General features: G+C 46.5%; 2 protein-coding genes, 2 non-coding genes and 1 pseudogene across 13 annotated transcripts; 2 read left to right on the top strand and 3 right to left on the bottom strand.

Moving 5' to 3' along the window:
• The first annotated feature begins 13,071 nt into the window (after positions 1 to 13,071).
• Positions 13,072 to 25,359, top strand: SPATA2 (spermatogenesis associated 2). Of its 3 annotated transcripts, none has more exons than XM_003904626.5 (3): positions 13,072 to 13,445; positions 20,233 to 20,670; positions 21,938 to 25,359. In XM_003904626.5, exons 2-3 carry the CDS (start codon positions 20,335 to 20,337, stop codon positions 23,162 to 23,164), a joined length of 1,563 nt encoding a protein of 520 aa, XP_003904675.1. In that variant the 5' UTR covers positions 13,072 to 13,445; positions 20,233 to 20,334; the 3' UTR covers positions 23,165 to 25,359. The 3 variants fall into 3 exon arrangements, with proteins under 3 accessions (XP_003904675.1, XP_009214199.1, XP_021776637.1); XM_009215935.3 differs by lacking the exon at positions 13,072 to 13,445 and adding an exon at positions 13,472 to 13,796; XM_021920945.2 differs by lacking the exon at positions 13,072 to 13,445 and adding an exon at positions 17,352 to 18,618.
• A 10,139-nt stretch (positions 25,360 to 35,498) lies between these two features.
• On the bottom strand, positions 35,499 to 116,280 carry SLC9A8 (solute carrier family 9 member A8). Of its 8 annotated transcripts, XR_004179110.1 has the most exons (17): positions 115,982 to 116,268; positions 113,735 to 113,916; positions 104,724 to 104,804; positions 89,208 to 89,266; positions 83,103 to 83,186; positions 78,605 to 78,706; positions 77,429 to 77,463; positions 72,585 to 72,728; positions 64,740 to 64,878; positions 62,971 to 63,076; positions 53,039 to 53,155; positions 49,735 to 49,817; positions 46,421 to 46,532; positions 43,419 to 43,639; positions 40,756 to 40,902; positions 39,646 to 39,834; positions 35,499 to 38,270 (listed from the first exon to the last, which is right to left on the bottom strand). XR_004179110.1 is itself a non-coding variant. In XM_031656841.1 (16 exons), exons 1-16 carry the CDS (start codon positions 116,005 to 116,007, stop codon positions 39,727 to 39,729), a joined length of 1,746 nt encoding a protein of 581 aa, XP_031512701.1. In that variant the 5' UTR covers positions 116,008 to 116,268; the 3' UTR covers positions 35,499 to 39,726. The 8 variants fall into 8 exon arrangements, 7 of the variants coding, with proteins under 7 accessions (XP_031512701.1, XP_031512706.1, XP_031512703.1 ...); XM_031656841.1 differs by having other exon boundaries at positions 35,499 to 39,834; XM_031656844.1 differs by lacking the exons at positions 35,499 to 38,270; positions 39,646 to 39,834 and adding an exon at positions 41,661 to 41,859 and having other exon boundaries at positions 40,797 to 40,902; positions 115,982 to 116,277.
• Positions 96,827 to 98,534, bottom strand: LOC103887960 (annotated as a pseudogene).
• LOC116270873 lies at positions 99,871 to 99,932 on the top strand. Its single transcript, XR_004179178.1, has one exon. It is a non-coding gene; the product is annotated as a U7 small nuclear RNA (small nuclear RNA).
• A 16,959-nt stretch (positions 116,281 to 133,239) lies between the features above and the next one.
• LOC116270855 lies at positions 133,240 to 133,343 on the bottom strand. The gene has a single exon (XR_004179161.1). It is a non-coding gene; the product is annotated as a U6 spliceosomal RNA (small nuclear RNA).
• Positions 133,344 to 138,391: the final 5,048 nt, after the last annotated feature.

Genomic DNA, 138,391 nt, shown 5'->3' with positions numbered 1-138,391 from the left:
CAAGAGCTGCAACCAAATAATGAATACTAACAAGAAGACATTGAAATGGGGGATTTGAATCCACCTTCATCTACAATAAACTGCACCTCATGTGTACATTGTGACTTGAGACATTGGCTGAGGATAGAACAAAGTCATCACAATTAACAAGACATTTCAAAACTAAGCATTCACATAGAAGTAGAATTTCCAGGTCATTTGGTAAATGTGTGTTTAATTTTTGTTTTGTTTTTGAGATGGAGTCTTGCGCTGTTGCCCAGGCTGGAGTGCAAAGGCACGATCTCGGCTCACTGCAACCTCTGCCTCCTGCGTTCAAGTGATTCTTCCGCGCCAGCCACCTAAGTAGCTGGGATTACAAGCACCTGCCATCATGCCTGGCTAATGTTTGTATTTTTGTAGAGATGGGGTTTCACTATGTTGTCCAGGCTGGTCTTGAACTCCTGATCTCAGGTGATCTGCCCACCTCGGCCTTCCAAAGTGCTGGGATTACAGGCGTGAGCCACTGTGCCTGGCCAATGTGCGTTTAATTTTATTAGAAACTGCCAAACCGAGCCATTTTCCAACTATTTCCCATGACCACTAACAAGGTATGAGTTGCTTCACATTCTCACCAACATTTGGTTGTGAGACACTTTTATTTTAGCCATTCTAGTGAGTGTGTAGTGGTATCGTGCAGTTTTAGATTTCATAACGATTAATGCCATTGAGTACCTTTTCATTTGCTTATTGGCCATTTGTATGTTTTACCTCTGTGAAGTGTCTGTCCAGATCTTTTGTTATTTATTTATTTATTTATTTATTTATTTATTTATTTATTTTTCGAGATGGAGTCTCGCTTTGTCACCCAGGCCGGAGTGCAGTGGTGCCATCTCGGCTCACTGCAACCTTTGCCTCTGGGGTTCAAGTAATTCTTCTCCCTTAGCCTCCCTAGTAGCTGGGATTTTGGGTGTGTGCCACCACGTCCAGCTAATTTTTTTGTATTTTTAGTAGAGACAGGGTTTCACCATGTTGGCCAGGCTGGTCTCAAACTCCTTACATCAAATGATCCACCCAGAATGGCTTCCCAAAGTGCTGGGATTACAGGCATGAGCCACTGTGCCTGGCCACACCATTCTTTTTTTTTTTTTTTTTTGAGACAGAGTCTTGCTCTGTTGCCCAGGCTGGAGTGCACGTAGTCCGGTGGTGTGATCATGGCTCACTGCAACCTCCGCCTCCTGGATTCAAGCAATTCTCTTGCCTCAGCCTCCTGAGTAGCTGAGATTTCAGGTGTGTGCCATCAGATCCAGCTATTTATTTTTTTTTTTCCGCATTTTTAGTAGAGACAGGGTTTCACCATGTTGACCAGGCTGGTCTCGAACTCCTGACCTCAAGTGATCCACCCGCCTCAGCCTCCCAAAGTGCTGGGATTACAGGCGTGAGCCACTGGCCTGGTCCCCCCAAAAAGTTTTTTATTGTGATAACATACATAACATAAAAATTGCCATGGTAACCACAATAAAGCATATACTTCAGTGGCATTAATTACATTCACAATGTTGTGCAAATATCACCTCTGCTTCCAAAATTTTTTCAGCAACCTAAACAGAAACTCCATATATTAAGAAATAGCTCTCCATTCCTCCCTCTCCAGTCACTGGTAACTTCTAATCCTTTTTCTGCCTCTATGAATTTGCCTATTACAGACATCTGATATAAATGGAATCACAACAATGTTTGTCCTTTTGTGACTGGCTTCTTTCACTTAACATAACATTTTTAAGGTTTATTTATGATGTAGCATTGGAATTTCCTCTTTTTTTTTTCTGAGATGGAGTCTTGCTCTTTTGCCCAGGCTGGACTGCAGTGGGTCTATCTCGGCTCATTGCAAGCTCCACCTCCTGGGTTCATGCCATTCTCCTGCCTCAGCCTCCCGAGTAGCTGGCACTACAGGCGCCCACCACCATGCTTGGCTAATTTTTTGTATTTTTAGTAGAAACGGGGTTTCACCGTGTTAGCCAGGATGGTCTTGATCTCCTGACCTTGTGATCCGCCCACGTTGGCCTCCCAAAGAATTTCCTCCCTTTTTAAGTCTGAATAATATTCCATTGTATGGATGTACCACATTTTGTTTATCCATTCATCTGTCAGCAAACACTTGGGTTGTTTCTACCTTTTGGCTAATGTGAATAATACTGCAATGAACATTAATGTACAAGTGTCTGTTTTGAGTCCTTATTTTCAATTCTTTTGGGCATATGCCTAGGAGTAGAATTTCTGAGTCATATGGTCATTTAACTTTTTGAGGAATTGCCAGACTGTTCTTTACAGCAGCTGTACCATTTTACATTCCCACCAGCAAGTACAAGTATTCCATTCTTTTTTTTTTTTTTTTTTTTTTTTTTTTTGAGACGGAGTCTCGCTCTGTCGCCCAGGCTGGAGTGCAGTGGCGCGATCTCGGCTCACTGCAAGCTCCGCCTCCCGGGTTCACGCCATTCTCCTGCCTCAGCCTCCCGAGTAGCTGGGACTACAGGCGCCCACAACCGCGCCCGGCTAATTTTTTGTATTTTTTTTTAGTAGAGACGGGGTTTCACCGTGGTCTCGATCTCCTGACCTTGTGATCCGCCCGCTTCGGCCTCCCAAAGTGCTGGGATTACAGGCGTGAGCCACCGCGCCCGGCCTAGTATTCCATTCTTTACATCATTGCCAGCATTTGTTATTTTTCTTTTCAAAACATTTTATTATAGCCACCCTAGAGGGTTTGAAGTAGAATCTCACTGTGGTTTTCACTTACATTTCCCTAATGATTAGTGATGACACACATCTTTTCACATGCTTATTGGCCATCTGTGTATCTTCTTTGGAGAAATGTCTATTCAAGTCCTTTGCCCATTTTTTATTTTGTTTATTTATTTATTTTGAGACAGAATCTCACTCTTTTTTTTTTTTTTTTTGTTGAGACGGAGTCTTGCTCTGTCGCCCAGGCTGTTTTTCTGTGTTTGTTTTTTGTCTGTTTGCTCTGTCTCCCGGGTTTACGCCATTCTCCTGCCTCAGCCTCCCAAGTAGCTGGGACTACAGGCGCCCGCCACCTCGCCCGGCTAGTTTTTTGTATTTTTTTAGTAGAGACAGGGTTTCACTGTGTTCGCCAGGATGGTCTCGATCTCCTGACCTTGTGATCCGCCCGTCTCGGCCTCCCAAAGTGCTGGGATTACAGGCTTGAGCCACCGCGCCCGGCCTCTCAGAATCTCACTCTTTTGCCCAGGCTGGAGTGCAGTGGTGAGATTTTGGCTCACTACAACCTCCACCTCCTAGGTTCAAGTGATTCTCCCACCTCAGCCTCCCTAGTTGCTGGGATTACAGGGGCCTGCCACCACACCCAGCTAATTTTTGTATTTTAATTTTTTTAAATTTTATTTTATTTTTTATATATATATATATATTTATTTATTTTTTGAGATGGAGTCTTGCTCTGTCGCCCAGGCTGGAGTGCTGTGGTGCAATCTTGGCTCACTGCAAGCTCTGGTTCCCAGGTTCACACCATTCTCCTGCCTCAGCCTCCCAAGAAGCTGGGACTACAGGCACTCACCACCATGCCAGGCTAAGTTTTTGTATTTTTTAGTAGAGACGGGGTTTCACTGTGTTAGCCAGGATGGTCTCGATCTCCTGACCTCGTGATCCACCCGCCTTGGCCTCCCAAAGTGCTGGGATTACAGGCGTGAGCCATCGTGCCCGGCCTTATATATGTTTTTTTGAGACGGAGTTTCGCTCTTGTCACCCAGGCTAGAATGCAATGGCGTGATCTTGGCTCACTGCAACCTCTGCCTCCTGGGTTCAAGCGATTCTCCTGCCTCAGATTCCTGAGTAGCTGGGATTACAGGTGCCTGCCACCATGCCCGGCTAATTTTTCTTTTCTTTTCTTTTCTTTTTTTTTTTTAAAGACAGAGTCTCCCAGGCTGGAGTACAATGGCGCTATCTCGGCTCACTGCAACCTCCACCTCCTGGGTTCAAGCAATTCTGCCTCAGCCTCCTGTGTAGCTGGGATTACAGGCACATGCCACCATGCCTGGCTAATTTTTGTATTTTTAGTAGAGACGGGCTTTCACTATGTTGGCCAGACTGGTCTCAAACTCCCAACCTCAGGTGATCCACGCACCTTGGCTTCCCAAAGTGCTGGGATTACAGGCGTGAGCCACCACACCCGGCCAATTTTTGCATTTTTAGTAGAGATGGGATTTTGCCATGTTGACCAGGCTGATCTTGAACTCTTGAGCTCAAATGATCCGCCCCCCTTGGCCTCTGAAAGCGCTGGGATTATAGGTGTGAGCTACCATGCCCAACCACCTTTGCCCATTTTTAAATTGGATTGTCTATTTGTTGTTGAGTTACAGAAATTCTTCATATATTCTTGATGTTATACAATTCTACTCTTTTTTTAACTTACTTTTTTTAGAGACAGGGTCTCACCCTGTTGTTACTGAGGCTGGAGTGCAGTGGTGCCATCAGAGTTTGCTGTAACCTCAAATTCTTGGGCTCAAGAGATTGTCCCACCTCAGACTCCCCAGTAGCTAGGACTATGGGCTCATGCCACGTGTCTACCTAATTTTAAAAATTTTTTGGAGAGATGGGGCTTTACTATGTAGCCTAGACTGGTCTCCAACTCCTGGCCTCAAGCAATCTCCAGCCTTGCCCTCTCAAAGCATTGGGATTACATGGTGAGCCATGGCCCCTGGCCAAAATCCTACTCTTTTGAGCAGCATAAATGCAAGGTGTCAAGGCCTGACCATAACGGCATAAGTCCCATTATGTTCCCCATTGGTCTGAGGCTGACTCTACACCCCAGCCTGGCAAGCTCTGTGACTGAGTCAGTCATACCTGGCTTGCGTTGAATGCTCACTCTGCAGTTGGCATCGTATGTTACTAGCTCATTTAATCTCTCAGTAATCCTCAGGGTTACTATTAATCCCATTTTACTGATAAGAAATAGAGGCAGTCCCAGAAAGGTTAGATAGCTTGTCCAAGGTCACACAGATGGAAAGCGGCAGGGCTGGGATCTGAACTCAAGCCTTTCAGCTCCAGAGCCTACTTTGACTTCTAGCCTAGGGATAATGTTGCTATGTAGTAAGGACAACCTGTGTGTGGCTTTTCTTTGCTTGCTTCAAGGGAGAGGCAAGGACAAAGATGTTTGCTTCCAGCAAGCAGTCTTCTAAAACCCAATACCTTTTTTTTTTTTGCAACGGAGTCTTGCTCTGTTGCCCAGGCTGGAGTGCAGTGGTGTAATCTCGGCTCACTGCAACCTCTGCCTCCCGGTTCAAGCAATTCTCCTGCCTCAGCCTCCCAAGTAGCTGGGATTACAGGCATGCGCCACCATGCCTGGCTAATTTTAGTATTTTTACTAGAGATGGTGTTTCACTACATTGGCCAGGCTGGTCTTGAACTCCTGTCCTCAAGTGATCCGCCCACCTTGGCCTCCCAAAGTGCTGGGATTACACGAGTGAGCCACTGTGCCTGGCCCTGAAACCCAGTACTTTAAGAGACTGTTGTAGTACACACCCGGGGCTCGTAACCTCGGGGTTACTGTTTTCAGGTGCAATTAAGAATCATAAGGAAGAGGCCGGGCGCGGTGGCTCACGCCTGTAATCCCAGCACTTTGGGAGGCCGGGACGGGCGGATCACGAGGTCAGGAGATCGAGACCATCCTGGCTAACACAGTGAAACCCCGTCTCTAGTAAAAAAATACAAAAAACTAGCCGGGCGAGGTGGCGGGCGCCTGTAGTCCCAGCTACTCGGGAGGCTGAGGCAGGAGAATGGCGTAAACCCGGGAGGCGGAGCTTGCAGTGAGCTGAGATCCGGCCACTGCACTCCAGCCTGGGCGACAGAGCGAGACTCCGTCTCAAAAAAAAAAAAAAAGAATCATAAGGAAGAAATGCTGAGTTGCCCACATCCAATCCCGTGAAGTGTGTCTCCCTGGAGCTGGGCCGGGCTGGGTGGATCCCACTAACAACAGCCCTCTGCCAGCTGCCTCACTTTTGGACTCATGGATTGCTTCTGCTGCAGACATGAAGACTTTAAAGCGATTGGCAGTTGGGGTTTATATTTAGGGAAAAGGGGGAAGAAAGCCGTTCTTACTGATTGTGAAGAAGCTTGACAGCGCCAGCTTTCAGTTCAAGACGTGCCATCTTTAGAATTACAAACCTCCCCCAAACCCTGCCTCCACCCGTGGGAGGCCAGAATGAATTCTGAGCTTTGGGAGCCAGACGGAATCTGTAGCACCCAGCAAATTCATGTGGGACAACAAGAATCCTAATCGTGGATAACATTTGATGCAGGATCACTCCCTTCCAGGCACCGGTGGAACTTCTTTGCACATGTTATCCCATTCAAAATGCAAATAACCTTATGAAGAAGATACTATGATCAGCTCCATTTTACAGGTGGGGAAACTGAGGCTTAGAAAGATGGTGAGGCTGGGCGCAGTGGCTTATGCCTGTAATCCCAGCACTTTGGGAAGCCAAGGCGGGTGGATTGCTTGAACTCAGGAGTTTGAGACCAGCCTGGGCAACATGACCAAAGCCTGTCTCTACAAAAAATACAAGGGCATGGTGGTGCACGCCTGTAGTCTCAGCTACTTGGGAGGCTGAGGTAGGAGGATCGCTTGAGCCTGGGAGGTGGAGGTTGCAGTGAGCCGAGATGGCACCACTGCACTCTAGCCTGGGCGACAGAGAGAGACCCTGTCTCAAAATACTAAATAAATAAAGATGATGTCCCAGGCAGTATGACTCCATGTCATAACCCTGAAGATAAGCTGTCTGACAACACAATTAAATCATGCTCTTAGACTAGAGTGAGGATCCTGAAAAGAAAACAATATGGGAAATAAGAGCTAGTAGTTAGCAAAACCGTATCATTTCATTCAATCAAGAGAAATGTAATAAATGTAATAAGCAGCCACTATGGATAAAGTGCTTCTCTAATCTTTAAAACATATAAAAGGGTTGATTCATGATAGCTAATGCTAATTGAGTAATTAACATGTTATCGTATCACAAGGACTATCTCATTTAACTTGTATTTTGGTAGGTACTATTGTTACTTGTAGCACCAACCAGCTCGACTGCCTGTTGTTCCTCACTCATCCTTAGTGCAGGGTGCAGACCTGGCACTCAGGGCCAAACACAGCCTCAGACACGCTCCTGTGATAACCATGGTATTAGCTGGTCCAATGGCAGTGGTGCTTACAACTAATTCATCCAAACCAGTTATAGATTTGTTTCTTCTCCATTCCCATTGCTTCACTTGACTAGCTTAAAAAAATAAATAAATAAAACATGGTTGTGGTGGTTGTTGTTGTTTTGAGACAGAGTCTCGCTCTGTCACCCAGGCTGGAGTGCGGTGGTGTGATCTCAGCTCCCTGCAACCTCCACCTTCTGGTTTCAAGTAATTCTCCCTCCTCAGCCTCCAAAGTAACTGGGATTACAGGCACCCGCCATCATTACTGGCTAATTTTGTTTTGTATTTTTGTAGAGATGGGGTTTCACCATGTTGGCCAGGCTCCTGACCTCAGGTGATCCACCTGCCTTGGCCTCCCAAAGTGCTGAGATTACTGGCTGAATCATGATATTTTATGTTTAGCATTAGTATGGGCTCATAACTTCTCTCCCCACAATTAAGTTATTATAATCTGCTATTATTATTTATTTTGATACTCACATTGCCCCAGATCTGGCCAATAGGGACTCTCCATCCTGGCTTTTGTGTGCTTTTAACACGTCCCATCATTCTTTGGGCACTTCCTACTTTCTGGCTGAATAATATGTTCCAACCTTATGTTGTAGTTTCCCTGACCCATCCCTGGGAATCAGCCATTTCTCCAGGAAGCCCTGGTTCCACGGACTAAGCTCTGGCTAGTCTTAGTCTAGGCGCTTGTTGCTACAGGGGTGCCATTTCTTCTAGGCCCTGTCAACAGATAGAAACAGGAGGTATACTTACAAATGGTGTTTACAATTAAGAAATTTTATTTAAAAATCTGGATTCCAGGCTGGACGCAGTGGCTGGTGCCTGTAATCCCAGCACTTTGGTGGCTGAAGTGGGAGGATCACGTGAGGCTAGGAGTTTGAGACCACCCTGGGCAACATAGCGAGATCCCATGTCTTCACAAAATAATTACCTGGGCATGATGGCATGAGCCTGTAGTCCCAGCTATGTGGGAGGCTGGGGTGGGAGTATCCCTTGAGCCCAGGAGTTTGAGGATGCAGTGAGCCATGATCGTGCCACTGTACTCCAGTCTGGATGACAGATCAAGACCTTATCTCTAAATAAGTAAGTAAATAAATAAATAAACAATCTGGATCTCTAACTTGTCTCCAAAAATCAGAGTATCTGGTCACGCCTGGTGAGCGGGAAGCTTGGCCACAAGTCAGCTGAAGATGGAAGGGATTCAACAATATTTGTTTTCTCACGGAAGTACTTATTGGATGCCTGCTGTGAGCCAGGTACTATGTTAGATTACATTACTAATTTCCAGTCCTACGCAGTGCGAGGCTATAGTACTCTAGTACCTCGTATTTGTCCACATTATGTGCTTGCAGGTGCTGAATTTGTGTTTTTGTTTTTGTTTTTTTGAGACAGGGTCTCCCTCTGTGTCCCAGGCTACCATGTAGTAGCGTGATCTTGGCTCACTGCCACCTCCGCCTCCCAGATTGAAGCAATTCTCTAGCCTCAGCCTCCTGAGTAGCTGGGACCACAGGCACATGCTACTACAGGCCGACTAATTTTTGTGATTTTAGTAGAGATGGGGTTTCACCATATTGGTCAGGCTGGTCTTGAACTCTGGACCTCAAGAGATCTGCCTGACTCAGCCTTCCGAAGTGCTGGGATTACAGGCGTGTGCCACTGAGCCCAGTCACAGGTAGCTGAGTTTTTGACCTCAGGTCCTTGCCTTTGATTGCTCCCTTTACTCCAGCTAGAAGGAAAGCTGGACATCCTCTCATGTCCAAGTCACTCAAAGCCCAGCTCAAATTCTACCTCCTACTGGAGGCTATCCTTAATTTACCCTTTCAGAGGTCACTTCTCCATGCTCTAAGCTCTATACCCCTCTCATATCATTCACCATCTTCTATCCTGAATTCTAGGGTTTTATTCATCCTACTCCTATGTTATGAATATTCTCTTTCTGATAAGGAGACTCGATGCTCTGTGAGGGCAGGAACTGTGTCTGTCTCACTCAACAGTTATGCCCTTTAAACCTAACATCAGGCCGGGCGTGGTGACTCATGCCTGTAATTCCAGCACCTTGGGAAGCCAAGGTGGGAGGATCACTTGAGCCCAGGAGTTCGAGAGCAGCCTTGGCAAAATTGCGAGATCCTCTCTTTACAAAATAGTTAACAAAATTAGCCAGATGTGGTGATGTGCAACTGTGGTCCCCACCACTCAGGAGGCTAAGGTGGGAGGATCGCTTGAGCCTAGAAGGTTGAGGCTGCAGTCAGCTATGATCATGCCACTACACTCCAGACAGGGTGACAGAGTGAGATCCTGTCTCAATTTAAAAAAAAAAAATCTGACATCAAACCTGGCACATGGTAGGTATTCAGTGAAAATTCTGGTTAGAAACGAATTATGTTGAACACCCTATTGTGTGCTAGGTAGTGCATATATGCCAGGTAGTAGCGATATAATTATGAACAAAATAGACATAGTTTTGTCCTCGTGGAGTTCACTGACTTCTGGGGGAGAAAGATGTTAATACAGATCACATAAATGTGTGTTTGTGGAATGAAAGACAGATATCTGTATCTGTGTTCCTGTCCCTACTTGACTTTTTTTGTTTTGTGTTTTTGAGACGGAGTCTCACCCTGTAGCCCAGGGTGGAGTGCAGTGGCGCCATCTCGGCTCACTGCAACCTCCGCCTTCCAGGAAGCTGGGACTTCCTGGGACTACAGGCGCCTGCCACCAGACCCAGCTAATTTTTTTTTTTTTTTTTTTTTTAGTAGAGACAGGATTTCATCATGTTGGCCAGGCTGGTCTCAAACTCCTGACCTCAGGTGATTCGCCCGCCACAACCTCCCAAAGTGCTGGGATTAAAGGGGTGAGTCATCGCCCTGGCCCCTAGTTGACTATATATATACCCTTAGAAAATATAAAGTATTGGCTGGGTGTGGTGGCTCACGCCTGTAATCCCAGCACTTTGGGAGGCCGAGGCAGGCGGTTCACGAGGTCAGGAGATCAAGACCATCCCGGCTAACACAGTGAACCCCATCTCTACTAAAAATACAAAAAATTAGCTGGGCGTGGTGGCGGGCACCTGTAGTACCAGTTACTTGGGAGGCTGAGGCAGGAGAATGGCATGAACCCGGGAGGCGGAGCTTACAGTCAACAGAGATCGCGCTACTGCACTCCAGCCTGGGCGACAGAGCGAGACTCCGTCTCAAAAAAAAAAAAAAAAGAAAATATAAAGTATTGGGTGATGTTTTGTTTTCCATTTCACAATATGTCTCTCTGTTTTTATTCCACGGTGTGTCCTGCAGAGTTATGTAGGTTTGCATCACCCTTTTTTTATTATTTATTTTATTTTATTATTATTATTATTTTTGAGACGGAGTCTCGCTTTTTCGCCCAGGCTGGAGTACAGTGGCACAATCTCGGCTCACTGCAAACTCCGCCTCCCGGAGTCATTCTCCTGCCTCAGTCTCCCAAGTAGCTGGGACTACAGGCGCCACAACACCTGGCTAATTTTTTGCATTTTTAGTAGAGACGGGAGTTTCACCATGTTAGCCAGGATCGTTTCAATCTCCTGACCTCGTGATCCGCCCACCTCGGCCTCCCAAAGTGCTGGGATTACAGGCATGAGCCACTGCCCAGCCATGCATCACCCTTTTTAAGCGATCCACAGTATTTGTTAGTATGGATATACCATTACCTCAGTGATGGAGATTTAAGTATTTCCCATTATTGCTTTTGCATTAGAAACAATGATGCAAAAGGTCTCTTTGTGCACATGTGTATGTTTCTCTAGTAGATTTTGAGAAATCCAATTGCTGGGTCATGGGGTAGCTTTTCTCTTTCGCTTTTTGTTCTATACTCCTCTGTATTGTTGGAATCATGTATTACTTTGGTGATGGGAAAAAAAAACCTAAAAAATAGAAAGAGGTAGGTAGATTGTTCGTGTTGTTGGCTCTTCGGAAGTAGAAGTGCCTAATCACTGTCATGTGACCCTTATATAATCTGCTAATCATTATATAATAAAGTCGGGAAAGGATGCTCCTGTCATTTCTACATCACCACGTAGAGAAGTCACAAGCCTTCAACTGTGTTTAAAAGATGAGAAGCATGGCCGAGCACAGTGGCTCACGCCTGTAATCCTAGCACTTTGGGAGGCCAAGGTGGGCGGATAACGAGGTCAAGAGATCGAGACCATCCTGGTCACCATGGTGAAACCCCGTCTCTACTGAAAATACAAAAATTAGCTGGGCGTGGTGGCGCTTGCCAGTAATCCCAGCTACTTGGGAGGCTGAGGCAGAAGAATCACTTGAACCCAGGAGGTAGAGGTTGCAGTGAGCCGAGATTGCACCACTGCACTCCAGCGTGGCTACAGAGCAAGATTCTGTCTCAAAAAAAAAAAGAAAAAAAAAAAAAAAGGCTGGGCGCGATGGCTCACAACTGTAATCGCAGCACTTTGGGAGGCCAAGGCGGGTGCATCACGAGTTCAGGAGATCCAGACAATCCTGGCTAACATGGTGAAACCCCGTCTCTACTGAAAATACAAAAAATCAGCCAGGCGTTGTGGCGGGCCCTTGTAGTCCCAGCTACTCGGGAGGCTGAGGCAGGAGAATGGTGTGAACCCGAGAGGCGGAGCTTGGAGCTTGCAGTGAGCTGAGATCGTGCCATTGCACTCCAGCCTGGGTGACAGAACGAGACTCCGTCTTTAAAAAAAAAAAAAAAAAAGATGAGAAATGTGACTTTCTTTGGAGACTTTGGGTCTTTTCTGATAGTAGATGTCACCAAGTTTCGATGACCAGGGTTTCCTACTGGTAAAGCCCATCTTCAAAATCTTTGTTTCTCTTTTGGCTGTCACAGACCCACAGAGCTGGAGGGGACTTTTTTTTTTAGCAGTCCCACGTGAAAATGCAATATTGTAAGAGCTACCAAACCAGAGTGTTGAGTTGTTGTAAAGGCAGACTTAAGGTGGGACAGTTTGTCTCAGATGAAATTCCTGTGAACATTATCACGTTGCAGATAATGAAGAGAGGAGCTTAAACATGAGCTGATAAAGAACACAGGGACCTTGAGCGGTGCTCAGGCAATGACAGGTAAACACAGTAATGCTACTGTTTGGACAGCAGATTGCTGGTTCTCCAAACGTTTCCCAGTATTAAGTCACTGATTCATCACACAAGGCCCACCAGTTTTAGCTGGGGTCACCGAGACTCAGAGTGAGAATCCTACAATGAACATCTATTGTGTGCCTCCTCATCAGACATGTGCGGAGCTTGGGGGGAAATAGATGAATAAGAAGCTCAGGGTCTGGTGGGGATGTCAGATTTTATATATATATATAATTTATCTGAAAGTGTTGGGATTACAGGCGTGAGCCGCCATGCCTGGCTTTTTTTTTTTTTTTTTTTTTAAGAGACATGGCCTTGCTATGTTGCCCAGGTTGGTCTCGAACACCTTGGATCAAGCGATCCTCCCGCCTCAGCCTCACGAGTAGCTGGGACTACAGTCGCGTGCCACCACGCCTGGCTTTATTAATTTTACAGGTTATAAAGCTGAGACTCAGAGAGGTTAGGTAACTTGTCCAAGGTCACACAGCTAGTAAGTGGCAAAGCTAAAAATGGGACCCACGCTCTTAACCGTCGCCCACAGCCCGTAACACCGACAGCCCTAGCAAGGCTGGATTCCAATCACGCGTGATTTCAGCGTCTCACTGGCTCTCTTTGAGCCTCAGTATTTCTGTTCGTACAATGGGGGCGAGGGATCCGACCGTTAGCCCCTGCTTGCTTGTGCGGAGTCATGAATGCAGCTCCAGGCTCCGGAGCGGTTTCCATGACAACCCGGCCAGCCACCATCCCTAAACCGAGTGGCTTCCGTCACGTCCGGCCTGTTTACTTCCGGGTCCCAGCCCCAGACGCGACGATGGCTCGTTAGGCTCCAAACTGCCGTTCCGCCGCTTTCGTCCTTGTTCTTCGGCCTTCCGCTTTGTTCTCGGCCTCTGGCTTGTAGTCTCCGTCGGCCGCGGGCATCGACCGCTTCCCGGAGCCAGCGCGCAGCCGTGGTCCACCCTCTCTTCGGACCCGCCTCCTGGCGACTTCACTTCCGGGCCGAGTGTTTCCGGGTCGCTGCTGGCCCGCGGGTACTGGTCTCAGTACCCCTGCAGCCGGCCGGAGCGGCTAGAGCCCAGTGGGCCCCGGCTCCGGCGGCAGCCGCGCCTCCCGCTTGCTTCCCTCGGCCGGGCAGCCCTCGGCGGCAGTGTCAGGGTGAGTGACGGGCGGCCGCGAGCGGAAAATGTCTCCGGGGCTTCCCCAGGTGGAGGGGGCGCCAGACAGCGGCAGGGCTCGGCTGGCCCGTTAGCGGGGTCCCCTCACGGCAGGCAGGACTACAGGTGGGCCCGTTGTTTCGGCGCTCCCGGGACCCCCAGCCTATCCTCAGGATCCCCATTCTCCTGGGAGCTGCCTTGTAAGCTCCTGGAACCCACCGATGGTGGCTCAGGGCCGCTCAAGAGGAGCACCCTCTCTTCGGCGACTGGCCAAACAGAAGGACACCCCGATTTCGCCACGAGGCGGTTACTGCGCAGGGGTTCCCAGTTCAGACTCTGGCGGCACACCTGGGTTTGTACTCACTGTGTGACCTTGGATAAGTCACTTCATCTTAAGAGCTTCAGTTGCCTGTTTAAGTGTGATTGAACCTGGTTACTAGGGCTGGAGTAGAGATGGAATGAGATCATGCAGGGCCCCTGGCATACAGCAGGCGTCCAGTAACTGATAGTTCCTGTTACTTCATTCAATTCACGAACCCGTGGGGAGGGCCAGAATTTGAGACTGGGCTGTTTTTCACAACTGACGTGGCCCCCCGAGGCTGTAGGAATGACCGAGCTGGGACTTAGCAGCCGCCAGCTTCTGTCCCTTGCAGGGAGGGAAACAGCTTCCTTCAGAGGCAGCTGCCACTAGGGAAGCTTCTTTCAGCACCGCTGAGGTTATTTTCAGAGGTTTGGAAGGACTCTGTGTGAATTTCTTTGGAATCTAGTAGGAGTGTGGGGACCTTCTGGTGTTTCACAGCCCGTGGAAGGTGCCTTGGATGTGTCTCGGAGCCTCTTGCTTGGAACGAGTGCATTGGTGTGGGTGGGGAGGTGGAGGGGGTTGAACTGACTTCCTCGTCTGCTGTTTGGAGGCTGATGGAGCTAGACCAGAGATGTGTAAACCTGTGGACAGGGGCAGTGCACAGACCAAAATAGCTCTGCCTGTGCAGAGAGGGGGCGCCTTCAAATACTGCTTGGGGAACATTTCTGCTTGAATGGGCCAGCTGAGGTAAAGCCAAGCGAATGCTTTGCTACTCGGAATCACTTCACTTCCATGCAGTGGGAGTCTAAACAGATACAGCTTTCCTCTTAGATGTTTAGAAAATAACTAAAGAAGCCACTGCCTCCCTGACTGCAGTATCTCTCTTTCCATTGACTTGCTTTTCAAGAGGGTGCCTAGATTGTGGGTTCAGGAGGTGCTGACTGGAGCTGTTGACTCTGGGCACCTGCCTGCCTCTATGTTCAGGATATTCACAGTGCTGTTTTTTTGTCTTTTGGGTTTTTTTTTTTTTTTTTCTCCCACCAGACTGGCGCGGCTTGGCGTTCCAATCCTTGGGTTGCTTGGAGAAATTAACAGCTTCTGTCGTTGGGCTGTCTCGGTCTCCTGTAACCACGATGTTTTTGCAGAGAGCGTATTTTGTTGTTCTTGCAGAGTGCTGGGAATGAATTGCTGGCTCTGTGCTCAGAAAAAACACCAGCTCTGACCAGCTACAAGGCATCTTGTATTCTCAGAAAATGTTTTCAGCAGGGATGATGTCAGCTGCTTCATCACTGGCCGATGTCTCTGGCCAGCCTCTTTCCTCGGCCCTTGAGCTTACATCATATAGAGATTAGCTCTCCTAGCCCCATTCGGTGTGGGAAGATGGGAATTTTGCTACTACAGGAATTTTTGTAACTCAACTCTGCTTGCGCCGCCATAAGGCATTCTAACTTAGCCAAACACTTTAGAGTAGAGCTGTCCAGCAGATGCAGCAGGATGGCTTTGCAAGAGTTGGAGTTTTGGCGTTAGACCTAGGTTCAGAGCTCAGAGCCACTTCTTCCTAGCCTTATGACTTAGGGTAAGTGAGTTGGCCTCTCCGAGCCTCAGTTTCCTCTTTAACCTTGGATCTATCCTATGGATTTCATTGTTTTTCATAGAGCAGTTAGCAGAGAGCTGCCACACAGTAATCCCTTGGTAAATGGTACTGATGTAACAATAAATGAGTGAGATAAATTGGAGAAAGCCCAGGCATCAGGGCCTGCCAACAAGAGTTCAGATTCCAGCTCTGATCCTTTCAAACTCTGTTGGACAGGTTGTTTTAATGGGAGAGCCTGTTTTCCTTATAGAGTTGTGAGGATTAAATGGGATGATGTAGGTAAAGTGGGAAGCCCAATACTTAGCACATAGTAGGACCTCAGTCATTGTTAGTCTCTTTCTTTCCTTTCCTTACTGACTGATTGAGACAGAATCTTGCTCTGTCACCCAGGCTGGAGTTCAGTGGTGCCATCATAGCTCACTGCAGCCTCAAACTCCTGGGCTCAGTGGATCCCCCCACCTCAGACTCCCAAGTAGCTAAGACTATAGGTGCATGTCACCACACCCACCTAATAATAATAATAATAATTATTATTATTTTTGTAGAGATGGAGTCTGTGTTGTCCAGGCATGTCTTGCCCTTAATTATCTTTTAGCTTTTACTTTCTTCCGCCTTTTCCCTCACCTACCCAGGTTGTTTTGAGATTTGTTTTAGATATTTTGGACTTCCTGCCCTTGTTGTTCAGATTTTGAACATCAGCTGGGCTGTTTGGATCCCTTTGCTTTATTTATTGTTTTTCAGCAACAAACAAGGGTGTGGACTGTGGTGCGATTATAGAACAGCATACGCTGAGCCGAGCTTGAGACTGGCTGACTTTGTAAAAAATCAGTCTCTTTGAGTTCAAGGCTGACTTCCTTGGAAAAAAATTACAGCAGTATTCAGAAACTTAATGTCTCTGTGTTTGAATGGTTCTCAGGCTACCAGAAAACAAGCCCTGGGGCCAGAGGCGTGATTGCAGCTTCTCTAAGTCAAGAATGGTAAATGCATGTGTGACTATCCTCTCCAGTGTTGCAAAATACATTTCTTTATGTAGAGATGGAGTTTTTGCTCTGTTGTCCAGGCTGGAGTGCAATGGCACAATCTCAGGTCACTGCAGCCTCTCCTCCCGGGTTCATGCCATTCTCCTGCCTCAGCTTCCTCAGTAGCTGGGATTACAGGCGTTCGCCACCACGCCCAGCTAATTTTTGTATTTTTAGTAGAGATGGGGTTTTGCTATGTTGCCTAGGCTGGTCTCAAAATCCCGACTTCAGGCAATCCACCCATCTTGGCCTCCCAGAGTGCTAGGATTACAGGCATGAGCCACTGCACCTGGCCTACATTTTTATTTTTTAAGAGAATATACATTTTAAATTGTTTATTTTTTTATGGACAGAACAGTATGAACATAGAGCACATACATACTTTGATACTAGGTGGTATGCTCTTCCAGCTAGATTTGCAGGCAGGATGTGTCTCCTTCATTGCTGTCCTCTACCTTCCTCACCCATCCCCATTCCCCCACTGGGTCCAGCTCAGGCAGAAGGTGGGGGCTGCAGAAATGCTTGTTGGACATGGGAATCGTGGGGTGGTGAGAGGAATACAGGTTCCAAGTCAGAATGCCAGGCTTGGATTATTGGGTCCATCTGCTGCTAACCTTGAGCTACTTGTTGTACCTCATGCCGTCTTTCTGAGCCTGTTTCTTTGCTCTCCAGCTGATCTCCCAGGATTCTTGGGAGGTACCAATGAGAAACTAAAGTGGTGGCATCATGAATGCTGACATCCTTTACAGCATCCATGCATCTATTTCTCTTTTTTTCTTTCTCTCTCTCTTTTTTTTTTTTTTTTTTTAGAGATGGAGTCTCGCTCTGTTACCCAGGCTGGCTGGAGTGCAGTGGGGCAATCTCGGCTCACTGCAACCTCTGCCTCCTGGGTTCTAGCAATTCTCCTGCTTCAGCCTCCTGAGTAGCTGTGATTACAGGTGCATGCTGCCATGCCCGGCTAATTTTTTAAAAAAATTTTAGTAGAGACGGAGTTTCACCATGTTGCCCAGGCTGGTCTCGCAATCCACCTGCCTCGGCCTCCCAAAGTGCTGAGATTACAGGCATGAGCCACCATGCCCGGCTGCAGCATCCATTTCACCTACTTTATCAGGCACAGGCAGGCTCTGTGTTAGGCATCGTGGTGAACAACACAGACATGGTCCTTGCCTTTATGGAGCTTACCAGGAGCTTACCAGCTTGCCAGCTTACCAGGGAGGGTGGGGGGTGGACAAAGAGAGGAAGCTAGTAAATGAATAAAGTTGATAGTTTCAGATTGTGGTTATCGTAGGAGAATGTGACAATACGGAACTGGGAAGGTGAAATAGGGTGGTACCTCTAGGGGCTGATGTTTGAACTGAGGCCTGAATGATGAGAATCTTCATGAGGCATAATTTTATCCTAAGTGCATTTTGTTTTCTTTTGTAAAGACAGGGTATTGCTGTGTTGCCCAGGCTGGTCTCAAACTCCTGGCCTCGAGCAATGCTCCTGCATTGGCCTTCCAAAGTTCAGGGATTACAGGCGTGAGCCCCCGCGCCTGGCCCCTAAGTGGATGTGTTTGCCTCCTGTGCTCCTCAGCCTTGTTTGTCGCTGTAGCACTGGGCTCCCTCAGCAGTGCAGTGTGTTGGAGACAGTGGCCTCTCTGTGTCCCTAGTTTTGCTACACATCCTACCTCTCACCCCACCATTAATACCCCCAGGAGTCTCCTCCTGGGTACAAAAACCATGGAGGAGCCAGACTAGTGGCTCATGGAGATGAGGATGATTTTGTTGACCTCATGATAGTTGCCAGGCTCGTAGGACCTTCCTGGCTGAACACAGGTCTGCTAAAGGAGCCCCCCACACGCCAGGCCCAGTCCTGCTGCAACTTCTCTCAGTCCCTTGCCATCTCCCACACTCAGCAGACATTTATGAAGCACACAGCTCACCTTACTGAGCAAGATGGTCACAGTCCTGTACCCACGGAGCTTCTGGGCAGGAGCGGCAGGACCAGAGCATGTGAAAATGCACATCTACCACCCAGTCAGTGGTATCTGCCCCACTCAGAGAAGGCCTGGCCGCTTAGGGCTACAGCAGCGGCCATCGAGGACTTCCTGGAGCCGGCTCTCTGAGCAGCTTCGTATCCCGTCATGCTTAATCCTCTTGCCAGCTCTGGACAGAGGCGCTATTATTAACCCCTTGTTTCAGATGAGAAAACCGCCACCCAGGGAGGTGGAGCAATTTGCCTGAGTAACCTGGAGAAGCAGCCCTGGCCTCGCTCGCAGGTACCTGGCCTTGGACCCCATGTCCATGACCCTGCGCGTGTTGTCTCCTTGGCCCTGGCAGTGTCCCTCCATTAATCTGGATTCGCTCCCAGCATTGTGGTGACAAGAATATTGCTGGATCTGTGCCTGTTCTACTAACAAGTGGCTAAGCAGATGACAAGATTGTATAAAGCCTGTGTCCCAGCTCAGAACATTCTATCCTCTTCCAACAGGGGGCTGCAAAGCGCTCTTGTGATAAAGGGGATGCAGGCTGTCAAAGGCTGGTAACAGCATTCCAGGGGCTGGCAGCCACTGTGGCCTCTTTTGAAAATTGTAAAGAAGACCATATCCCTCTCCCCTTGCTATAAACTCTTCAGTGGCTTCACGTGGCTCTTTGTATAAAATATCAAATTCTGAATGTGCTCTTGCAGCCTTGGGGCTGAGGGTTCCGCTGGTGCTGGCAGCTGCCTCTCCTCACGCCCCTGCCCTCGTGGCCTCGGCCTCACTGGCTGCAGTTCTGTTCCTGTGCCAGGCTTCCTGCCTCAGGAAAGCAGGGTGTGGTGGGTAAGGGCATGGACTTTAGAGCCAGATTGCCTGGGTTCTGAGCTCAGCTCCTCTGCCTCTTAAGAGTTCTGTAACCTTGGGCAGTTTCTTTTTCTTAAAAAATTTTTTGTATTTTTGTAGAGATATGGTTTTACCATGTTTCCCAGGCTGGTCTCGAGATCCTGGACTCAAGCCATCCTTCCCTCTCAGCCTCCCAAAGTTCAGGAATGACAGGTGTGAGCCGCCGTGCCTGGCCTACCTTGAGCAGTTTCTAATGTCTGTGTCTCAGTTTGCACATGGGTCCACTGGGGCTAACTGTAGCGCCTCTCTCCTAGGATTGTTTAAGAAGAGAAAGTGAGGCTGGGTGTGGGGGCTCACGCCTGTAATCCTGGCACTTTGGGAGGCCGAGGCCAGTTGATTACTTGAGGTCAGGAGTTTGAGACCAGCCTGACCAACATGGTGAAACCCCGTCTTGACAAAAATACAAAACTTAGCCAGGCGTGTTGGCGGGTGCCTGTAATCCCAGCCACTTGTGGGGCTGAGGCAGGAGAATCGCTTGAACCCGGGAGGCGGAGGTTGCAGTGAGCCGAGATCACGCCACTGCACTCCAGCCTGGGCAACAGAGCAAGACTCCATCTCAAAAAAAAAAAAAAAAGGCGAGTTAGTGTGTGTGAAGCTCGTCATGTGTCTGGAGCGTCTGGTAGTGTTAGCTCAGGGCCTTCCTCTGCTGCAGCTCCTTCCCTGGCCTCTTGACCTGGCAAACTCCTCATCCTTCAGGTCTGTTGCTGTCTCAAGAGGGCTTTCCTAAACTCCCCCTTCCCCAGTGAAACCAGGACAGGAGCCCTTTCTGTACTCACCCACACTTCTCTTTCAGGAATATTAATCGTATTTTTCATTTGCGAGCACAACAAAGTCAAGGTCCGTCTCTCTCTGGCCTCTGTGGTACCCCTGCTTGTAGGACCTGCTCTGTAACGTGCTGCTGGGGCCTGGGGTAGCCTAGGCCAGTTCTGCTGTTCATTTTGCCTCAGCGGCCTGAAGCCGAAGCGCGGACCGTTTCGAGGAATGACATGCTTCTTGTTCCCCTCCTTCCAGAGCACTCCGCTGGTCCAGGCGGCAACATGTCCCTGCTTTTAGCGATGTCCCTGCCTCTAATCCAGAAGCCATGGAGGAGATAAGGTAGCCCCCCTCGATCGGATGGGGAAGCCCAGTTCAATGGATACAAAATTCAAGGATGACTTATTTCGGAAGTATGTGCAGTTCCATGAGGGCAAAGTGGATACCACCACCAGCAGGCAGCGGCCTGGCGGCGATGAGTGTCTGCGGGTGGCAGCATCGACCCTGCTCAGCCTGCACAAGGTGGATCCCTTTTATCGATTCCGGCTGATCCAGTTCTATGAGGTGGTGGAGAGCTCCCTGCGCTCGCTCAGCTCCTCCAGCCTGCGGGCTCTGCACGGTGCCTTCAGCATGCTGGAGACAGTGGGTATCAACCTCTTCCTCTACCCGTGGAAGAAGGAATTCAGGAGCATCAAGGTGAGGTCCTGGAGCAGCCTCCATACAGGCCCTCCTCCTCTCTTCCTGCCCCTGGCAGTCCGTCCTGAGAGGCTGTGCCAGTCTGAGTCCATCCGTCCTCTGCTCTCAGATCCTTCTGGGCTCCACACCTTCCCCGTCTCTCCAGCATCACCTCTGAACTGTTTCTGGCCTGGCTGCCACACCTTAAGCAGAGAGACTGGGAAGGCAGGGGCAGCCAGGTTATACAGGGTCTTGTAGCCCAGGGCAAGGCTTGGATTTGTCCAGAGTAGGTGGGAAAGGAGGCAGTGTGGGATCTGGCTTGCATCTGAAGAGGGTCATTCTGGCTGTGGTATGGGAAGTAGGCTGTAGAGGGGTGGGGAGAGCAGTTAGGAAGCTTCTCAGCGGTCCCAGCAAGCTGAGGGGTGTTCTGGACTAAGTGGTAATAGTAGGGGAGGAGGGGGAATTGAGAGAGGGATCCTGAATCAGACCACGCACAGGAGAGCTGTCATCTAGCCAGGCTTCTTCATTCTGCCGTGGGAGGAGCAGTAATCGAGAGAGGGGATGGCACGGTTGAGCTGTCACCTAGCCAGCCCCTTCAGTCTGCCGTGTTACTCAGCCCATCATGGAAATGCCAGAGAGGAAGGTTCTGATTGTCACCACATTCTGCCTATAATCCGGCCCCTTTATTCACCCAGGCTCCCTCTTCATATGGAGCCGAGTCTTTGCGCCCCACTAGGAAGCGAGAGGTTTTGCTCCCTGTGTTTAAGAAAGGAGCTGCTGCTGGTGGCTCACGCCTGTAATCGCAGCACTTTGAGAGGCCAAGGCGGGTGAATCATGAGGTCAGGAATTGGAGACCAGCGTGACCAACATGGTGAAACCCCGTCTCTACTAAAAATACAAAAATTAGCTGGGTGTGGTGGCAGGTACCTGTAATCCCAGCTACTCAGGAGGCTGAGGCAGGAGAATTGCTTGAAGCCGGGAGGTGGAGCTTGCAGTGAGCCAAGATCGAGCCACTGCACTCCCACCTGGGCGACAGAGTGAGACTCCGTCTCAAAAAAAAAAAAAAAAAAGGAGCTGCTGGGTCATTTCCTTGCACAACTCCTGAGTGCTTAGTAAGTCCCAGCCCTGCCTCCTCTGCCTCCCGCAGGGTAAGGCTGTCAGGATCCTTCCCTGCCCTGCCCTTTCCCCACCGCCCCACTTCAGAGCTGGATATCCTTTGCTTTGACATAGTCTGTCTTGTGTCTCTGAGAGAAAACCCCACCTCTCTTTTCTACTCCCTTCCTTCTAGACCTACACGGGCCCTTTTGTTTATTATGTCAAGTCGACATTACTGGAAGAGGACATCCGAGCCATCCTGAGCTGCATGGGCTACGCACCTGAGCTGGGCACTGCATACAAGCTCAGAGAGCTCGTAGAGACCCTCCAGGTGAAGATGGTCTCCTTCGAGCTCTTTCTGGCCAAAGTCGAGTGTGAGCAGATGCTGGAAATCCACTCACAAGTGAAGGACAAGGGCTACTCCGAGCTGGACATCGTGAGCGAGCGCAAGAGCAGTGCGGAGGACGTGCGCGGCTGCTCAGACGCCCTGCGGCGGCGGGCAGAGGGCCGGGAGCACCTGACGGCCTCCATGTCACGAGTGGCACTCCAGAAGTCAGCCAGCGAGCGGGCGGCCAAGGACTACTACAAGCCCCGCGTGACCAAGCCCTCGAGGTCGGTGGATGCCTATGACAGCTACTGGGAGAGCCGGAAGCCACCACTGAAGGCCTCATTGAGTCTTCGGAAGGAGCCTGTGGCAGCGGATGTGGGGGATGACCTCAAGGACGAGATCATCCGCCCGTCCCCTTCGCTGCTGACCATGGCCAGCTCTCCCCATGGCAGCCCGGATGCCCTTCCACCTGCTTCCCCCAGCAACGGCCCGGGCTTGCTGCGCGGTACCTACTTCTCCACTCAGGATGACGTGGATCTGTACACAGACTCCGAACCCAGGGCCACCTACCGTCGGCAGGATGCTCTGCGGCCGGATGTGTGGCTGGTCAGAAACGATGCCCACCCCCTCTACCACAAGCGCTCGCCCCCTGCCAAAGAGTCCGCCCTCTCCAAGTGCCAAAGCTGTGGGCTGTCCTGCAGCTCCTCCCTCTGCCAGCGCTGTGACAGCCTGCTCACCTGTCCTCCAGCTTCCAAGCCCAGCGTCTTCCCCAGCAAGGCCTCCACTCATGACAGCCTGGCCCACGGGGCATCTCTGCGGGAGAAGTACCCAGGCCAGACTCAGGGCCTCGACCGCCTCCCGCACCTTCACTCCAAATCGAAGCCCTCCTCCACGCCCACTTCCCGCTGTGGCTTCTGCAACCGCCCAGGTGCCACCAACACCTGCACCCAGTGTTCAAAAGTCTCATGTGACGCCTGCCTCAGTGCTTACCATTACGACCCCTGCTACAAAAAGAGTGAGCTGCATAAGTTCATGCCCAACAAGCAGCTGAACTACAAGTCCACCCAGCTCTCCCATCTCGTGTACAGATAGACCGGCCTCGCCCCTTCCAGCTCCAAGGGCTACATCACCAACCTTTCAGGTTTCACGGTGAAGAAGTACTCATGCATTGATCTCAGAGGCGGAGGCCTGCACTTGACCATGTAGGTGGCAGAGATCGTGGGCTGACTGTGTCCACGTGGGAGTTCACTTAGCGACTCAGATGTTTCAACCAATGGCTGCTTTGTTGTCTGACAAGGGAGAAGGTGGCACTTCCGTTCAGATTCATTTTGCTGATCTCTCCACTCCCTGTTCAGTTGGTTCTTTTTTTTGGGTTTGGTTTGGTTTTGTTGTTTTGTTTTTCCTTTAAAGAGGATTTCTATCTCTGGGACCCTCACCGCACCTACCCCTCCCATTACAAAGCCGACTTGGACTGGGAAGGGCCCTTCAGGCCCCCAGACATCCACCTGGAGCGGCGAGCTAGAGGCCTGTTGGCTTGTGAAATGAGCCCTCCTGCCACACGGGGCCTCTCCCAAAGGCTCATCCCTTGGCCGCCCCCTTCCCAAACGCAAGGATCCCCAGCTGGACTTCCCACCCCTGGCTTTCCCACCTCTCCAGGTGTCAAAGGTGAACCAAGTCCAGTATTAGCTGAATGTCATTTTGTACACCACAGCTCAGTCAGCCCATGGCCTTCGTGAACTTTGCTCCAACACACTGATGTGGGGGCTTCCCACAGCAGGACTGACTGCCCCCCTTTTCTGTTGTTTGCACATGCCCCTCTTACTGTACTACCAATAGATATTTTTGAGATTTATTTTTAAATAAATATTCAACTTGCTGTGTGTTTCAACGTGGTTAAAAAAATGAATTATGTAGCTATTTATTAAATGCCCTGGGTTCTTTAGTCTTCCAAGGGAGGGCCTCGCGCCCATTCATATTGTATCCTCCACTCACTACGGCCCAAAGGGAGAGGAGAGTTTGGGGTAGGGAGGAACAGACACGAAGCCTCCTTCTCTTGAGCTGGTGGAGAGTCACTGTCTTCCCTGCAGTAACTAGCTATACACCTACCTCCAGTGTGCACTTAGGGGGTGAGTGCGGGTGTCGAGGTCTGTGTGCCCGCAGACTGCTAACCTAGTGACAATTCAGGGACCTCACCTGTCGGACCTATAGCTTGCTGAGCAGGAACCTCGCACTTCACACTTCTTGAGTCTCGTTTCAGAAAGAAAATCATTTGGGATTCCTACTGCCCCTCCATCTCAGTCCTCTTCTCTTCACCAGTTTCCAGGACTCATCTGCAACATTTGCGATCTTTTTGCACTAAAAGTGGGCAGGAGTCGGCATGTGCCCATCAGACAGACGGCTCCTCAGATGCTCAGCTAAGCCTAAGTGCTTCCAAGCCTGAAGGCCCCTTCAGCTCCTCATGTGAATTACCAGCCCCCGGAGTTTCCTCGTGGGGGTACAAGAGCAGGAGTGGGGCAAGAGATTGGAAATAAAGCCCTTTCCTTGTGAACTAACATATTTTAGCCATAACTGTTTGTGATGTACACAATGTTAAGGGATTTATATGCAGTGGGTTTTTCTGGGAGAAAGTTATTCAGCTCTTGAGCAAGTTTAAGTCTGGCTGAATCCTGAGGCCACTGTGAATTTGCTGATGTTCTTCCAACTCAGTTGAGTGATTTTAAGGTTTTCCAAATCTTCTATGGCTCTTTTTTTTAATATATACATATATATATATATCTCTATCTGGTAGATCACATGTAGATGTACAGTGTGTATGTTAAGCTGAATTTCAACCAACTTTATTACTAAGACCAGCCTAGCGGGGTATTCATCTTTGATGTTCTTCCTTTTCACCTTTCAGAATCAGCACTGGCTGGCCCGCTCCTGAGAGCCCTAGTTTTCTAGTTTTCCATTTCCAGATTGCGTCAGCATTACAGTAACTAACTCTTTTTAACCAACCGTGATGCCACGTAACTTACCCAGTGGACGAAAGCAGGAGTGACTAACACATCGTAGGAGGGAAAGTCCAGTGTACCTGTCATCACGGATGCACTGTGGTCACAGACTGGAATAGGAGATACTACAGCCCTGCTCCCTGGTGTGCATCTTACTGGATGAGGTTGCCGTGACTGAGGTAGTTAAATACATGCTAATTTAAAAATGCAGGTGTTTTGCATTTGATTTCTACCAAGAGTTGAAATGTTGAGAGATGATTAAAAATAATAAAGTGTCTTCCATTGTTAAATGAAGTGTTTGGGGTCTTGTGTCCTCTGTCCCCGCTTCTTTGAAGTTTGGTTACTTGGGAGTTTATTTTTCCTCAAGTGGTATTTAGTTTTTTAATGACAAGACTTAAATTTTCTCTTCCATGAAACTGACAAATAGCATTTGAGTGCTATACTGTGAGCCTAGCACTTTTTATTTTTTAAATTTTTTGTAAAAAATGTTTTGATTTTTTTTTTCTTTTTTTTTTTTGAGACGGAATCTCGCTCTGTCACCCAGGCTGGAGCACAGTGGCGCAATGTCGGCTCATTGCAAGCTCTGCCTCTTGGGTTCACGCCATTCTCCTGCCTCAGCCTCCCGAGTAGCTGGGACTACAGGTGCCTGCCACCACACCCGGCTAATTTTTTGTTATTTTTAGTAGAGACGGACAGGGTTTCACCATGTTAGCTAGGATGGTCTCCATCTCCTGACCTCATGATCTGCCCGCCTCTGCCTCCTAAAGTGCTGGGATTACAGGTGTGATCCACTGCGCCTGGCCTTGTTTTTTTTTTTTTAATCTAAGACAGGGTCTTGCTCTGTTACTTCCCAGTCTGGAGTACAGTTGTGTGATCATGGCTAGCTGTAGCCTGGACCTCTTGGACTTGAGTGATCCTCCCACCTCAGCCTCCCAAGTAGCTACAGGTGTGCACCACTACGTCTGGCTAATTTTAATTTTTTGTGGAGGTGGGGTCTCACTATCTTGCCCAGGCTGGTCTCAATCTCCTAGGCTCAAGTGATCCTTCCACCAGGCATTTGTATCCTGAGACTATGTGCATGATCTTGTTTGCTAGCTTCAGTCATCCTGTTAAATAGGCACTGTTATGATCTCCATCTTGCATATGGGGAAATGGCGGTACAGAGTTCAGATGTTTTCCAAGGAGGGGACTGCATCATCCAGGAGAAATGCTTGTTACTAGAGACAAAGAAGCATTAATAACATTGGAAGATGTATTTATTTATTTATTTATTTTGAGACAGAGTCCCGCTCTTGCCCAGGCTGGAGTGCTATGGCGCAATCTCGGCTCGCTGCAATCTCTGCCTCCTGGGTTCAAGCAGTTCTCCTGCCTCAGCCTCCTAAGTAGCTGGGATTACAGGCATGTGCCACCACGCCCAGCTAATTTTTGTATTTTTAGTAGATGGGGTTTCACCATGTTGATCAGGCTGGTCTCAAACTCCTGACCTCGTGCTCCACCCGCCTCGGCCTCTCAGAGTGTTGGGATTACAGGCGTGAGCCACTGCGCCCGGCCTGGAAAATGTTTTTTAAAAGTTAATTCCATTTAAATTTTTTTCCATCCATTTAACTGTCTCGAGGAGGGAGTCAGTTTGATGCTTCCTTGTCTTTAACAGAGAAACCTGGCATCAGACACAGCCTGTGGCAGGCTCTTAGCAGGTTTTGTTACCTTCTGTCTAGGGCAGGCCATGCTACTTTTCCATTATAACAGTGACAGGTTTGCTTTAAAAATAAATTTAAGGGCTGAGCGCAGTGGCTCACGCCTGTAATCCCAGCACTTTGGGAGGCCGAGGCGGGAGGATCACCTGAGGTCAGGAGGTTGACCTGCCTGGCCAACATGGTGAAACTCCGTCTCTACTAAAAATACAAAAATTAGCTGGGCGTGGTGGCGGGTGCCTGTAATCCCAGCTACTCGGGAGGCTGAGGCAGGAGAATCGCCTGAACCCGAGAGATGGAGGTTACAACGAGCCAAGATCGTGCCATTGCACTCCGGCCTCGGTGACAAGAGTGAAACTCCGTCTCGGAAAAAAAAAAATCAAGGTGTTTTTTTCTTAAGTGAGGATTGACTTAAAACCAAATACATGGCAGAAATGTTAAGGCAGCAGCAGCAGCCCTGTGCCCACCCACTGACCATGCTGCTGTGTGGGCTCCCACCAGGCAGCTCAGCTGTCAGGGCAGACACTGAACAGGTTTCTCCATTTCATTCGCTGTCTGAACAAATACCCAGGCCTTGGGCCAAAACCAGGCTCAGGTGCTGGATTGCTTTGAGCTATAGCATAGGAAACGGCATTGCCACCCTGGCTGTTGGAGTTAGCAGTTTCCTGGAGATGCACACCTACCGTGGGAGAGCTAAGGAAGCCAGGCGCTCGCTCCGCATCCAAAGGGGAGCAGGGACTTCAGAGCAGATTGCTCCATTTGCACATGTTTAAACCTCATTGGGCCCACCAGCTGGACAGCATTAGCTCTGCTGACCAATCTGTGGCACCTGGGATGCCAGATTACCAATCTCAGGGATGAGAGCTGTGGCAGACACCAAACTGTACCCCAGTCTCCATCCCTTCCCCCTTGTAGTAGAAGCCCTGGTTTTCAAATCTGTGGCCAGCTATAATAAAGTCTTCCTGCAGCCACATGTGGTCGGATGACTGTCTGGTCCCTGGATGGAGAGGTGTTTGTGTGGTGTCTGGGCATGGCCTTCAAGGAAGGGAGCTTGCCCTTCACACCCCGCCCCTCTTCCTGGCTGGAATGGCTGTGATGGCTGGAGATGGAGCTGCTCTGTGAAGCTGAGGGGGCCGATTGAGGAAAGGGTGGGCAGCAGGTACAGCAGCTGGCCCTGATGCTCTGGAGGCTGCCCCCAGGGCCTGCCCATGCTGCCTGCCTCTAGGTCTGTTATATGAAAAATAAACTGTTACGTCACTTAAGTCACTTTCCCCCCAGTTTGTCTATTTTTAAAACCTTTTTGTTTACAAAAGACGTGAAGCCTAATCTGGGCAACATAGTGAGACCCCATTAAAAAAAAAATTAGATGGGCATGGTGGCACATGCCTTTGGTCCCCAGCTACTTGGGAGGCTGAGGTGGGAGGAACAAGCAAAAAAGTGAAACTAGTATAATGAATCCAAGCTTCAGCAATTGAACAGTTAGTTACCAACTTGAGGCCAATCTGGTTTTGTCTCTACCCTGGCCATCCACTTCCCTGCTCCTGAACTCCTCTGAAGCAAATTCTAGACATCTATCTCATTTGTGAATTTTTCAGTGTTTATCTAAAAGACAAGGGCTTTTAAAACCTGATACCTGCTACGGACTGCATATGTCCCCCCTCCCCCCCCCCCAAAAAAAAATGTTGAAACCTAATCCCCCTGGTGTCCTGGTATTAGGAGGGCACTTTGGGAGGTGATGAGGTCATGTGGATGGGGCCTTCATGAATGGGATGGGTGCCCTTACAAGGGCTGAAGAGAATGGAGTTCTCCCAGCACAAAAAGACCTGGCAAGATGACCCTCTGTGAACCAGGAATTGGGCCCTTGCCAGACACTGAATCTGCCAGTGCCTTCATCTTGGACTTCTCAGCCTCCAGAACTAAGAGAAATACATTTTTGTTGTATAAAAGCTACCCAGTCGATGGTATTTTGAAGCCTGAACAGGCTGAGACAGTATTACCATCACATCTGACTTTTTTCTTGTGACGTGTTTGTTGAGGAAACTGGATTGTTTGTCCTTTAGAGTTTGCCAGAGCCTAAATGTTTATTTCAGCCTGCTTGTTGTTTTAGCACTGGGGGTAGTTATTCTCTCTGTTTACCCCCAATTTCCTACTGTTTATTTGCACATAGTGTGCAAAAGCAGAAAAATAAACACTTCTTATAGGTATGATTCCAGGCTGCAGCTTCATAAACGAGGGATAAGAGGAAATCACTGAACTAAGGCAGCGGTGAGCTTAAGGGATGCGAGTAGGTCCTGGTTTTCAGACATGCGAATCTCCGCTGGCAACACATTTCAGGTCCTGTGTGAGGAGGAGGAGGCAGTTCAAGTGGAACTGCAGGACTATAGGGCGTTCTATTTTTAATGTTTTGAGGAGTCTCCATACTGTTTCCATAGCAGCTGTACCCATTTTATCATTTTTATTTTTATTAATTTTCTTATTGTACCCCTGAACTTAATATTTTTTATTTTTTTGAGAGAGAGTCTGACCCCGATTACCCAGGCTAAAATACAGTTGGCATGATCTTGGCTCACTGCAGCCTCGACCTCCCAGGCTCAGGTGATCCTCCCACCTCAGTCTCCCCAGTAGCTGGGACGACAGAGGCATGCCACCATGCCTGGCTAATTTTTTTGCATTTTTAGTAGAGAGGGGTTTCATCATATACATACAGGCTGGTCTCAAACTCCTGGACTCAAGTGATCCACCTGCCTCAGCCCCCCAAAGTGCTGGGATTACAGGCTTGAGCCACCACGCCTGGCCAGCGGTACCATTTTATATTCCCACCCACAGTACAAGAGTCCCCATTTCTCCACATCTTTGCTAACACTTGTTATTTTCTGGGGTTTGTTTTTATAGCAGCCTTCCTAATGGGGTGAGATAATATCTTATTGTTTTGATTCATATTTCTCTAATGATTAGTGATGTTGAGCATCTTTTCATATGCTTTTTGGCCATTTATATATCTTCTTTCGAGAAATGTCTATTCAAGTCCTTTGCTCACTTTTAATTTTTGTTATTTTAAAAATAGAGATGGGATCTCTCTATGTTGCCCAGGCTTGTCTCAAACTCCTGGGCTCAAATTATCCTCCTATCTCGGCCTCCTAAAGTGCTGGGACTACAGGCATGAGCCACTGTGCCCAGCCCTTTGCCCACTTTAGGGTAAATTTTTTGTTTTTTATTTGCAGTTCTTTATATAGTCTGGATATTGATCCCTTATCAGATACATGATTTACAAATGTTTCCTCCCATTCCATAGGTTATCTTTTTCATTCTGTTGTTTCTTTTGATGTGCAAAAGTTTAAAAGTTTGATGTAGTCGGCTGGCTCACACCTGTAATCTTAGCAGTTTGGGAGGCTGAGGCTGGCAGATCACCTGAGGTCAGGAGTTTGAGGCTAGCCTGGCCAGCATGGTGAAACCCCTGTAATCCCAGCTGCTCAGGAGGCTGAGGCAGAGGAATCACTTGAACCCAGAAGGCAGAGACTGCAGTGAGCCAAGATTGCGCCACTGCACTCTAGCCTGGATAACAGAGCGAGACTGTCTCAAAAAAAAAAAAAAAAAAAAGTTTGATGTAATCCCATTTGTCTATTTTTGCTTTTACTGCCTATGCTTTTGGTATAATATCTAAGACATAATTGCCAAATCCAATGTCATGAAGTTTCCCCTTAGTTGGTTTTGGGTCATATATTTAGGTCTTTAATCTATTTTGAGGTAATTTTTGTATACAGAATAGGGTAGGGGTCTAACTTCATTCTTTTCCTTATGAATGTCCAGTTTTCCCAACACTATCTGGTGAAGAGATAGTCCTTTCCCCATTGAGTGGTTTTGGTACTTTTGTAGAACATCATTTGACCATATATGTGAGGGTTTATTTCTGGGCTCTCTATTCCATTGGTTTATGAGTGTATACCTGTTTTCATGCCAGTACCACACTAGTTTGATTACTGTAGCTCTGTAATATGTTTTGAAATCATGAAGTGTAAGGTTCCAACTTTGTTCTTTTTTAAGATTGTTTTGGCTATTCAGGGTCCCTTGAGATCCCATATGAGTTTTAGGATGGTTTTATTTTTCTATTTCTGTAAAAAATGCCATTTATAGGGATTGCATTGAATCTGTAGATCCACTTTCAGCAGTATAGATTTTTTTTTTTTTTTTTTTGAGACAGGGTCTCGCTCTATCACCCAGGCTGGAGTGCAGTGGTGCAATCATGGCTCATTGCAGCCTTGAACTCTTGGCTCAAGAGATCCTCCCACCTCAACCTCCTAAGTAACTGGCACCACAGGCATGTGCCATGCATGGCTAATTCTTAATTTTTTTTTGGTAGAAACAGGGTTTCACTGTGTTGCCCAGGCCGGTCTTGAATTCCTGGCCTCAAGTGATCCCCCTGTGTTGACCTCCCAAAGTGCTGGGATTACAGGCATGAGACACCATGCCTGGCCCCATTTGTATCTTTTAAAATTTCTTTCAGCAATGTTTTATAGTGTTCAGTGTACAAGTCTTTCTTGCTGCTTGGTTAAATTTATTCCTATTTAATTCTTTTTGATGCGATCATAAATGGGATTTTTTTCTTAATTTCCTTTTCTGATTGTTCATTGTTTATAGAAATGCAGCTGACTTTTGTGTGTTGACTTTGTATCCTGCAACTTTGCTGAATTTATTAGTTTGAACAGTTTTTTTTTTCTTGTGGAATCTTTAGGGTTGTCTACATATAAGATCATGTCATCTGTGAGATAAATTTAACTTCTTCCTTACCAACTGGGGTATATTTTATTTCTTTTTCTTGCTTAATTGCTCTGGCTAGAACTTCCAGTACTACATCGAATTGAAGTGGTGAATGCAGGCGTCCTTGCCTTGTTCCTGATCTTAGAGGATAAGCTTCCAGTCATTCACCATTGAGTATGATGTCAGCTGTTATCCTAGATGGCCTGTATTACGTTGAGGTAGTTTCCCTCTATTCCTAGCTTGTTGAGTGTTTTTATGACGAAAGGGTGTTGAATGTGTGCATGCATTGCATGGTAGTTGGCTCTTGGGGTTTGCTTGGATTTGGGTTTGATCTCTGTGGTAAGAATACTTGATGCATATTCTCTCATCCGGAGGCATATGATGTCGAGTTCTCTCCCTTTGGGGAATTAGCTATTAAGGCTGTTACTTCCCACTTAGATCCATTATTTCACTGGAAGTTACAAAATAGAGATATTCCAATTCAATGATTTCTTCTTTGGCAGCTGGAATACTTCTATAAAAAGAAACTTCCCTGTGATGGTGGTTATGCGAATCTACACAATATAAAATCGCATAGAACTAAACATACACATGCGAGTGCCTGTAAAACTAGTGAAGTTTTACAGTTTTTTTTTTTTTTGAAGATCTTTGAAGAACAAGATCTGTGGACTGTGGCAATGCCAGTTTCTTGGTTGTGAAACTATTCTGTAGTTGTGCAAGATGTTACCACTGGGGGTAATGGGGTGAAGGGTACATGGGACCTTTCTGTACTTTTTTTTTGCAACTTCTTGTGAATCTATGATTTTTTTTTTTTCCTTGAGACACGGTCTCATTCTATCACCCAGGCTACAGTGCAGTAGCACGATCATAGTTCACTTTAGCTTTGACCTCCTGGGTTCAGGTGGTCCTCCTGCCTCAGCCTTCTGAGTAATTGGGACCACAGGTGTACACCAACATGCCGGCTAGTTTTTTTCAATTACATATAGAGACAGGGTCTCCCTATGTTGCCCAGGCTGGTCTCAAATTCCTGCTCAAGCAGTCTTCCCGCCTTGGCGTCCCAAAGTGTTGGGATTACAGGTGTGAGCCACCACACCTGGCCTTATTCTTCTGTTTTTTCCCCCAACCTTTAAAAAATGTTAACACCATTTTTAGCTCTTAGGTAGTACAGACACAGGAGGCAGGCTGGATTTGGGCCACAGGCAGTAATTTGCCAATCTTTGCCCCAGGGCCAGGAGAGGAATCGTGGGTGGAAGGGCTGCCACCCTCCCCGTGGTGACTGCATCAGTTTGGACCCTCACCTGTTTCCCTAGGGGCCTTCATGTCACTCCATCCAATGCGCTGCTCCTCTAGTTCTGGTCAAAGAACATGTGTGTTCCTTATTATTGAATTAATATTCTTTATGAGAGAAATAGAAAATATATGCAAACAGCAAGATTTTAAAAGTTACCTATAATCGGCCGGATGCGGTAGCTCAAGTCTATAATCCCAGCACTTTGGGAGGCTGAGGTAGGTGGATCCCTTGAGGTCAGGAGTTCAAGACCAGCCTGGCCAACATGGTGAAACCCCATCTCTACTAAAAATACAAAATTAGCCGGGCATGGTGGCGGGGGCCGATAGTCCCAGCTACTCGGAAGGCTGAGACAGGAGAATCGCTTGAACCCACGAGGCAAAGATTGCAGTGGCCATGAGCTGAGATCGTGCCACTGCACTCCAGCCTGGGCAACAGAGACTCCGTTTTGTGTGTGTGTGTGTGTGTTTTTAATCGCTTTATTCTCCTGCCAAATAAGGTCATAGACCCATACCTCAGCCAATCTCAGACAAGTAGAGGGAAGGACCAGGAATAACCTGAACTGAGAACCGGCTCTGTTTCCCCTTGAAGCATACAGTCACTCATTACACGAACCACATGAGTTCTCTTAGCAAAGACAACAGGGCCCAACCACCAGGTCTTCCATATTAGGGATGAATGGGTGTGTGCTGAAGTACCAGTATGTGTATTTTTATAAAAGGATGTACTAAAATTTCTACTTTCATTTTTAGTCATTTTGAAATCTTGAACAGCATTTAAGGAGAGGGTGAAATGCTTCTCTCTCTCTAAAGGTGGTAAAATGCTGGCCTGATAACATTCTAAACGTTTTTCCACATCCTTAGAATCTTGAATTGTTGGTAAATATTCTATCGTTATTTATCTCACCAATCCCCCATTCATGGACAAAGAAGTTGTTTTCCATTTTTCCTCATTCAGATATTGCCAGGATGGCCATTCTTGGAGTGCAATTTTCATGCACTTTCCTTTTGCCCCATGAGTGGAACTGCTGGGCCGTTTTCAGGCTTTGGAGAGCTGTCACCAGTGTCCTCTGGAGAGTGTGAGCTAGCTGCCCTCCCACCAGCAGATAGGAGTATATGGCTCATCTTCGCTACAAAATGAACCAACTACATTTTTGTGGCCTTTTTTTTTCTAAGCAAAGACTTATTTTCTTCCTCATTTACATCACGCTATCAGCTGGCAGCTGCCTGTATGTGCAGAAGTTCCTTCTGTCCCCAGCACCGGACTGGTCCCGACTGATGCTAAGACCCCCAGGTCTGCCAGGCGGTCTCCCCAGGCAGGGGGAGTGTGGCTGACGCCTGCCTGCTCTCCTGCAGGTCCACAGATACTCACAAAGAGGACCCCCATTTATGGGGCACTTCCTGTCACTCAGGGCCTTGAGATGACTGTACTGGCCCCTGACCCCCACTGCCCTTCATGTCTCCCATCTGCTCTAGCTAGAGCCAGAGGGCTGTGTTGTCCCTTGCCTGGGGTGGGGGGTTGCCTCCAAGAGGCAGTGGGGCCCCGCTTCAGGCCAGCTTCATTCCCCTAGTGCCCTGTGGAATAATAAGCGGGGGTTACAGGGCCCTCAAGTTTGTGCGTGACCCTCCAGCCCCCCGCCAGCTTTCTAGCCTCTAAGGAAAATATTTCTTGCCTCGATTGCTCCCCTCTACCCTAAGAGCTTTTTCTAGGAGTTGAGAAGGTTGAACTACAAATGAAACATGCCCTGTTCCCTTCATGGGAGCGAGGTGCCCACTCAGGACCACCGCCTACCTTTGCTGCCAGCACTGCGTTCTGTCCCAGCTGACACGGCTCAGCACGGCACAGCCCCACTTCCCAGCCGCCCTCACAGGCAGGCCTGGCCTGGAAAATTCTGCTTTCTGTCAGCCAGAGTCCTCATCATTCTCGTGGTGCCTCCCTGACACTGAGGCCAAGTGTCAGCTACCACTTGTCATCACACTTGCAGTTTTTATTATGGTGGAGAAATATTTCTCTGAATCTGGGTTTCCACCAAAAGCGGACCAAGGCGAGCCCACTGTGGCCTTGGGAGTCTCCCCTAGGGTGGGCTGAAGCACAGGGTGGGAAGAACCAGGAAACTCAGCTCTTGCCCCGTGGCCGGGGCCAGGACAGCTTCTCCTGACTGGTTTCATTTTATATCGCATGCATTTTTGGTTCGTGCCTGTTACCATCAGCAGCTTGGATGCCTTTGGAAGTACGTGGGGGTATAGATGAACTCGTGACCCTTCTTCCCCCACTCGCCACCACCTCTGATCAGAGGCTATGGACGCCCCCACTCCTGCGGGAGGGCAGGTTCAGTGACAGAAGTTCCCCATTTCACCATCAGGCAAATGCCTGTGGGGCACTGATCTACAAGCCCCGAGCAGGAGGCCAGGCGGCCCTGCAGCCTGGGCGGACAGCCAGCGAACCCAGGGAGGAAGGGCTCCCAGCATTGTGAGGAGAAGCTGAGCCTGGCTGGGGGCTGAGCCTCACATGCTCCTCACTGAAGGCCAAAGGTGGGAACCAGACACAGGCTGCCCTGACCCAGCCCTGCTCCTAAACACTGCACTTCCTGGTGACATGGCTGCCACCGGCCCAGGGGCTGGGTAGCTGTGTGCCACAGAGCCCAGTCTAGGTGTGACCTGTGCATCTGCAAAGCCACCTGAACATGAACAGACACTGGCTCCAATTCAGCAGCATACACTTTATTTCTAAATAGGCATCCAGTGACATGACTGTTCACACATCTATTCCTGACTCCCTTAAAGAGTCAGAGATGGCGCAGGGGCTCCCGCATGGCAGCCACAGGCCCCCCACCTCTGACCCGCTTTCCCCCCCAGCCCGAAGCCCCATCAAGAAGAGCAGCACAGCACTGCTCAGGAAACGGGCCTAACAGGGGCCTCTCCCAGCTCACTTGCAGGAGAAAAATGAGTACGTCTGGCCTTCATAATGCTTCTTAAAACAAAAACCCAGCACTCTTCATTTTTACATAGGAAATGATGAAAAGGAATGTTAAGATTCACATCCATCTTGACAATTCAAGCTTTGCCATCTTGAGGACAATTCAAGCTTTGCAGATCCCTACTTGGAGAAACCGTCAATGCCTTTGGTATAAGCCAGGCCGTGCCCACCATCCAGGTGGGAGTAGTGGGGCCTCCCCATCCCGGCCTGAGGCTCTGTCTCCACAGCGCTGGCAGGTGACTTTTGACCACGGATGCATATCTTCCTATCCAGTCACAGGCCCACTGCTCACCAGCACTTCGCATTCACCCCAAAGCCAGGGAAGCCCCCGCAGAGCAGCCAGGGAGACCAACTCAAGGGCACCAGAGAGCACAGCAAGAAAATGGCTCGGGGGAGGGGGATGGGACAGGGCAGGGGCGTGTATTAGTCTTCCTTCTGTTACATGCCCGCTAACAGTGAAGCCCCTCAATGTCTAACTGTTGGAGAACTGTTTGGGAAATGGCAGGAGCCTAAATGGAAGGGGGCTGGCTCTTTATTCTCTTGAAGCCTTTATCTGACTGAGATGGAGGGCGTTAGGCAGAGGGCCCGGAGCTCTGGAGACGCCTTCCCAAGGACACTGCTTCATGACTGCATCAGGAAGCTCAGGGTTTCCTACCTGCCCCCAGCAAGGGCAGCACACACTGGCACTCACTCGGCAGGGAATCTGGGGGGCAGAGGGGGACCTTTTCTCTTCTGCATGTGAAATCCTTGTCAGTGGCAGCCAACGGCCACTGAGCTTCTCCCCACACAGGAATCAGGCAGCAGTTCCAGCCCTGAGCCACCCCCGGCCACACCCACACCCCAGCCTGCACCCTCCTCAGCAGAAGAGGCCTGGCCTCGGCCACCCTGCTGAGGACTCTGTAAGCATATGCGCCCCGTGGGAACATGGACCCGAGACTTCATGAGGCCAAGCCGTGCCGATGGCACCCTTGCCAAGGGTTTTAAGAAGGGTCCCCAGTCACCCATCTTTCGGCATTCCATGGCACACAAAGGAATCCTGTGGGCTAACCTGGGTGACTCTGGCGCTCAGGCCTGCCCCTTGGCCTCATGCCAGCCAGCTCGGCTGGCCCAGCCCAGTTCACCCACTGTGAAGAGGGGTGGCTGGCTTAGGGTAGGGGCCGAGAGGGCTTCAGTTCTGCCTCTGGGCAGAGTGTCTGAGCTCTAGATGATGGAACTGAGCCACCCTTAGCCTGGCCCTGGCCCAGCCCCCTGCAAACTTATCTCGGGAACCTAGAAGCCAGCCCCTTTCCCTGCAAGACCACACACAAGTCATGGGGTGGTTGTTCCGAGGGGTCATAACAACTACAGGCTGCAGAAAGCGTGGGATTTACTCCAAGAACTGGTTCCACACGGCAGCGCCTGTGGTGGAGGGACTGCTGGCTAAAGGCTGGTTTCCCCAGCGCTCCCTGGCTCCAGCCTTCACTCACCCTGAAGTATTCCTCCTACATGCCACAGTTCTCCTGTCCCACGGCCTAGACCCAGAAGAAAATAAATACACATGCAGGAAGATATAGTTAAGCTGCATATTTTTATATCTTCTGCGCATTCACTGCCCCAAATAGAATTATCGGGTGTGCTAAAGGTAGACAGCAGCAATTTGTTATTCTCAGGCAAAGACATTTGAAAAAAACTGACCCAGAAAAACAGACTTCTATGGCCTTTTGTTACCAAGGCAAGTCAAGACTGCCAAGGAACACGGGGTGCCCTCATCTCTTGGGGGCACTCTCCCAGGCTGCTGACCTCACCTGGCCGCCTGGGGGCAGACAAGGCTCACAGGAGATCGAGGCAGGTGCTGGTACCTCCTGGGAAAGGTCCCGCCACCCCCTCTGCCCCCCACAAATCCTAGGGCCCCCCCACCAAGCCCCACATGCTCTTCCGCCACAGCATCCTTTTCAGGTCTCAGCTGAAAGCATGAGGCCAGGTGTGGCGTGGTTGGGGCTATCAGACCTGGCGGCGAGGGGGCAGACGGAAATGGGATCTGACTCTTTTCATTGCTTTATCTGTGAATTTAAGATTAGGAAAGAAAGAAATCCTGGCAAACAACTGATTGCAAAGCAACTGACATCTGGGAGACGGGACCCTAAACTTCAGGCGAGAGTGAGTTCTGGCAGGGGCGCAAGAACAATCTGGTCTCAGATCCCTGCCCCCACTCGCCCAGGGGCAGGCAAAGGTCCCCACCCTCTGACTTCCTCTCTTCTCCACTAGAAGGAAATGGTGGAGACCAAAATTAAGCAAGGCAATGGCTCAAATTATAGGGTTGAGAAATTTAAAAAGATCATATTTTAGCTCTGTCAAGTATAAATTTACTTTTCATGCAAAAAGTAAACAGCGTGCTTCCTGCCCGGCTGGCCTGCTCTCACTTCAGGGGCAAGGCGAGGTGGCAGCATCGGGCCTGGCCTCTTGTTCCTGGCACAGGTCCTGAGGTCAGTCCCTCCTGATATCCGGAGCCACACCGTCTGAGGTGGAAGAGATGGAGATGCGTTTGCTCCAGCCCAGGGACCATGCTGTCCCACCATGTCCCCAGAGAAGCAGGAATGCACATGGTGAATTAAACCACCCCAGGGGGCCAGGTTCCAAGGCTCCCTGGGACCCAGAACCACATACGGAAGTTGGCAATGGCCCTTCGATGAGCTGAGCAGTTTGAGGCTTGTCAAAGGGGAGGTGAGGAGAGGATGCGAGTCAGTGACTCCATTCCATCTGGACATGACTGACAGCTCCTCACCCTGAGATGGCTGAGGAGGCCGGGCCCCTGGGACAGGGCTGGGGTGTGTGTGCGTGGAGCATCTGCTTCTGACTCCAGGTCGGGGTGGGAGAGGGGAGCACTGGGTGCTGCTGCTCTGGCCCCTGCCCCAGTGCTTTGGGGACCCTAGCATGGGTGACAAATGGGATCCAACGTGGTGGGGAACTGGGAGAGGGGAAAGAGGATGGAACCCTGATTAGCAGCGAAGATGGCAGCAGTGAGCAGACACTGCAGGGCCTCGGCACAGTGGCCTCCGGTTAGACAAAAGAACAACTGAGTATGGGAATGGTGGGGAGGGAGATCAGATGGCAGGAGGTGACTACGAGGCTCTCAGCACTTTGCTGTAAAATGCATGAATTTAAACCTAATTAAGACAGCAGTTGTGGGCTAGCAGGAACCCTGTGCCTCTAGCTTTTCCCTCTAGAGGGCGCTCTGACCCTGCAAGATAAAAGCCTTGGGTTGCAGCTTGCAGGGGGCTCTAAAGAAGATACCAGAAGGTACCAGTGTAAACATTCAGAAGATGCCCAGAGAAAGGCAGCAGCCACCTGCTGTCCAGGGAGACAGGCTGAGAAGTGCCAATCAGGCAAAGGAAAAAAGGTCACTCCGTTTCTCTCCCTCTCTCTGAGGGAGCACAGGAAGTACCACAAAGGGCAGCGGGAGGTTTTCAAGATTTCTGGGCCCTGCCACTTAGGTCAGAATTGTGGCTGCGGAGGCATCTTGATGACTCAAAGGCAGGTGGCTCACCCCTGGCTCTGCCAGTCCGGCGGGGGCAGGATGAAGGCAGTGGCTGGGGAATGGCACACCTGTAGATGGTGCTCTAGGCAGGGGGCCACAGGGGTCCTCCAGGTGGCGGGGTAGGTGCCCCAGCTTCACCGATGACTGGCACTTGGCCCCGTGCTCCCTCCCCTCTGTGGGCCGACGAGCCACACTGAGCAGAGGCTGGCTCAGGGAGGAGTGGGGAGATGACAGTTTCCCAAGAAGTCACCTGGCTCCAAAGGCCTGGCAAGTTCTGGACTAAGGTGACTCTGCAGCCAGTACCTCGCCCCGCCCTCTATGTCTGGAGTCCTGAAGGGGCTGCTGGATGCACACACCTCTGCGAGGCCCCTGCTGAGTGTCTGTGGGCAGCAAACGCCCATCCTGGGCCTGCCTGCCTGAAGCCTTGGCACCTGGCGTCAGAGCAGCTCCTGCTCGTCGTCCTCGGAGCCGGAGGGGCCCTGGCGTACCTCCTCGTACCACTTGTTGGTGAGAGTTTTCATCTGGATGCGCCCGTGGTGCAGGTCCTGGGTCGAGAGACACAACCAAGCCGTCAGGGGCAGGGCCAAGGAAGGGAGGGGAGGCTGCTGGGTGCCTTGGGTGGGGTGTCTGGGGAGGAGGTAGGAGGTAGGGTGATGGCCACAGGCAACTTCAGTTTCAATTGAACAAACTGAGCTGGGATTGTTCTTTGTGGGGGTGGAGATCACGGGAGGTGTCATTCAGAAAGAAGGAGGTAGCATAGCGTGAGGTTGAAAATGTGGTCTCTGGAGTCAGACACACTTAGCTCTGCTCCCAATTATGCCCGTATTGGCTGTGATCTCGCGGGGTTACTGCACCCCCTTGGGCCTCCATCTCCTCAGCTGTCAGGGAGACAGCTGCATCCACTGCACAGGATGCTGGAGAAGGAAGCAGTTGTGGTCACAGTCACTGGAGCTGCCTGGCTCCTGGAAGAGCGCACACACCGGCAGCTATCAGGCCTGCCCGAGAATGGAAAATGGGCCTGCATAGAAACAAAGCAGGCAGCCGCAGGAAGAGCCCCACCCCTACGCAAGGCCTCCAACTAAAGAGAGGCCAGCAGTGCCCCGAGGGACAGAACCAGAGGCCTGAGCTGGGGGCAGCCTTGGGCCACAGCCTGAGGTCCTGGTATGTCTGAAATTCCTCAGCTCTGATTCAGTAGCTGATCGATACCCCGTGTCTGTCATCCAGGAAAACCAAACTGTTAACAAATCTATTATTAACCTCGCACTAAACGTGGCAGCGAAGGAAAAACAGCAGATGCCGAGTTCCACAAGCATGTCCAGCCTGCAGATCAGGAGGCGGCAGCCTGGCGGGCCCACGTGAGACTTTCTGCCTCCCCACTCTTCCTCCACCCCACCCTGGGCCACCGCAGGTCCTGAAGGAGGCAGGCAAGGGACCCCCCAGAAAGTGTGGCCTGGCCGGTATCCCACCTCCTGCGTCAGCCTCCGAGTGAAGAAGGGGTTTAGGTACTTGGCATCCAGCCACATGAAGCCTTTGAGGTCCTGCCGCCTGATGTAGTGGGCCTCGTACTCCTCCTCCGTGAGCTCCGACAGGTGCTCCGACTCCACAGTGTTGCCCTGAGCAGGGAAGAAAGGCGGCCCGACGGCCATCAGCAGGCACCATCGGGGGCACCTCTGGAAGCCCCCACACCACCCAGGCCGCCAGTGTCCCCAATCCTAACTCCACTTGACCATCAGTGCAGGGTGACGATGGGCAGCAGACGGCCTCCTGGGAGCCTGCAGGGAGGCAGGAAGGTCCCTCAGGGCACAATGGATGCCCAGGACCCCACCTAGGACAGCTAAAACAGAAGGACTGGGCTGGGCTGGGGCTTGGTTTTTAAGCTTTTCAAGCTTTTTGGGTGATTCTATCATGCAACCAGGACCGGAACTGCTGTTCTGGGCTTTTCATTAGCAGCAAATTGCACAGGGAGGCTTTTTGTCTCTTTGCCTGTGGGTCTATTAGCTAGGACTCCACCATGGACAGGCTTTTGCCAATCAAGTCAGGAGAGGAGAGGGGAGAGGGACACATCCTGTAGGCATTGGAGAGGGATGAGAAAAGGGCCCCATGTGGAGGGGAGGGCCAGAGGTGAAGAGGCAGGAGCAAAGCAGACAGGCTCTGAGTGCAGTGCCCGTTCTGCTGCAGGAGCCTTGGTGGGGCCACAGGTGCAGGTGGTGGCGGGGGTAGGGGGGAGATGGGTGCGGGGCAGGAGCAGGGAGGGGAGATGACGGCAGGGGAGGGGAGGGCATTTAGATGCCGTAAAGCAGTGGTTGTCAAACACTGGTCTGTATTAGAATCTACCTGGGGGGCTTGTGAAACCACAAAATACGGAGCCCACCGGAGCCACCTGCAGAGGTGCTAATTCAGTAGATCTGAGTGGGCTTGGGAATCTGCAGATCTAACAGGTTTCCAGTGATGCTGCTAGTCTGGGGACCCCATTTTGAGGACTGCTGATCAGTGTGGTGGTGAAGAACGCAGGCTTGGGAGTCTGCCCGCAGCTGTCTGATCTGATTCTCTTGGTGCCTCAGCATTCTCATCTGCAAAATGGGTATAATGAAAGCACCAGTTTCCAGGCAGGCTATTGGGACAATCTGAGGTAGTCCAGGGAAAATGCAAGCACATTGACTGCCACAGAAAACATTCCAGAAACTCAGCGGTTCATCGTCAGAGGAGCTGTCCTGTTTCTGCTAGTGCTGTGCTTCGCCAAGCGTGTTCACAGGATTGGCTGCAGCAGTACTACCTGGCAACTTGTTAGAAACGCAAATTCTTAGCCTGGGCCACATAGTGAGACCCTGTCTCTACTAAAAGTAAGAAAAAAATTAGCTGGGTGGGGTCACGCCTGTCTGGAGTCCCAGCTACTCCAGAGGCTGAGGTGAGAGGATCGCTTGAGCCCAAGAGGTCCGGGCTGCAGCGGGCGGCCACGATCGCGCCACTGCACTTCAGCCTATGCAACAGAGTGAGACCCTGTCTCGGAAATAAAGAAGAAACACAAATTCTTTCGGACCCCATGCCAGACCTATGAGATGCTGGTGACAGACCCAGCAGCCTGTGTGTAGCAACCCCCCACCAATTCTGATACCCAGAAAGACCTAAGCTAGAGCTTTTGTGAAAACCAAAAAAGTTGGTAGATAGGGGTTGGGGGCAAAGGGCCTCTTAGTGTGATGGAAGTTCTGCAGAGCCAGGCCTCACAGCCATCTGGAACTTTCCTCCTAGCAGCACTGCACTGGCTGAGGGGCCCAGTTTGGAGACTGGAGGCCATGGTCTTGCCAGCCCTGACTCCAATGTTAGCCGTGGATGGCTTCGTGAGAACTCCTGGGCCTCTGATGACTGATTAAAGTTACTGAGGCCTAGCATATGGAAACTAGAAAGAGATGCATGTCCAGAAATGCACAATTGGCAGGGGATGCTCTGGGCTGGAGCCTACAGCAGCCACTGCTTTGGTCAGAGGGCCTAGCTTTGCATAGAGGTCCTGAGGGTGAAGACAGGGCAGGAAGGCAGCTTGGTGGCAGGGGCAGCGGCTTGTAGGAAGAAGAGGTGGGCAGGCTGCAGAGCCTCAGCTCTCCCTACAGCTGGGGCCTGGGTACCTCCAACCCCACACCATGTCTGTCCTTGGGGGAGTACCCCTCACGGCCCTCACAGCCACCACAAGCCGTCCTCCCCTCCTCAGGCCCCTAACAGGTGGTTTTTAGTAAAACCATACTGGGGAATGATGGATTTTGAAACCCTCAAACCTGGGCCCTGACAGGTGTCTCAGCTGCTGGCAGGGCAGAGGCACTGCTGGGAGAGTGGCATAGGCCCAGACTCCTGTGGTGCCCTATGGAGCTTCAGAGAGGGAGCAGATGGGGTCCCACAGCTTCCCTGGCTGCGGCAGGTCACAAAGTTGCCAGACACCCCCCCAACAAGAGCCATGCTTCAGAACTCAAGTTCTGTCACCTCCTTCTCAGTGGGGGACCGGTGTGTGTGCGTGTGTGACGTGTGTGTGGAGGTGCTGGGCGTCCTCAAAGCAAGGCTCATCTCCCCATTTCCTGACAGTGGGGACCATCAGCTGTGCAGCAGGCCAGCCCCCCGCCCCACCCCGCAGGTGCGTGATACTGACCATCTTCTCCGTCTTGCTGAGGTTGACGTCCTTCTTGTTCCTGCGGCGTGCCTTGGCGTCCTCGATGTCCATGAGGCGAATGAGGGGCATGGTGCTGCCGCCCAGCAGCAGGATGGTGAAGAGCACAATGACGATGGTGGTGGTGCCGATGAGCTGTCGCTTCTCCATGGGCTCCAGGTCCAGGTGCAGGCTCAGGGCATAGGGGATGGCCCCCCGCAGGCCTGGGGGACAGCAAACAGCATGAGAGGACACAGTGAGGAGGCAGCAGCTTCATGGGCTGGCTTCCCTGGAAATCCACCAGCCCAACACTGTGACCAGCCGATTATTCTAATGGCCCTGCTAAAGGGCGTGGGCTTGCCCTGTGAGGCTTTGGGGTGTAAAGAGCAGGTGGCAGAGATGTGGGGACCACAGACTCACCTCCATGCCCACTTGGGCAGATCAAATGAGGTGGCCTGCCCCAGCTACAGAGCCCCAGGTGTGGGTGCAGGAGGACTTATCAAGCCTGACGCTCGTGTCCTGGAAACTGCAGGACAGCTGCTGTGGGCTGAGCCCTTCCTGTGTGTGCGCCAGGCCCGGGCAGGTGTTCAGCGTGTAGAGCATCACTGGATCTTCACAGGAATCCTTACCGAGCAGCGATACTCTTGTCCACAACACACAGATGAGGGATGGAGGCCAAGAGCAGCATGGCCCACCCAGGGCCACTCATCTAATACCCACAACAGCACAGGATGCAGTGTGTCCAGTACCCCTCCTATCTTGAGATGCTGCCCCTGTGGAGGCCCCTGGTGGCACTGATGGGGCTGTGGGCTGCTTAGGTGGTAATGAGGCTGGCTGGTCCGCTGTGAGGCTACTAGGAAACAACTGAGGGGCATGGACTGAGCTGGGAAACAGCACTTTCCTCTCTTAGAAGCTTCCTGGCTTCCTTGGCGCCGTACTGAGGGGACAGGCAGTCCTAGCCCCACCCTTGGGGAGCTCCTAGAGCAGCTGGGAGGAGACACAGCAAATGAGGGTTGTGAAATGGTACCTGGAAGAGAAGGTGGGAGGGTGGGGTGTGGACAGCACCAGGACCTGCCCCAGACAGGAAGGCAGGGAGGCTCACATCACCATGGGGTAGGACAGCCAGACTGCTGCAGGCCAGACCCAGATGGGGAGATGGCAGGGCAAGAGCAAAGGGCACATAATACAGAGACATGGCAAGGACGAAGGACTCTCAGCCTCTCTAAACCTGTCACGGGCCAGAGGGTTCAGTGGCATGGCACATGTCATGTGCTTTAACAGGGTATGTACCCAGCAAGTGCTTAGTACCAGCTAGCCAGGCCATGGGGCAATTCAAAGATTTCTTGGGCAAGGGAGATGCAAAGGCATAGGGATGGTGGCATCTCCATGGCATCCAAACAGGCAGCTGGAAACAGGAGTATGGATCCCAGAGGGAGGTCTGGGTTTGTGGGAACAGCTTTGGACTAGGTGGAAGTGAAGGCCAGTGGATGCGTGAGCACACTCAGTGAAGTGCAGAACACACAAACAGAAGCGGGGCTGGGGCCAACTCCTGAAGAAGCTGCTATTTGAGGGGTTAGTGAAGGGGGATGAGCCCAAGGAGACACCAAAGAGGAGAAAGGAGGAGCTTGCCCCAGAGGCCGGGGAAGAGGGTGAAACGGTCCTCGTCAGAGGCAGGGGCGGTGGGAAGGAGGTGGACTAGGATGGGGGCGGATCCCTCCCCTCCAGGTCTGGCTGCGGGAGGTCACTGGTGACCTGCCAAGGCCAATTCCTGCCCCGTGGACAGACGGTGAAGAAGTGGGGAAAATGAGCGAGCATGGCTCACTCGCAGGGGTCTGGCCATGGCGAAAGAGGCGTGGATGCAGCGGCGGGGGACGTGAGGAGGAACTCTGGCTGTAGTTCCTGGTGTTTTGTAGGAAGGAGAAGCTCTGATTGCTTAAATGATGATAGGAGGGGCCGGAAGCAGACGCTTGTTCGGTGCCCCTCATTGAAGATCCAGGAAAGCCTGGATGGAAACCCACGGAGCAAGAGCCCGGGGAGCCTGGGAGAGAACAGGAGCTGACAGCTCCCGCCATTTCAAATACACTCCAACCTTCCCTGTAACGCTCTCTCATCCTCATGCCCCCCTTCCCAAATAGCTCACATCACTTCAAAAACCTCTGACACACTTCTGCAACCACTTTACAAAGTAGTTTGCCTCACTAGACAAAGAGATTAAGAAAAAAATGAGTTTTTCTCACCATATATATATGTATACATACATAGACATATACGTACATATATATGAAACATATACATTTTTAAACATGGCCTTTAGAAAGAAGAGAAATCTGAGACAAACTTGCAGATATGCCTTTGGATAAAGAACATTATAAAGTATGTTGCTATAACTCAACCCACACGGAAAATACTTTAATTATAATATTTAAGCAAGAAAGCATAAAGAACAGTATGTATTGCTCAAAAATAAATTTAAGGATGCCTATGGATCCAGTTCTTTAGAAGCAAAGATTTATGAAATCATTTCCATCCTTTAAAAAGCGATTAAATAGCAACTGAAACATTCAAATTAAACTACCAGAACTTTGTGACTTAAAGGAAAAATATCCAAAACTAACATAAGGTATGAAACAGTTTCAACTTTCACCTTTTCTACCTTGAGTCCATTATTACTTCAGCCTAGAAAACCCACAGGGAGGCACTGAGCCACGCCCAGCTGCGTCCTGGACTGCACTGTCCTGTCCAGGGGAGAGTGGCAGAAATCCCGGCTCTGCCTCCAGTGGTCACGTGACCCTGGGCATGTCCTTTGCCCTCTTCCAACCTAGCCTCGCCCACTTCATAGCACCATGGTGAGGGGCACCATCTTGGTTGCAGTAGGTGCCATTAGACGGGAGTATTGATGACTTGTGGCTTTGCCAAGGGCGCTAGCAGAGAACCATGGCTCTCTCTGTGTGGGGCGTGCTTTTAACAGGTATTTCCCCACTCCATTTATTCAAGATTTGACTTACCACTAAACCACATGATGAACATCATCTTCGGTGTGATTTTATGATCCCGGAAGAAATTCAGGAGGTAGGAAAGAGGGAAAATGTTTACCGCTCTGCCAAATAGTACAAGCACCTGTTGATAGCAACAAACTAAGTCTTAGGTGAAAACATCTGGCTCTTCACGCTGAAGCTTCTTGAAGCTGTTGCAGACTGTGTAACACATCCAGTACAAATGCAGCATTCCCCTCATTCCCCTCAGCCACAAAAGACACGAGCAACACCATGCTCGTGAGAGACCCAGCATGGGCGTGCTGCCGGAGCTGCAGGATTCTATGCATCTAGGAAAGGATAAAGCTTTGTACGTTACCTTTCTCAGTAGCCAGAAAAGAGAACCGATGAGGTATCAGGAAGGGCATTAGTAATGACAGCAGAACAAAACTGAATGCCAAGAGGCTGTACAGAAGTATTCACAGATTAGTTTAAGGAAAACCTGACTCCAAAGGCGCTCCTCCTTGGGACAGGCCTGCATTGATCATTCCAGCCCCAAGGGGACAGACAAAGTGTTTCTGCCTCTCCCTCAGGGAAAGGAGGGCAGCTGTGAAGGACCTACCCATGCGTGGAAACACTGCTGTCTGAGCAAGAGGAACGCAGAGGTAGGGTCTACAAGGAGGCCATATGCCCTGGCTTAGCCGGCCAGCTTCTTGCTGTGGCTTTTGGTTCCTCTCCAACTCCAAAGGCATGTTAGTCTTGGCAAAGTACAGCTTTATGTAAAGTTCACATCTTTTGTTGTTTGTTTTTTTTTTTTTTTGAGACAAGGTCTCGCTCTGTCTCCCATGCTGGAGTACAGTGGCGCGATTGTGGCTCAATGCAACCTCAACCTCCTGGGCTCAAGTGATCCTCCCACCTTAACCTCCCAAGTAGCTAGAACTACAGGCATGCACCACCATGCCTGGCTAATTTTTTAAATTTTTTAGTTAAAGATGAGGTCTTGCTATGTTGCCCAGGCTGGTCTCAAACTCCTGGTCTCAAGCAATCATCCTTCCTTTGCCTCCCAAAGTGCTAGGATTGCAGGTGTGAGTCACTGCACCCAGCCTAAAGTTTAAATCTTATCCAAGTGGATTCTTAGGACATTTATTACTTTACTTTCATTTTCTTCATTTTGGTTCTTACCATAATTACTTGAAAAGGATGACACAGACATATACAGCACATTCTTTAGGCTTTCAGTTTATTCCTTTAACAAGCATGAATTTTACAGTATTTTTTTTTTTTTTTTTGAGATGGAGTGCTGTGGTGCGATCTTGGCTCACTGCAACATCTGGCCCCCAGGTTCAAGCAATTGTCCTGCCTCAGTCTCCCCAGTAGCTGGGATTACAGGCGTGTGCTACCGTGCCCAGCTGATTTTTGTATTTTTAGTAGAGACTGGGTTTCGCCAAGTTGGCCAGGCTGGTCTCAAACTCCTGACCTCAAGTAATCTGCCCGCCTCAGACTCCCAAAGTGCTGGGATAATAGGTGTGAGCCACCATGCCTGGTCAAGAGTAAATGTTTCCAATCATCAAACATTTCTATGCCAGACAACATGCTGATCATTTTACATGCATTATCCTGCTAAATTTAAATCCCTGCAAAGGTCTTATAAAGTAGGTATTATTATCTCCAGTTTATAGGCAAGGGAACTGAGGTATAGAGAGATGAAGTAATTGGTCCAAGTTGACAAGGCAGGAAGTATTGGATTCAAGCCTCAAATCTGGTTCAGACCCCAAAGCCCATGCTCTTGACCACTAAGCGGAGCTTACAGGGTAGGAACTGTAACCCATCTGAACAGCACAGACCATCTCCACTAGCTGCAGGGCCAGCCTGGGCCTAACTGCTTAGAGAAAACTGAGTTGTCACCCCAGGGCATCCTCTCATTTTCCTCCCAACCTGTGGCTGAAATAGTCACCTCCCTGTTTCACCCACTGAAATCCAATCTTCCATGCCTACACTGGTGTTTCAGGTTTGATTAAATGTGTCCCCTTTTATCCAGTGGCCACACTAAAGGCTATTATACTTTTTTTTGAGACGGAGTTTCGCTCTTTTTGCCCAGGCTGGGGTGCAAATGGCGAGGTCTCGGCTCACTGCACTGCAACCTCCACCTCCCGCGTTCAAGCAATTCTCCTGCCTCAGTCCCCTGAGTAGGTGGAATTACAGGCGCGGACCACCATGCCCAGCTAATTTTGCATTTTTAGTAGAGACAGGGTTTCACCATGTTGGCCAGGCTGGTTTCGAACTCCTGACCTCATGATCCACCAGCCTCGGCCTCCCAAAGTGCTGAGATTACAGGTGTGAGCCACTGCGTCCAGCCTAGGCTATTATACTTTCTGTAAAGGACTTTTGCTACTTTTGCTGCTTTTTTTTTGCCCTGAAACCTGAGTTTGGAGGACGAATAACAGTGACCAAGAGCAATGAGCTCTTGCTGAGTGACAGGTGGAAGTACCCAGGTTGCAGGAAGACTATCTTATAAACAGACAAATATAAATAGACAAATTTGAAGAAAACTGCAGTAAGAAGTACATAATAAACTATCCAGAAAAATTAGGAAAGAGAAAGAAATCCCAGCTCTATAACCACTGTGAACATGTGGCTACATTTTCTTTACATACTTTCTTTTTTTCTGTGCATAATAGTTTTACATGGTTATGATCAATTACATATTCAATTTTGAAATCTGCTTTTACCTCCTCACACAAAAACCTACAAACCTGTACTTTTATTTAAAGACCATAATATTCAAGGCCATTAAAAATCTTAAAAAACAAGACTGAGCACGGTGGCTCATGCCTGTAATCCCAGCACTTTGGGAGGCTGAGGCAGGTGGATCACGAGGTCAGGAGTTCAAGACCAGTCTGACCAGTATGATGAAACCCCACGTCTACTAAAAATACAAAAATTAGCCGGGCATGGTGATGTGTGCCTGTAATCCCAGCTACTTGGGAGGCTGAGGCAGGAGAATCACTTGAACCTGGGAGGTGGAGGTTGCAGTGAGCTGAGATCGCACTACTGCACTCCAGTCTGGGCAACAGAGCGAGACTCCATCTCAGAAAACAAAAAAACCAAAAAAAAACAAAAAACCTTAAAAAAGTCCTTGCTGGGGATATTTATTCACTTAATTCTACCCCTGCCCCCTTAGTGTATGTTTGTGATTTTTTTTTTTTTAACAAAAGAAACTTTAAACAAAAGACTGTCTATGTAGCTGTTGACTTTGAACAGTTAACAGTTACATAAACGAATCCAGAACATGTGTTTATTGATCTACAAATAAGTAATTAAATTAAAAAAACAAGGAAAATACTTACTATGCACCAGATGACAAAGGAAATTTCAAACTTGTGAGGAAAACTAAAAATGGACAGGCCAAGAAATGCAAACACACATGTTTCTGAAACAAACCAAAGAATGGATTATTCAACCCCAATGATTTCATTCCAATATTGTACTAAACTGTTAAGCAAGCAAACATTCACAGGCAGAATCCAATACAACCCTTTCCTTATTTTCTTGAAAACCCTGCAGCCAATATCTTGGCCAAACTTGTGCTTAAATTCTCTTATTCTTTTCTACTATATAAGCAATATGTCCCTGGTATTCAGAAATCTCTTAATGTAATGAGTCAACTGTCAAATACTTCTGCAAATAAACGCAATCCCGCCCAGGGAAGATGGAAACACATGAATCTGCCGATCTGCTGAACACTGTCACTAGCTAGGGTCCCAACTGTGGCAACGTGGCCAAAATTCAGAGCAAATGACTGCGACGCCACATGACAAACGTGAAGGGGTCTTTAGTTAACTTCCACATGATTAGCTTAATATATTTAACATTGCCACAAGGTTTAGAACACAGCTCACACCCAGCAGGATTTGCAGAGTGAGACTCATTGCTAACTCTTGGCTCCACTCTGCAAGCCAAAAAGAGCCCAATATTTACTCTCTGTCACACAAACTTGTATATTTTAAGAAAAAGCACCTTATAAATTTCTAACACTAGGCTCTCTGCTTAAACTGTGATGTCCCTCAGAATAGCATAATGACTAAAGAGATTAAAACTGTATATATATATTTTTTAGAGACAGAGTCTCACTCTCTCTCCCAGGCTGGAGTGCAGTGGCATGATCTTGGCTCACTACAACTTCCGCCTCCCGGGTTCAAGCGATTCTCCTGCCTCAGCCTCCCGAGTAGCTGGGACTGTAGGTGCCTGCCACCACACCCAGATAATTTTTTTTTTTTTTAGTAGAGACAGGGTTTCACTGTGTTGGCCAGGCTGGTCTCGAACTCCTGACCTTGTGATCCGCACACCTTGGCCTCCCAAAGTGCTGGGATTACAAGCGTGAGCCACTGCGCCTGGTCTAAAACTGTATTTTAAAATAGCTGATCATAAAGAGCAAGGCTGTTTTACATTCTAACAATGTTTTTCCTTTGAATGGTACCCAAGTTTAAAACAAGTCCACAAGCTGGAGAGTTTACCCACCCTCCTCTCTTTGAAATTTTTTCTTATCTAATATTTGTGTGATCTTTCCAAATGAGCACATTTAGAAGACATTCAGATCTAGTGGATGCTTTTTCCTGGCAGCATCAACTCCAAGGTCTGGATATATCATGGTTAACCAAAGCCCCTTCACATTTGTCATGTGGCGTCGCAGTCATTTGCTCTGAGTTTTTGCCACTTTGCCACAGTTGGGACCCTTGCTAGTGACAGTGTTCAGCCAGCAGGCAGAATCGTGTTTATCCTCTTCCCTGGGTGGGATCATGTTTGTCTGCAGAGTATTTGACGGTCTTTCAGTCACACTTGACAAACTGTCAAAATTTGACAATTTTTCTAATGACCAATCCTCTATTGATGGATATTTAGATTGTTTCTATTTCTGAGAGGTTCAGCAAACACCCCAGTACAGGCTAAATTCCACACGGTTGAACTGTTGGGCCAAAGAGTACGTGCCTTTTAAATTCAGACAGACATGGCAAATGACTCTCCAGAAAAGATTCCAGTAGGCCTGTTTTCCACACACCAAGGCCAGAAGTGGGTATTATCAAGCTTAACATTTGCCAGTCTGCTGGGTAAAAAACAGAATCTTTTTGGATGGATGATTTGCTTTATGTGTCTTTAACTGGGAGGGTCAGAGTCAGAATCTGTAGTCTCACTTTCTGAGAGAGGTGCTGTACAAATAATACCCTCTGGCCCAGGAAGAGAGAGACCTGGCCCAGGAATAGAGAGAACTGGCCCAGGAATAAAGAGACCTGGCCTGCATACCCACTTCTTGGCCGTGAGACCATGGGCAAGTCACGTGACTACTCCTCACCTGAGCCTCCTTATCTGCTGAAGTTTCTGCCTGGCCTGCCCCTGCCTTCTAGCATGCTAACAGTGTGGAAGTAGCAATTAAAAATGAGACAAATGACTGGGCGTGGTGGCTCTTGCCTGTAATCCCAGCACTTTGGGAGGCTGAGGCAGATGGATCACAAGGTCAGGAGATCAAGACCATCCTGGCTAACACGGTGAAACCCCATCTATACTAAAAATACAAAAAACAAAATTAGCTGGGTGTGGTGACGGGCACCTGTAGTCCTAGCCACTGGGGAGGCTGAGGTGAGAGAATGGCGTGAAACCGGGAGGCGGAGCTTGCAGTGAGCCGAGATCGCGCCACTGCACGCCAGCCTGGGCGACAGAGCGAGACTCCGTCTCAAAAAAAAAAGAGAGAGACAAATCTCCCAAAATGCCAGGAGTGACTTTGATGATGACAACTAGGGCAGGAGCCACTTGGGGGCCAGCTTAGAGAGACATGGTGAGAGTTGTTCCCCGACTCCAACCACTTCCAAGTATAACGTTGGTGGGGAGATACATGGGTATGTCTGAGCGTGGGGAGAATAAGCTCGAACAAACTGCTTAAAGACAAAGCCATCATGGTTTATCCCAGCCCAACAAATGACACCTCTACTGCAAACTGTCCCCGAGTGATGTCCCTCAGGCTGCTCTGTGAATAAAAGATTCTGTGGACAAGTTTGGAAAATTCTGTAACTATATCCCCCATTAAGGATTTTACAATGCACATTTGCTGAAAAGTCTGGCAATTCATAAATGTTAAATTTTATTTAACCAGGATTTCCTAAACTCTTGACTACAAAATTTATCTTTTTCTATCTTTCTTTTTTTTTGTTGAAGATCATAGCCCACTGCAGCCTCGAACTGCTGGGCTCAAGTGATCCTCTCAGCCTCCCAAACAGTTGGGATTACAGGCGTGAGCCCCATGCCTTGCTTGACTATGGAGCCATTTTCATCTAACCATCATTAATATTATTTCCAAGGACTACATTTTTGGAAATGTCACATTAATACATTAAAAATTCATGTCTCAAATGTTCATAATTGGTTCTCACTATTTTTGGTCTTTAAATCGTAGGCACCAGATGTTCATTTATTAGGTGTTTGGTTTACTTTATGAAATTTCAAAGCCAGAGGAACAAACAAAAGATAAGCGAGTACGGGATATGGCTCTGAGGAGCTGCTGCCCTGCTGCCAAGGAAAGTCTCAACTGACTCTAAAACAGGGTAAGGAAGAAAGATCAGCTCTGGGTGGGCCTGCGCATGGCCACACAGACGCAGAACTCACCACACAAGAAGGCCACGGTGCGGAGGGTCTGCTGCATGAGGATCTGGGTGACTGGGGAGAGGTTATGGTGCGTGTAGTGGGACATCACAATGCCTGAGAACAGGATGGCCATGATGCCTAGACAGGGAAAGAACAGAACAGAAAGCACTGCCGTGTGATCCCCAACTCAGATCTCACAATGCCTGCAAGGCCCTGGGGCCTAAAGCATTAGAGGATTTAAGAAAAAGGAAAATAAACTAATACCTGAAGCCTCCCACAGGCTTCAGAAAAAATACCATGGGTCCCTTCACTCTGGCAGCCTCATTACTAGCTGGGTGACCTTGAGCCACATTACTCAGAGCCTCAGTTTTCACTTCTGTACAGTGGGACTAATAGTAGCCACTCACAGAACTGTTAGGAGGGTGAGTGAAAATAAGCCACATGAAGTCCCCTTCACAGTACCAGAGCTAAAAAGGTATGGACTATCACTGACATCCAGGGATAGCGCTGGCAGATGTGGAACCTGTGGCTATTGAGGGCCCACTGCACTGCCCCCAACCTTTTTTTCTTTTTTTTTTTTTTTGAGACAGAGTTTTGCTCTTGTCACCCAGGCTGGAGGGCAATAGTGCGATCTTGGCTCACTGCAACCTCTGCCTCCCAGGTTTATGTGATCCTCCTGCCTCAGCCTCCTGAGTAGTTGGGACAACTACTTTTTAGTAGAAATAAAGTTTCACCATGTTGGCCAGGCTGGTCTCGAACTCCTGACCTCGGGTGATCTGCCCGCCTTGGCCTCCCGAAGTGCTGGGATTACAGGTGTGAGCCCACCGTGCCTGGCCAACTGCACCGTTTTGCATAAGGAGCTTGAGCACCTATGAATTTTCTATATGTGGGGAGTCCTAGAGCTGATCCTCCACAGATGCTGAGGGAAGACTATATAAGGAGTGCAAGCAAGCAAACCACTCTTGGGGGGCAGAAAGGAGCCTAAGAATCTGTGTAAGGATAATGTGTGGATTCTTTTTTTTTTTTTTTTGAGACGGAGCCTCACTCTTGCTGCCCAGGCTGGAGTGCAGTGGCATGAACTCGACTCACTGCAACCTCCGCCTCCTGGGTTCAAGCGATTCTCCTGCTTCAGCCTCCCAAGTAGCTGGGATTACAGGCATCCACCACCAGGCCCAGCTTATTTTTGTATTTTTAGTAGAGATGAGGTTTCTCCATGTTGGTCAGGCTGGTCTCGAACTCCTGACTTCAGGTGATCTACCTGCCTTAGCCTCCCAACATGCTGGGATTACAGGCATGAGCCACCGCACCCGGCCTCTTTTTTTTTTTTTTCTGAGACAGGGTTTCGCTTTGTCGCCCAGGCTGGAGTGCAATGGCGTGGTATCAGCTCACTGCAACCTCCGGCTTCTGGGCTCAAGCAATCCTCCCACCTCAGCCTCCTAAGTAGCTGGGACCACAGGCACATACCACCACGCCCGGCTAATTTTTTGTGTTTTTGTAGAGATAGGTTTCACTATGTTGCCCAGGCTGGTCTCAAACTCCTGAGCTCAAGCAATCCAACCTGCATTGGCCTCCCAAAGTGCTGGGATTATAGGTGTGAGTCACCTCACCTGGCCAAATGTGGATTTTGATGGACTTTTAAAATACTTTTCCTTAACTTTGAATTTTCCCATAATCCTGAACTACTGTCATTTAAAAAGGTAATGCATCTTTTCTTCAGAGCCCTGCACCAGGGTGTCTACAACCTTCTGTGCTTATGCAGGATTTGAGACTCGACATTTGTCCGCTGCCCTCAGTCACTCCTGCGGCACTCACAGTTCTCTTCTCAGCATCTCCCTGTGTAGGCAGCAGGAAAGGGGTCTGTATTTCATGTAAGGAAGCTGAGATTGTCTTAAAAAGTCATCAAATAAGCTGCCAAGATATACTAATTGCAAGTCAAACTTCATAAGCAAAGTTTTAATTCACTTCTACCATTTTGTGGAAATAGGGCTTATCTGGCAAACTTTCCATGTATAAAAGGGTGAAAATTGGCCAGGCGTGGTGGCTGATGCCTGTAATCCCAGCACTTTGGGAGGCTGAGGCGGGTGGATCATGAGGTCAGGAGTTCAAGACCAGCCTGGCCAAGATGGTGAAACCCCGTCTCTACTAAAAATACAAAAATTAACCGGGCATGGTGGCACACGCCTGTAATCCCAGCTACTCCAGAGGCTGAGGCAGAGAACTGCTTAAACTTGGAGGAGCGGAGGTTGCATGAGCCGAGATCGTGCCACTGCACTCCAGCCTGGGCGACAGAGTGAGACTCTGTCTCAAAAAAAAAAAACAAAAAAAACCACAGAGCACTGTATTACAGACATGTCAACTGCTAAGCTTACTGTAACACAATACCCTACAAAATACAGGAAACCTACTTTTTTGTATTTCCCAGCAGGTGTGGGCTGGCTGAGTGACAGCAGGAGCTGGACACTTGATCTCCTAACCCCTTTAGGAAACAGCAAGTGCCTTTGCTCTTCATTTTCCCCTACAGTGAGATTCCAGCCATGCTTCCTGTAAGACACACCCAACATGGTGGGCAAAGGAAAATGAGAGGGTAGGAGACTTCTTTACCTGCTCCTTTAGGGCTCTTTGGAGCTCAAGATTGTTTTTGCTGCTGTTGTTCTTCTTTGAGATGGAGTTTCACTCTTGTTGCCCAGGCTGGAGTGCAGTGGCACAATCTCAGCTCACTGCAACTTCCGCCTCCCGGGTTCAAGCAATTCTCCTGTCTCAACCTCCCAAGTAGCTGGGATTACAGGCACAGTCTTGGCTCAGCCTGGCTACAAAGGCCGACGGTAGCCCTGTGGGATTGAGGATCTAACATGGACCAGTCTTCCCGCTGGTTTTCCCTACAGGAAATCTCCATCTTTAAGGACGTCACCAAATTCAAACATTTTCGATTTTTCTGCATGGATAAGTAAGCCCTGTCTGGGGGCTGAGTCTGGACCACAGCTGCCACCTATGTACTTGACCCACTGTTGGCACGGGGCCATCTGGACAATCCCAGAGGGCTTTACCCTGGGCTAGTGTGGGGTCAGGGCACCTTGAGTTCTAGGTGAAAGGAAAGAGGGTCAGCAACAGGCACAAAAGCCAGAGGGATGGCTCAAGTATCTGCTTCATATGCCCTCCAGAAGCTAAGGGGACTCTCCACCACCCCCACCACCCTCGTCTGCAGCCACTGGAGCAGACTATAGAAACACAAAAGGGGGGTTGGTGCAAACCAGGCTAACATTTTTAAGTGAGGTAAAAGGCACGGTATTTTTAAAAATACACTTATGGAAGAATCTCCTTTAAGAAGGCAAAATCATTTAAGCAAGCAGATAATGCAGCAAAAGCATTCAGCCTCCTGAAGGAAGAATGGCAGAAAAGAAGAAAGGGAGAGAGGAAATCCACTTCTGTTTATGGTTACATCCACTGTTTCAGATGTAATAAAGGAAGACAGTATGGGATTCAAATCCAAAAGGCAGTGAAAAGGTATCATGGTACAATTTCCACTGTACTGTGCCTTACTGTGTGTAAAATATGACATACTTCTTGAGGGCTGAGTGAAACCATAATGAGTATGCTATGTTAATTACTCAATAATAAACATATTTTGCCATAAAACATTCAGACTCACTGAGGTATAGAGTAAAAGAGAATCTCTATTCACACCGCCCACTCAGAGGTAACTACTCTTAACTACTATTAACACTTCAACACGCAGACTGCCAGTTCTTTCACCATGTGATTATAAAGTTTATCTTTAAAGTAACAGGCTGGGCACGGTGACTCATACTTGTAATCTCAGGACTTTGGGAGGCCAAGGTGGGTGGACTGCTTGAGCCCAGGAGTTTGAGACCAGCCTGAGCAACAGAGTGAGGCTCTGTCTCTACAAAAATTACAAAACTAGTCGGGTGTGGTGGCACGTGCCTATGGACCCAGCTACTCAGGAGGCTGAGGTGGAAGGATCACCTAAACCTGGGGAGGTCAAGGCTGCAGTGAGCCGTGATTGTGCCACTGCACTCCAGCCTGGGCAACAGAGCATGATCCTGTCTCAAAAAATAACATTAAAATAAAATAAAAATAAAGTAATAAACAGGATCCTATCACATATATAGTGCCTATACCAGCAGAGCAATTTCTTTTCAAGGGCTTCCAACTCTCTTTTCTTGGTGCATATACTAGAACCCCAGCTCCTTTTCAGGCCTACAGAACCTGTGAGGCAGTGTCCTGGCCACACTGGTCTTCCTTCTCTTCCTGGAGCATGCCACACTCCCGCACATCTATCTTCAGACCCGTGGCTCCTGCAGTTTCTGCTGCCAAAACCCTCCTTCCCTAGAGCGTCCCTGGGCTGGTTCCTCTCACCACACAGGTCTGAGCTCCAGTGCCACCTCCAGGAGACACCTCCCTGATTGCCTGAGCTCCCAATCCATTCTCTACCGCGTGCCACTCTCTGTCTTTAATTTTTCTTCTTGTAATTTCTTGCCACCTGGAATTGTCTTATGGGTTTGCTTAAATTCTGGCTTTCTTCTGCAGGAAAAGGAAACTGATCTTGAGGTGTTTATAAATGTAGCCCCAACAGCAAGGATAGTTCTCAGCATAGGGTGGACATTTAATAAATATTTCTTGAATGGGTGAGAGATTGATTTTTCAACTTAAAGAATTTAACAATATGTCAAATTCTTCCCATGGCAGTACAGACAGGTCAAGTTCATTTTTTAAGAGGCTGCACAGGATTCCATAGTGCACATGGACTGGAATTTGATCTTTTCTATTACTGATGAACCATAGAGTTCCTTCCAATTTTTCTCTCCCAAGCAGTGCTGCAGTGGAATTCCTTAGATATCTGTGCATAAGAGCACTGCACCATACATTCTATCTTTGGCCAACTTCATGCCAGTATCTTTTTTTTTGAGATGGAGTCTCACTCTGTCACCCAGGCTGGAGTACAGTGGCGGGATCTCGGCTCACTGCAACCTCTGCTTCCCAGGTTCAAGCGATTCTCCTGTGTCAGCCTCCCAAGTAGCTGGGACTACCAGCACGTGCCACCATGTCCAGTTAATTTTTGTATTTTTAGTAGAGACGGGGTTTCACCATGTTAGCCAGGATGATCTCCATCTCTTGACCACGTGATCCGCCTGCCTTGGTCTCCCAAAGTGCTGGGATTATAGGTGTAAGCCACCGCGCCTGGCCCATGCCAACATCTTAAAGCGTTATGTCGGCTGGGCGTGGTGGCTCATGCCTGTAATCCCAGCACTTTGGGAGGCCGAGGCGGGTAGATCACAAGGTCAGGATTTCAAGATCAGCCTGGCCAAATGGTGAAACCCCATCTCTACTAAAAATACAGAAAAAAAAAAAAAAAAAAAATTAGCCAGGTGTGGTGGTGGGCGCCTGTAATCCCGGCTACTCGGGATGCTGAGGCAGAGAGCTGCCTGAACCCGGGAGGCAGAGGTTGCAGTGAGCCGAGATGGCGCCACTGTACTCCAGCCTGGGCTACAGAGCAAAACTCCATCTCAAAAAAAGAAAGAAAGAAAGAGTTATGTCATAATTAATCCTGCAAACTCATCCTTCGAGCCCTAAGTCCCCTCCTCTGTGACTCACCCTGACAATGTCACTCTGTCCCATCCCCTCCAAGCCCAGTGTTTGCTAACCACTCTGCCTAAGTAGGGTCTATTCATCTTTGAATCTTTAGTGTCAGAGGCCAAAGTGGCCCTCAAAACTGGCTTGACTGAACAACAAAAATAGTTAACATGGATACAATTAGAATGAATATTCTGAGAATAGCTAACGTTTGCTGAGTAATAGGGAGACTATTTGATTTGCTGTGGATACCAGGAATTTTTTAGAATAAAAGGGGATATTATTAATTCATCATGTTGAGACAGAGGGCAAACTAGGACTTCTGGCCACCCCAGTAGTGGCACAGATGCCCCATCAGGACTCTCACTTGCATTGCTCCCTTCGTCCTCAGCAAAGGCGTCAGGCTGGCCCTTTTACTTGTCTATTTTATGACGAGGAAGTAGAGCATGAGGTGGTTAAGTCTGTAATCTGAGGTTACACAGCCAATGAGAGGTGGAGCTGGGATTCAAATCCAAGTCTGTCTGTTATCCAGCTCCAGTTCTTAACAACCGTGTTCCCTACATGTAGATTTACATAAATAATTCCCACTTCCTAGGAAGAGAATGTCCTGCTCCACAGTCTTGGGAACCACTTGAGATCAGTCCTTTGTGACAGTCAGGAAAAGGGGAGCACACAAAGGAAGGTGAAGACAGCAGAAACACCACGCTTTCCATCTGTGCTTTCACAGTGCAGCGCAGAGCATCCACACACCACACAGGGCCATCCTGCCCCTCTCTGAAAACCCTGTGGGACAAATACCCAAAAGGTAAAGCACGGGCAGGGCAGGTTCCCTCACCCAGAGGCAGATCTGGTGTTCCTGGCTGGCACTGCTGTGTGTGGAGCAAGGTCCCTGAGGAAACGAAACCCCTCTCCACAGGAAACACTGCCACTCTGAAAAGAAGGTAAGAAAAACACTCCCTGATTTTAATCACAGATTCCAAACAGATGCATGAAACACATCTTTGCCAACAGGTACTTAGTGATCATCTCAAGGGGGTAGAGGAACAATTTAAAAAAATAGATGTAAAAATAGCTAGGCTAGAGCCAAATGACTCACAGGTAACCTTTTTGTAAGTGCCAACATTCAGTAAAGAAAGGGAACCTGATGGCGGACACCAGGATGGAATTACCCTGGTGAACTGGTTTGCGATGAAAAACAAAACCCTGAAAATGGCGAGTCCACTCTGCTTCCTCCTTGTGCTGCTCACGCAGCACCCACGTGCGACTGCAGATAGCGACTGGGTAGAAAAATTCTGTCAACTGAGTCACTAAAGACCACTGGGACTTCTGCTTTGTGTCTGAAGAAACTACTGCTACACAGAACACTGTCCTGCTCTACATAACTACAAAACCTGATACAAGATATGAAACAAAACTCTTTTCTGACATGGGACAAAAGATAGGGTAGGACTGTGATTCCTGCCAGAAGGGAAACAAACAAGGTGGCCACTCTTTCCCCAGGCCCCCTGCTGAGCTGACAGTCTGAGGCTGAAGCTTTAGAGGGCTGTCCTGTTGAGTCGGGGAAGCTGCACAGAAAGAGAGCTCTTGGACATTACTGTAAAGTCCCCTTGAGTCTTTGACTGATACTGATCAGTATATATGTGGGATGAAACAAGAGGCTGGGGAAAGAATCATTAAAAAGAAGTAGACTGAACAATTCCAGAAGCTGACATGGGGCTGGGATTTGTATTCCCGCCAGCCAGAGTGGAGTGAGCTCCCAATACCTGAGACACCTTAGTTAGGGCCCTTCTACTGTGCACCAGTCCTAACAAAGTTTAAATGTAAGCCTCAAAAAGGATTAAACTGATGCCAAGAGACTTAGACACATGCCAGAAGAAAAGTCCAGAAATAACACACAAAAAACAAAAAATATATATATTTTTTAAAAAGTCCAGAACTCCATAAAGGAATGCAATAAAATCTTGTACTCAACAACATAAAGTTCACAATGACTGACATCCAATCAAAGCTTACGAGCAAGCAAAGTGCAAGAAGCTGTGACCTATAAGCATGAGAAAAATCAACAACAAAACAGACCTAGAGTTGACAGAGATGATGCAATCAGCAAACAAGGACATTAAAACAGCAATTAGAAATGTTTCATATGCTCCAGAACATAGAAGAAAACATGAATATGAAGAGAGAAATGCAAGAAATGAAAATAACCCAAAGGGATCTTCTGTAGATGAATTATAGAATATGTAAATGAGAAATACACTGGGTAGGATTAGCAGGAGATTCCACATGGCAGAAGAAAAGATCAGTGACTTTGAAGACACGGCAAAAGGAAATAACCAAAATAAAGCACATAGGGAAAAAAAGACAGAAAAAAAAAAAAGGCAAAGCATATTGTGGGCCAATAGCATGCTACCTCTCATAATGCGTAAATTGAAGTCTCAAGGGGAAGAGGAAGGAGGAACAAAAATATGTTTATAAAGAAATAGGCAAAAGCTTACCAAATTTGATGAAAGCTATAAACTCATATAAACTATAAACCCAAGAAGCTCAATGAACCAAAGGTGAATATAAAAAGAACCACACCAAGGCACATATAAATCCAGTTGCTACACACCTATCAGGACAGCTAAACTTTTTGAAATTAAAATAAGTGTGGTGGCAATATGAAGCAACTGGCACTCTCTCATACATTCTGATGGGAATGTAAAATGATACAATCACTTCGAAAAACACTGGGCAGTTTCTAAAAAAGTAAAAATGTACTTACCATATGACCTAGCAGCCTTAATCTTAGGTATTTACCCAAGAAAAATGAAAACACATGCAAACTGTTCTTAGCCCAAATCTGGAAAACCCCAAATGTCCTTCAAACGGTGAACAGACAAACAAACTGTGGTACAATAAGAATGATAAACTACTGCCACATGCAAAAACATGGATGTCTCTCAAAAACATGACAACTGAAAGAGAGGAGACACAAAAGACTATGTACCCCATGATTTCATTTAAATGACATTCGGGAAAAGGCAAAACTACAATGACAGTGCAGATCAGTGGGTGCCAGGGCTCAGGACAGGCAGGGGGATTGACTGCAGAAGGGCACAGGGGAGCCACGTTGGGCTATCGATAAGAATATGCCACACCTTGACTGTAGGGGTAGTTATGACTGCCCACATTTGCCAAAATTCATGGAATTATATACTTAGAACAGGTCCATGTATTGTGTGTAAATTATACCTCAACAAAGTTAATAAAAAAGAAAATCTCTGCCATCCTGTGGCACAGATCAAAACATTCCTGCAATAGTGCCTCATTTCCAGAACAAGGCCTCTGAAGGGACTTCACTCAAAGGATGGGATCAGACTTCCGGGGCAGAGTCCTTCCCACCTGGCTGCCCCCTCACACAGGAACAGGAGTGAGTCATGTTCCATTTTCAGGTCAACACCCTTACAATGTAACAAGCTGGGGACACAAACTTGACTGCCACTTGTAGGCAGAAAGCCCAACTAAGCCAAGCTTTGCCAACAGGGGCTGCTGACTGATTACCAGGTGACCATTACCAAGACCATCACTCTGTAAGTGGCCACCCCTCCTCCAGCTGGTGAGTATCATCTTCTAGGGCCACCTCAGAGTCGTCCCTGCTGCTGGGGGCTGTGTGCCCTCCTCCAATGGGGTGCAGGGAAAAGGCTCTGGGCCTCCGCTGTCAATCTCACTACCACCACTGCCTGTGCAGTGCAGCTTTGGGCTAATGACAACCTTAGTACCTACGCCACATGGGCGGTAGCAGCATAAAAAAACTGAATACTGGTAAAGTGTGTCCAAAAACGCCCAACATTACATCACCGCCACACTTTGCTTGTCCCTTTATGTAGCACTGAGTACATGGTTTCATGATGATCTGTTTTGGAGGGAGTTGTATTAGAGGAGGGTTCTAAGCACTGGTTCTTGACTCAAAGACAACTAGTTTGAATCGTTGTTCCACCAATCCCAGCTGTGACCTTCAGTAATTTACTTAATTTCACTCAACCTCAAGTTTTCTCATCAGTAAAATAGGGACCTTCACAGTACCTCCCTCCCACAGGCTACCCTCCTCTGAGGGAGCCTCATAGGACTGATGGGCTAAATAAGAGAAGGCAGGTTAAGAGAAAATGTGACTGTGACACCAATGTGACTGTTTGAGCTACTGGATCCAGGCAGACCTAAATCCAGATGTGTTTCTAGGGAGCCAATAGATTCCCTTTATCACTTAAGCTCTTCTGAGTTGTGACTGTCTCTTGTGACTAAAGGTGACCCAACTGACAAAGCCTCTTTCATCAGGCAGGACAAAATGCCATCACCACAGCACTTTCAGGCTCTCTGTCACTCACCTGAGAGTGAGATTCCTTCTGCAAGCCCATAAGGCAGATAAGCAAAAATGATCATCATGCCAAACTCCAAGGAAGGTGTTTTCCTCAAGTCAATATGCTTCAGCACGTAAATGACAACTGTCAAGGAAGGAGAATCGAGGGAGAGTTGATGGGAGATGTGGAGAAGTCACAAAACTGCTGCTTTCCAAATATACGAAGTAAACAGGTACAGAAGATTTTGGAACGTCCCAAGGTTACAAATGAAAATTTGTCATTATGGATTTTTTCCCTTTGTAGGGAGACTGTTGCTATAAGAAACAAAACACTAAGAAATGTAAATTCCGGAGATAAATGGTGGTGGAAGATGAAAATCAACCTAAGTCAACTCATTTAAAAATGCTGACTTAGAGGGCTGGGGATGTGCTGGGCCATGGCACGAAGCTGGGGCTGCAGACACACCAAGGTCAGTTCACTCTGCCAGGTTCCTCCCAGGGCCATATCACCCCGACTCCTCCAACAACATCAGATGAGATCACTAATGCTACCCATCTTGCTTTCCCCATCAGTTTTGAGTCAAAGACAACTAGTGTGAATTGCTGTTCTAACTGGGGTTCCAGGCCCTGTTGAAGCGCAGTCTTTCCTATTCCTGGAGATTTCCAAACTCATGCCCCTGTAAAAGGAGAGAGCCTTGTATATATTGAAGTATCATTCACAATGCCTATACTGGAGCTCACAGTACCCATTTGCTCCACTTCATTTTGATAGATAATTTTTTTTTTTTTTTTTAAAGAAAAAGATATAGAGGAAAATACTGAAATGGAAAAAATTTTCTTTTCCATTCTGTTTATTGGTACAATATGAGAAGCTGTCAGCCAACTCAATAGAGCCTTTAGACTTCTGGATAAAGGAGTTGATGGGAAAATTCAACAGGATGGCAGAAAAATATGCCTGTAACCAGGCAAAAGAGTCTCTTCCGGCCATCTGTGAAACAAACTGCTCATGGAGGCGGGCCAGGTGGCCATCTCCCTAAGACACAGGCTTAGGCGCGCACCAAAGTGGTCTACTGCCTGTTACTATTTTAAACATAATGAAATTTCTACAGCAATAAAGGTGTCGTTGGCCTTAACAAGACTCTTTCCATCTCCAGCTAGAAAAGCTTATTGGTTGTTAAATAACAAAATCAGTGCAAATAACTCAATGGAACACATTTTGAAAGCCCCTTTTTCAATCCTTCTGGATAAACACTTTCAGTGGGATAAAAATTTTCTCTGTTTAACATTTTATTTTTATTTATGTATTTTTTAGAGACGAGGTCTCACTATATTCCATTGCTCAGGCTGGTCTTGAACTCCTGGGCGAAAGCAATTCTCCAGCCTTAGCCTCTTAAAGTGCTGGGATTACAGGCGTGAGCCACTGCACCTGGTCTATTGACATTTTCAAAGAAAATTAATTTCTAATTTTCCAAATGTGAAAAGTAAGATGGCAGAAAATGAAAATCATCTGAGTGTGGTTATCATACTCTGGGAACTGAGAGGTCCTCAAAATCATATCTGATATCCAACAGTGTACATGTTTTTTAAACTTTGAAAAGTGACATTCTAAATTTCACATGTTAAATTAAAAAATCCTTGCGTTAGAGTGTTTCTCAAACAAAAACTAAGCAAAAAATCCTCCTTTAAGCAAAACCTTCATCTAAAATTGGCCCCCTTAAAAAATAGGAGAAACTGGCTAGAGACAGAAGCCATCAAGAATAATCTCAACCCTGTATGCTCATCACATTAAAAGGATATTAATGCAGAAATTAAGCCAGTGAGAGTGCCGAGCGCTGCAGAGCCAAAGAACATTTTGAGGAAGTAGTCAAGGGCTTGTAAAAATGTTTGCCACCCACTGACATCTGACATATTTTTTCTTGTTAAACCTTCAGCTGTGCTAGGAAATGAAAGAAAACAGAAGTTAAAATGTTATATATACAAAGGTCTTAGAAATTAACTTAAAACTTATCTCTTGCTTATTCCCTCATTCATTCATTCATTCATTCATACCATCATTCATTCAGTCAGCCAAAGTTCACCTACTTTGTCCCAGGTACTGTTACTTTCTGGGGTTCAGAGATGAGAGCAAAGTTGCTGCCCTTAAGGAGCTCCTCCCTTCAGGCTAACAAGGGAGAAAACAAGATGAACACTAAAGACAATCTGCAGGAAGGGTAGAGGGCTGTAGAAACACAGGATGGGTGGGTAACTAACTCAGACTGGCTGGGCTCAAGGAAGGCGCTTGAGAAAATGTGGGCTGATGCCGGGCGTGGTGGCTCACACCTGTAATCCCAGCACTTTGGGAGGCCGAGGTGAGCGGATCACCTGAGGGCAGGAGTTCAGATCAGCCTGGCCAACATGGTGAAACCCTAACTCTACTAAAAATACAAAAAGTATCCGGGTGTGGTGGCACACGTGTGCCTGTAATCCCAGCTACTCAGGAGGCTGAGGCAGGAGAATTGCTTGAACCCAGGAGGCAGAGGTTGCAGTGAGCCAAGATTGCACCACTACACTCCAACGTGGGCAACAGAGCAAGACTCTGTCTCAAAAAAATAAAAAATAAAAAAGGCGGGGGGAGGGGTGGGTTTAGATTTGGGATAAAAACGACTTGCCCAGGTGAAGAAATGGGGGAAGGCACCCAGTGAGGGAACAGCATCTGCAAAGGAAGGGAGCCCATGCATATGCAGCCCATTGTAGGAACTTTCAAGTACCGAGATTAATGCAGCTAAAACGTGGCAGGGGGAGTGGTGGGGCAGGGGAGGTGGGGGTGGGACAGTGGCAGGAGGCAAGGTGACAGTAGTGGCAGAGGAACAGGGAACAGCCCGGGAAAGGCACTGGTATTTCAGCTTGAAGGCCTCGGAAGTCAATGGGAAGGATTTCAGTACAGAAATCTTGTGATAATACCTGAAATTGAGGCTACGGCAAGAAGTCAGATTAGACTGGAGCTACCCAAAGAAAAAATGCCCGAGGTTTCAGGCTGAGAGGGAAGATATAGGAGACATTAAGGAGGAATAAATCAAAGAACTTCCCTTTTACTGTAACAGAACAAAGTAAAATGTCGGATGTTATTAAATTTAATTGTTGGTTTTGTTCTCAAAGGTAAAAGCATTACACCATTAACATGGAGTTATTCTCATTAAATATCCTCCTCCTGTCTCTCAAATCCATCCCCTTTTCTCCCTCCCCTACTGCCCTTTACTCCCAGGGATAAGTCTCACTGAGCTCTCTCTCAACATCCTTGTCTTCCTACAGACCAACCCCGTTCTCCACTCAGTGGCCTAAATGATCCCCCTCTTTTTGTTTTCTTTTTTTTTTTTTTTTTTTTTTTTTGAGACGGAGTCTCGCTCTGTCGCCCAGGCTGGAGTGCAGTGGCGCGATCTCGGCTCACTGCAAGCTCCGCCTCCCGGGCTTACGCCATTCTCCTGCCTCAGCCTCCCGAGTAGCTGGGACCACAGGCGCCCGCCACCTCGCCCGGCTAGTTTTTTGTATTTTTTAGTAGAGACGGGGTTTCACCGTGTTCGCCAGGATGGTCTCGATCTCTTGACCTCGTGATCCGCCCGTCTCGGCCTCCCAAAGTGCTGGGATTACAGGCTTGAGCCACCGCGCCCGGCCAAATGATCCCCCTCTTTTTGTTTTTGAGACAGGGTCTCACTCTGTCACCTAGGCAAAGTGCAGTGGCGTGACCTCAGCTCACTGCATCCTCTGCTTCCCGAGGCTCAAGTGATCCTCCCACGTCAGCTCCAGAGTAGCTGAGACCACAGGTACACATCACCACACTCGGCTAGTTTTTGTATTTTCTGTAAAGATGGGATTTCACCATGTTGCCCAGGCTGGTCTTGAACTCCTGGGCTCAAGCAATTCACTTGCCTCAACATCCCAAAGTGCTAGAAATACAGGGCCTAACTGATCCTTTTCAAAGGCACACCTGATCGGGTTACCAGCCTGTTCAGAACTCAGAGTTTCCTGACATCACCAGGAAGCCCAGTCTTAGTCTGACCTGGCTCCCACCTGCCATACCTCTCTGACCTTACCTCCTCCTCCCCAGATCTAAACATCTGGGCCACACTGTCACTAGCACCTCCCAGGTGGTCACCATTCACCTTTCCCTGCCCCAGCTAACTCCCTATTCATCCCTCAGAACCCAGGATCAGTGCCACTCCCTCAGGGACACCTGCCCTGATCCCTTCACGCAGGCCTGCCCATGTAAAGTTTGTCATGGTGCCTGACTTCTCCTTCACAGCATGGGAAACTGTAGTGCCTCATTCCACGAGGATGAAGCCTGTGTCCATCTTGTTTGCTGCCTTATGTCCGGGGCTTAAAGCAGAGCCTCGCACACAAAAGACAGTCAATACCTTTTTATTGACTCAGCAAATGAAACAAAGAATACTCAACAGTAATACTCAGCTTCATCAATCACCATGTCATGAATTGGTATCTTTTATTATTATTATTATTATTATTGAGATGGAGTCTCGCTCTGCTGCTCAGGCTGGAGTGCAGTGGTGCGATCTCGACTCACTGCAACCTCTGCCTCCAGGTTCAAGCGATTCTCCTGCATCAGCCTCTCAAGTAGCTGGGATTACAGATGCGCACCACCACATCCAACGACTTTTTTTTTTTTTTTTTGTATTTTTAGTAGAGATGGGGTTTCACCATATTGGCCAGGCTGGTGTGGAGCTCCTAACCTCAAGTGACCCGCCTGCCTTGGCCTCCCAAAATGCTGGGATTACAGACATGAGCCACCGTGCCAGGCCCCAGGATTGGTATCATTTTAAAGCAGAGTAAGATGAAAAGGTAGCTTGGTCAAATAACCTCAGAAAGCCTTTTGAGGAAATTTACAGCACAAAATAACATAATTAAGGTCTGAGACGTCTTGCAAAAAAGAAATCTAACTTTCTTCATGTGAAAGCTTTGCAGACTCATCTGAACACACAATCTCCCCAATCCCCCTTCTTTCTAGCAGATCACAGGTTAACATCCCACCTTGAAGAATGTGGCAGCCAACAAGGGCTCATACTGGAAAAGTGCTTTTGAAGGCCATGATCACCCGCAGTTCCCAAAAATGGATCTGCAGGCCACACACATACAGTGCCTGGCCTCAGCCCACGTCTCTACCATGGCAGGCACCCAGGCTGGTTTCACTGCTTTCTTTTTATACAGAGTAGCCTGAGGCCCAAAGAGAGTGAGTCACGGGGTAAGGTCACACAAAGGGTTAACAGCAGATCCAGGACTGAGGCAATGGTTTCTGAACTCCAGGTAATGAAAGTAGAATGTGGACTCTTTCTGGCCTAGTAATTTTCTGTTTTGTTTCTTAAGGTCATGTTTCTCATACCTTAAATAATAAAAGGGAGTATTGCTTCAGGGTCCATTTCATGAGCTTAAACTGTAGCTGGAGAAAACAAAAGGCTTCCTCTACAGCAGTGACTTTAAGAACACACTATCATAGCAACGAATCAAAGTTGAAAATGAATTCAAGTTACTGAAGAAACAGAAGACATTTGCTTTCCGGCACTCATGAAGGTAACAACATTAAAAAGGGGGTAATTCATTCACATATTCAGTTGCAAAGATAAATGTGTCAGCTCACTTTGGAGATGATCGTTTATGAAGTATACCTCTTCAAAACCAGATGTGATTCTAGCTGATAACCAAGGAAAAGTGACAACAGCTCCCAGGAGCATATTTTTCTTTTGAACTAAAAAAAAAAAAAAAAAAAAAAAGGGGCAGGGGAAGTCTGACATGCCCCTTTTCTCTCTCTTCTGTCTGAAAATGAGCCTCCCAGGTCTGGCTCACAAGACATTCCTTCTGAGAAGCCTTCCTCATATCCTTAATGGTCTGGTCATTGAGCCCCTCCGGCTTACGGCACCATGTTCACTTCTCTATGGGCATCTTTTGCCCATCATGGACTGAGTTCATCAAATCCACCTGGCTCTCAGCAGTGTCTGGCACATAAAGGTCCCTCACCAAATGCTGATGGCAGATGACCAGCCGTGGCTGGAGAGTTCATGAGGCTGATTCTCCAGTCAGCTTGGGTCTCAGCAGTGGCAGTGCTGCTGGTGGAGGGAGGCGGCCGGAAACTATACATGCATGCTCCACAGATCCAACCGTGGGAACTGTTATCATAGGCGATCTTGGGATTCTTTTTTTTTTTTTTTTTTTGAGATGGAGTCTCACTCTGTTGCTCTGGCTGGAGTGCAGTGGTGTGATCTCGGCTCACTGCAACCTCCACCTCCCAGGTTCAAGAGATTCTCCTGCCTCAGCCTCCCAAGTAGACAAGATTACAGGGACCCACCACCACGCCCGGCTAATTTTTATATTATTAGTAGAGACAGGGTTTCACCATGTTGGCCAGGCTGGTCTCAAACTCCTGACCTCAGGTGATCCACGGGCCTTGGCCTTCCAAAGTGCTGGGATTACAGGCATGAGCCACTGTGCCCAGACCAATCTTGGGTTTCCAAAGCACTTTTCCAGGAAGAACCTCTGGCTACAGACAATGACTCCATCATTTCTCATCTTAAATAGAAAAAGTCTCCTAATCTTTGGCTTTTATAACAGAACTGGAAAAGCTCAGAAAAGATCCTACCTCTGAAAAATTATTTTTCTTTAAAAAAAATCAGAGACAAAGCAATTGAGTTTAGCTCCCAATGCATAAAAATAACTCATGATGTCACCTCCAAGTTGGACAAAATTCCTTGTCACAAATGTTCAATATGTGTAGCCAGGATACGAGATAAAAGTAAAAACCAGAACGCTAAGCAGCTTTCAGAGTAGATCTTAAATAAGAAAAAATATTACCATCGGATTTTTTAAAGGTCTTGCAGCATGCTGTATGATAATATCCTAATAAAGCTATAGAAATTTCTGCCAAGAGAAACATGAAAAAGCCAATAGTAGGAAATTGGTTAAGTAGATCACAGTAAACCCAGAAAAAGGAATACTCCGTAACCAGTAAAATGATGTTCCAGAAGACTGTTTTATCAACTGTGTTCAATGGAAAATAGAATACAGTATTTGGGGTATAAGCCTATTTAAATAAAATGTATATATATTTACACCAAATTGTTAACTATATCTCTAGGTAGTAGCAATGTGTGTGATATTTCTCCCTTTTTTGCTTGTGTATTTCCTAAATTTTATAAGAATGTATGTACTACGCTTAGAATAACAAAAATACTTCTAAGTTTGGTTTTTTTTTAAGGCCTGTTGAGCATCTCTTGCCATCAGGCAGTATTTGGTAAGCTCCTCCTGCAAAGGAAGGGCAAAAACAGGGCAAAAACTGAGCAAACATGGTGAAAACAATAACTGGGGCAGGGAAAGAAAAGGAAAGGATGTCACGTTACCTGATGCTGGATGATTTTCTCGTAGTATCTTTTCTTTTCTTTTTTTTTTTTGACACAGAGTCTCACTCTGACGCCCAGGCTAGAGTGCAGGGGCGTGAGTTTGGCTCACTTCAACCTCTGCCTCCCAGGTTCAAGCGATTCTCCTGCCTCAGCCTCTCGAGTAGCTGGGATTACAGGCGTGAGCCACCACGCCTGGCTAATTTTTGTATTTTTAGTAGATATGGGGTTTCACCATGTTGGCCAGGCTGGTCTTGAACTCTTGGCCTCAAGTGATCTATCTGCCTCAGCTTCCCAAAGTGATGGGATTACAGGCGTGAGCCACTGTGCCCAGCCCTGTAATATCTTATTTAACTATTCAGTCCTCAATTTTAGTCCTAGGCTGAGGCATTTTATTCCAACATAAAAATTCTGAATATAGTCTATAAAAAAACTTTTAAGAAAATGCCAACTACACAGAGTGGTTATGCTTTAGCAAAGGCAGTAAGTCAGTATTCAGCTAAATGGAAATTCTATTATCTAACAGAACACAGTCTGGCCTCTAACGTTCTCTTAGCTCATTTTTGATACACTATCCAGGGCTCTTTTCTCCACTTGCTTTGGAGTTTTTTGCAGGGAGGTGGGAGAATGGGGTCTTGCTATGTTGTCCAGACTGAGCTCAAACATCTGGGTTCAAATGATCCTCTAACCTCAGCCTTCGGAGTAGCTGGAATTACAGGCATGAGCCACCATGCCTGGCTTCCTTCAACTGCTTTGTCTGTGCCTTTTCTGTGTTTTGGCAAAATTCTTTGGGTTTCTTGACTGCATGTTAACAACCACCAAAAAATGCAGAGTTCAAGGAAATATCCCTGCATCAGAAAAATATATTTGAGATTATCTTAAATGCATTTCCTTTTCCCAATGAATTTGTTTTGTTTTTAAGACAGGGTCTCACTCTGTTGCCCAGGTTGGACTGCAATGGCTCCATCATAGCTCAGGCATGTGACATGACATCCAGCTAAAATTTTTTTTTCTTTTTTTTTTTTTTTGAGACGGAGTCTCGCTCTGTCACCAGGCTGGAATCCAGTGGTGTGATCTCAGCTCACTGCAACCTCCGCCTCCCAGTTTCAAGTGATTCTCCTGCCTCAGCCTCCGGAGTAGCTGCGATTACAGGCACCTGCCACCATGCCCAGCTAATTTTTGTATTTTTAGTAGAAACAGGGTTTCACCATGTTGGCCAGGCTGGTCTTGAACTCCTGACCTCAGAGGATCCACCCACCTCGGCCTTCCAAAGTGCTGGGATTACAGGACTGAGCCACTGCGCCTGGCCCCCAATGACTTCTTGACATTTTATTATTCATCATTAACTTCTCAGATCCCATCAATTAGGGCAGTAATACCAACAACTATTTGAAAACAAATTGCAGTTTCCAAAGCAGCGTTTACACAATAGCATCTTAAGGCAGGGCACCTATCAGCATTCCTACCTTATTTTAAAGTTGTGAAAAGGAAGGTGACATGCAACAGTTAGTGGGGCCTCTGTCTACTGCTTTTGTCTCCAATGATGTTGCCTGAACATTGACCCCTCAACAGGCCACTTCATCATATCTGGGGAACTTATTAAAAACCCATGGTCTTGGGACTCACCCCAGACCAAATGAATCAGAAGGCTCTGAGGGTGGGGCCGAGGAATGTCACACTTAATAAGCACCCTCAGTGATGTTGAGAAGCTAGGCTCAGAAACTGCTACTAAAAGGTAGGCCAAAAAAGGTGGGCACAGCCAGAAGCAATGGTTCACACCTATAATCCCAGCACCTTGGGAGGCTGAGGTGGGCAAACTGCTTGAGCCCAGGGGTTCAAGACCAGCCTGGGCAACATGGTGAAACCCTGTCTCTACAAAAACTTTTTTAAAAATTAGCTGGGCATGGTGGCAGGTGCCTGTAAGTCCCAGCTACTCGGGAGGCTGAGGTGGGAGGATCACTTGAACCCAGGAGGTTGAGGCTGCGGTGAGCTGTGATGGAGCCACTGCACTCCAGCTTGGGTGACAGAGCGAGACCCTGTCTCAAAAAAAAAGGGGGACTCTGCTCTTTTAACCACCCCTGGAACCTGACCATATTCTTGCAGCACATCAAGGCTTGTCAGGACAGAAAGATGGAGAAAGACAGTGGGTGAACTGATCACCCAGAGGACAAGCAACTGTACACATGCTGCGTGGAAATATCTGCCCCTTCATTACAAGGATCTTTAGTTCTGTCACATGAACAAAGTCTGTTCTCTGCCCCATACTTACTTGGTCAGAACAATGGAGACTGCATCGTTGAGAATACTTTCTCCAAAGACCAGCATGTTGAGCACTGGGTCCACATGAAGTGCATTGAAAATAGCAATAGTGGCCACTGGATCAACAGCAGATATTAGGGAGCCAAACGCAAAACTGTAAGAGACAGAGGGAAGGGGAGATTCTGTAATGTGTGTCACCCAGTCCACATATTAAAGCATTAAAGTCAAAGGCCATATTTAACAGAAAGCAAAACTACACACTAGAGCTGAAGTAACTATAGAAGGTAGCATATTTTTCCCCACTTATCTGCTGTTGACATTGTGGGTGGAGTGTGAAAGGCCCACTCTAAATTGAGTTGTTAGGAATGGCCTGGTTTTCTACTGTCAACACAGAGACTTGACTTTGACCAATGACGGAAGAGAGACTTTGCTTAGATATATTTATTATATACCGCCCAGTTCCACAGGTCAGAGCAGCTGGAGTCAAATGGCCCATGAACTCCTGCATCTGACCTCTGCTCTGCCCCTTGCCACCAGCCCCTTGGAGTGCTGTCTGTGACCAATCCCAGCCTGCACTCAGATTTGCAACATCTAAGAAAGTGTCAAAAACCAGGAGTAACCCCAGTGTGCTTTGGGGGTGAGTGGCATGGACAGCCGATAGAAACACTGAGGCCATCTCCTAACTGGGCCAGTGACCTCACTGACAGTCCCTGTGAAGAGCTTATCACCCCCAGCAGATATGTGCTGATTGTCTAACATGTTTCAGGCATGGAGGCTACCACGGCCGGCACTGTTCTAAGCATGTCACATACGGTGACTCAACAATCCAGTCAGTGACTGTATGAGAGACTGCTACTACTGCCCCGATGACAGAGGAGAAAATCGAGGGACAACGGGATGATGAAGTAACTTGTTCAAGGTCACTCAGCTAACAAGTGGCAGAGTCAGGCTATCTGCCCAGAGTTGGTACTCCTCCCCCCAATAGTAGATACAGCAATACCCAGAGATGAAGGCAAATTCAGACAACAGCAAGTGTGACCCAGGAAATCAATCGAGGTGACGTGAGAAGGTGGGGTGTGGGTGTGGGTGTGGGTGTGCGTGTGGGAGCCACTTAGATAGGGGGGTTCTGGAGAGGCCTCTCTGAAAGGATGACACATGTAAGCAAGAACCTACATGTTAAGCAGCAGTTGGCCAGGCCAAGAGCTGCAGGCAGAGGTGACAGCAAGTGACTCCTGAGGTGAGAGAAAGCCTGCTGCCTGAGGAACAGAAGGAAGGTGCGTGTGGTGGCGGGGGTGGGGCGAGTGGCAGGAGCCATAGGAAGCTGGCAAGGGAGGCAGGACCAGCTCCCTCAAGGGGCCTCGTGGGCCACATGAGCCTGGACAATTCACTCTCCCTGCCCTTTGGTGATTTTCCCACAAGCCTCTGTGCCATGCCTGGTGCAACTTTCTTTCCAGGGCAGCAGAATGGTGGGTCTGCCCCCTTCCACAACACCAGCCAAAACATGGAGCCCCCAAGGGCCAGTCTGTGTCAGTCATTAGCCAGAGACGACTGCCTGAGCACTATACTCCAGCCTCAGTGAAGTGCAGGCCCAGCCCAGGCTCCCAGGTTCCCAGCCTGTGTCAGTCATTAGCCAGAGATGACCCACCCTCACCAAGCCTGGGTCTAGGGGGAAGAGGATGCTCGGCCTGAGCAGCCTTCGATGGGTGATCTTTTGGCTGCAGGGTCAGGGAGAGGAGAGCTGACCGAGGAAATGCCTGGCTGCCTTGCCAGGTACAGGTCTCTTCAGAAGTCAATCATTTGGCCTCTGGTTTCCATGGTAGCTGCCTGTGAATGTGATTCATGTGCATTAAACCAGAGTGCCTCCGGATCCCAGGCTGAGGATTCAGTTCCCAGACTTTGCCTGTCCTCACAGAGGTCATCACAGGCCTGTGAGCTCCAAGGAAGTGGACGCTGGGTTTTCGTCATGGGTGAATTCCCAGGGTCTGTACTGGGTATGGCCCAGAGACACTTGCAGAAGGCAAGCAGGCAGGCAGGCGGGAAGAAGGAAGGGAAGCAGGAAAGGGAAGGTAACTCCACTAAACAACTGCCCATCTGGGAGATCCTATTTTGTTGGTAGCTGGTCCCCAGGCCCGTGCACCACAACCCAGACAGAGCTTCTGGTTGCTCTTTTATTCCCACTCTCATCAACCACAGCCACATCACCAGAGGCCGTGAAGGAAGGAGGACAATGTCTAAAAAGTGTATCCTGGGCCGGGCACAGTGGCTCACGTCTGTAATCCCAACACTTTGGGAGGCTGGGGTGGGAGGATGGCTTGAGCTCAGGAGTTCAGGACCAGCCTGGGCAATATAGAGAACCCCACCTCCACACACACAAATTAGCTGGAAGTGGTACCACACACCTGTAGTCCGAGCTACTCGGGAGGCTGAGGCAGGAGGATAGCTTGAGCTCAGGAGTTTGAGACTACAGCGAGCTGTGATCATGCCACTATACTCCAGCCTCAGTGACGTGCAGGCCCAGCCCAGGCTCCCAGGTTCCCTGTCCTATGACTCTCCTACCCCTGCAGGATATACTTTTTATTTTATTTTTTTTAAAATTTGTTTATGGGTATTCATTGTACAATGCTTCACCTTTTCTGTATGTTTAAATGTTTCATAGTGAAAGGTTGGGGCAACGTTCATCTTACATAAGTCGAATGATGTCTCATGTGTCCCTAAAATGTATAAAACCAAACTGCTCTGACCATCTTGGGTACATGTCATCAGAACCTTCTGAGGCTGTGTCACGGGTGCGTGTCCTCAACCTTGGCAAAATAAACTTTCTAAATTAACTGAAAAAACAAAACAAACAAAAGGTTGGGGAAATGCTTTGTATAAATCACGTTACACATTTAGTTTGCTTGGGAATCTAAATGGAGGCAGAGTATTTCTGACAGTGAAGATGAAAAGTCTGAAATACAAACTGTTCAATCATTGAGAGGTCTGTATGGAAAGAGGATCACTTCACCTGGCTGTCAGCTGTTCCACTTCACTTCTTTAGGACCTCGCCTTTTAAATGCCAGAAGTTCAACTTAAAAATGTACTTTCTTTATTCCATAACCCCAAAAGATAGCAACATCAACAAAATGAAAAAGAAATGGACAAAGGCAGTGAAATAATTCAGTGTCTCTAAGAGTGAAATCTCTCTCCAGCAAGATATCACCAGAACAAAACGAAACATGTGCAACAAAGTTACTTTTGTGTTTTCTACAGTGCAGAGGTTGCAAAAGATAGTCTGTGGCTCTCATGTTTGATCTGCATGGCGTTTGTGAAAAATTGAGCAAGTTGTCAACATTTGAAAACTGGAAAATTCCCTATAAAAATCTAGAAACCTAGCCTCGTTTTGAAAGAAAAATTATTTAAAATAGCCACCAATTCTGGGCCCAGATTTCCACATGGTAATCATGAGTTGGCACTGAGAAGTGGCTGTCCCTTCATACAGGGTGTGTTCTCCCACTGGCTGCTGCCCCACCGCTAGACTCACAGCTGGCCAGCTTCCCTCTCTTAAGTGCTCTGCCAGGCCCTGCAGCTGTGCGGGTTTGCGACCCCAGAGCAGTCCCCATCCGTGGGACTGTCACTTTCTAACAGCCAAGGAAGCTTCTGCACATGGAGAGGAAAACACTACCTGGCTCTAAGTCAGTGTGTCTACAGGGCAATTATTTTCCTGTCCTTCACCTGAACATTCCAACCACTGATTCAATTCAACTTCACAGGAAGTTATCCAGCATTGTCTGTATCTCTAACCAGCTGTCCCCAAAACAAGTGGAAGATTTGAATACTGTGATACCTTCCTTTACTGGGCATTTCTTTTTATTTGCAAAACACCTACCAAACACAGGACATCAGTTCTGCTTTATTTCCAGCTCCCATGGAATAGGACTACTTGTTTATGTATCAAAACTGTCTTTCAACATAAGCTCCAAAATTGTTGTCCTGGGCTGGGGTGGGTGGTGAGTGGAGGTGGAAATAGGATTGGACTTGTTATCAGAGACACAGTTTCCATGAAAAGGGTTCCCAGATTCTAGTCCTAAGTTGCTAAACTGCTGCCAAATCCTGAAAGCTCTGACTTGCCAGATGGCAAGGATCTGGGGACGAACATGTGGCCCTGCTGCCCAGCTCCTCAGCCATGCCGCAAGACCAAACACAGACACACTGAGCAAGGCTGTCTACTCTCAGAAGGGGGAATCCAGACGATGCTCTGCATGGGTGCTTTTTCAGCACTAGATCTGGTACCTTCTGAGAGACACCTGCCTCAACCTAGTGAGGCTGCTTCTCACTATGCAATTCTGGGAATTTCTGGACAGGGCTCATGGGACGTGCTCACGGGAGTGGTTTCAGATGGAAGGGCTTTCCACAATATCCACAACAGAGGTCCTGGCCCTGCTTCCCCCACTGCAGGTTTGGTGGCAATCCTAGAGGAAAGTTTCTCTGTCACTCCCCGCTCCATCTCTAAACTATCAAGAAGACAACTTTTTGTTATGGCGACTGAAGTCTTGGAAATAATAAGAAGACAATGGTACAGTGTATGTGTGCACATGGGCAGGGCAGTTAGCTGAGCAGAGTTACTCCCTCCCAAGCTTAAACTGTATCATTCCAATCAGCAATGCCCGACTAGGGATCTTCAAAAGTCTTTAGTATAGTTTTGATTCATTTCAGAGATACAAATCAATTCAGAGTAAGATTCTATGGCAGAAATCCTTACCAAAAATAAATATACAGAGAGAGAATAGAACAGTACCACACCCAGGAAGCAATGTGGAGAAAAATTTCCCCTGTCTGAAAAGCAGTCGCATGGGTGTTACAGTATGAAGGATTTACCTGTCTGTCATGTTGAGTTTAGAGATTACATCAGCCTGTAAAATAAAACACACAAACACACAGACACAAAAAAAACCCCTGGAGAACAGCCAAGAAGATTTAAATGTCCATTAGTGCTTTGTTAAAACTAATAAGGACATTAATCTTCAGTTCCCAAACCACTTGAAAAATAAAGAAGGCTCCTAAGCTTTAGTTGAAACATGCATTCCATCAGCATGCAATGAAAGTATGGAAAAGAATGCTACATTCTTCAAGCCCAATTAACTGTAGTTTCCTTAAGTTTATTCTTATTTAATACTAGAAACTGAGCAATGAAGAAAGCTGCATGACAGACAGATTTACTCTGGTGCCATCAAAGCTGCAATATAGGTGAAAATTCGATGGAATGGGCTTTGGCTATGGAGAGAAGAAAGCAGCTGACATGTGTTAAAGAAATCTGCCTGTCACCCAGACACCTGACCCTCAACTTAATTTTCAGAACTGGGACAGGCAAACTTTCTGCAACTGACAATAAAGGAAAAGAATGTGACATGCATGGACATGCACAGTACAAAACTACAGATACTACCTTCCTAGGGATGTTTGGTCTAAATTAATTTGAATTAATTTGAAGTCTAAAGTAGAGACCATCCAACTGATGTCACTGGGAAGTGGTTTAGCAATTGTGGAAAATCCAGAGTATATAATTCTACAGGTAGACAGCTTAGAATTGAGTGAACAGATTCAGAATCACCTTTGATTTTATTATTTCTCCAATGCCAGCAGAAAAGCACATCTCTGATTTTTAAAATGCAAATTTTTATCAAAAAACAGCATTCAATCCCAATTCAGTCTACCTGACAACTGTTTGAAGTTCTTGATGGCATATATTTGGCTTTATTTTTAGATATTCTAATTTAAGACAGTATTGGTTTGCAAATAAAATAAAATACTTTGGGGGGGGATTATGGAAAAGATTTACTCAATTCCAGATGCCAAAGGTCTTGCAGGACACTTTGAAACAATTTAGCATGCCTCTACTGTGCCTCATATGAAGCTAGGATTTCCTTCCAGAAGGAATTTACCCTAAGGGTGAAACCCAGGCCCCACCAAGTGGCCCCATTTCACCTTCCCACCTCCCTGCACTAGCTCTAAGAATGTAAGACTTTCAAAGTGTTTCAAAGATGATTTTCTTACCTGACCCAGAAAATAAATTCCTCCACCTACTACAAAAGCAGATATTGCCGTCCCAAAAACAGCAAACAGGGTGATGGAACCAATATTTTGAAAGAAGTTACCCTGTTTGAAAGAGCAGAAATCAGGGAAACGATTAGAAAAGCCATTCCTGTCAGTGAAGTCATGGCCCGCACACCTGGCCCTCTCGGCTGACTTGACTCTCTGTGAAAGGTACCACTGCCCATCCTGTGTGGCAAGCTGGGAGCCTGGGAGTCTTCCTGCACCCCTGCACCTACTGCAGTGTCCCGTCACTCACATCATCTTTCATCTGGAACACTGCAGAGCTTCACACAAGTCTCCTCAACCCCTCCGGGCCCCTTTCCCTCCACTCTCCAGTCCTTCCAGAATGGTCCTCCCAAAAGACAAATCTGATTGTACTGCCTTCACCTGGACCCCTACTTCCACTTAAATGCAGCTAGCCCCCACCCTGGATGACTCGACCCCTGGGGAGGCCTCTGGGCTCATCTGGCACCATGCTCGCCTTTGTTCTCTGGGTTCCAGTCCCACTGGTGGCTTCGAGCGGGTTGTGCTCCCTCTTTGCTTGTTAAGCTTTCATCATCCCAAGATCTCGGGACATTTCAACTCTTCCTGATCCCTCAGCCAGCTCCCAGCTCAGATCCTAGTCTATGCTCTCAGTGCACAGTCACCCTCCCTTGTAGCGGTTGACAAGACTGCAATTTTGCACTTATTTATGTAACTGATGTCTGATTTTCCCATGAGGCTGCAGGCTCATTCTGGGCAATGACCACATCTGCTTTTGCACAACACAGTCCCTGACATAATGTCCCTCAGATGGAGGATGCCCAACAGACAGGCACTGACGGAATTAACTGTTTCACGTCCAAAGTCCACACAATTAGGATACCAAGATACACTATCAGATATTCCTTTTTCCTGGCCAGGTCTTTTAAACAATTTTACTTCACTCTGTTAGTATCATCATTAACTACGACAGATAAAATGTTTCTATCTATACTTCACACCATTTAAGAGAAAATATTCAAGTCCAAGCAGCATGGTAACATCTTTCAAATTTCCATAAAATTAAGGAAATTAAGCTAGTTATCATAACCCTGTGGACTCCACTTAGGAGTTACCAAGAGGCTTTAATCACTCCCGATTGTGGGTGTGAACAAGATTCTTGTTTTCAGCTCAGAAATCGCCAAACCAGGGACATTAGGACCTGCTATTTTAAAGCCCACTCGTGAAAGAGTGTCCTCAGCTGAACACTGACTGCCCCACTAAGCCTACCTCCTAGAAGCTGCAATTTTGACTTGGCTGCCTATAATTTGACATTCAATTCCTTTATTTGGCATATCAATCTTTACTGCACAAAGAATTTAAAATAACTCAAGGCAAACACAATGATTTGGTTTTTCAAAACAAAGGGCTTTCAATCTATGAGTTTCTCTTTGCAAATCGCTGTTTTCTTTTGTTATTTAAAAACAGATTAGGCTGGGCTCAGTGGCCAACCCTGTAATCCCAGCGCTTTGAGAGGCCAAGGCGGGTGGATCACCTAAGGTCAGGAGTTCGAGACCAACCTGACCAACATGGAGAAACCCCATTTCTACTAAAAATACAAAATTAGCCGGTGTGCTGGTGGGCACCTGTAATCCCAGCTACTCGGGAGGCTGAGGCAGAAGAATCGCTTGAACCCGGGAGGCCACGGTTGCAGTGAGCCGAGATCGCACCATTGCACTCCAGCCTGGGTAATGAGCAAAACTCTATCTCAAACAAACAAACAAAAAGATTAATCAGTTTTGACCTGTTTGCAGAGATCTAATGTTGATATAATTTATATACCTGGTTAATATTAATCTGGATCTTGAAATTTACCCAAATTAAAGTTATCACACTACAAGAACTTCCCTCTGCTAGATAAAGCAAATTTACTGTTTCTCTTTGACATAATTAACATCCTATGATTTGTGTAATATTTACAATTCAAAGAACCAGTTGCTGCCTAGCTAATGCATATCAAATGATGATAATCTTACTGAAATCTGTATTCTAAGTCCAAATTTACATTAGCAAATATCACAATATTAAAATAAAATATTCCAACTTTACTTCCTGTCATCTTTGGGGCAGGGTAGAAAGTAGACAGAAGTTTCAGAATTAGCATTTCATAATCCTATAAGTCCCTTTCATATAAATTGTCACATTATCTGCTGGAAAGTCATCTTCAACAAAATGTTTTTCTAAAAAACTATTACTTTCCTCAAATTTTGAATAAGTTTCTCTCCCTTCCCTCTAAAAAAAAAAAAAGAAAATAAAAACTTTACATTCTCTAATATTCAAAATGTCATGTTTTTAAGTCAAAATCAAGTCAATTTCCTCAGCATGTTTTGAAATATTTTCATAATCTGCTTACAGTTAAGATTTGTTTACAAAGTGAAAGAAAGACATGGTGACCTTCAACTTATGTTTCCTTGTTAAAAATTATCTGATGTCAGTAACAGTTTCTAAAACTTGGGAATATTTTTTGCATTAAACTTCCTTTTCACTTTTTCTTTGGATAGATGTACAATAAAATAATAACTTTAAAAAAATCTGGGCTGAACATCTAAATATATTTTTGTTTCAGTACAGGAAAATTAGAGACTTAATTTCTATGTTTTTACCAAAAATTTCTAGACAAATCTAACCCATTTTTAAAAAATTGTTTATTTATTTATTTTATACCATGTCAACAACAAATTAAGTTTATTTTTGTTTACTTATTTTTGAGACAAAGTCTCCCTCTATCACCCAGGCTGGAGTGCAGTGGCGTGATCTCAGCTCACTGCAAGCTCCACCTCCTGAGTTCAAACGATTCTCATGATTCTCATGCTTCAGCCTCCGGAGTAGCTGGGATTACAGGCACGCACCACCACGACCAACTAGTTTTTGTATTTTTAGTAGAGATGGGGTTTCGCCATGTTGGCCAGACTGGTCTTGAATTCCTGGCCTCAACTGATCCACCCACCTCGGCCTCTCAAATTGCTGGGATTACAGGCATGAGCCACTGGGCCTATTAAGTTTAATAAATTATTATTACTACTACTGGAGGTGGTATTGTTATTAATAATAGATAACATTTTTATCATTAATAACAAGCAGCAGCACTCCATTTATTTAGTGTGGTGGGTGGTGCTTTGCCTACATTCTTTCATCTAGTGTGAATCTCAAAGCACTCCGGGAGGTAGGGTTTTGGGGTTTTTGGTTTTTACTTTACCAAAAAGAAACCTGTAGGGGGCAGCGCATGATTAGATCTGTATTGTGTCTCTGGCTTTCCTCTCTCCAAGGGCTGGCCTAAACTTTCCAATCTTCAGGTTTTTAAAAAATCACATTCACAAAATAGCTGTTGTATTATTAATACTAGTATTTTAAGTTGAATCACTTTATTTTAAAACTTAAATACATTTATGTTTAAAGAAAACTCACAGACAAGGAAAATACCACGCACAGACACAAACAGGCTTAAAAGTGAGAAGCTCCTGCCCAGGCAGAAAGACTCACACTAGGGGCCGGGCGCGGTGGCTCACGCCTGTAATCCCAGCACTTTGGGAGGCTGAGGTGGGCAGATCACTTGAGGACAGGAGTTTTGAGACCAGCCTGGCCAACATGGTAAAACCTCGTGTCCACTAAAAACACAAAAATTAGCTGGACATGGTGGCGTGTGCCTGTAATCCCAGCTACTCAGGAGTCTGAGGCAGAATAATTGATTGAACCCATGAGGTGGAGGTTGCAGTGAGCCGAGATCATGCCACTGCACTTCAGCCTGGGTGACAGAGCGAGACTCCATTTCAAAAAACAAAAACAGCACTTCACACTGGGAGTTGCAAGGCAATGGCCATCAAGGCCAAGCCAAAGCAGAGAAGTGGGTAGGGGCCAGTGCCACTGCTCGCCAAGGCAGGGAGGCAAGGATGGGCAGGCAACTGTGGGACTAGGAAGGCTGGACCAGAGAGTGGGCGAGAAGAGATAGAGGTTGAGGGATGAAGGGGAATATCAAGCTGGGGTCTGAGGCCAGGGGAGGACACGGAGAGGGAGACAAGAAAGGATGGATGGGCCTGAGGAGGTTAGAAACGCGCCAGTGGGGGAGCTGAAAGAAACAAAAGCCCTGGGGCACATGTCCCTGTCATCCCAGGACACAGTCTACCCTCTTTACATCTATCAGTCTGTGTCCAGGAAGACGAGTCAATGCACCATCTGTGAGCCACTTAACATCACTTCAGCCATCTTTCTGGGCAAAGCACCCATTTATGGCAAACACTGGCTCAGTGAGCCACACTGCCTGAAACCAATAAAGCAGCCAATTGATCATGTCTAGTCCTCTCCAGAATTCAGGCACTGCAGTCCAGCTTCCACTGAGCACAACCAGGAAGAAGCAGAGCTAACACCCAAGCTTTTAAGGAACTTGCTTTACAAACATGAGAAACTGTCCAGACCAAAGCACCAATGTGGGCCTGAGTCTCACCTTGTGTAATGAATATCCAGACTCAAAGATAATAGGGGGAAGCAGGAGGAGGAAAAACATGTTTGGACGAAACATTTCTTCTTCCTGTAAATAGAAAATGGGAATCTTAAGAGGCATGGAATTTGTGTAATTAAGAAATAAATTCATCAATAAAGAGCCAAAATAATTCTTCTTTCAGGGCCTGGCCTAATGGAAACGTATAATGTTTAAATAACTACCTGATAATAAAATTAAGCAGAATGAGAGATTCCCCCACCAAAAAAAAAAAAAAAAAAAAAAGAAACTGCATTTTATTATTTTTATCATTATTATTATTATTTTGAGACAGAGTCTTGCTCTGTTGCCCAGGCTGAAGTGCAGTGGTGCAATCACAGCTCCCTGCAGCCTCAACCTCCTGGACTCCAGTGATCCTCTCACTTCAGCCTCCTGAGTAGCTGGGACTACATGTGCGTGCTACCATGCCAGGCTATTTTTTTTTTTCTTTTTTTTAGATATAGGGTCTGCTGTGTTGCCCAGGCTGGTCTCAAAGTCCTAACCTCAAGCAATCCTCCCACCTCAGCTTCCCAAAATGCTGGGATTACAGGCATGAGCCACCACACCTGGTCAAGACAAGGATTTTAAAGGTGATCAGCGAAAAGAAATAGCACAACAAACTGCTTCCAAACACAGAGTAGTATGTTTTTTATTCCTTAGTACAGAAAGAAAATTAATCTGAATCTAGAAAATTTCAATTCTGGTTGCATACTTTCAAAAACAAGTCTACAAGCTGGAATTCCTCCGGGAAAAAGGTAACGGCAAATCCTAAAACAATCCACTCAGAGGAACAGGAAACCCTACACATGGTTAAAATAGCTCTGCCTTCTTTCTGCTTATCACAGACAACTGTGCTATTTTCCAAAGTCTGATGTGATGAAACAGTCCCCACTGGATGCTCTTTCGACTTGAGACTTGGCTACAAAGACAGCCCCTTACCATGTGTCTTGCTATAAAAGAACACCTGAGGCTGGGTAATTTACAAAGGAAAAACATTTATTTGGCTCATGATTCTGCCGTCTGGAAAAGTTCAAGACTGGGTATCTGATAAGAACCTTAGGCTGCTTCTACTCATGGGGAAAGAGAAGGGGAGCCAGAGTGTGCAGAGATCCATGGCAAGAGAGGAAGAAAGCGGGGGTGGGCGTGGGACCAGGCTCTTTTTAACAATCAGCTGTATAGGGAACGAACACAGCAAGAACTCATGCACCTCCCTCCCCCAGCAAGGGCATCAGTCTATCCATGAGGGTCCACCCCCATGACCCAAACACTTCCAACACTGGAATCAAATTTCAACATGAGGTTTAGGGAGACAAACGCCCAAACCATTGCACCTTGCTTCCAGATTTGATTATTAAGTGCCATTATGAATGGTGTTTCCAGAATATAGCCAACTTTGGAGGGATGAAACAATAACAATTTCATTTTCTATATTATTAGAATATCTCTCTAGTTGTTGGCAGAATTTGGGGGAAATATATATTGGTCCTCAAGCCCACAATGGTTATGTGTAATACATAGTCTTTTTAAAAATGCAAAATCAGGCCCTTTTTCATATGAATATTTTCCCATGTCACAATTTTGACAGTCTGATTTCTTGTCAAAATCCCTATTCCAAAGAATGCCTAAATGTATTCTTACAAATGTACAGCTGTTACCACAAAGACTAAAAAAATTCAAAAAAGGCTCAAAATAGAAGCAAATGATGACTTCTGAAATGCCTTATTAAGTCTTAAAATAGCAGCATGTACAACAAGCTCATGATTCAGACTGGGACTATGTGAAAAGAAATGAGCCGAGCTCTGTGTTTTGTGGGGCAACCTATTCTCAGGATCTGTGCAGCAGGACCACTATATACAGCCTTTTGGAGGTACAAAAACTACCCCTCCCACTCTGGGAAAAAGGAGAATCTACCTATAGTGGGGTTACATAGTGTCCCCCAACCCCAACCCCAATTCCTGTCCACTAGGAATCTCAGAATGTGACCTTACTTGGAAATAGGGTCTCTGCAGATCTAATGAAGGTAAGGATCTAGATGACCTTACGCTGGATAAGGGAAGGCCAAAGGCAGCAAACATCAACTTGTAAGAGACAGAACGAGGCACACAGAGACGTGTAGAAGCCGCCCACGTGAGCACAGAGACAAAGACAGGAGCGATGCGGCCACAAGCCAAGGAAAACCTGGGCCACCAGAAGCTGGGAGATGCAATGAAGAATTATTTTCTAGAGTCTTTGGGAGGGAACTCGGTCCTGCTGATACCTTTTCTTCTCACTTCTGGCCTCCAGAACTGTGAGACAACGAATCTCTGTTATTTTAAGCCACTTAGTTTGTGGTAATTTGTTACTGCAGCCCTTATGAACACACGGCCTTTCAGGGAAATAGTGTTATAGTTCCTTTTGGCAATGGCTCCCACAAAATGGTGTGAGGTGATTTTAGGTGGCACTTGAGCAGTGTGTGTCAAATACCACTGACCTCACGGATTGAGACAGCCCCTTTTGATTATTTCTTCAGGTCCAAATAAATCCAAGACACCTTAGGATGGCAATACCGCCTCTAAGGGCTCTAACGTGCTGATCTCCCTCTACAGAGAGCAGACTTGACCTTTGATGCTTCAGCAGGCATCTGTACTACTTCATTTTTATCATGTTTACAAAACAATATTAGTTTCTGAATGGAAATAGTACTGTAACATTGCCTTGAAAATAAACATGGCCAGGCGTGGTGGCCCATGCCTGTAATCCCAGCACTTTGGGAGGCCAAGGTGGATGGATCACGAGGTCAGGAGTTCGAGACCAGCCTGGCCAACTTGGTGAAACCTTGTCTCTACTAAAAATACAAAAATTAGCTGGGCGTGGTGACAGGCACCTGTAATCCTACCTACTCAGGAAGCTGAGGCAGGAGAACTGCTTGAACCTGGGAGGCGGAGGTTGCAGTGAGCTGAGACCACGCCATTGCACTCCAGCCTGGGTGACACAGTGAGACTCTGTCCACTCCCCGCCAAGCCCCCGCAAAAAAAAAAAAAAAGAAAAGAAAACAAAATAAGAAAATAAATATATAGGCCAGGCACGGTGGCTCAATCCTGTAATCCTAAAACTTTGGGAGGCCAAGGTGGGAGGATCACATGAGCTCAGGAGTTCGAGATCAGTCTGAGCAGCATAGTGACATCGTGTCTTTACAAAATTTTTTTTTAAAAATTAGCCACACCCAGGCACAGTGGCTCACACCTGTGATCCCAGCACTTTGGGAGGAAAACGTGGGTAGATCACTTAAGGTCAGGAGTTTGAGACCAACCTGGCTAACAAGGTGAGACCCTGTCTCTACTAAAAATACAAAAATTAGCCGGGCACGGTGGCACACGCCCGTTCTCCTGCCTAGCTACTCAGAAGGCTGAGACAGAAGAATCATTTGAACCCGGGAGGCAGAGGTTGCCATGAGCCGAGATTGCACCACTGCACTCTAGCCTGGACAACTGAGCGAGACTCTGTGTCAAAAAAAGAAAGTAATAAACAAATAAATAATATATATATATATTTAAAAAGCAAGTTAATAGAAAAATATTAAGCACATGATAATACAGGTAGAATGCAGACCCAGCAGGTCAGTTTGGAATCAGAACTTTAGGGAAAGAAACTACCAGCTCCTCTTGTTTTTCTGACTTCCGACTGCTCCCTGTACATCTGGTTTCCAGGCAGATATCCTGCTTCTCACTCTGACTCTCCACAAATGCAGGCTCCTAAAGGAAGCCTGCCCCAATCTTTTTTTTTTTTTTTTTTTTAAAGAGACAGGGTCTTGCTCTGTTACCCAGGCTGGACTGCAGTGGTGCAATTATAACTCACTGCAGCCTCAAACTTCTGGGCTCAAGCAATCCTCCTGCCTCAGCCTCCCAAGTAGGTGGGACCACTGGTACATGCTGGCATCCCCAATCTAGCCTTATTTTCTGAGATCAAGCACTGGTTATCTGGATGACACTTCAGGCACTTTATCACATCCATCACCTAACTTGTTTCATGGTCTGTACTGTTAAATACATTCTATTATTTTATCTTGAAAAGTAACATCTGTTGGAAAACAAAAATTCAGTAACAATGATGCATATAAAACTAGAAGTGAAAGATCACCTCCCGTTCCCCTACTCCCACTGCTTACAGCAGGGGTCACAAGCAAAGGTTTCTTGGGGCCATACTGCATGACCCGGAAGAAAAGCCCCTCTGCTCAGTGTCTCTGAACACTGCTGGACCTAGTGTTAAGAGAGCTTCTGCTTTTCCAAGAGAAGCTAGAAGTTCTGAATTTTATGTAAAATTTCCAGAATTTTATATAGACTGGTAATATTTTAAAATCTAACTTTTTTTTTTTTTTTGAGATGGAGCCTCACTCTGTCACCCAGGCTGGAGTGCGGTGGCTCAATCTTGGCTCACTGCAACCTCCACCTCCCAGGTTCAAGTGATTCTTGTGCCTCAGCCTCCCAAGTAGCTGGGACTACAGGTATGTGCCACCACGCCCAGCTAATTTTTTGTATTTTTAGTAGAGACAAGGTTTCACCGTGTTGGCCAGGCTGGTCTCAAACTCCTGACCTCAGATGATCCACACGATTTGGCCTCTCAAAGTTCTGGGTTTACAGGCATGAGCCACCACACCTGGCCAAAATCTAACAATTTTTAATTGTTTTACAGTCAATTCAAATTTTGATCATTTATTTTTTATTTTTTTGTATTTTTGTAGAGACACAGTTTCACCATGTTGCCCAGGCTGGCCTCAAGCTCCTGGGCTCAGGCGATCCACCCACCTTGGCCTCCCAAAGTGCTGGGATTATAGGCATGAACCACCATGCCCTGTCTTGATCAAATGATTTTTAAATCAGATCAAACAAAATGGGTTAGTGGGCAAAATCTACACATCAGGCTATATCCAGCCTAGGAGTAGAAAAAGGCTCTTCAGTCATGACCCACTCTTAGAGTGGTTAAATGTAACCAAGTCGCAGGAAGGCAGAGATCTCACATGTAATGTGCTCCATTGGGGCCTCCCCAGCAGAGGTGTGTCCTATCACTCTTCGAAGTTCAATACACATTTTGAAAATTTATTTAATATATAAAATATTTCATTACTACTATTTATAACAGCTTCAAATTGTGTTTTATGTTAGGCTATAAGGTTTGTCTTGCTAATTTTATACTCTACAGTTTCACAGGTCAAATAATCCTAGGACCTAGGAGCTTCATCAAAGTAGAAAGGGCTCAAATGTGATCAATTTTAGCCACATAATTCTTTACTATTTTGAAATGAATCTTATTTCCCTCCACAAAATAAATTTTGTAGCATACTTGTTAATCTCACCCTACTCAACATGGATGTTCAAGTTGATATTGAAATTCTAGTTTCAATGAGTACTTGCATCCCAGGATGATGTTCATACTCTAATAATCTCTTTAACACAAGGGTATGTATATTAGCAAACTGAGGACGGGGTGGTATAGTGGAGAAAACACTGCATATTCAGGCCACAGGGTTTGGACACAAGACTCCACTCAGCCACTTTCTTTCTAGCTCTGTGACACTGAATACATCCCAATCTCCCTGAGTGTCACCTTTTTCATGTGTAAAAATGGGGTGATGATATTACAATACCCAGACAATCCACCTCACATGACCGTCATGAGGATAATATGAGCCACAATATATGAAGTACTGTGTCTCACAGTACCAGACAAGTATGTTTTATTATCCTCAGTTGTCAGAATGGAATTGGGAGCAATAAACAGTATTTAATGTTTAATGCTAATTAGAGAATTTTCCTGCCTAATAAAGTAGGTTAGCCTAGGATTACAAAAATGCAAGTATAATAACAACAACAACAAAATGACATTGGTGCTCCCACGTGCACTTGAAACAGTATGAGACTTATGCTTTTGCAAAAACTCGGATGTAAAGGCATCAGCCTGTATCTAATAAAAAAATTTAAAATTAATGGGGTATATAATAATATAAATAACTCCACTGATAGCCAAGTAATTACCAAAAAAAAGCCAGCATAACCATCAATGTTACTAAAATTAAGAACAACCAAAGGGCAAACCTACCTTCCAATTCGCCAGTTTTTTAAACTCTATAATTTTTATAACTGCTCCCATGAGAATACCTATAAGAGAAAATTTAACATAAATTTAAGATATGAGAAAGATTACTCAAATTTAAGATATGACACAGCCTCAGGAGGTCCTGATATGTGCCCTAGGTGGTCGGGGCACAGCTTCGTTTTACACATTTTAGGGAGATGTGATACATCTATCACATGAATTTCTTGCTCACATCTCAGGCAAACACACTAAAATGAAGCACAAAAGTCAGGCTGTGGGGGAGGAAAAGCATTTTAAATCAAGACCCAAGGATACTCTGACTGGTGAAGATTTATCACCTGTCATTTTTACTATATCCACCCATTTTCAATGTGAAATGGCAGAGTTTACAAGCTAAGTTTGCCATGTACTGTTTATTTCCATCATTTTCAAAAAAGAATCCATGATCACTTTCTCAGACTCAAATAGCAGTTCCATGTTGAATATTTAGTTACAAAAACACAAATGCTGAAAATAACCTAAAGTAAAAGTCCTGTGAAATTCCTGGAAGAAAACAGACCATCTAAGTTCAGGCATGTTTCCATAAAGCTGACAGGCTCATCATTCTCATAAAGCAGCTACCAAAAATAATTCCCAAAGCAGCAGCATGGGCACAATTTATGATTGCCCTGCTACTCCCTAGATAAATGACTCTTAACCCTCTGTTGGTTCACCAGAATCACCACGGGAACTTTTTATAAAATGAAGACGCCCAAGTAGAACTTCAGACCTACTACATCACGATCTTGGGTAGGAGGTGACACAAAGCAAGCCTGCAGACCATTCCACGGATGCTTCAAAATGAAGACCTCCCTCTCCCAGAAAGGAAGGAGCTTTCACCACAAGAAGATGGAAGCACAGCTTACTGGGTGGGTGGGAGATAATACCAAAACACAGAATTTCCGCAGGAAAAGGATGTGCACTAACACTACCTTAGGGTAGGTAGTTTCAGGTGAAGAGGGGAGGTAAGTTCATTTTCACTTTATAAACCTCCATGCTATTTGAATTAATACAAAGTATTAAAAAATAATAAAATTATTTTGAAAAAGAGGAAGGACCCCAGACAAAATAAAGCTGAGCTATAAAAGGAGTCAATGAATACACATTCCTTTGCCAGGGCGCATGGAGCATGGATTTTAACCCATCTCCTGCTACAGTTCCCCAAGAGCTCCCATGTTCTTATTTTTTCAGGTTGTAATTACATTTTAAGGAGCTTTTACACTTTTGTTAGCCAAACAGTACATGGATACTATGTAAAATGTCATAAATAAGACAAAAGTCCCTTTAGATCATACCCCACTTCCACCCCCATCTTCGTTCTCTCTCTTCCTGGCCCAAGGTAACAAACTATCTTGGAAAGGTTGGGAAATATTGTATCAGGCCCTTCTCTATCCACTTACATATATATATATTTAACTGAACAGTAACAGGGTGTGAGTGTGTGTGTGTGTGTGTGTGTGTGTAAGTGTATGCATGGCACACCTGAGTGTTTTTATTTATATAAAATTTATGGTAGTATAATATATCATCCTACTACTTGCTATTTTGCTTAGCATTAAGTCTTAGAGATCTAGTCAGGGATTATTATGTACAGATTTGCTTCATTCCTTTTAACAGCTGGGCAGCATAGTATAAAAATGTCACAGCACCAACCAGGTGCGGTGGCTCACCCCTGTAATCCCAGCACAGGAGGCCGAAGCGGGTGGATTGCCTGAGGTTAGGAGTTCGAGACCAGCCTGGTCAACATAGTGAAACCCCCGTCTCTACTAAAAACACAAAAAATTAGCTGGGTGTGTTGGTGGGCACCTGTAATCCCAGCTACTAGGGAGGCTGAGGCAGGAGAATCGTTTGAATCCGGGAGGTGAAGGTTGCAGTGAGCCGAGATGGTGCCACTGCGCCCCAGCCTGGGCAACAAGAGTGAAACTCCATCTCAAACAAACAAACAAAAACAACAACAAAAAATGCCACAAAACCAATCGCGGTGGCACCTGCCTATATCTTAGCTACTCAGGAGGCTGAGGCAGGGGGATTGCTTGAGCCTAGGAGTTCAAGATTGTAGTGCACCATGGTTGCACCTGTAAACAGCCACTGCACTCCAGGCTGTGCAAGACCCCATCCCTGTTAAAAAAAAAAAAAAAAAAAAGAAGGAGGAAAGAAAAGAAGCCACAAATTGAATAGATATTTCTGACCAGGCACAGTAGCTCACATGTGTAATTCCAGCACTTTGGGAGGCTGAGGAGAGAGGATTACTTGGACCCAGGAGTTCGAGACTAGCCTAAGCATCACAGGAAAACCCTGCCTCTACAAAAAAATTTAAAAATTAGCTAGGAGCCAGGTGTAGTGGCTCACACCTGTAATCCCAGCACTTTAGGCGGCCAAGACAGGTGGATTACCTGAGGTCAGGAGTTCAAGACCAGCTTGGCCAACATGGTAAAACACTGGTCTCTACTTTTGCAAAAACTCAGATGTAAAGGCATCAACCTGGTCTCTACTAAAAATACAAAAATTAGCTGGGCGTGGTGGCAAGTGCCTGTAATCCCAGCTACCCTGAAGGCTGAGGCAGGAGAGTTGCTTGACCTGGGAGGCGGAGGTTGCAGTGAGCTGAGATTGCACTGTTGCATTCCAGCCTGGGCGACAGAGTGAGACTCCGTCTTAAAAAGGAAAAAAAATAAAAAAATTAAAAAATTTTAAAAAAATTAGCTAGGTATGGTTGTTCATGCTTGTTAGTGCGAGCTACGTGGGAGGCTGAAGTGGGTGCACTGCTTAAGCCTCGGAGGTGGAACCTACAGTGAGCCGTGATTGTGCCACTACATTTCAGCCTGGGTAACAGAGTGAGACCTTGTCTTAAAAAAAGAAAAAAAAAAAAAAGAAAAAACTTAGCCAGATGTGGTGGTAGGCAACTGTAGTCCTACTCAGGTAGCTGAGACAGGAAGACTGCTTGAGCCCAGGGGGTGGAGGCTGCAGTGAGCTATAATGATACCAGCGTACTCCAGCCTGGGTGACAGAGCAAGACCCTGGCTCTAAAAATTAAAAAAAAAAATTTGAATTAAAACTAAATTGAGGCCAGATGTGGTGGCTCACGCCTGTAATCCCAACACTTTGGGAGGCCGAGGTGGGCGGATCACCTGAGTTAAGGAGTTCGAGACCAGCCCGGCCAACACGGTGAAATACCGTCTTTATTAAAAAAATACAAAAATTAGCTGGGCGTGGTGGCGGGCACCTCTAATCCCAGCTACTCAGGAGGCTGAGGCAGGAGAATCGCTTGAACCCGAGAGGCAGAGATTGCAGTGAGCTAGGATCATGCCACTGCACTCCAGCCTGGTGGACAGAGTGAGACTCCATCTCAAAATATCAAACAAAATAAAATAAAAATAAAAGTACACATAAATATATCGAATAGATATTTCGGAAAAGAAGATGTACAAATGGCTGAGAAACACATGAAAAGATGTTCAACATCATAAATCATTAGGGAAATGCAAATAAAAACTATAATGAGATACCACTCCATACCCACTAGGATGGTTATGTAAACCAGAGTATCTGAGACAAGTCTCAGTCAAGTTGGGAAGTTTATTTTGCCAACGTGAAGGATGCCCACCCATGATACATGCCGGGCGTGGCGGCAGGTACCTGTAATCCTAGCTACTCAGGAGGCTGAGGCAGGAGAATTGCTTGAACCCGGGAGGCGGAGGTTGCAGTGAGCTGAGATTGTAGAACTGCACTCCAGCCTGGGCCATACAGCAAGACTCCATCCCCCCCAAAAAGAAAAAGGTGAATTGTGTGGTATGTGAAGCACATCTCTTTTTTTTTTTTTTTTTTTTTTTTTTGGAGACGGAGTCTCGCTCTGTCGCCCAGGCTGGAGTGCAGTGGCCGGATCTCAGCTCACTGCAAGCTCTGCCTCCCGGGTTTACGCCATTCTCCTGCCTCAGCCTCCCGAGTAGCTGGGACTACAGGCGCCCGCCACCTCGCCCGGCTAGTTTTTTGTATTTTTTTAGTAGAGACGGGGTTTCACCATGTTAGCCAGGATGGTCTCGATCTCCTGACCTCGTGATCCGCCCGTCTCGGCCTCCCAAAGTGCTGGGATTACAGGCTTGAGCCACCGCGCCCGGCCGCGAAGCACATCTCAATAAAGCTGTTGCCAAATAAAAAGTACCACAGATTGTATGATTCCATTTCTTTATATTAAATGTCCAGGACACGCAAATTCAGAGACAGAAAGTAGATTGGTGGTTTCCAGGGGATGGGAGAAGGGAGAAGGGAGAAATGGGGAGTGACTGCTAATGGGTATTAGTTTCTTTTTGGGGTAATGAAAATGTTCTGGAATTATTTAGAGGTGATAGTAGTACAACTCTGTGAATATACTAAAAAACTATGAATTGTGCACTTTAAGATGGTGAAATTTATCATATGTGAATTACATTGCACTTAAAAAAAAAATAACAACCTTTTTAACCATTCCCCCACTGATGGGTGCCTCCAACTGTTTGCTATTACTAGTGGTGCTGCATTGAACACGCTTGTACATGGCACTTTGTGTTAAGAGTATCTCCCTGTGGAAGACATTCACACACACACACACACACACACACACACAAAAAACCAAAAAAAAAAAAAACCAAGACTATCTCCCTAGGGCAGATCCAGAGACTACAAATGGCAGGTTTACAAAGCATGAGCATTTTTAACTCTGAAAATGTTGCCAAATTATCCTCCAAAGTGGTTGTACTGACTTACACTTCCACAAGAAAGCGTCCCACATCTCCAGTCGCACTGGATAATCATCAGATGTTAACATTTCTGCCAACATGGTGGGCAATACATTGTACTTTAATGTTTCAATTTGTATTTGCATTCAATTTGCATTCAGCAATTATCCTGATTACTAGGGAAGTTAAACCTCTTTCCATGGTTTCAGGCTTCATTTTTAAAGCTTAGTGTTTTTCTGCTTTACTAAAACCTCAGCTTTCTTTTTCCCTTCTAAACGTATACCAAACCTTAATGCCATGATTACCTCGTTTATAACCACACATGAAGCAGTTACATTTGAAAATCAGTAATTATGCCGGGCGCGGTGGCTCAAGCCTGTAATCCCAGCACTTTGGGAGGCCGAGACGGGCGGATCACGAGGTCAGGAGATCGAGACCATCCTGGCTAACACGGTGAAACCCCGTCTCTACTAAGAAATACAAAAAACTAGCCGGGCGAGGTGGCAGGCGCCTGTAGTCCCAGCTACTCGGGAGGCTGAGGCCGGAGAATGGCGTGAACCCGGGAGGCGGAGCTTGCAGTGAGCTGAGATCCGGCCACTGCACTCCAGCCTGGGCTACAGAGCGAGACTCCGTCTCAAAAAAAAAAAAAAAAAAAAAGAAAATCAGTAATTATTCTATTGCCCAAGCCTGTGTCTTATTATTATTTATGATGTGCTAGGAAGTTTTGTCAAATACGATGTGATATTATTATTGTTGTTATTACTTAAATAATCCTTTGTGCAGCATTAAATTGGCAAACTACTACTTTACCTCTTAAGATTGAGGTTCAAAGTTAGGTTCAAAGTTAGGTCAATCTACTCAACAGAGAAAATGAATGTATATCACACAACTCATCACCAGATATTATACATACAGTATATATACAGTGTATATATATATAGCATGTATATACATTGTGTGTGTGTGTGTATACATATAGAGAAAGAGAGAGAGAGAGAAGCTAATACTACAAGCGTGCGCCACCACGCCCGGCTAATTTTTGTATTTTGAATAGAGACATCAACACGTTGGCCAAGCTGGTCTTGAACTCCCAACCTCAGGTGATCCGCCTGCCTCAGCCTCCCAAAGTGCTGGGATTATAGGCATAAGCCACTGCACCCAGCCAATATTTTAAAATATTCACAAAAAAACAGAAATTGTAAATGAGTGAGGTTAAAAATAAACAGAAACACAAGTTCTAACATTTTCCTTTGCTCCCAGTTGATCTTTGTGCATACACCTAATTAAGGACACCCCTCAATTCATTCAGAGGATCAGGAGCAATTAATTATTATTTGTTGAGCTTCTTCTTTCAGGATTTGTCACTTTCAATTACTTCTAATCCTCAAAAGAACATTGCAGGAAAAAGCTCAGAGAGTTTAAATAGCTTTTCTGAGAGCTTAGAGCCACCAAGGATGCTGGCCCGCTGGCTCGGGTGCATCCTACCACCTCATCATGCTAAAGACACAGGCTGCCTACACTACTACAATGAACTGCCAATGCTCGCTTGCTCACTCCCAGAGTGCACTGCAGGGCTACCATTATGACTGTAAAACATAAATATTCCTGGTCAGTAAGGTTACATGAAAAATGTTTCAAATGTATTAATTTTTTTTGTTACCAAGAAATGTTTTATTTTTCTTGCAGTAGTTTTGTTAATTGTGCAAAATCATGTTTTGTTTTCACCATTTACACATTATCACACAATTCTGTTCTGAAAGACAAGTGTCCATTAAAAACAAAGCAAAAATAAAAATTCACAACCCTATTACCTAGATTTGTCATTTAAAGGTTTAAAGGAAAAAAAAAAAGGGAGGTGCTTTCTTACAAGCTTTTTCACAAGTGTCACATTTTCTGCTTAAAAGGGAAGGGTTGGCTGGGCACGGTGGCTCACACCTGTAATCCCAGCACTTTGGGAGGCTGAGGCGGGCGGATTACAAGGTTAGGAGTTTGAGACCAGCCTGGCCAACATAAGTGAAACCCCGTTTCTGCTAAAAACACAAAAATTAGCCGAATGTGGTGGCATGTGCCTGTAGTCCCAGCTACTTGGGAGGCTGAGGTGGGAGAATCACTTAGACCCGGAGGGGAAGGTTGCAGTGAGCTGAGACCACGCCATTGTACTCCAGCCTGGGTGACACAGTAAGACTATGTCTCCAATAAAAGGGGAAGGATTTCAAAACAAAGGTGAAACAGCTTAACAAATATTTATAAAAAGGAACTTTATAGAATTGTCAACAATATTAAGACAACACTGACTAACCGGTTACATTACCACATCTTTCTCCACCCCCACCCTCAGAATGTGTCCTGCCAGGACTAGAACAGGCTTTGTGTTCAAACAGAAATGTTTCAAAATCTCAGTGAAATGACCTGTGCTAAAAACCTGACAGGCATCTTCCCTGCCCTCCCACCTCATCTTCTGCAATTCTCTAACCCAGGTTCTAAACTGTTAAAGGGTGAAAGCCATGAGTGGGGAGAGGGGAGGGACCCTGCCCCAGTGTGGCTGTCTTATGATTATATATTCCACCATAAGTGCTGGCCTTCTGCAAGTTATGATTTTGGAAAATCCAACCCAGGCAGAGGGATAAGAAATTGACATCCCTTGGGTGACTTCCTGTTCTTATGCAACATCCCAAGCACCCTCTGGTCCCCTATCCAAGGAGAAATGCTAGGGCCTCGAGGATGTCCCAGACCCACCTCAGAGGGTCAGTCAGTTCAGGTAGGTCAGGCCCAGTTCTCTTCCCCCGCGACAGACCCTGGGTCCAGAAAGCACCGAAGACCATGATGCTGCCGGAGTGAAGACACTCATTTCCGTATCAAGAGCTGAGCCTAAGAAATGCGTGTTGTTGGTCAGGCTGGGTCTGAGCCAAAGAAGGGACAGACAGACAGAAAGAAAGAGACTAGAGGGCTGGGGCGGGGGGTCCGACGATTTAGTGTATGTAGGCTTGGGACACGGTGGACATATTGTCGGACTGGTCTAGTGCCTTGGCTCTTTTGTACACCTTGTTGGCTGCAGCTGCCACGGGAGTCGGATGGTTAACCGCGCTGCCCAGTACAATGGCTAAGCAGAGATCCTTTTGCATGTATTTCAGGTAGAAATCAGGCTTAAAGTTTCCTTGCAGGATATTTTGGCACTTCTGGTCTAGCAAGATGCTGGCCAACTGTCCCTGATTGAGGATGTCCAAGAGTGTCTGCTGGGACTGATCTGTCACCTGGGCCAGGGTCAGCACCTCAGTGATCATGGCCATGAAGCTCCCTTGGACCATGTTCATGATCAGCATTATCTTGGCTGCGTTGCCAACTTCACCTAGGAAAAAGGAGGTCTTCCCCATTGTCTGGATGCAGCTGCTGCAGTCCTCATATAGGCCCCTGTCTCCAGCTGCTAAGATCACCAACATCCCTTGATTAGAAAGCTGCTGATTCCCTGAGATGGAGGCTTCTGGAAAGCGCCCCCGCTCCCTGACCTGGACACAATCACCTGGGCCAGCTCAGTGACTATGTCAGGGTCCACTGTTGACATGTCCACGTAGCACTTTCCAGGGTGGATTCCTTGCAGCATACCACTGGGGCCCAGCACCAGGTCCTTGGCTGCCTTGGGATCCAACACATGGGTGAAAGTGGTGTCACAGGTTGAGAGGACTTCAGCAGGCGTTCTTCCCAAGTAGGCCCCCTCCTAGATGAACAAATCACATTTCTTGGCAGTGCAGTTCCAGACAGTCACCGTGTGACCCATTTTTAGCAAGCTGGAGACGATGCCACTTCCCATGAGACCAAGGCCCCCAAATCCTATCTTTTTGTTGTGATGCTGCCATTCACAGCCCTGCTGTCAGCTGCCCGGATGGAGGTGGAACCAGTTTCCTCTTTACATATTTTCAACTTCTTTGTGATTGCCTGGTAACAGACAGAGATGGCTTTGTTTGGCTTAGCAGGAAATGATGGAAATGAGGATCTGCATCTTTAACAGGCTCACTTCTGGTCGGCTCCATTTAAATGCGGCCATTGGTCTGGCCATCATCCACCTCAAGGTACTGGACTTTGGGATGGTGACATTCTTCTAATCCTTTGGGGACTAACCCCACTTCTGGGGACTTTGCTCTTGGGTTCTTTTCAGAGGGGATTTGCAGCCTCTCTTTGAAGAGCCCGAAGACACCCTCTTTTTCCCTTCTCCCATGATCTTTTTCACTTTCCCTTCAGACAGGCTAGGTTTGCACTTCTTATCACCTGAGTTGGGCCTACTTCTCTCCTCACTGGAATTAAGCCGATTCTTGTCATCAGCAGAATTGTGGGATGACGTCTGATCTTTCCCTTTGGGCTCTCCTGAGAAACTCTTTGGCGGCATCCACCGCTTGCTGGAATCGTTTACCCTTGTTAATCTTTATCATTCCCTCTTTATGAGCATGATATGGCTTCAGCTGTTTCACTTTAATCCAGGCATGATCTTATGTTCCAAAAAAATTTCACAAAGAAGCATTTCTTTCCATGAGGTTCCCTTTTTTTTTTTTTTTTTTTAGACGGAGTCTCACTCTGTCTCCCAGGCTGGAGTGCAGTGGCGCGATCTCGGCTCACTGCAAGCTCTACCTTCTGGGTTCATGCCATTCTCCTGCCTCAGCCTCCCGAGTAGCTGGGACTACAGGTGCCCGCCACCACACCCGGCTCATTTTTTGTACTTTTAGTAGAGATGGGGTTTCACCATGTTAGCCAGGATGGTCTCAATTTACTGATCTCATGATCCGCCGACCTCAGCCTCCCAAAGTGCTGGGATTACAGGCGTGAGCCACCGCACCTGGTCCCATGAGGTTTCTTCAAGTCCTTCGGTGACTTAACGATCTTTCCTGGTGAAGGAGGATACCAGCCGAGTTTCCCCCACATCAAGTTGCTGAACAGCGAACTCACAGCCCCCATCTTACTACTCAACCATCCCCGACGCATGGGCCACCAAAAACATCCTCAAATGTATTAATAATCAGGTTACAAAACGTAGAATCCCAACACAAGTTCTCTCTCTCAAAAAAAAAAAAAAAAAATATATATATATATATACACGCATACACACCTATGTATTTGCACCGTGTTAAAAAGAAATAAATGGGGCCGGTTGTGGTGGCTCATGCTTGTAATCCCAGCACTTTGGGAGGCCAAGGCAGGTGGATCACAAGGTCAGGAGATTGAGACCACAGTGAAACCCCGTCTCTACTAAAAATACAAAAAATTAGCTGGGCGCCATGGCGGGCACCTATAGTCCCAACTACTCTGGAGGCTGAGGCAGGAGAATGGCGTGAACCCGGGAGGCGGAGCTTGCAGTGAGCAGAGATCCCACCACTGCACTACAGCCTGGGCGACACAGCGAGACTCCATCTCAAAAAAAAAAAAAAAAAAAAAAAGAAAGAAATGCATACACGCACACACACACGTCCATAATGTGTGCCACGCACTGTGCTAATGTGTAAAATATATTAATACATTAATACATTATTATTATTATTTATTTCAGACAGTCTCACTCTGTCACCCATGCTGGAGTGCAATGGCACAATCTTGGCTCACTGCAACCTCTGTCTACTGGATTCAAGTGATTTTCCTACCTCAGCCTTCACTTTATTTTAGAGCGAGAAAAGGCCAGATTAGGGTTATAAGTGGAGGGCTGGAAGTTTGACTTTCAGTTGCCAAAGTTTAACCTTAATACTGCTGATCATTAGAAAAACTGTGATCTAACTTACAAACTAGATTTGATTGAATCATTGGGTAAATAGAATATACAAAAGTGCTCCTCTGTCACAACTTTTTAAACCATGTTTGTGCTATTTAATTCTATTCTATTCCTTCTTGTTTTTTACTAAAAGATTTTAATTTTTTTTTGTTTTTTAAGGATAGTACTTTTGGCCAGTTACAGCTCTTTCAGAATTTGTCTAGCAGGCTTTCCGGTTTTTGTTGGAAAGCCCCCGTACCCCCACCAAAAAAAAAAAATTGCTTTTTTTGTGGTTTTTTTTGAGACGGAGTTTCACTTTTGTTGCCCAGGCTGGAGTGCAATGGCATGATCTCAGCTCACTGCAACCTCTGCCTCCCAGGTTCAAGTGATTCTCCTGCCTCAGCCTCCCGAGTAGCTGGGATTACAGGCACGCACCACCACGCCTGGCTAATTTTTGTTATTTTTAGTAGAGATGGGGTTTCGCCATGTTGGCCAGGCTGTTCTTGAACTCTTGACCTCAGGTGATCTGCCCACCTCGGCCTCCCAAAGTGCTGGGATTACAGTCGTGAGCCACTGAACCCAGCCTCATTTTCATTCCTTATAAATTTTAGCCTAAAATATATACATGAATCAGCATTATACAGCCAGTAAAAAAATAAATATGGGCCGGGCACAGTGGCTCATGCCTGTAATCCCAGCACTTTGGGAAGCCGAGGCAGGCAGATCACTTGAGGTTAGGAGTTCGAGACTAGCCTGGCCAACATAGTGAAACCCTGTCTCCACTAAAAATACAAAAATTAGCCGCGCATGGTGGCATGTGCCTGTAATCCCAGATACTTGGGAGGCTGAGGCAGGAGAATCGCTTGAATCTGGGGGCGGAGATGGCAGTGTGCCGAGATCGCGCCATTGCACTCCAGCCTGGGTGACAGAACAAGACTCTGTCTGAAAAAAAAGATAAATAAATAAATAGGTGAACTCAACTAATACATGGAAAGAACACAAAAAAATGATATAAACTCAAATTAAACTATATAAAGTCATCTAATACATATGGACATGTCTACTCATGGACTGGAAGAGAATGAAACAAGATAAAAACAATTGTCAATAAACAGGATTTTTCTTTTTTCTATGTATAGTCGTTGTTTAACTGTGCAAAAGAAATTAGTTTTTAAAAGGCCCAAACTACAGAATTCCATAAAGTATAGAAAGTATCCTAAAAGCTTTGAACGAGGGCCAAGGAACTCTTTAGAACTTCAGGTTGATACTATATTTTTATAGTGAATGAAAAGTGGCCAGACAGATGCTCCTTTAAAAATACAGTAAAGTAGAAGTGGGGGACATGTGCTTTTGGAGTGCAGATGGTCCTTTTGTATCCTGACAATTTCTTAGGAACGCTGAACACCTAACTATAAAGCAAAAGACCAATAATGTCTCGAAATGACTGCAAGCTACAAAGCAACTTCTGGCAGGAGGGGAAAATGTATCCCCCAAAGAATGAAAACCCTACTTTCTCTGGCAACTTCATCTAGATTCTTTTTTGGCACAAAAGTTGGAAATTCTTGAAATGGTAGATATCTCAATATTTTGTTAGACTTTGCTCCAGCTGAGGAAAAAAGTTTTCCTTCAATTTCTTCAGCTTTATGAAATACAGAATTACTTTGATAGCTAAGTCAGCATTTGCAAATTCTAACCAAATGTCCTCTAATATAATTTTTAAAAAGTACTTTCTGGCCCTCAACACTCTCCCTGGAAGTGCTCTTGGGTTTCCAGTGACCTCAGTTAGCAAGGAAGTATTGAAGGCAACACTGCCCTTCCATCACTTCTCCCAAGACCTGGTTATGCAGGCTACAATTATTTCTGCAACATCAGTGAAGAAATGAACCTTGTAGATGGAGAGCTCTGGCTGACTCCCAACACCATTCCACCGCACTCCCAATTCTGAGGTCACCAGGTGGTCAGAGTTCGTCCTGCAACTTTTGGTGCCAGAAAGAAGAGGAGGTTCTCTCTTACACTGCAGTTACTGCTTTAAGGGCTTACCACACCAAGAGCCTGTCTGAGAGCGGATCAGAGTACCACAGCGAGAGAGCCTGCCTGACAGTGAAGCCGGGGAAAAGGGATTCACTGCTGAGGCATGGAGAAGAACTGAGTCCAGGAGACCTGATTCAGCTGTCTCAAGCTAATACTACCCGTAGTTTTGCCAGTTATCTGAGTCAAGAGGTGTGCGCCCCTACCCTTACCAATTTTTTTGTTTGTTAGTTTGTTTTGAGACGGAGTCTTGCTCTGTCACCCAGGCTGGAGTGTCCTCGCGTGACCGGGGCTCAGTGCAACTTCCACCTCCCGGACTCAAGTGGTTCTACTGCTTCAGCCTCCAGGATAGCTGGGATTACAAGCACCTGCCACCATACCCAGCTAATTTTTCTATTTTTAGTGGAGATGGGGGATTCACCACGTTGGCCAGGCTGGTCTCAAACTCCTGGCCTCAGGCGATCCGTCCACCTCGGCCTCCCAAAATGCTGGGATTATAGGTGTGAGCCACTGTGCCTGGCCAATTTCTTCTGAATTGGGTTTTGTCCCTCGAATGCAAAGAGTTCTATGTTAGTTAAGATGCTTTTAGTTGCAAGTAAAAGAATTTAGACTAAAAATGGCTTAAACAATATGTTTGTTTTGATTTTTTTCTTTAGTCTAAGTCAACAACAGCTAATAGATGTTTATTATCTCATATAAAAGGTAGCACTAAGATAGGAAGTTTCAGGGCTATCAATTCAACAAAGCAACAATGCTATCAATAATCTGGGATTCCCATCTGTCCCCCTGGCAATCCTTAGCACTCTGGCTTTTGTGTTTGAGCCACAGTAGTTGCAAGATGGCTACCAGTCCACTAGGCATCACACCCTCATTCAGCAGCATCAAAGAAATGAAGGGGAAATTTCTCATTACTATCGGAGAGGAAAACATTTTCCATCCAGTACCCACTACCTCATCACACTTCACCTTGGTGTCACTTGCCAGAAACGGGTTTTACACTGCCTTGCCACCTCCACCCCTCTCAACCAATCATTGGCAAAGAAGAGTGAAATTAACATGATGGCAAAGACCAATCCTGACTTGGAGAGGCCCATCTTCCTCAAGCACACTGTGGCAAGATACCTGATCAAAATTGGGGTTCTATTTTCAAGGAAGAAGGGGGAAATGACTCTTTGGTAAGCAACCAACAATGTCTGCTCTAAGTCCTAATAGAAGCACTGGTGTTCAGCAAGCTGCAGTTACCCAAACATTCAAGAAACATGAGGAGCTTGAAATTCTAAACCAAATTATAAGAATTATCATTTTAATTTTCATGTGTATAATATCTAAATACACACCAACTATAATTTTCAAAGCAAATTTCCTTAAGAAGCTGTAAAACCGACCACACAACTGTAAATTCCTTGGAGTAGTTCTTAAAGCCTTTACCGAATGCCCCAGAATGATGGGTATTAGTCACAGAGGTTCTTTTCAATATGCCTAATAGCAGAAACGAATGTTCTTTTTTTTTTTTTTTCTCGCTGTGCCGCCCGGGCTGGAGTGCAGTGGCGCGATCTCAGCTCACTGCAAGCTCCGCCTCCCGGGTTCCCGCCATTCTCCTGCCTCAGCCTCCCGAGTAGCTGGGACTACAGGCGCCCGCCACTACGCCCGGCTAATTTTTTTTTATTTTTAGTAGAGACGGGGTTTCACTGTGTTAGCCAGGGTGGTCTCGATCTCCTGACCTCGTGATCCGCCCGCCTCGGCCTCCCAAAGGGCTAGGATTACAGGCGTGAGCCACCGCACCTGGCCAGAAAGGAATGTTAACGAGCAAGCCTCCTATTCTTGGAGCTCTAGGACTATCTTATTAGCTAAGGCTGTTAGAATCTACCAAGATATATTGCTAAAAAGCATGCTAAAAAGAGAACACGAACTTTTTGAGTAAAACTGGTCTCCAAACCTGTACTGAAGGTCAACACTATCCAGTGGTGCTCATTCCTTAAAATATGGTATCACCTGGAGCTCATAAGGCATAAATGAGATGACAATGTGAAGCCTCACAAGCCAGGATCTGGCACTTCGTACTGAAGTCCAGTGAAAATACAGGAGACTCTGAACCAGGGTAGTAGGACTGCTGGGGTGATGGGAGGATGGGGAGGCTAGCGAACAGAGTCTGAACAATCATTTCCAAAGCTAATCTTAACAATAACTATCCTGTGAAAGAATTACTACTCCGCTAAAGATCTACCAGGCAATCAAAGTTAACTTCTAAACATCAGCGGTGATCAGGAAAAATTAAATACCATCAGTAGGCAAGTGGAAACTAGTAAAAGTGACTATAATATAATAAACTGATAAAAAGCTTTGGCTGACCTAAGACTTTATTTACTGTGCCTTACATGTCTCCACCCCATTTCAGCCTTGATCTTACACTTACTGAAATTCCCTGCCTTCTTCCTTCACTAACCACTTCAATGAACTTGTGTGTGCATTCACACCTATTACACAGGTTCATTCACTGCAACTAGATCTCAACAGTTAATTGGCACAGGAAACAAAACAGAAATGTAAGTGGGATAGAGTGGAATGCTCTCTGAAGACTTTAGATCTGACTCTGGCATTAAGTGAGCCATTGAAGGTTCCTCCTAAACCGTAAAGTCAGAGTCCTTTCTGTCTATAAAATTGAGTGATTCTATGAAGTGTCATTACTGAGTTGGATGTCAGCCCAGCCTAGCAGTAGAGGTCAATGTTCCCCAAGGGTAGTTCTACCAGAAGTAAAAGGCTAAGAAAGGGCCTTTGAGCTGTACAGAGCTATATGGCCTTTAGGCTTCTACATGACCTTTAGGAGGTCACTACCCTTCTTGAACCCCAGTGTCCTCATCTGTAAAATGGGATCATAACACCCTTAGGGCAGGTTGCAGCGAGGATTAAATGAGATCAGGGATGTGATGCATCTCTTGTGGTTCCTGGCACTAAAGAGGCACTCAAAAAATGGTAGTTACTGTTACTGCTTTCATTATGGAATCACCAATACATACTTACCTAAAGAAACAACAGCAACACTCTCTGGCAAGAAATGTAATCTGTATCGGATCAGTAAATGCACCAATATGATGCAGATAGCTGTAGACAAAAAAAACAAGATATTGTTTTAAAAAAACACCCAATTTTGAATGATAAACACCAAGTTCCAGTCAGTGGTATCTCTGGGGGGTCCTCACAGAAATGGACAAGTGGAATAACACAGTGAACTTCAGCTGTGCTTTTCATGTCTCATTTCTTAAACTGGAGGTACATTTACAATGTTTATTATATTTTCTCCATACTTCTTTGTCTGCCTGAACTAGTCTGTTTTCCAGTAGTTATTGGAAAAGGAACAGAAATCTACTTTTTTTGAGACAGAGTCTCACTGTGTCACCCAAGCTGGAGTATAGTGGTATGATCTAGGCTCACTGCAGTCTCAACTTCCCGGGCCCAGGTGATTCTCCCATCTCAGCCTTCCAAGTAGCCGGGACTACAGGCACATGCCACCACACCCAGCTAATTTTTTTTGTATTTTTAGTAGAGACGGGGTTTCGCCACGTTGCACAGGCTGGTCTCCAACTCTTGGGCTCAAGCAATCCATCCACCTTGGCCTCCCAAAGTGCTGGGATTACAGGTGTGAGCCACAGTGCCCAGCCAGAAATCTATTTTTTTACATAAGCTATTAAACCTTATATAATCATTTAAAATTATTCAAATTTTTCTGATTCTGAGAAATGGTCTTCAACTTTTTGGAAGTGATTATCAACTAGAACACTCTATGTGGTGAAGAGGAAGTCAATGAAATCAATCACTTTTACATAAATGTAACTACAACAGATTGCATTGACACAAATTATTTTGCCACCATGTGACTGGCTCTTAACATGGAGGGAAGTGAGGGTTTTACAAACAGGAAAAAGTAAACACTTTGGTTTGGTGACAAGAACATCAGAGATCTGAATATGGAACACTCCTGCTCCGCAGCTGGGTGCAGCTGTGTCCTGCCATTCTCATTGGCTGAGGGCTTCCCATAAGCCATGAACTAGGCTGAACACCCCAACTACTCTCTCATTTAATCCTCCAGCTCCCCTCTGAACTAGCTGTCATTACCACTATCTTCTCTGATTACAGATCAGAAAACTGAGGCTTCAAGACATCACAGCACCTGTCACACCACTGGTAGGTGCTGCAGTATTGAGTCAGATTCCAAATCTGTGCTCTTAACCACAGTGTACCCCACCACCTCCCTCCTGGCTGGATGCCTTCACTCCTCAACCTCCAAAATACAATAATGTCTAACTTTCTTCACAGAGGTGTTGTCATGAAAGAAAATAAGAAGATGTAAAATAAAATGACTTGAAAGGGATATTTCTGCCCCCCACCCAAAAAAATAAGGTATTTCACAAAAATTATTCCTGAATGTAATTTCCTAATCCAAATGTTAGTATGCATGTCTCTTTCTTTTATTGGGCACCTAGATAGTATACCAGCTCATCAACCCCAGTATTTATTAACAGGACTAAAATCAATTTTGTTATTTTTTTCAAGGAACTGTTTAAACAATCCACATGGCTGTTAACTGGTCACACTCAGAGGCTGCACTGACAAATGAGGTTTCTTTAATCCCACCAAAAAGCACCAGGTGGCCAGAGTGTTGTAAATGTAGACATTTTGTCCTCTTTTCATTTTGCGCTTTAAACTATCAATCTGTGGTGTTATTTTTATATAAATATTTAACCTAGTTAGAAATCCTACATTAAATACTAAGGGCAAGAAAAAAGTTCCAGTGCATAAACATAACATGTGACTAATGAACATGCTCAATGTCTAGACAAAACAAAAAAAGGCAAATAAGCACATAAGTGGACAGAAAATAGACCAAGAGAGTTGAACCAGTTTCTGCTCTTCCTTTGTACCAAGCTAGATTTTTAAAAATTTAAGTTATTCTCATACACAGATCAAACAACTCTTTGCAGCTTTTTTTTTTTTTTTTTTTTTTTGAGACAGAGTCTTGCTCTGTCGCCCAGGCTGGAGTGCAGTGGCGCGATCTCGGCTCACTGCAAGCTCCGCCTCCCGGGTTCACGCCATTCTCCTGCCTCAGCCTCCCGAGTAGCTGGGACTACAGGCGCCCACAACCGCGCCCGGCTAATTTTTTGTATTTTTAGTAGAGACGGGGTTTCACCGTGGTCTCGATCTCCTGACTTTGTGATCCGCCCGCCTCGGCCTCCCAAAGTGCTGGGATTACAGGCGTGAGCCACCGCGCCCGGCCAACTCTTTGCAGCTTTAAGAGCAAAGTGGGGAACTGTCTACTACAGAAAGAGGTAAATACAAGGTTCATCAATGCCAAGTAATAGCTTTCAGCCATTAAAAAGAATAAAGTCAGAAAAGACAATCCATAGAAGGGGAGAAAATATTTGCAAATCATGTATCTAATAAGGGTGTAGTATCCACAATATATAAAGAACTCTTAAACTCAACAGCCAAGAGACAAACACCACAGCTTTTTTTTTTTTTTTTTTGAGACGGAGTCTTGCTCTGTCGCCCAGGCTTGAGTGCAGTGGCACAATCTCGGCTCACTGCAAGTTCTGCCTCCCGGGTACACGCCATTCTCCCGCCTCAGCCTCCAGAGGAGCTGGGACTACAGGCACCTGCCACCATGCCTGGTTAATTTTTTGTATTTTTTAGTAGAGACGGGGTTTCACCGTATTAGCCAGGATGGTCTCGATCTTCTGACCTCGTGATCCGCCTGCCTCGGCCTCCCAAAGTGCTGGGATTACAGGTGTGAGCCACCACGCCCAGCCAAACACCACAGCTTTTAAATGGGCATAGGACATGAATAGACAAAAGATGCTCAACATCAATAGTCACTAGGGAAACTAAAATCAAAATACAATGATTCACTGGAAGGACATGTAAGATTTTTTAAAAAAATACAGTGAGTGCAGTGACTCACACCTGTAATCCCAGCACTTTGGGAGGCCGAGGCAAGCAGATCACCTGAGGTCAGGAGTTCAAGACCAGCCTGGCCAACATGGTGAAATGCCATCTCTACTAAAAACACAAAAATTAGCAGGGTGTGGTAGTGCACACCTATAATCCCAGTTACATGGGAGGCTGAGATAGGAGAATCACTTGAACCCAGGAGGCAGAGGCTGCAGTGAGCCAAGATCATGCCACTGCACTCTAGCCTGGGAGACAGAGCAAGACTCCATCTCAAACAAAAACAAAAACAAAAACAAAAAAAAATCAATTTCATATCCACTAGGATAGCTATACGTTTTTTCTTCCCCTGAGACAGAGTCTCGCTCTGTCACCCAGGCTGGAGTGCAGTGGTGCGATCTCAGCTCACTGCAACCTCCACCTCCCAGATTCAAATGATTCTAGTGCCTCAGCCTCCCAAATAGCTAGGATTACAGGTGTATGCCACCACGTCCACGCCCACCTAATTTTTTTGTATTTTTAGTAGAGACAGGGTTTCGCCATATTGCCAGGCTGGTCTCGAACTCCTGGCCTCAAGTGATCTGCCCACCTCAGCCTCCCGAAGTGCTGAGATTGCAGGTATAAGCCACCACACCCAGTCTATCATTTTTTTTTAAACCAGAAAATAAGTGTTGGCAAGAACATGGAGAAATTGGAACCCTTGTAAAATGGTGCAGCCCCTGTGGAAAACATTTGCTAGTTTCTGAGAAAGTTAAACACAGAGTAACCATTTGATTCTGCGATTCCACTTGTAGGTATATATCCAAAAGAAATAAAAACATTTATCCACACAAAAGCCTGTACAGAAATGTTCACTGCAGAAGTATTCACAATAGCCCAAAGGTAGAAACAATCCAAATGTTCACTGATGAATGAATAAACATCATGTGGTATATCCATACAGTGGAATATTACTCAGCCATAAAAAAGAATGCAATTCTAATATATGCTATAACATGAATCTTGAGAACATTATGCTAAGTAATAGAAACTAGACACAAAAGACCACATATAAATGGTTTCATTTATACGAAGTATTCTAAATAGGCAAATTCCTAGAGACAGAAAGCAGAATAGTGGTTGCCAAGGACTAGAAGAGGGAGGGATGGGAAATGACTGCTTTTAATGGGTTTTCTTTTGGGGTGAAGAAAATGTTCTGAAAGTAGATAGTAGTGATGGCTGCACAACATTGTGAATGTACTAGATGCTGCTGAACTGTACATTTTAAAGTGTTCAAAATTGTAAATGTGGGCCGGGCGCGGTGGCTCAAGCCTGTAATCCCAGCACTTTGGGAGGCCGAGATGGGCGGATCACGAGGTCAGGAGATCGAGACCATCCTGGCTAACACGGTGAAACCCCGTCTCTACTAAGAAATACAAAAAATAGCCGGGCGAGGTGGCAGCGCCTGTAGTCCCAGCTACTCGGGAGGCTGAGGCCGGAGAATGAGGTAGACAGAAAAAAAACACCAACACAATGATCTCCAAGACATTCTGTGAGATGAAAAGGCAAGTTATAGGACCCCATTTATGTGAAAACAAATTCGCAACTCCAAACATGTATTATTTGTGTTTGTGTATGTGCTTATGAACATACATCTGTATACACAAAAACAAGCACGTTTTCAAGTACACTTGGAAAAAAACCGAGCAAGAAAGGGCAAAAACTGTGTGGTATGGAGGGTGTGCTTCCAATTTTTCATGCCTAGAGTAATGACTATGGAAAATATATAAAACACATATCAATTGTAATAACTCCATTAAGTTTCAAGGCCCATAAAATGTATGTGTCAAATAATGTTAATTATTAATCTAGTGTAAGTAAATAACAATGATTCCCCATTTTTTCTTGTGGAGTCAAAGATCAATAAGAGTTAAATGCAAGTCGACTGATTTCAAGTTTCTAAAAGTCAAAAGTAACTACAGAGTTTTGTCATCCCTTCTCAACAAAGAGGAACACACTGTAATCCTGTGATGTGCTTAGAGGACACAAAAGTTACCATTTCATTTGAATTAACTAAAAGAGTAACCAAATGTGGCAAATAAATTCCAGGTCAGGAGTTCTGAGGTCTAGAATAAACTATAGGCTAATTTACCTTAATTCATTTGAGTTCATTTATTCATGAATTAGTAAGTTACCGAATAACAGTAATTTTTAAAAACATTATCAGATTTACATTGTTTGAACTGGGTGTGGTGGCTCACACCTATAATCCTAGCACTTTGGGAGGCTGAGGCAGGTGGACCATCTGAGGTCAGGAGTTCAAGACCAGCCTGGCCAACACGGCGAAACACTATCTCTACTAAAAATACAAAAATCAGCTGGGTGTGGTTGTGGGCACTTGTAACCACAGCTACTTGGGAGCCTGAGGAAGGAAAATCACTTGAACTCAGGAGGCGGAAGTTGCAGTGAGGTGAGATCTCACCACTGTACTCCAGCCTGGGCAATAGAACGAGATTCCATCTCGGGAAAAAAAAAAAAAAAAGATTCTCAGTGTTTGGATATCTAACCAGAAATAAATAATAATATGCAACAGGGAAACAATGCCTTCAAATTTACTTAAAAAGAAAGCATCATTCTATTCTGCTAATACATGCTGACCTCCACATAAGCAGAGACAGTAACTCATAAACTATCAAGAATCTGATTAGGTGAAAATGAAACCCACCTAACATTGGTGTGACTCTAGAGTCTAGGTTTATAATCCGTTTGGAGAGGACAATCCAAGAGAAATATACAGGACTATTAAATACAGTTCAGCCTTTCTGGCCCCAAAGATAATACTATTAACACTGGGCAGGATTTTGCCTGGTATAAAAGGTACATTATAGAAACCTGTTTTGCGGTCTTTTGTACAGCTAATCTTAAATGCTCCACACCCTGGAAGTTACTTAAAAGTCCTATTATACTTTTCAATTTCCCTTACAAAAAAAAGTGACTGCAAAAGTTGTTTTTTTTTTTTCCAGGTCCACCTTTTATATTGTCTAACATATCAAATTTACAGCAATGTAAATAGACCAATAATACTCCTCAATCCTGAAGGAAGACTTCAGCTACTGAAGACTTCTTAATCAAGAAAAGAAATGATTTTCTTTGTCTTCGACTACTATCGCAAAAGAAAAAAGAAAACAAAAAAGAGTCCTTCATTGTTGAAGTAATCCCCTAGAAATAGAATTCAACTACATTTACAGGGTAAAAAATTACCAGTGTATACTTCTGGTCTGTGTACTTTTTCAGTATGGGTTTAAAAGTTTCTGAAACTATGACAGACAGGGATGAGTCCTAAGATTTCAAATAAAAAGACTATATTATTAAAATCTTTTATTTTTTATAGAGACAGAGTCTCAGTACGTTGCCCAGGCTGGTCTCAAACTGCTGGCCTCAAGTGTATTATTAAAATTTTTGACCACTTACCAGAGATAAATGTAAGAGAAGTTATACTTTTCCTTCAAAAACAGTCCTAATACACATCAGAGAAATAAAAAAAAAAAAAAACAGTTCCACCTTTCAACTTTCTGAAAAGATCTAATCTCATTAGGAATATGACTTTGGTATCATTAAAGAAAAGCAGCAAATGAAATGTTTGTTTCACTTTCAAACAAGAATTTGTTTTTGTTTTTTTGGGGGGTGGGGGATGGTTTCCCTCTTGTCACTCAGGCTGGAGTGCAGTGGTGCAATCTCGGCTCACCGCAACCTCCGCCTCCCAGGGTTCAAGTGATTCTCCTGCCTCAGCCTCCCAAGAAGGTGAGATTACAGGGGCACACCACCATGTCCTGCTAAAATTTTTTGTATTTTTAGTAGAGATGGGGTTTCACCATGTTAGCCAGGCTGGTCTCGAACTCCTGACCTTAGATGATCCACGCGCCTCGGCCTCCCAAAGTGCTGGGATTACAGGCCAGGTGCGGGGCTCACGCCTGTAATCCCAGCACTTTGGGAGGCTGAGGCAGGCAGATCATGAGGTCAGCAGATCAAGACCATCCTGGCCAACACTGTGAAACCCCATCTCTACTAAAAATACAAAAAATCAGCTGGGCGTGGTGGTGGGCACCTGTAGTCCCAGCTACTTGGGAGGCTGAGGCAGGAGAATGGCGTGAATCTGGGAGGCGGAGCTTGCAGTGAGCCGAGATCTCGCCATGGCACTCCAGCCTGGGCAACAGCAAGACTCCATCTCAAAAAAAAAAACAAAAAAAACAAAAAAAAATTTGACCTTGGGTCAAATTCAAAGCTATTTATTCCTTAGCTAATCAAAAGTGGTTGTGTAGTTTCAACTGGATTTCTTTTTTGTTTGTTTTTTGAGATGGAGTTATAGGCACTCTGGGAGGCATTTAAGTTTTTGTCTTTTATTGAAACCTCTCGACAGCTATCTGGTAACCTGGTTATCAGTCTCTAGTCTTATACTAGCCCAGTATGACAATCACTTGACTTCTCTATGCTGAAATTTCCTCACACACTAAAAGAGAAGGTTGAACAAAATTAGTTTTTTGTTTTTTTTTTTCTGTTTTAAGACAGTGCCTTACTCTGTCTCCCAGGCTGGAGTATAGTGGCACGATCTTGGCTCACTGCAGCCTCCGCCTCCCAGGTTCAAGCAATTCTCCTGCCTCAGCCTCCTGAGTAGCTGGGATTACAGGCACATACCACCATGCCCGGCTAATTTTTGTAATTTCAGTAGAGACAGAGTTTCACCATGTTGGCCAGGCTGGTCTCGAACTCCTGACCTCAAGTGATCCATCCGCCTCGGCCTCCCAACCATTACCAGCATGATACACCGCACCTGGCCCAAAATGAGGTTTTCAGAGAGTGAATGCATTTAAACAAAAATAGCACATAACTAAATTAACCATACAGGTGGTGCACAGATACGGCAAAAGTCATGACCATGGTTAATGAGAATGACAGAGGTTAAGGAAAACAGGGTGCTAGGGCAAGGATTTCTGCTCTTTCAATCAGCAGCAAAACCGCTAAATAAAATTCACATGGAAGTCTAACAAATATGAACACAAAATGCTGCTCTGATTGAAGCTAGGAGCAGAGGGTCAGATATTCTCCCATCTGACTCCTCCCACTTTCTGCCACCCTACCCCCTGCTCCTTCCTCCCCTGCACACGCGCATACTCCTTTGAGCAGAACCTGAAATTCATTAAACTAGATGTTCAAGATTCTTTTTTTTTTTGAGACAGAGTCTCGCTCTGTCATTCAGGCTGGAGTGCAGTGGCGTGATCTCGGCTAACTGCAACCTCTGCCTCCCAGGTTCAAGTGATTCTTGTGCCTCAGCCCCCTGAGTAACTGCGATTACATGCATGTGCCACTACGCCCAACTAATTTTGTATTTTTAGTAGATACAGGGTTTCACCACATTGGCCAGGCTGGTCTTGATTTCCTAACCTCAAGTGATCCACCTGAGTCTTCCAAAGTGCTGAGATGTCAGGTGTGAGCCACCGCGCCAGGCCTCAAGATTCTTTCTAGGCCAAAATTTTTTAAATCCTTCTTTCAAAGGCTAAGATACTACATTAAGAGCTCTTCGGGAGGCCGGGCGCGGTGGCTCAAGCCTGTAATCCCAGCACTTTGGGAGGCCGAGACGGGCGGATCACAAGGTCAGGAGATCGAGACCATCCTGGCAAACACGGTGAAACCCCGTCTCTACTAAAAAAAAATACAAAAAACTAGCCGGGCGAGGTGGTGGGCGCCTGTAGTCCCAGCTACTCGGGAGGCTGAGGCAGGAGAATGGCGTAAACCTGGGAGGCGGAGCTTGTAGTAAGCTGAGATCCAGCCACTGCACTCCAGCCTGGGCGATAGAGCGAGACTCCATCTCAAAAAAAAAAAAAAAAAAAAAAAAAAAAGAGCTCTTCGGAACTTGCTAAGCACCATGATTTTATAAAGAAGAGAGTTCCCTGTTACGATGTTATAAACTGAACATGTTCCCTCAGTGTTTGATATGAAAACCAAATGGGAGGAAGACTTGACACAGTCAAGAGGAGTGACAGGGTTAAACACACAGACCAAGTACACAGACACTGGGGATGGCAGATGATGGGGATGACAGTGTCCATATTCACCTAGGACAAGGAGACTGAAGAAAATGGTCATGCCGCTGGACTGTTCCTCTTGCTGGGCCTGCTCCCCTGTCTGCACGGGGAGGATGGGCTTGCCAGGGGTCGGGAGCACCAGCTTCGTCGTGACAACCAGGGTAGTGTGGAGGGTGACATTGAGACCCTCATGAGTTGTATTGGGGAACCTCCTGGAGGACATAAAAAGCATAATTACATAATGGAAAAGGGTCCCAGAACATCAATTCACACACCTCACACCAGAAAGAGCAGCTGTCCAAGAATTTTATGGGATTCACAAGTCTTGTAACTAACAGGCAGGTCTTGGAGAGAAACTTACTAAGAAAATCCCTGGCTGCACAGCACTACTAGTGGCCTCTGGTGCTTTTGAATGCAGCCACAGAGGACAGGAATGGTAGGGAATTAGAGCTAGTAGAGACATGAAATGCTGCCTGCTCTTTGGCAAATACTGGGGGATTAAAAGGGAGGTGAACTGGAGTCTCATCACTTTCCAAGGTCCAACATTGTTTACTTAGCACCTTTGCTTCTCCAATTTACATTCTTTTCCTTGCATTATTTCTGCAAGTTGAAGAAGCCACCTGAATTTGCCCAGTGGTTGATCTGGGCATGCCCTACCCTACTTTACAAAATCTTTCTCAGATTTCAAAAGGCTCAAATGTCACCTCCTATTACCCCATCTTACCTCACCCAAATTTACCCACTCCACTGCTTATGTTCCCACAGCTCTTTCACACCGTGCTGGGATTGTGAACTAGTGCAATACTGTTATAATAACTGTAATTGTGACTATAAAAGTTAGTATTTTCTGAGCACTGCTTCATTTCAGGAACTAGGTAACACACTACCTCTCATTTAATAGGTATAACATGTCTGATTGGGTATGATTACTTTCCCTTTTTTACCCATGCATAACTAAGGCTCAGGGAGGTTGCAAAGCTTCACCAACATCTCAGTTAGCGGCAGAATCAAACTGAAAACCCAAACTTGAAATCGCTGGGCTATATTGCCTCTTTCATTTTGTGCTGCTGAGGCCCTGTTTAGTGTCTGGGACGGAGCAGTTGCTCAGTAAGTATCTGATTACATTAAATGACCCCCATAGGCCAAGAAATATATTTGAAAAGTTATCAGGTGAAGGAGTCCAGTATCAATGAAGGGGTTCCTTATTCATCTTCACGTACTCATTCCACAAACAGTGATAGGGCATCTACAATCTGCAACAGACTCTGCCCTGTAGGTATGGAGATGACTTTTGGACTTGCCCAAAAGTACCTGGAGGACACAGATCGTCCTTCCCTATCTCCCCTTGTTCAGCTAACCCCCCCTCCTCTCTACACACCAGCTATGCTGCCTGTCACTCAAAAGCACTAAACCCTTTCTTCAACCAGGCCTTTTGAACCTAATGTTACTTCTCCTACCCCTCCTTCTGGTCATTCAAGCTTCTGCTGAATGTCACTTTTTCCTGAGTGGACTCCCCAACCCTAACTCTATTCTGCTTCCTTAGGAACACTTAACCCATTCATGGCAGAGATTGCAATTTTTAGAATTGCACACATGTGAGAAAAATCAGACCTTGGCAATGACCTTGAGCAGTAGGATATAAATAACTCCCACATGCTTAGTGTTCCAATAACAGAACACTAGGCATAAATAGGGTTAATTAATCACGATCTGAAACCATCTTGACTAATTATGGTCTTCTTTTCCCACTAGAATGGAAGCTCCCAGAGAGCGACTCCTGGTCGGCCTCCTTTCCTACCATGTGCCCAGGGCCTGGAATTGAGTAGATGGCTAACAGTTAATGACTGAACGAAACTTGGTGAAGGAGAAAGACATGAAAACTGATCGTTACAGAGGAGGAGACGACTGGCTACGTAGGACGTGGGTGTGGAGAACCCGGACGACTTCCTGGAGGAGGCGGAAGAGGGCTCAGTAACCATGAGATAACCGAAAACTGGGAAAGTAAATATGGGTTTGCATTTTCCGCAAGGCCGCTCTCAGGGCCGGCGCTGGGCGGCGGATTCCCAGCTCGAGGGACCGACCTCCAAGAGAACGCAAGGCCCACCTGGGCCCAGGCCCGCCCATCCCGCCCCGCTCGTAGGCACCAGCTTGGTCAGTCCTGGCCAACCAGCAAAAGAAGCTCCGCCTTCCGGAGCCTGAGGGCGGACTGAGGCGCTCGCTGTCACCCGCCGGGGCCCAGCCCCGCCGCCTCTGCCGCCCGGGAAAAAGCCCACTCACTCCTCTTCCGCCATCTTCTCCCCCATCCAGCGGAGCTTCCAGGACCACCGAGTTCGGAGCTGCGGGGCTAGCAGGACCCGCTTTTGCTTCCGGCTTCCGCTGGAGGCGCGGGCTGGCGAGCGGGAGGTGGGGCCTCGGCCGCGCGGGGGCGGCCCTCTGTGCGTCTGTCTCAGTGGCCCGAGGGTGGGAGAAAGCGCGTGGGAGGATTGTTTCTTAGTCCCTCCCCGGGCTTTCGGGAAGCTTGTCCGGCCTGGGCAACATGACCACCTGGGCCCGAGAGATTCCGGCTTTTCCCCATCACAGGCCGGGGACGTTTTGAGGAAACTCCTGTGAGGTCACTGTGACTCACCCTGAGGGCAAGCAAGCACGATTAGCCCAGTGCTAAAAGAGTTTGAAAAGGGATGCCCAGCCTGTAGCCTAAGCTGAGAGACCCCAGGGGGACACTTCCCCAACCCGAGCCTCAGTTTCCTTCGGCTGTGGAAAGAAATAACCGCCTGGACTTGACAGGACAGTGCAGCATTCCATCTGTAAACATGGATTGAATTCAGACTATATGCCTAGCGTTAAAATGGATGCTGATGATCTAGGGGTGGACCATTCATTAAGCAGTTCATTGATTCAACACATGCTTAGTAGATGCCTTCTATGTGCCTAGCAGTGGCCGGTGGGGTGGGGATGCGGGGAGGGAACAAGGTGAGGTGGGAGGGGTAGGTGAGACCCCCATCGGGAGGACTGGGACCCTATCGTAAGGACTTTGGACTTTATTGACCGCTTCTGTTGCTACCTCCTTTCCTGATCCAAGCCACTCTATCTCATCTGGATAATTGCAACGCTCCATTCAGGGTCTCTGACTCACCCCTGTTCCTTATGGATTTCCACACAGCAGCTGGAGTGATCCCTTAACTCATCACTCCTCTGCTTAAACCCTCCAATGGCTTCCAATCTCCATCAGAGAAAAAAAACCTGGGGAATGTACAGGACTCAACCCTGCCCCCTTTTTCCCCTCTGAAGTGTGTGGGAGGGGGACATGGGGCTCTATATCTCCCCTCCCACACACTTTCACTTTCCACTATTGTCACAGACTCACCAGGAATACTTCCATCCTTGCACTTGCTGAGCCTTTATCTAGAATGCTCTTCCTCTGGGTGGCTCTTTGGCTCCCACCTCTCCTACGTTTGGCCTTTTATTTAACCCTTATCTTGTGTGTTAGACCTCCTTGACCACCCTACTTAAAATCCAAGGCCCCCGCCTTCCCTAAACTGTTTTTCCACATGACACCTAACCCACCGTATGTTTTACTTATACACTTGTTTATTAACCATCTCCCTCCATGAGAACGGAAGCTTCATGAATGCAGACATTTTTGTCTATTTTGTTCTCCATTTTATCTTTAATGCCTACAACAGTATCTGGCACATAATAGACACTCAATAATAAATAATCATTGAGTACATAAATCAGTTAATTCTAGGTGTGTTAGGAAGTCACAGAAGGGTTTTGAACTGAGAAGTAACATGAGCCTTACTGCCTGGGAGCTGACTGGGTGTTGGCGAGAGAGAGAGGATGGAAGCCCCAAAGCCAGTGAGGAGGCTTTTGCAATAATCTAGGTGACAGCTGATGGCAGTTTGGATGAAAGTAATACCGAGGAAGTGGCAGGAATGGTTGGACTCCTGGATGCATAACTGAAGATAGGGTTTGCTGATGGACTACGGTGTCTGAAAGAGGATTTAAGCATGGTGTGAGGGTTTGGCCCCGAGGAACTGGGTAGAGAAGAAATCTGGCTCTAACCTTGAGTTCTCCATCCTCTAAGGTCTCTTGAGATTGCTAAAGCTAACTGAGAGAATGTTATCAGGATCCACCAATATTTGAGTAATAATAAACTTGCTTCCTTCCTGCGGGTGTGGTGTTGGGCTATTGTTTCCTTAATTCTTTACCTAGCTTTGAGGTAGATATCATCATTATCCACAGACATAGAGAAATCAAGGCGCTTGCCTGCATTCCCACAGCTAGCAAATGACAAGGCTAGGATTCAGGCACAGAGCCTGTGTTTTTAACCAGTAGCCCTGCTGCTCTCCACTGCCTTAATTTCTCTGGCTCTTAAATGGGGCTAATAACCTACCCTTCTCTGTTAGCACAGAGCCTGGCGGGAATGACCTGGTCTACAAAGGATTGAGAGTGGGGTTCTCTCTGGCCACACTTGTCAACTGAGGGCTTGAGGCTACTGTTTTCTACCAGCACCAATAAACCCCACATGACTGGAATTCACCAAGCTGGAAACCCCACATAGCTGGAATTCACTGCTCTTCTCTAGCCTATGTCTCGCCTACTGCCCTTGCCACAGATTCTGCTGTCAAGGCCAGATGAGGGCTTTGTGATGGTCATGGAGTTCCTGACCTTGGCCTCTTCTGGGCCTACCACTAACCATGAGGCTGCAGAGAACATGCTTTCATGCCCATGGGTGAGTCCTTGGCTCTTCTCACCTATTCCTGAGAATGAATCTAAAATCCCTGGTCCTTCCCCGAGGAAGATAAATAAAGCCATTCAATATGCAGTTTCTGGGCTCCTGTGCTATGTCAGGCCGAGAAGGGGCCAGCATATGGTACCACAAATTCTGGTGCCAGACAGAGCTAGTTCCCAACCCCTCCTCAGGACCTACAGTCTCCGTGACCCTGAGAGACTACAGCACCCTCAGAGCCTCAGGGCCCCCTCATTTTTTTTTCCTTAATAACACTTTTCTTTAGAAGACTGTTACAAGATTAGAGAGAAAACTGCCTTTGCTGTCTTTTCTCTCTGCCTAGACAGCTCTGCCCACTACCTCCAGTCTTCTCATCATTCAGGTCTCAGCTTAAATGTCCCCCTCCTCAGGGAAGCCCTCCCTGACCAGTTTCTGTAAAGAGTTGGACAGTAAATATTGAAGTCTTTGTGGGCCGTACGATCGCTGTAGCAACAAATCAACTCTAGTTTGCGTGCAGCATAAATAATACAAATATAAATAGGCATAGCTGTGTTCCAACAAAACTTTATGGATACTGAAATTTGAATTTTGCATTACTTTCACATGTCATGAAATACCATTCTTCTTTGGATTTTTTTTTTTTTTTTGGAAACAGAGTCTCTGTCGCCCAGGCTGGAGTGCAATGGCACGATCTCAGCTCATTACAACCTCCACCTCCCAGTTCAAGCAATTCTCCTGCCTCAGCCTCCCAAGTAGCTGAGACTACAGGCATGTGCCACCACACCCAGCTAATTTTTGTATTTTTAGTAGAGACAGGGTTTCACCATGTTGGCCAAGATGGTCTTGATCTCTTGACCTCGTGATCCTCCTGCCTCAGCCTCCCAAAGTGCTGGGATTACAGGCATGAGCCACCAGGCCCGGTCTGTTGTTGTTTTTTGAGACGAAGTCTCACTCTGTCACTAAGGCTGGAGTGCAGTGGCACAATCTCGGCTCACTGCAACCTCTGCCTCCTGGGTTCAAACGATTCCTGCCACAGCCTCCCAAGTAGCTGGAATTATAGGCGTGTGCCACCATGCCCTGCTAATTTTTGTATTTTTAGTAGAGACGGGGTTTTGCCACATTGGCCAGGCTGGTCTCAAACTCCTGACCTCAAGTGATTCACCTGCCTCAGCCTCCCAAAGTGCTGGGATAACAGGCATGAGCCACTGCGCCTGGCCAATAATTTGATCCTTAATGCTTTTATTAAACAGGGAATCAAACTGGTTACCAGGTATATCAGTCAGGGTTCAATCAGAGAAGCAGAACCAAAAGGGGATATATTTTAAGAGCTTTATGGCAAAGAATTGGCTTAGAACAACACAAATGTATTATCTTACAGTTTTGTAAGTTAGAAGATAAAGATTTTCACTGGGCTAAAATCAAGGTGTTGGCAGGGTCACATTCATTCTGGAGGCCCTAGGGGAGAATAAACTTTCTTGCCTTTTCCAGCTCCTAGAGGCTGCTTGCATCCCATGGCTCATAGCCCACTCCCTATCTTTAAAGCCAAGGACTGCATCACCCCATGCTCTACTTCTGATTCTGACTCTCTTGTCTTCCTCTTCCTCTTCCCCGGACCCCCCCAGCCTTTTTTTTTTTTTTTTTTTTTTTTTTTTTTGAGATTGAGTCTCGCTCTGTCACCCAGGCTGGAGTGCAGTGGCATGATCTTGGCTCACTACAACCTTCGCCTCTGGGATTCAAGCAATTCCTGCCTCAGCCTCCCAAGTAGCTGGGGTTACAGGCGCCCGCCACCACACCAGCTAATTTTTGTAGTTTTAGTAGAGATGGGGTTTCACCATGTTGGCCAGGCTGGTCTTGAACTCCTGATCTCAGGTGATCCACCTGCCTTGGCCTCCCAAAGTGCTTGGATTACAGGCATGAGCCACTGCGCCCAGGCCCTCTTTCCCTTATTAGGACCCTTCTGACTACATTGGACCCACCTACATAATCAGAATAATCTCCCCATCTCAAAGTCAGCTGATTAGTACCCTATTTCCATCTGCAACCTTAATTCGTCCTTGCCCTGTAACATATTCACAGGGGCCAGCAATTAGCACATGGCCATCTTTGGAGGGCCATTATCCTACCCACCACACCATAGGAAAAATAAGATCTGTTGGACTTCTCTTCAGGGTTTTTTTTTTTTTGAGACAGAGTTTCACTCTTGTCGCCCAGGCTGGAGTGCAATGGCACAATCTCGGCTCACTGCAACCTTCACCTCCTGGGTTCAAGAGATTCTCCTGCCTCAGCCTCCCAAGTAGCTGAGATTACAGGCATATGCCACCATATCCGGCTACTTTTGTATTTTTAGTAGAGATGGGGTTTCTCTGTGTTGGTCAGGCTGGTCTCGAACTCCCAATCTCAGGTGATCTGCTTGCCTTGGCCTCCCATAGTGCTGGGACTACAGGCGTGAACCACCATGCCCAGCCCTCTTCATGTATTTTTGTTATCTATTATCATTTCATGTTGATTTATATATGGGAAAGGGTGGGGCATAATTTCTTTAATACCTTTGGATGTTAACATTTTAATCTGGCCCTGACCACTTAGCATATAACAGGCACTAGAATTACTAAGCAAAAATAGAAAATCTGGGCTTGTAGGATTCAGTGGAGTCAGGTGTAATTCTCTGAGAAAGTTTGTGAAAAAATGCAGATTCCAGGTCGTGCATAGTGACTCACAGCTGTAAACCCAGCACTTTGGGAGGCCGAGGTGGGTGGATCACCTGAGGTCAGGAGTTCAAACCTCCTTCACCCTCACCTGCTTTGTGTCCTCCCCACTGTCCCTACCCTAAGACCTCGTGACTGATAGAAACACTTGCTTCCTTGGCTTACTTTTTTTCTTTCTCCCTTTAAAAAAAAAATCATAGTTTTGACTGGACGTGGTGGCACACACCTGTAATCTCAACCACTTGGGGGGCTGAGGCAGAAGAATCACTTGAACCTGGGAGGTGGAGGTTGCATTAAGCCTAGATCGCACAACTGCACTCCAGCCTGGGCGACAGAGGGAGACTCCGTCTCAAAAAAAAAAAGAAGAAGAAGAAGAAAAGAAAAATGAAAAGTTGCAGAAAAGGAGAAAAGTAAAGGTCATCATAGTTTACCATAGAGCTCAGCTGTGAATGGCATTTACATGGTCACAATAATTGTAGACAGTAAATATCAATCTCACAAGAATAACCATGTAAGTATATTGAGAGAATAAAGGATGGCAAGGGTCTCTGCATGTGCTGGGCAGGTGAGGGGAGGGAAAGAGGGCAGAACCCTTATTGCCCAGAGTGGGAAAGCAGATTTTACTGAAAATAGAAAAATTAAGAAGTGGAAATAGAAGCATGTTATTCCAAGACATGGAGTTAAATACCCAAAAAATCAGCTCAAAGTGGTTGTCTCTGGGGAGGCAGAAATGAGAGGAGAGAGTGAAGTGGGGATTCCTATTTTTAGAAAACTTGACTCTTCAACTTATGTGCATGTATGACCTCAATACAAATAAAATTTAAACCAAAAAATAAAAAAGGACAGGAATAACATATTGAAATGTTGTTTTGATAATGGTTATTTCTCAATTGTGGATCATGGGTATTGTTTTTCCTTTTGCTTATAATTTTTTTCTGCAAATGACATATCATTTGAAATAAGCAAAAATATGATTAAAAAAACATAAAAATAGGCCAGGTGTAGTGACTCACGCCTGTAATCCCAGCACTTTGGGAGGCTGAAGCAGGTGTATCATGAGGTCAAGAGACTGAGACCATCCTGGCCAATATGGCGAAACCCCGTCTCTACTAAAAATACAAAAATTAGCTGGGCGTGGTGGTGCACACCTGTAGTCCCAGCTACTCGGGAGGCTGAGGAAGGAGAATTGCTTGAATCCGGGAGGCGATGGTTGCAGTGAGCCAAGATTGCACCACAGCACTCCAGCCTGGCAATAGAGCGAGACTCCGTCTCAAAAATAAATAAATAAATAAAAATTAAAAATAGAGACAGGGTCTCACTATGTTGCCCAGGCTGGCCTCAGACTCCTGGGTGCAAGTGATCCTCCTGCCTCGGCCTCCCAAAGTGCTGGAATGACAGGCATGAGCCACTGCACCCGGCCAAAACTATGATATTTTTTAAAGGGGGAAAGATAAAAGGTAAGCCAAGGAAGCAAGTGTTTCTATCGGTCATCAGGTCTTAGGGTGGGGACAGTGTGGAGGACACAAAGGGGTGAGGGTGGAAGAGGAAGAATCCACAGGGCTGGTGACTCAGAACAGGGAGGTGAGGCAGCATCAAGACAGAAAGATCAAAATACCCAGGGCCTTGACTTTCTGTGTTTAAATAAATATGACAAGCTGGCCTGTTTCTAGCTTATGAAAGATGACTGGCAATTACTGAGTGTTGCAGGTCACAAGCACAGTGTCAAAGGGATTTACTTACATTTTCTGCTTCTACTCCTACCTGTCTGCCACAGTCATGCATCGCCTAGCGACAGGAATCCGTTGTGAGAAATATGTCGTTAGGTGATCTCGACGTGAACATCCTAGAGCAGACTTCTTCAAACCCAGATGGTGTCACCTATGACACACCCAGGCTTTTATGGTATGGCCTATTGCTTGTAGGCTACACACCCATACGGCATGTTACTGTATTGGGTACTGCAGGCAATGGTAACACAGTGACAACTTTTTGTGTGTCTAAACATATCTAAACACAAAAAAGGCACAGTAAAAATACCATATTATAACCTCATGGGACCACCATTGTATTTGTGGTCTATCTTTGACCAAAATGTATGTCTGTAGCTGTATTTACCTTACAATGACAGTGCAAGCAGTCTTTCCTTCTTTCTTTTTTCTTTCTTTCTTTTTTGAGAGACAGGGTCTCATTCTGTTGCCTAGGCTACAGTGCAGTTGTGGGATCACAGCTCGCTGCAGCCTCAACCTCTCAGGCTCAAGCCATCCTCCTACCTCAGCCTCCTGAGTAACTGGGATTATAGGCGCATGCCACCATTCCTGGGTAATTTTTTGTTTTATTTTATTTTTTGTAGAAAAATAAAATAACTTTTTGTTTTATTTTATTTTTGCTATGTTGCCTAGGCTGATCTTGAACTCCTGGTCTCAAGTGATCCTCCTGCCTCAGCCTCCTAAAGAGCGGGGATTATAGATATGAGCCACAGTGCTTGGCCCAAGCAGTCTTTTTGAAGTATGTTTCAGATCATGTTACTCTTCTGCTCAAAATCATCCCATGGCTCCCCATTTTACTGCAGACAAAACCCAAACTCCTCTTGGCAGTCTGCAAGGCCCTGTTTGGTCAGCTCCCTTTCCCTGCAGGGGTCTCTTGTCCCTTTTCCTCTGCGTCCCAACTCACTTATCTGCTCCTTGAACATGCCATGCTTGGATGAGTTCCTGAGTCCCCACCTCAGGAACTTTGCACTTGCTGTTCCTTTGTCTATCACCTTCTAGATATACATAGAGCTGCCTCCTAGTCATAATTCAGATCCCATACAATGGAAGCACCCTGACTGAGGCAGTCTCCCACCTGCCCCAGCCAGCCACTGCGTCTTCCAGCATTTCACTCTCTTGTCCTCATGGTACCTATTATGTGAAGTTACCCTGTTTTGTCCTTTTTTAAAAAAACATATTTGAAATTATTATTGAAATATGGCCCGGGAATGGTGGCTCATGCCTGTGATCCCAACACTTTGGGAGGCCAAAGCAAGTGGATCACTTGAGGTAGGGAGTTCGAGACCAACCTGGCCAACATGGCAAAACCCCGTCTCTGCTAGAAATACAAAAATTAGCCAGGTGTATTGGTGCACACCTATAATCCCAGCTGCTTGGGAGTCTAAGGCACAAGAATCACTTGAACTCAGGAGGTGGAGATTGCAGTGAGCCAAGGTCATACCACCACATTCCAGTCTGGGTGACAGAGCAAGACTCTGTCTCAAAAAATAAATAAATTAATTTAATTAAATTAAATTAATATTGAAATATAATTCATATAACAAAAACTTCATTTAACACGTGCAATTCAGTGGCTTTAGTGTATTCACTATGTTATGCAACCATCACAACTATCTGATTCCCAAACATTTCCGGCACCCCAACAAGAGCCTCTGCACCTATCAGCAGTCACTCCCCACTGCCCCATCCCCTGGCAATCATTGCTTTATTTTCTGTCTCTATGGATTTACCAATTCTGAACATTTCATGTAAGTGGAATAAAATATGTGGCATTTTATGACTGGCTTCTTTCACTTAGCACAATGTTGTTTCTTTTTCAAATTTACCTCCTTGTGACCTGTCATCCCCATTAGGCTCACTGGGGGTCTAGTACCTAGACTAGCACCTGACATAAATCATTAAGTATGGATTAAGCACCTACCATGTGCTGTGTCTGCAGTAGCACAGAAAACCCCAAGGAAACTATCTTTTTTATTTTATGTTTTTCAGAATTTTAAATTATTTCTTATTCTAATTTTTTAATTTAATTTAATTTTTGAGACAGGGTCTCACACTGTCACCCAGGCTGGAGTACAGTGGTACAATCACTGCTCACTTTGGCCTCAACCTCCCAGGCTCAGGTGATCCTTCCACCTCAACCTCCTGAGTAGCTGGGACTATAGGCACACACCACTGTGCCTGGCTAATTTTTGTATTTTTTTTTGTAGAGACAGGGTTTCACCATGTTGTTCAGACTGGTCTTGAACTCTTTGGCTCAAGGGATCTGCCAGCCTCAGCCTCCCAAAGTGCTGGGATTACAGGAGTGAGCCACTGTCCCTGGCCCTTTATTTATTTTTTATTTTTTTTATTTTTGCAGACTATTTTTTTTTTTGAGACGGAGTTTCGCTCTTGTTGTCCAAGCTAGAGTGCAATGGCATGATCTCAGCTCACTGCAATCTCTGCCTCCTGGGTTCAAGCGATTCTCCTTGCCTCAGCCTCCCAAGTAGCTGGGATTACAGGCACCTGCCACCATGCCCAGCTAATTTTTTGTATTTTTGGTAGAGATGGGGTTTCACCACGTTGGCCAGGCTGGTCATGAAATCCTAATCTCAGGTGATCCACCCACCTCGGCCTCCCAAAGTTCTGAGATTACAGGCGTGAGCCACCACACCCGGCCCAGGCATTTTCAATGAAGGGGAAACTTTCTCCATAACCTCTATTTTCCCCTCAGTAATCCTCAAGTCTTCCTGGTACACCCTCAAGACAGGTGATGAGCTAAGGGTTCATAGGCTGGTTTGGGGAAGTCTCCGCTTTTCTAACTCAGCAGACGGTTCAGCTGTCCCTAGAGAGAGCCAAGTACCCCAGCAGGGAGCCCTCAACCAAAACGGAAACAAAAAAAAGTCCCATTACGCACCTGTTGCTAAGGGGTTTTCCCATCTCTTTGCTTCTTATTCAAGACAAATCTGTGGGACAGTTAAAATATCTGCCATAAATAAAAATGTAGAAGGGTCCACAGGACAAGGAATGCAGGAAGCTTCTAATTGCAGAGGGAATCGCAAGTAAGGAAATGGGGGCTTCAGTTCTACAACTGCAAGGAACTGAATTCTGTCAACAATCTGAAAAGCCAGTTCCTCCCAGAGCCTCCAGATGAGGACTCCAGTGAGCTGACATCTCTGCTTCAGCCATGTTATGCCCTGAACATGGAGCACAGCAGAGCCTGCATGAACTTAGGACCTACAGAACTGGGAGCTAATATATGAGTCTCACTTAAAAGGAAAAATAGATATATTCACTTTGCTGCCTTCAGTCCTCAGCTGAAAGTGGATTTGCTTTGAGTACCCCAGGGCTGGCCAGGTCTCTTGGGCCAAGGGGTAGACAGAGAGGTTGATTAGGAGTTAAGAATCCAGACACTGGAGCCAAGTTTCCGGGGTTCAGATCTCAGCACTGCCACTTACTGCCTCTGTCATGTTGGGCAAGTTAACCTCCTTGTACCTCAGTTTCCCTGGTATGTATTTCAGAGTATTATTTTTGGGTGAAGTGAGCTAATATTCAGAAGTTCTTTTTTTTTTTTGAGACGGTGTTTCACTCTTGTTGCCCAGTCTGGAGTGCAGTGGCGTGATCTCAGTTCACTGCACTGAAACCTCTGCCTCCTGGGTTCAAGCAATTCTCCTGCCTTAGCCTCCCAAGTAGCTGGAATTACAGGAGCCCGCCACCACACCCAGCTAATTTTTTGTATTTTCAGTAGAGATGGGGTTTCACCACGTTGGCCAGGCTGGTCTCAAATTCCAGACTTCATGATCCGCCCGCCTCGGCCTCCCAAAGTGTTGGGATTACAGGTGTGAGCCACTGTGCCTGGCCTATTCAGAAATTCTTGAAGCCATGTCTGGTATATAAGTACTTCATGGATGTTTCTTAAGTAAAATAACCTCCCCCAGTCAATATATATGTGCATAATGGGGTGATCGCTTCAAAGTAGGGCTGAGCCCTTCATTGCTTCTCCTGGGTTAGAAATACCAGTTGTCAGCCTGGGCAACACAGTGAGACCCCGTGTCTACAGAAAAGAAAAATAGCCAGGCACAGTGGTGTGCGCTTGCAGTTCCAACTACTCAGAAGGCTGAAGTGGGGGAACAGATTGAGGTGGGAGAATAGATTGAGTCTGGGAGGGCAAAGCTGCAGTGAGCTGTGATCACACCACTGCACTCCAGCCTGGGTGACAGAGCGAAACCCCTTCTCAAAAAAAAAAAAAAAAAAAAGTACAAGTTGTGGTGACATCTAACCACATGTTTTCTTGTCTAATTTAAAAACCAAAAGGGAAGTTTCTCTCTATTTCCTAGTAGGGGGAAACTAGAAAAAAAACAATTATCTAGTAATAGAAGAATAAGTGCAGGCACTAAAAAGGATAACTCCTATCTATGGATATTAACTTGGGAGGGGCCTCTGCTCTGCCTTGGCAATGTAGTGCAGTGGTTAAGGTCATGGGCCTTGAAGCCAGATTACTTATTTCTGAATTCCAGCTTGGCCACCTACAGCTGTGTGATCTTGGGTAAATCACTTAAACTCTCTGTGCCTCAGTTTCCCCATCTATAAAATGGAGTTGATAATAGTGCTTATCACACAGGACTACTGTAAATATAAAATGGATTAATACACAGAGAGCAACTAGCATATGCATTGTACATACTCAATAAATCTTACGGTTACTGTTAAATAAAAACATAGCACAGATTCACTTTAGAATTAAGTGCACGTGTATGCATTAAAAAAAAATCTATGGGCTAATTTACAAAATGCTCCAAAATTATTATTGTTTTTTATTCTATTCCTCACACTTTTCTGTATTCTCTGAAAATGCTTTTTCATAGTGATGAGCCAATTTTTTTTTTTTTTTTTTTTTTTTTTTTTTTTTTGAGATGGAGTCTCGCTCTTGTTGCCCAGGCTGGAATACTACTTTTATAATCAAGACAAAAATTTCAGTTCATTCCCTTTGAGGGTCGGGAGCTTAATAAACAACTTTGCCCTCCAGAGTCGAGACCATCAATGAGTTATTTCCCAACCTCATCTTTATGTGTTTGAGGGCTGTTTTTGCCTTGGAAATTCTTGAACAGGAAACCAAGTCCACTCCCTGTGAATCAGGATGGGCCTGTTAAAGGCTTTATTGGGGCGGGAAGGGGCGGTCCTCCTTCTTCCTCCCCTCCTCTGTGTTTTTGGGGGAGGAAGGAATGACTCACCCTTCTTTTGGTTTGTTTGGCCATTTTTTCACTCCCAGCTTTTTTCACCCCCAATTTTTCAACGAAGTGTGAGAAACAAGCGTGGCCCATCCAATCAATAGATCTCCATGCATTTGTCTGAAAGGTCAAAACAGATTCGTGTCTACTTCCCTACAAGTTAAAACAAACACACAAACTACAGAGTGATACTTACTCAACAAATGTGTATTGGATACTTGGCCAGTCTGTGAAAGGCACTGGCGACACAGCAATGGCAAACAGAGAAAAATGTCTGCTCTGAATAAGTTAATTTAGGGAGTGAAACATGCCAGCATGCCAGAAAGCATGATGGAGGTGGAGCCACTTCAGATGAGGTGGTCACTGGAGAGGTAGCGTTTGAACTGAAAATGTAGAGTGTGCTTCCATTTTTGTAAAAATATTATTCTGTGTCTGTATATGACTATTATAAGCACAGAGAAGAAGTCTGGAGGGATACTCACTAGACTCTGTTTGTGTTCTTATTTTTATTTTTTTTACTTTTAGAGATGAGGTTTTGCCCAGTCACCCAGGCTAGAGTGCAGTGGCTCACTGCAGTGTCAAACTCCTGGGCTCAAGCGATCCTCCTACCTCAGCCTCCCCAGTAGCTGAGACTACAGGTGCACACCACCATGCGCAGCTAATTTTTTATTTTTGCTTTTGCAGAGATGGGGGTCTCATTATGTTGTTCAGGCTGTTGTCGTTGCTCTTGAACTCCTGGGCTGAAGCAAACCTCCCACCTAGGCCTCCTAAAGTGCTGGGATTATAGGGCATAAATAGGCCCAGCCTACTTATGCTTTTAACTCCTGATGCGTCTAGAGTTCCATTCTATGCATTGGCCTGGGCAAAGCTCTTGGAATACCAAGCTGATTTAGGTGGGCATCATTCTGCCCTCAGAGGACTATTTCCTTTTCTAATTCCCCATCCTGGCTGGTCTGGACTAGACTCCACACACATCACTGCAAGTGACAGAACCCCTGCCTCAAACTGGCTTATTCCAAAAAAAAAAAAAAAAAAAAAAAAAAAAAGGAACGTATTGGCTCACATAATGAAAAGTCCAGTGGTAAATCCGATTCAGGCATGGCTGGATCCAGGAGCTCAACAGAGTCAACGGCCCTCTGCCTCTCCATCTCTCATCTCTGCTTCCCCTCTTGTTGGCTCCACTTCAAGCCAGCTCTCCCCAAGATGGTTTCCAGCAGCTCTTAGCTTCCACTGTTCCAGCCAGCAATTCTAGAGGATAGAGAGGCTCTCTTTCCCTGGCTCCCTGAGCCAATCATATTGACCTGAGGGATTCAAGAATCCAAGTGAGGAGAATGTGCCCACTTCTGGAACAGAATGGAGAGTCTCCCTCACCTGAACCACATCTACTGAGGGTGGGAAAAGGCCACCCAAATTCCCAGTGGGAAGGCCAAAGAATGCATTATCAGCACATACGGAGCATTAACTATTGCCACACAGTAATGACAAGAGATAGGAGCACTTATCATTCCCATTTTACAGGGTGGAACTGAAGCTCAGCAACTTGCATAAGGCCGCACAGCTAAGAAGTGGAGAAACTGGAATTTGATCAGAGGCTGCCTGAGGTCAAAGCCCCCAAAAGATGATGGTGATGTTGATAATAACCAGAATACTGTTGAAGGCTGGGTACGGTGGCTCATGTCTATAATCCCAGCACTTTGGGAGGCCCAGGCAGGAGGATCGTTTCAGTCCAGGAGTTCAAGACCAGCCTGGCAAACATAGTGAGACTTCCCCTCTACAAAAACTAAACAAAATTAGCCCCGTGTGGTGGCGCCTGTGGTCCCAGCTAGCTACTAGGGAGGCTGAGGCAGGAGGATAACTTCAGACTGGGAAATTGAGGCTGCAGTGAGCCAAGATCACACTGCTGTATTCAGCCTGGGAGACAGAGCAAGACCCTGCCTCAAAAAAGAAAATAATAATAATATGGTTGGGTATCCCTAATCTGAAAATCTGAAATCTGAAATGTGCCAAAATCCCAAACTTTTTAAGCACTGATATGATGCTCAACAGAAATGCTCACTGGAGCGTTTTGGATTTCAGATTTTCAGATTAGGAATGCTCAATTGGTAAATATAATGCAAATATTCCAAAATCCAAAACAATCTGAATTCTGACACATTTCTTGTTCCAAGCATTTCGAATGAGGGATACTCAGCCTGTAATAGTCATAAAAGCTACTATTTGTTGAGCGCCTACTGTGTGCTACACTCTGCAAGCATGATCTCATTTTCTTCTCCCAGTAACCATTCGAGGCAGATAGAGAGGACAATGTTGTTGACTGACTCCTTGACAATGATCCCAGCCCAGCCACAGGCACTGGAACCAATGAGTCTAAGCTAATCATGAGACTTGCATCTTTTTGCCAGAGTTTGGTTCCGGAATGGGCCTCTGAGCTACCCCGGGCTAATGAGAAGTGGAGAGAAGTTTGCCAGACACTTCTGGGAAAGTTCTTCCTCGTTCTTCCAGGAAGATGGCCTGGAAGTGAATGCATTTTCCTGCTGGACATGAAAGAGGATGCCCGTGGCCCTGACAGCTCCTGGCAGTCATCCTGCGGTCACGAGGAGGACCAGCCTGAGGATGAAACCAACACTGTGGACGGAGACATGGAAAAAGCCTGACTCCAGGATGAGATCACCAGGCTGCTGGATCTCCTGCTACCCAGTCCTAGAAATGTCCTATGTGGGGAGCCAACGGAGCCTGTTCCAGTAAAGCACGCTGGAGTTTTATTATCCGCTTCTTTCTAGCGAAGGGCATTCTAAAGAGCTCAGTAGATATTTTTATTATCTTTATTTTACAGGGAGAGTGAGGCTCAGAGATTGAGTTGCCTGAGATCACACAGTGAGCTGGCCTTTGATCCAGAGTTTATCTGATTCCAAACTCACCACGCAGTACGGTTCTCACACAGCAATGGTCTTCCTTCGGCCAAATGTTTTTCAGTCCCATCATGCTGAATCCCCGTGAAGTAGGTCTTCTATTATCCCTTTTGTTTCTGGGACGGAGTCTCATTTTGTCGCCCAGGCTGGAGTGCAGTGGCACAACCCTGGCTCACCGCAACCTCCGCCTCCCAGGTTCAAGTGATTCTCCTGCCTCAGCCTTCCAAGTAGCTGGGATTACAGGTGCACGCCACCACACCAAACTAATTTTTGTATTTTTAGTAGAGATGGGTCTCCACCATGTTGGCCAGGCCGGTCTCAAAGTCCTGACCTCAAGTGATCCTCCCTCCTCGGCCTCTCAAAGTGCTGGGATTACAGGCGTGAGCCACCGCACCCGGCATTATTCCCATTTTGCAGATGAGAAACATCTGTAGGGAAGGGGCGGCTGATGATCAGAGTGGATTGTGGACCTATGCTTTGTTTTCAGGCTTCTGATTCAGAGCCAAGAGGGACGATGGTCAGACGGAAAGGTGTGAGAAAGCGGGCAGTAAGGAAATCCCGGAGGATGCAGAATGCTAGGATCTTATCCTGACCCAGGAGGCTTGAGAAACAGAGCCCAGACACTCATTCATATTCTCTCAGAATTGGCTCTTAATTCATTTTAAATTTGAGGTCTTGGCTGGGTGTGGTGGCTCACACCTGTAATCCCAGAACTTTTCGAGGCCAAGGTGGGCGGATCACCTGAGGTCAGGAGTTTGAGACCAGCCTGGCCAACAGGGAGAAACCCTGTTTCTACTAAAAACACAAAAATTAGCCAGGCGTGGTGGTGGGCACCTGTAATCCCAGCTACTCAGGAGGCTGAGGCAGAAGAATCGCTTGAACCTGGGAGGCGGAGGTTGCAGTAAGCTGAGATTGTGCCATTGCACTCCAGCCTGGGCAACAGAGTGAGGCTCCATCTCAAAACAACAACAACGACAACAAAAATTGAGGTCTTTCTTTTTTGATTTTTCTGTTTGTTTTGTTTTGTTTTTGTTTTGAGACGGAGTCTCGCTCTGTCACCCAGGCTGGAGTGCAGTGGCGCAATCTTGGCTCACTGCAAACTCTGCCTCCTGAGTAGCTGGGACTACAGGCACCCACCACCAAGCCCAGCTAATTTAAAAATATTTTCAGTAGAGACAGGGTTTCATCGTGTTAGCCAGGATGGTCTCGATCTCCTGACCTCGTGATCCACCCACCTTGGCCTCCCAAAGTGCTGGGATTACAGGCGTAAGCCACCACACCCAACCTGTTTTTTGTTTTTTTTAGGAGTCCAGTCTTGCTCTGTTGTCCTGGCTGCAGTGCAGTAGTGTGATCATAGCTCACTCCAGCCTCCAACTCTTAGCCTTAAGACATCCTCTTACCTCTGCCTCCTGAGTACCTGATACTATAGGTGCATGCCACCACTCCTGGCTAATTTTAAAATTGTTTGTTGAGATGGAGTCTCACTATGTTGCCCAGGCTGGTCTTGAACTCCCGAGCTCAAGTGATCCTATCGCCTCAGCCTCCCAAAGTGCTGGGATTACAGGCATGAGCCTCAATGCCCAGCCTGAATTTGGTTTTAATTCATTTGGTTTTAATTTGGTTTTAATTTGAATTGAGTTTTAAGAAATTCACACAGGGAATACATCACCATTGTAGAAAAAATTTAGAAGTATAAGCACATAATAAGGTAACATAATTCAAAATCTCACCAATAAGCCAGCTGTACAACTTTTGACAATTATGCTCAGTCTCTTCATACCTCTGTTTCTTCTAAACAGAGTGATCAGGAAAGTCTCTCTGAGGAGGTGGCATTTGAGTTGAGGCCTGAAGGATGAGTTGGAACCACCACAGGAAGAGTGTTCTAGGCAGAGGGAACAGCACATGCAAAAGTCATGAGGTAGAAATGAACTTGGCTACTGAAGGGACAGGAGGACAGCCAGTGGGGTTCATGAGAAACAAGGAACAAGGAGAGTCGAAGGAGGTGAGGTCAGATCATGAACTAGGTTAGAGTCACATCACACAGGAGGAAATGAGCTTGAGGCAAGGGGGCCACTGTGCGTGCCCAGCACAGCACAGATGTGGGCCAGTGACTTAAGCAGAAGCTTTTTTAATCAGCATTGGCCTCTTGGGAGGAAGAGAGGTTGAGAGACATGAGAGACACCACCAGTCAGTCTGGTACTTTTTTTTCCTTTTTTTTTCTGTATATCGAACACCTCACAAATTTATACGTCATTTTCGCACAGGGGCCATGTTAATCTCTGTATTGTTCCAATTTTAGTATATGCGCTGCCCAAGTGAGCACTTTTTTTTTTTTTTCAAAGACAAGGTCTTACCCTGTCACTCAGGCTGGAGTGCTGTGGTGCCATCATAGCTCACAGCAGCCTCAACCTCTTGGGCTCAAGCCATCCTCCTATCTCAGTAGCCTCTTGAGTAGCTGGGAGTACAAGCATGCACCACCACACCCAGCTAATTTTTAATTTTTGTTTTGTAGAGATAGGGTCTCACTACCCTGATCATTCTGGTTTTGAACTCCTGGGCTCAAGCAATCTGCCTGCTTCGGCCTTCCAAAATGCTGGGATTACAGGCACGAGCCACCATGCCTGGCTGAGTTTGGCACATTTTTACCAAGTGCCCTCACTGCGCCAGGCCCTGCCCCAAGTCCTGGCCTCCAGGCATACTTGCAGAGAAGATCAGAAACTCAGGGACAGCCAAGGCTAGAAAGAGGCATTTTTCTGAAGAGGATGCTTGATTGGCCCACAAATGGATGGAAAGGTCCTCAAGGTCCCTTCTAAGCAGGCAATGCAAGTTAAAGTACTTAGAGACATTTCACAGCCATGAACTTGCAGCAACTTGAAAACCGGAAAATTCCAAGACCTACAAGAGTGATGAACAGCCCAGGCTCTGGAACCAGCCTCTCTGGGTTCATGCCATGCTCTGCTATTCCTAGCTGAGTGACCTTGGGCTAGTTATTTGACCTCTCTGTGTCTTCATTCTCCATCTGTCTAGTGGGGATGATGATAGTACCCCACCTCAAAGTCCTTTGAGAGGTTAAATGAGTTATTTCATGTTAGATGTTTAGAAAGATGCCTGGCACATAGTACGTGTCATGTGGGGTAGTGGTATTATTTTCATCGTTAAGGAAGTGCAGAAACAAGAACTCTTCATGCACTGCTGCTTGGCAATTGAAACGTATGAACCCTGAGACCAGTGATCCCACTTCCTGGTATTCACCCTAGAGAAGCTCCAACATATGCAAAGTTAGGTGTCGCAGCTTTGCCTATAATGGGTCCAAAGTGCAATGGACTAAATAGGCATCCATGGGATAGTGGGCAAAGAGACCATGACATGTTCCTGTAAAGGAATACTAGTGAGCAATTAAAATCAATGAATGGTGTGGCTCATGCCTGTAATCCCAACACTTTGAGAGGCCAAGGCAGGTAGATCACCTGAGGTCAGGAGTTTGAGACTAGCCTGGCCAACATGGCGAAACCCTGTCTCCATTAAAAATGCAAAATTTGGCCGGGCGCGGTGGCTCAAGCCTGTAATCCCAGCACTTTGGGAGGCCGAGGCGGGTGGATCACGAGGTCAGGAGATCTAGACTATCCTGGCTAACATGGTGAAACCCCGTCTCTACTAAAAATACAAAAAACTAGCCGGGCGTGGTGGCGGGCGCCTGTAGTCTCAGCTACTTGGGAGGCTGAGGCGGGAGAATGGCGTGAACCCGGGAGGTGGAGCTTGCAGTGAGCCGAGATCACGCCACTGCACTCCAGCCTGGGAGCACAGCGAGACTCTGTCTCAAAAAAAAAGCAAAATTTACCAGGTGTGATGCCATGTGCCTATAGTCCCAGCTACTCAGGAGGCTGAGGCAGAAGTGCTTGAACCCAGGAGGCACAGGTTGCAGTGAGCCGAGTTCACATCACTGCACTTCACCCTGGGTGACAGAGTGAGACTCTGTCTCAAAAAAAAAAAAAAAAGAATGAATGGCTGGGCACCGTGGCTCACGCCTGTCATCCCAACACCTTGGGAAGCCAAGATGGGAGGATCACTTGAGCCCAGGATTTCAAGACCAGACTGGCCAACACAGTGAGACCCCATGTCTAAAAAATAAAATAAAATTAATGAACTAGATCAAAACAGATCTTAAACATACAATAATCTTGAGTGAGAAAAGGAAGTTAACATTTAGTATGATACCATTTGTGTAAGTATTAAATCTGCAAAACAATGTCATATATGTAGTAATAGCATGGGTGATAATGAAATACTGAAGAACTGGCATGACCTAGGCACTGACCAGTCAGAACAGAGGCTGGCCATGTGGGTCCCAATGGGTGGTCCACACTTCCATCACTCCTAGGATAAAGGTGTGGCTTCTCCATGCCCACCAGCACTTCCACCTTCGCCACACCTATCCTGTTCATTCTATGCCTTATTAGCATTAGTAGTGTGACCTCAGACAAACTGATTCATCTCTCTGGGCTTCAGCTTTTTCATCTATAAAATGGGAATAATAGTACCAAAAGCTAATACATACACAACATTTCCCATGTGCCAAGCCCTCATTGTAACCCTCATACTAACTCTCTGTGGTAGGTTCTATGATTACTCCCATTGTGCATATGAGGAAACTGAGGCACAGAATGGCTGAGTAATTTGCTCATGGTCTGGAGAACCTTACTTACAGGGTTATTGCAAATACATACTAAATGATACATGTTAACAGCTTAGAAAAAAGTCTGGCACTGAATAAGTGGTCGATAAATATCAGCAGGTAGGGCATGGTGGCTCATGCCTGTAATCCCAGCACTTTGGGAGGCCAAGGTGAGGGGATTACCTGAGTTCAGGAGTTCAAGGCCAGACTGGCCAACGTGGTAAAACCCCGTCTCTACTAAAAATACAAAAAATTAGCTGGGCGTGGTGGAGGGATCCTGTAACCCCAGCTACTCGGGAGGCTGAGGCAGGAGAATTGCTTGAACCTGGGAGGCAGAGGTTGTAGTGAGCCGAGATCACACCATTGCACTCCAGCCTGGGTAGCAAGAGTGAAACTCCGTCTCTAATAATAAATAAACAAATATTAGCAGTTCTATTATGTCATAAGCCTTCAGTGGTCACCACTGGCCTTAAGAGACAGTTTGAATTCCACACCATGGACTACAAGGTCATGGTCTATTCCCTTACCGCCCCTCTTCCTTCCCTCTCTTCCCCTTGTTCTCTGTTCTCCAGTCAGAGGGAAGTGGCCTTCTCTCACTTCCTCCTGCACCCCTCACCTTCCCTGACACTGGACCTTTGCACATGAACTTTTCCCTTGCCTGAAATGCCGTTCCCTCCTGCCCTTCTTTTGCCTGGTTATCCTCTGAACACCTTCACACATCATGTACAATGGCACCTCTTTCAGGGGGTCCTCTTAGAATAGGTTGAGTTTTCTTGGTCTGTTTGTGACTGCCTGTAATTTCCCTTTTGGAATGCTCTCCCTCCTAGAATTACTTGGTGTTGATATCCCCCTCTCAGTGGTGAGCTCCTGGAAAGCAGGAGACTCTTCTGATTTTATCATTAATTTTTTTTTTAATTTTAATTTTTCTCTTTTAGAACAGGGTCTTGCCCGGTCACTCATGCTGGAGTACAGTGGTGCGATCGTAGCTCACTGTAACCTCGAACTCCTGGGCTTAAGCAATCCTCCCTCCTCAGCCTGGGACTACAGGCATGCACCACCACTTCATTTTTTGCTTTTTGGTAGAGATGGGGTGGTCTCACTCTGTTACCTAGGCTGGTCTCAAACTCCTGGCTTCAAGGGAGCCTCCCACACTGGTCTCCCAAAGTGCTGAGATTACAGGCATGAGCCACTGTGCCCAGCCCTGACTTTATCATTGTTGTGAGCCTATGGCAGGCACTACAGATTGGCTCACTCACCTATCCCAGTCCCCTTTAGTGTGACCTCCTGCACTGTACAGGCCAGACAGAGGAAAACTACATTCCTAAGATTTCTTTGCAGCAAGAGTGCCTTACGTGATCTGGGTTCCCCTAGTAAGCCTTGGAGACAGAAGCAAGCAGAAGGACGCCAAGTGCTGGCGTCTTCTGGCAAGCACAGTGGGAGAGGTATCTGGTCCTTCTGGGGAAGCATGGGGCAGTTCTAGCAGCCTGTCTCTAGCTCCCTAGGTCCTGAGTTGGAGGGGGGCGGGGTGGGCAGCGGCAGCAGTGATATTTTGGTTAGAACAGTTCAACAGTGAAGGTGAGTGTTACTCTTGGCTTTGATGCTCCTGGCTGCACCGTTTGTGGCTATTTAACATCTGGGGTACTTCCTACTTTTTATAAATCCCTTTGTGGGCCAAGCACAGTGGCTTATGCCTGTAATTCCAGCACTTCGGGAGGCCGAGGTAGGCGGATCACTTGAGGCTAGGAGTTCAAGACCAGGCTGGCTAGCATGGTAAAACTCCATCTCTACTGAAAATACAAAAAATTAGCCAGGTGTGGTGGTGCATACCTGTAATTCCAGCTATTCGGGAGGCTGAGGCAGGAGAATCACTTGAGCCCTGGAGGCAGAGGTTGCGGTGAGCCGAGATTGCGCCACTGCAGCCCAGCCTGGGCGACAGAGCAAGACTCCCTCTCAAAAAAAAAAAAAAAAAAAAAAAAAAATCCCTTTCTGCTTAAGCTGGCTCTAGTTGACTCTACAATTTATAATTCCTTGCCCAAGCACTCATTCAACAATGTTGAATGAATGAATGAATGAATGAATGAATGAATGAATGATGACCTCTTAGGAATCTCTCTCTTTCCCAATGATTATACCCCCAAGATGGAATATCTCAGTCTGAGTCTACATCACAGGCCCTGGATGGATAGGGTTCTTTCAAAGGTCAGGGACAGGAAAATGACGTTGAATACCCTTATCACTGGCCGGACAGAACACCGAGGCCTTGCAGATGAAAGAATCTGAGGAAGGAACTGGGGTTATCTCCTAGGGTGGGCGGGGGAGCTGGGTAGGAGCCTCAGGATGGAGAGGCTTGGGAAAGGGTTAGTGTGTGAGAATGAGGTAGAGAGGAGGCAGCCAGGGTGGATCACTCAGCTGTTCCAGGGTCACTCAGGGGCCTTTCTCTCACCGAGTCTCTTTCTGCTGTACACACGGATAAGTCAACTCACGGTGCACACACTTCCTTTGAGCTGAAAAGCAGGCTGGAAAAATACAGTTATGAGGAAAATATTTTAAAAGAATGCTTGAACCATGTGTCTGCCAGAGCAGCTTTAGCTGTGTGTGACAGAAAAGCAATCTTAGGAAATGTTTAGGTTGGTTTCCTGCAGAAGCAGATCTGAGACAAGGATTTGTGTGCAGATATTAAATTGTTTACTTGAGAAATG

The sequence above is a fragment of the Papio anubis genome, chromosome 16 (assembly GCF_008728515.1).
Source record: "Papio anubis isolate 15944 chromosome 16, Panubis1.0, whole genome shotgun sequence".
In the NCBI taxonomy this organism is placed as follows: domain Eukaryota; kingdom Metazoa; phylum Chordata; class Mammalia; order Primates; family Cercopithecidae; genus Papio; species Papio anubis.
The sequence above is the reverse complement of the archived record's forward strand: the minus strand, read 5'-3'. Positions and strand labels throughout refer to the sequence as shown.

Excerpts from the sequence above, each read along its gene's own strand:
- SLC9A8 (XM_031656841.1), bottom strand. The coding sequence starts at position 116,007 with ATGGGGGAGAAGATGGCGGAAGAGGA. Across the intron at positions 113,917-115,981 it reads GAGAAGATGGCGGAAGAGGA|GAGGTTCCCCAATACAACTC; the intron begins GTGAGTGGGCTT and ends TATGTCCTCCAG. Across the intron at positions 78,707-83,102 it reads CTGGATATTCATTACACAAG|GGTAACTTCTTTCAAAATAT; the intron begins GTGAGACTCAGG and ends TCTTTCAAACAG.
- SPATA2 (XM_003904626.5), top strand. The coding sequence starts at position 20,335 with ATGGGGAAGCCCAGTTCAATGGATACAAAATTCAAGGATGACTTATTT. Across the intron at positions 20,671-21,937 it reads AGGAATTCAGGAGCATCAAG|ACCTACACGGGCCCTTTTGT; the intron begins GTGAGGTCCTGG and ends CCTTCCTTCTAG.